This window comes from Vulpes lagopus, chromosome 17, assembly GCF_018345385.1.
Source record: "Vulpes lagopus strain Blue_001 chromosome 17, ASM1834538v1, whole genome shotgun sequence".
In the NCBI taxonomy this organism is placed as follows: domain Eukaryota; kingdom Metazoa; phylum Chordata; class Mammalia; order Carnivora; family Canidae; genus Vulpes; species Vulpes lagopus.
Genome location: NC_054840.1, coordinates 9,493,685 through 9,627,503, shown reverse-complemented (window position 1 = coordinate 9,627,503; position 133,819 = coordinate 9,493,685). Strand labels below are relative to the sequence as shown.

The following is a 133,819-nucleotide window of genomic DNA, read 5'->3' as shown; positions in this document are numbered from 1 at the left end:
TCAGATGCCAAGGCATTTCTGAGGCTCAAAAAGGCCACTAAATGAGCCATTAACATTCTCCTCCTAGCTGCCTTGCAAGCAATTTGGGTTTCCTATTCAACATCTCTTTCTTGACTATCTTGCTAATAGAACTCCCATTACATACAGAATATCGTGCCCAACACCAGGGAAGACAAGCTGACCTCCCAGATTCCCTTGCAGGCAGAAATGACAATGACACAATTCTAGACAAGGAAACCATAAGTGGAATACTGTTGGGGCCCTGGAGAAACTTTTGTTTCATATAAAACAGGAAATGTCCTCCTTCTTTTCTTTATCTTGTCCCAAAGGTCAACATGATGACTAGGATTGTTAAGAAAAAAAACTAGAAAAATCTCAGAAGATCAATACTTGAGCCACTTAACCAACATCAGCAACTGTTTTATTCAAGATTTCTTGTTATAGTAAAACAAAAACAAAATCAAAACAAAAAACAAAAAGCAACCTATTAAATATCACTTAGCGTTTTGTTACCTGTGACTTACTACATTCACAACAGATTTAAACTAGGAAGACAACATTTGTCTTGTTAGAAAATACTAGAAAATATGCAAGGGTAGAAGCAGTAATAAGTGAGGTTTTTTATTTGTCTGGACCTAGGTTTTTGAGAACTAGCTAAGTGACATGTCCATGTAGGCTGGAGTATGTTCTCTTAGGAGTTTTTTATTTGGGGAGGATGGGAAGAGGGAGATCAAGATGGGCGATCGACGTAGATCAGCACCCTACCCCTAGTCAAGAAAATAGGAAAGCCACACCTGAAATAATTTTTCCTTTATTTCTCTGCCTTTAGTATTTTGAACACAAAGGCAGCAAAGGAATAGGTAAAGATTGTTGTTCCTTTGTGCTTTTCCTGTTACCTGAGGACAGAGAAGTCCTGTTGTGTTTTTTTTTTCTTCTATCAGATAGGAAAAAAAAAAGGGGGGGGGGGGAACAAACAAACAAAAGGCCTAGTTGTCTTTTATTAGTTATAGGTAGAATTGTAGGGATCGTTCTTTTCAAAATTATAAGAAAATTCGGATTAGCCAGGGGAATTGTGTAGCTGAGGATCATGCGCACCCACAGAATGAAAAAGAATGCCTTATGACACTGTCCACCTCCTTTCTCTCTCTCCCTTTCTTCATTTTAGAGGTAAATTATCAGCAAAGATGAGGGGTGGAGGGCACATATTGGGGGAAACGGAGAAATTAAGAGAATACATATAGTGCTTTGACATTAGGAAAATAAATGAGTACTTAATGATCAGTACTCCATAAATAGAGCTACCCAAACACTACTATGAGGTAATGTAGGTCAGGCTATTTTGGTTTTATAGAAAAACAAGCTCACTTAGGTAGCAAAGTGATGGGAGTTTATTATATAGTGGAGTGGACTGGATGCTTAGAAGTAAGGAATTACAGCACAGCCACGTTTGATAGGAGGTCATTCTGGATCCAAACAGCAGCTGGGAATTGGATTATTTTATCTCGATAGCAATCAATTGAATTCCCACCTAAATAAATGTAACTTGAGCAACTCACCAGCGGTTCTTGTATTCCTACATTCTACTTTTTCACTATAAACTGACAACCTACTCTCTGATCAATTTTCTCCACCTCATCTTTACCCATGGCTTCTGCTTCCTCCTAATGTTGGCTCACGTGTGCTCCTTCTGCTTTATAGCCATCCTATATACGTTCAGCGTCCTTTCCCACTGTCAACCAATTATTAGAATTACTCAGTTTAGAATTTGGAGCAAAAATCTGAAGCGATGTAGCTCATCACGATTGAGCAGAGCCATACTATGGATTGACTATCTCAAAGGCCATCACCAGAAATTTAGTCCTTGAAGATTGCTGCCCCTGCTACAATCAGCGTATTTGGGAAGGATGACAGAAACAGCCAAGATCCTTTTCCTACAGCAATGACCATGGTGGGGCAGTTTCCTTCAGAAGACAGTCTGGAGGACACCAAGATAATTCATCCAACATTTGGGAGTGCCATCAAAAAGGGAAAGATAAGAAATATGTGAGTAGAGCAGTATGCAGAGATTAACTTCCTATTCATACTCCCAAAACCAGACACTGTAAGATAATTATAGAATACAATGAGGAAAAAAAAAAAGAATACAATGAGGTATTAAGTAAGCTTGTGAACAGCTTATTTGATTTAGAAAGATGACTGCTATTTCCCTGCAGTGGTATCAAATGACTTGGTTTATTTTCTCAAAGACCTTAGTATACATGCTTGGAAAAGCTTAGCACTTTCACTTGGAATATAAATGTCAAACTGTCAAAATCATAAAAAAAAAAACTCTCCGAAACAATTTTTTTGGAAAAAGCTTAATAGAAGAGAAATGCACAAACATTATAAAAAGGTCAGAAACAAATGCCAATCAGGAAAGTAGGAGAAATAGACCAGTTTTCAGCCATTTTCACCACCATAGAAATTGTAATTCCAGTTAGGATTTGATAAATTCTTTTTCAAATTTCCTTTGGAATCATGTCCTACTGATAATTTGTAGCTACCCAATGTGCCCAGGTGAAGGGACATTTTTCTGAAGCACTGGTTGCTTTCTTATTTAGCATCTTTACAAAACAATAACAAATTATTTCGTACCGAGTGAAAGATTTTGGTACATTTATAAGGTAACGTTTGGGTTCCTCCTCTAGGATATTTTCATCTAATTTCTCTTTTAATGAAGTCTTATAGCTGACATTCATGGCATGTAAATTCATTTTTACATTTTTGTGGTTTTACTTTTTTTATTCCCTCATGGATTTGTATCCTGTATCCTTGCAGACTGTGATGGTTATATTTGTGTGTGAGCTTGAGGGGACCAGGGATTGCCCAGCTAATTGGTCAAACATTATTTTGGGTGCTTTTGCGTATTTTTGGATGAGATTAACCCTTCTTTTTTGAGATTAACATTTAAATCATAAATCTAGGCCTAAAGCAGATTGTCTCTGTAGTGTGGGTATATCTGATCCAATCAGTTGAAGGCCTGACCAGAACAAAAAAAATCTGACCCTACCTAAGCAAGAATTCTCTCCTACCTGATGGCCTTCCCGTTAGCATTTGTCCCCTTTATGGCAGACCAGAACTGAACCAAAGTTCTGATTCTCAAGCCTTCGAACTCAAACTGGAACTAAACCATTGACTGTCCTGTCCTGGCTCTTTAGCCTGCCCAATTCATCCTGCAGAGCTTGGGATTTGCCAGCCTCCATCATCAAATGAGGCAATTCCTTATAATAAATCATACACGTGCACCATATCATTATTGCTATATTTGATATATATATCAATATTGATATATATTGATTATATTATCATTATATATATATATATAAATAACTCCTATCAGTTCCATTTCTCTGGAAAACCCTAATACAAAGTCCTACTGCCCATCTTCCATCCCAAGAATCAATAAGGATATATATCATTATTGATATATTTGATATACATATATCAATATTGATATATATTGATTATATGATAGATAGATAGATAGATAGATAGATAGATAGATAGATAGATAACTCCTTTTAGTTCCATTTCTCTGGAGAACCCTAATACAAAGTCCTACTGCCCATCTTCCATCCCATCATCTTCTGGGGGGAGAAAAAGGAGAGGGAGCCAAAGCTTAAAAGAGAGCAAAAGAAATGGAGAGGAAGCTAATATTTGGGGGGAATCTCTTATGTGTCCCCAAATTTCACACATAAGGAAACTGAAATTCAGGAAGTTAAAATTTATATAAAGTCACACAGGGAGAACGAAGGAGAGTTATCCTACCCATAAATTTTATGAAAACAAAATTTCCATTTGCAAATAGTCTTCTAATAAGTATAATACCCTGGAAATAAAGATTTTCTATATCCTTATGTCTAAGTCAGGTTTTTTTTGTGTGTTTTTTTTTCCCTCTTGTGGGACCTTTTCTGGAATTAGTATACCAGCAGTAGACTTCCGTCTTTCACGGTTTACTTTTTGCAGTGTTACTTTGATTTATAGCACTTCATTAACAAGCACTCACCATTTCTTTTGCCTGGTATCTCCTGTGCACTCTGGCTTAATTCTTTGTGGGACTGGTCTCCATTTTATCACATGATAATATGAATACAGCTTAGTGTCGTTGTTTTCAAGAATACTATTTTACTCAACCATAGGTACCAGACTTTTACTTGCCCTATAAATCTTGAATTCCATACTCCAAGCAGGCAGGTAGGCAATATCTTGAATGGAGCTATGGACTGAATTGTGTCATCCACAATTCCTATGTTGCAGCCCTAATATTTGGACCTTTAGGATAATTAGGTTTAGATGAGGTCATGAGGGTAGGCGCCTCATGATGAGATTAGTGCCCTTAAAAAAGACACCAGAAAGCACTTGCTCTCCCTCTCTCCCCAACCCCCTTCCCCCTCTGCCAGGTGAGAACACAGTGAGAAGGCAGCCAGGAAGAAACAAGCCAGGATAAACATTCTCACCAGAACCTGACCACACTGGTACCCTGATCTTGGACTTCCAGCCTCCAGACCTCTGAGAAACATTTTTGTTGTTTAAACCATGCAGTTTATGGTATTGTGTTATGGCAGGCAGTGTGTTTAGACATCATTAATAAGACTAAGTTTTACTCAAAATGCATACTTTTACATCGTTTATCACAATTAGTATGCACAGTTCATTGGATGACTGGAAAATCACTGAATTAAGTCACATTATTTAATAATTTAAAGCCCTGAAATATTTGATTTTAGCAACAGGAGTATGCCATTTAGAACTTTCTTGGAACACAAATTTGTATCCCAAGTTAACCTTCAAGTTACTAGCAAGAATACTGAGACTAGGGGAAAGATGAAAGCAGAGCTTCTTTCCTCCTAGTGCAGCTTCTGGACAAAGGGGACAGGAAAAACTGAGAAAAGCCAATAGCTTTCTGCTGAGTCTGACCCAGTGGAGAACACAGAGTCAATGATTGACCTCTAAGACCCAGTCTTTTTAATCCATAGGTGCTGGATTTTCGGATTTCACAAACTAGCAAAATTATTTTAAAAACTGGAAAAGGAAACTCCAGGTTTGGAGAACAATGGTGGCTAACTGATTCTGAATATCCCCACAGCCTCTTAAATGAAATGATAAATCCGACAAGGAGAGTAAGTTAGACCTGAAGTGATGTCAACCTTCAGCATTACTAGGAGACAGAGAACACTGCAACCTTCAAATGACCTGTAGGTAGAGAACAATTCCAACAGGTCCCCACTTTTCTCCTGCTGATGGCAAGCCTGTGAGTGAAGAGAGCAAGTTAAGGGGAAGTTTAAGAGATTCTGTTGAAAGGTATAGAAAGAAACAGAGGAGTAAGGAACAGCAAAGGCAAAATCATCCCTAGAAAGAGAAAGTATAACATTAAATGACAAAATTCTGAATACAGGTGGGTACTTGAGAGATGGCTCACATTACTGGCACAGAAGAGGCAGGATTAAAAGTGGCAGCTTTGGTAAGGCACTGCAGGAGAAGGAAACAAAATATTTTAGAGAAAATGAAGTATCTGGCGGTAATAAGAAACAAGGTACGCTAGCTTTCTCTTTCCCCAACATCAACACAATTCATTTCTGCTACTGAAAATCCCACTCCCTCCAAAGAGGAAACCAAGAAGCTACAAAAAACTGTACCAGTACACCCCAACTAAATATCACCTGGTATGATATATGAAAAAAACTAGATTGAATTAGAAGTACAAGTACTATGAAGAGAAATGCACAAAAACAGGGAGAAAAAAAGGAGTTGACTGAACGTAGAAATAGAAAAAGGCAAAATTATACCAGATTAAATTACAAGGTGCCTAAGGGAGAGAGACATGGATAAAAATTTAATAAAGTATCCTGTAGGAAACCAGAGAAAAAATTCAAATAAAAATTAAATTAAAAAGTTGTTTTTTTTTTTTTTTTTAAAAAAGAAGTAAATCACAAAGAAAGTAGTTGAGATGGAAGTCAGGCAAAGAGGGTCCACCACATGTTTATCTGATGTCCCAGAAGAACAAAAACAATGCAATAGGATTAATGTTTAAAACTAATTCAAGAAAAATTTCCAGAAATAAAAAAAGACCTCAATCTACACATAGAAGGCACATCAGGTACCAGGAAAATTGACCTGGAATGGTCAACTCTGATATATCTCTTAATAAACTATTAGATTATAAAAATAAAAAAATTCTCAGTTTCCAGGAAAAAAAAAAAGTGAAATAAAGACAACAGAATCAGACCTATCAGATGTCCCAAAACAAATTAAAAAAACCTGAAAAGACAAAAATCCCAAACAGCAACATACAAAGCAAGACAACAGTGAAGCTACATTTTCAAGAAACTTAAAATGTTAACCAAGATTATGTACAACCAAGATATCCTTTAAGTACCAAGACTAAAGGGAAAATAACATTGAACATACAAAAAAATCAGAGAATACTAGATAAATGTATAAAGAATACTAATATACTGCTATAGTAGTATTATAGTGTGATACTATATAATTGTGTAATAGAAAAGCACTGGAGGATGAATTTCATCCAACCAATAGATGGTTGAGAAAACCTAGGCAAAAGGACTTGTCAGAAGCATATCATAAATTTAAATTGTAGAATTTAGACCATTTTCTATGTTTTGACAAAGTAGAAAAATGCAATTAAAAATGAGAAGGGACAGGGTGCCTGAGTGGCTCATTTGGTGAAGTATCCAACTCTTGATCTCAGCTCAGGCCTTCTCAGGGTCCTGAGCTTCAAACCCCATGCTGGGCTCCACACTGGGCATGGAGACTAGTTAGGGAGAAAAATAAAGGAAATGTAGAAAAAGAATGACTCTCATTTAGTAATACATGAGAGCTACAGAATGGACAGAGAGTAAAAGTTTAAGAAAAAAGGAGGATTAAAAATCCTACAAAATATTAATACAAAGCCATAACTAGAATAAGAATACAAACTTTCCTAAATACCAAAATGAACTTTTTTGCAAAAGCAAAGAGGGCACAACACGTAGAAAAGATATACAGTAATTATACCATAATACATGCAAAAACTACAACAAACGACAGAATTAAGTCCAAACATAATACTCATACCAATAAATGTGAATGAGTTTAACTCAAAGTCAAAGGACAATTTCAAAAAGCATTACACTAAATAAAAAGAACACTTTATAATGTTAAAATCCACATTTAACATTTAGGATGTAACAGGCATGAATATATATACAACACCTAACACAACAATCATGTATATGAAAGAAACACTCAGGGGATGCAAGGAGAAACAGAAACACACTAATAGACAGGTCAAGTGAACAAAAAAAGTAGATATACAAGAACTAAACAACATAAGGTGAATTTCTGGATATATATTGAATACTTCTTAATAATAGGAACAATCTTCTCAAGCATACATGAAACATTCATATGGATATGCAAAAATTTGATCATGTATTAGGTAACAAAGAAAATATCAACAGATAGTATAAAGTTATTACAAACAATGCTTGCTGATCACAATGCAATAAAAATAGGAATTAAAAAGGCAACCAAAAAAGACTCTTCCTTTTTATTGCAATAAAGATATTGCAATAAACAACTCTTGGGCAAAATAGGGAATAGAAGCAAACATGACAGAATTTCTGAAAACTAATAATAGATACATCTGTGGGATTACATTCTAAGCAGTGATCAGAGAATATTTCATAGAACTAAATACCTATATCAATAAAAAATAGTTACATTCCCAACTAAAAGAGCTAGGGAAATAAAAACAAAGTAAAACAAAGCCTAAGGAAAAAATAAATACAAGAGTAGAATTTTTTTTAAAAAAATTAAAAATCAACATTTAAGAGGTAAAGAACAGAAAAAGCTGGTCAAATTAATGCATAGAGTCCTGGAAAAATGAAAACAACATAGACAAAATATTTGCTAGTTTAATAAAGAAAACAAAGGGGAGAAAGTGCAAATATACAGAATAAGAAGTAACAACAAATAGCTATTGATACAGAGAAAAAAAATCTAAACATAAAAGATGTGACTTCAAATGAAATACATCAGAAAACCTAGAGAATACTTTCTTAGAAAAATATGGTTTAACAATTGATTCCAGTAAAGATGGAAAGCTTACAAAAACAATATGCATACGAGAAATAAAAGTCACCAAAGAATTACTCCACAAAAAAGCACCAAGCTCGGGTGGCTTCATGGAGGAATTGTTAAATTTATCTACATAAAAATAAAAAGTGTTTGCATGATTAAAACAAAAAAGCATGAGAAAAAAAAAGATTAAAAAATGGTCCTTAAACATGATATTTAACTTCACTCATTCTGAGAGGAATGCAAATTAAAGCTACAGTGAGATATCATTTCTCATCCATCAGACTGGCAAAAACTCAAAAGCTTGACAATACATTGTTAATGAAGTTTTGGGGAAACAGAGTCTCATATGGTCCTGGTGGAATGTGAGTTACCACAAACTTTATGGAAAAGAATTTGGCAATATGTAATAGAAGTACATGTGTATGTCTTTTGACTTAGTAATCCGACTTCTAGGAATCTGCTCTGAAGGTATACTTCAAACAAAACAGATGTGTAAGATCATTTGTTTTAACATTATCTGTAATTTTGCAAATCACTGACAACTACTTGAATGCCCAAGCACAGCAGATTGGACAAACTATGTATGTCCACACAGTGGAATGCCAGGCTACAACAAACAGGGAGGGGCGGGGGGGGGGAGTGGACGAGGAGGAGAGAGAGAGAAATCTCTATGAACTTCAATACAGTGACTTTGGAAAATGCTAAGTGAAAAAAGAAAGAAAAGGAAAAGAAGAAAAGAAAGAAAAGAAAAAAAGAAAAGAAAGAAAAAAGAAAAGAAAAGAAAAAAAAAAAAGAAAAGAAAAGAACACTTTGTATCTATGATAGCATTTATAATAAAAAATAATCATTAACAAATGTTAGAAAGGATGTGGAGAAACAGGAACTCTCATATATTGCTGGTGGGAATGCAAAATGGTACAGTCACTTAGAAAACAGTATGACAGTTTCCTAAAAAGTATAAATTAATCGCATAATTCAACAATTCCACCCTTAAGTATTCAGCCAAAAGAAATGAAAACCCATGTCAGCAAAAAGACTTGCACATGAATGATCTTAGCAACATTATGCACCAGGGCCGAAAAGGAAGCAACTCAAATGTCCATTAACTATTAAATGAATAAAGAAAACAGGAGTTCATATAATGGACTACTATTTAGCAATAAGAATACTGATAGAATTGCTGACATATGCAATGACATGGATGAACATAAAAACATTATACTAAGAAGCCAGACTCAAAAGATAATATTGCATGATTCTATTGATGTGAAATGCCCAGAAAAGGAAAATGTAGAGAGAAATGAGCTAGTGGTTGCTTGAAGCAGGGGAGGAGGCAGGGTGTGGCAGGAACATACATGAACTGGGACCAGGCACGAGAAAGTTAACTGGAATGATGAAAATGTTCTAAAACTGGATTTTGGTCAGATTGCACAACTCTTCTCTTTAAAATGAGTGACTTTTGTGGAATTATACCTCAATACAGTTATTTAAAGGATATATATGTGAAATTTATAAATAGGTACAATATGCATCAACAGTGCTGTTTTCATTTTATTTTTTTTAAAGGAGGTATATGGAGTGGCCAGGCCTACCAGGTTGCCTTGACTCTCCCAGTTTTAGCACTGCAAGTCCCGCATCCCAGTGAACTTCAGTCCTGTCTCTGTGTGGATGCTACCCTTATTGCAAGAGAAAAGGGGGAAGGCATAAGAAATACCTTTGGTACTTTTCTTCACAAAAAGAAATGGGGGGAAACAGTAAAGTCAGATACCTACGAAGGGGCTGGGGAATGGGGCAGAAGGGATAGGAGTAGCACTTCTCAATAAACTTTAGGTAGAGTTCTTTTAGAAACATATTAGTGTTCCATAGATTTTAAAAATTAAATCAACAAGGATGTGAAATATGTGTGTAGGGGAAGACCTGAAACTTGGAAAAAACTGAAACAAATGAATCCAATTTATTTCAAATAAATAACAATCACAGTGAGAGAAAAAAGAATTAACCCAAGTAGTTTTTATGAACACAGAGCGTAATTATATATCCTTATTACTGGGCAGAGTACAGGTAGGGAAAGAACTGCAAACAAGCTTTTAAGTGTTTTTTACAGTGACATGGGCAAAAGCAATTCTAAGTACTATTTCAGATGTATTACAGGATTGACCAAGTGAATAAACTGATTTTTTGTAAGGCCAGAATTCTGAAGAAACAGAGACATCGAAATATGGAATGGGAAAGGCAAGAAAGAACCCTGAGGATGGACTGAAATTGGAGGTATTAGTGTGAACTCATGATTTCTGAAATCAAACACAATGTGTATATAAGCACATATAAAATGTACATGGCACATGCATATTTATGTGTTTATGTATGTACATGCACGTTTCCTATTTCTGTCTGAATAGGCCTAGAAGCAGATGAACCCCAGCAACCAGATCTATGTGTCTAGTATCATTCCCCAGGGTTTCTTGGAGAAATTGCTGATTCCAGATCCTGGAACATCTTTTATTTAAGAGGACGCGCTAAAAAAATAAATAAATAAATAAAACTAAAACGGATGCCACAAGGACAAAGGAGCCAGACTGAAGGAGCTCCTACTGGGCAAATTTAAGACAGTTTAAGCACCGAAGTAAGTAATGAATGATAAGCCACTGAAAAAATAGATAATCAAGAGTCAAAAACAATAGTAAATATAAACCTGTACAAGCATAAGTAGAGATGAATGAATGGATGGTTGAGGGAGAAAGGGTTCCTGCTGACAGTAGAATGCTGAATGCCAAACAGTACACGAGCATGGAATGCTGGAGTTAGAAAAATCAGCATTTTGCAGCTAGCAAAGACTGATAAGCAAAAATCACCAAAGGCTGCTAAATCCTGGTAGAAAATGTTGATGTTAGAGCATCATGGGTGCTCTTTTTATTGAGGGTGCTCAATAAAAAGTCTTATTCAGACTGTTTATTAGACACACAAGGTAAAAAATAATAACAATATATGGGAGAAACTGAAAAACACTTTGACCAGGTGACCAAAATTAATATCACCAATGAGGAGCAAATAGACACTCTATCCCTCCAGATGTGATGCTCTGATGACGCAGTATCACCAATGGAGTACTCTGAGAATGTATAACCCAAATCTAATGAGGAACATTCTATTAACTGTTGGGCGGAGAAGGGGACAAAAGACTGCATTCTCCAAAAATATGTCATATCAATGCCAAAAAGACTAAATAAAGAGTACATGGAAATGATCCGGAGTAAAGGGGACTTGAGGGCAAACGAACAACCAAATGATAAAAACAAAAATGGTAAGCTCTAAACAGTAAGGGAAATCTGGGTAAAAAATGTATTGATGTTCTTTGTATTATTCCTAATTCTTGCCAATTTTTGGTAGTTTGTTATTTCTATATAGAAAAGTTAAAAAAAAAGAAACAGGAAGGACGGATATGGGTTGCGAACCTCATGTTTTGCTAAAAAGGTTATTAAAACTGCAAACATTAAAAAAAAAAACGCAAAAACCTGCCATCTATTATGTCATTTTGTTTAAGAAAAAGTATGAGATGGGACATTTTAAATATCCAAAACAAAGTTACAATACCCACAAAAAAAAAAGAATGGTCCTTTAAAATCCATAAATTTATGTTTAAGAAAAAAAAAACTTATCACATTGTCCTAATTTTTCTCACTTCCCTGTGGACAAGGGGAACTTTTTGTCAATTTGGAGTTAGGGAATCAGTATTCTAAACAAGGTGTGTTTTCAGCAATGGATGAAGTACATATTAGTGGAAAGAGCATGGCGGCAAACACTAAACTCAAATCCTGGTGCCAGAGGTTACCAGCTCGTAACCTAAGTTCCCCTAGCCAGTTTCCTCACTTGGAAGGCAGATAGCTACATCATGGGACTGTTGAGAGAATTTAATTAAATAAATGCATCTAGAATAGCACTTGACACAGAGAAGGGTGCTCAACAAATGTCTCCTTCTCTTCCTTTTCTTTCTGTTCTCTGGTAATGAATCTGACTGGGGCCATTATTCGCCCTTCCTTGATTGGCTCAAACGTGCCCCATTAGGATTATGTAAGGAACTGCATTATCTTGAGAAAAAAGCCTGCCTTCTGAGTAAACTTTCTGATAAACTTCATGAAAACGGAAGCCAGAGATACTGGACAGTGAAATGGAAAGATAGATGGCTTATAAAAAGATGACTTGGGGAATGGCTGGTTACTGGTTAACTGGTGAGTTCTGTTAAAGGGATCAAGACAATTGGAGGGAAGATAGTATTAGTCTATATTAGAAAAGTCTGCTGCTCAGAAAAAGATAAAACAGTATATTTTTTCTTTATATATTCACAAGTCTATTTTGCAAACAACCATCTGTCTACTTCCACGAATGAATAATTTATATAAAAAATAAATAGTATTAAAATCACCAATTCCATTTATCAGCTATGTATTTTTGAAAAAAAATCAACTCAGTAAAATATCCATAAATTATGAGATTTCAACCAATTGTCTACTGGGTTCTTTTGCTTTCTTTTTCTGTTCATATCTAATAGGACAGTTTCCTTTTATGTTGCCAATGACAGTAATTCTTTAAAAATCTACTTTTAAAAATAAAAAGCTTAAAAATAACTAAATTGCATCATAGCAAAGAAATTTATATTGCCAAACAGAAATTTTGTTTAACATTTAAAATCTTTATAAAAGATAAACAAAACCTGATTTTCCCTTTATTTTATCATAATTGAAAAATGAAATCACTTAACACGATCACTTGATACATAATTTCCTTAAAACTTCTCTATGGTGAAACAAAGCTCTATATATTTAAAGAGTGTGTATAACATTTATAACACTCATGACAATTTCAAACCAACTAGCATTGATAAAACTTCAAATTACTATTAGTTGTGGCTATTTTTGGAAAAAAGGTACAAAGCTTATTAGGGCCCAGCATATCAGAAAAACTTAACTTTACATTGTCATAGAGTTCAAGAAGTGACATTATAGTGTGAAGACACTATAATTTGCCATTTCCTTCTCATAAGTCTCTCAAAACAGGTTGCAAAAATATTCAGTACCTCATATATAATAACTAACAAAAATATTTCCATTGACTACCTTTTGCCCAGAGTGATTAAGGACCAAAAAATAGAATTCTTGTTGCTTTATTATCTGATAAACTGCTAGTAAGCTCCCATTAGAAGTTCTTTAGACATTACACCAAGTCATCTTGGTCTTCTGATCATATATATATATTCATATATATATATATGTATTTTCAAGTAAAGAAATGTTTAACAGATGTAAACTATTTATTGAATATTTGCCACCAAATATTGTTAAATACATTATCTTGCAGCATATCGCTTTCAAGTTAAAATGTCAAACAAACACCAATATTTACAATTCTTTTAAGGAATGTTATATAATGACACATTAAGGCGTAAATTCTTTTGGCTTATAATTCTTAAAAGAATGATAATAGCAAAAGTGATGCAAAATCTTCAGTGTGAGATTATGATTAAGCTACATTTTACAAAAATATGGTGTAAGATGGCAATAATCCCATTCAACATCCTGGATTAGATCCCTTCAGGAGGGACTGATAATTTATACAGTCAAACTTTAAAATTTACAGATAAAGGCAGTTCAATACTGCCACTGAGAAGTACATCTCTTAACATATACAACTTTCAGGCCACAGTTTTGAAGGTCTGAAGTATCAAGTTGGTTTGATGAATTAGTCGATTGGCACTTATGAACACATTTATTGCCCTGTTTAAAAAAAAAAAAAAAAAACATTAATTTTGCCCAAAAAATTCATCCTTTTTTAAATATTTATACTTGATGTCATCTACTAATAGTAGCAATGAAATCAATTTAGGAAAAAAAAAAGTCAACTTAGTACTGAGGATCATGTTTTATACTAGCTTGGAACTGAATGGTCCTGCATCGTTTGAAACTATCTAGGAATTACTGCCCCCTAGTGGTTCTGTTGGCAATAAGGTGTTGGTGGGCTGCTAATGATAGGTGGCGCCTCAACAACCAGATCCCATGCCTAGGTTGAACAAATAATGGGCCAAAGAGGATTCAAATGTAGTCTCCAGCTTTGGTTTCATACAAGTTACCAAAATAATATCTGCTCCAGTATTATACTCAGCCTCAAAATCTCTACATCAAGGGACATAATAAATACTTAACAAAAAGCTAATTACTTCAAATTTGACTTACCCAAATCTCTCTTACTTTCTTTCAAAAACAAAAAACAAAATAAAAAACTATGAGAATTCTAAACTACTTTTAGAATAAATCTACTTTTAAAACAAAATAATCATGTGGTCTCAGTATTTAAAAGCTGACAATATATTTAAAAATATTCTTAAAAATTACTTTGTGCTGGGGCACCTGGGTGGCTCAGGAGTTGAGCATCTGCCTTTGACACAGGGCATGATCCCGGGGTCCTGGGATCGAGTCCCACATCAGGTTCCCCATGGGCAGCCTGCTTCTCTCTCTGCCTATGTCTCTGAATCCTGTGTCTATCATGAATAAATAAAATATTTTAAAAAAATTACTTTGTGCTGCACACATTTCTCCTATCAGTCCACCTTCATGTGACTGGAACAAAGAACTGTGCTGTGCCCTAGTCCTACTGTGTGCTCTTATCAGTTTCTCAATATCATAGCTAAAACTTGTATCTTCATCCTAGACATTTCTCAAAAAAGAGGGGCCAGAGAGAATTAATTAAATCAATGCAAATTAATCCCCCTATTGGAAGATGGCTCATAGATCAGGCTCTATTAACATCTTTCAGTTTTGAGAAAACAGGTACAAAACTTGTGGCACATTATTCATATACAAGTAATTATTAAGATGCTACTGAATGGAGAAACTGTAGTAGCAGAGAGCCTGAATAAACCATACACAGAGTACATACCTCCAGATTAATGAAAATTAGGCTTTAAAGGAATTTCTACCTTTTGATGTGCTTATTTCATGATAATTCTTAATTAGAATCAGAAATAATGATCCCATCATGTAAATTATTCTTTTAATGTGTTTTGGTTATTTTGGCTTAGCAATGGAGACCGAGGAAAAACAGATGTTAAGTTTATTTTCAGAACACACCTGCAAGCTTATTAAAACAAAGTCATCAAGGAGCTTTTCCCCTAGACTATCTGAACAATAACAAAACCATTAATAAAATGTAGCTCAGTATCTTTTATTCATAATATAAATGTAAGGATTTCAACCTACTGGAACTGTTAAAAATGACTGAAAATTAACAGACCATTCTAACATATTTTTATTATTTTTAAATATTACTATAATAATATTGTAATGTTCGACATGGATATAGGGATCTTTAAACTTCAATGGTAAAATAAAATGTTAGAGATCCCTTCCAATTATACATGAAATAATCACTATTTAGATTGCTTTTCTGACTTTAAGCACTGAGAGAAAATGATCTTGTCTACAAAATTCCTAGTATTCTACTTGAGGTACAAAGAACTCTCTATATAAGGTACAATGTGACAGAAGACAGGGCCTCTTCATCAGCTTATACATTATATGTACATGTGTAAAATGTGTATGTAAAAACATTATTTTTGGGGGGTTTCCCAGACTGTTCTATAGATAATTGTATGTAAATTTAAAAGCAATGTCCAATTTACCTTTTTAGTATACTACTTATCTTATGGAATGACAGTAAAAGCCTCCCTCCTTCCAAACAGTGCGTCACAACCTTTGCAGCACTTTTAAATCACCTGGAACACTTAACACTTTTTATAAAAGACCTAAACCCTGGTCCCCACTCCAAGCTATCTGAATTAGAACCTCTGAAGTTGGGACTAAGGCACTAGAATTTTAAAAAACTAATAAACCAAAGTGATGATCCTAATGTGCAAATGGGATTGAGAACCATTGCTTTGTTCTTAAGGGACCTGTCAGTATCAGTATTATCTGGAAACTTTTTAGAAATGCAAATTCTTGGTCCCTGGGTAGCTCAGTCTGTTGAACATAAACTTTTGATTTTGGCTCAGGTCATTATCTCAGGGTTGTGAGATGGAGCCCCACATTGGGCTTCCACAGGTAGTCTGCATGAGATTCTTTTCCCTCTGCCCCTCCCCTCACCTGCAAGCTCTCGCTCAAAAAAAAAAAAAAAAAAAAAAAGGAGAAAGAGAAATGCAAATTTTGGGGTCCACCCAAGACCTATAGAATGGAGAGGGACTCCAAAAGCAATCTGTTTTTTAATAAGCCCCACAGGTAATTCTGATGCTACTGAAGTTTGAGAACCACAGATTCAGGGGCTGGTGAAGTAGACCACTAAGCCGAATCTCACTCCTTGTGTTTTATATAGCCTGCAAGCTAAGAGTACTTTTATATTTTTAAAATGGGGGAGATAAAAAAAGGAATATTATGTAACAGGCAAAAATAATACAAAATTCAAATTTCAGAGTCTATAAAAGTTTTATTAGAACATGGCCATAATGTCACTTGTTTTCACACTATAACTGCTTTTGCACCACCACAGCAGAGTTGAAGTAGGTAGTTCCCACAAGCCCACCAAGTCAAAATAGTTGCCATGTGGTTTGTTTCAGAAAAAGTCTGCCAACTTCTGCTCTAGTCTAGTTATGGCTGGATTATCAACCACTCACTATCTATTTTTAATAGTCTATCTTAGTGACTAGGTAACTTGAGTATTAACAATATAGTAAAAGGGCTTAATTTATATGGTTTTCATATTATATAAAACCACATAATTTAATTTTAAAAGAAAAAGATGATGAGACTACTTACTTGCCATCTTTAAAATAGGTTTTCAGAGTATCACTGAAACTTTTGGAATACTTTACAAATTCTTTCTTTTGGTGTTCAAGTGCCTATGGACATCAAATAGAGTAAGAAATATTAAATAAGAGAAATAACACAAAAGCCAAAATCAAAGATAAGAGATTACACAGAATATAGAATGGTCTTTATACTACAGATTAAAATTTTTACAAGTATTTTCTTAAATATGTTTGAACTCAAGGACAAAACCAGTGGTTAATGATACAAAACTATTTTCAATAATCAAGCCATCTCAGTATTTAATTCAATAAAACAACTAAATGTAAATCAAAATGTAAAGTGGCAGCTTGTAAGGCGTCTACTAAACTTACCCTGCGGTTCTGGTATTGATACTTCTTGAAGACATTATTCACTGTATCAAGAAGTTCCTTTATTGCACTAGCTATATCCCTGTTGGATAAGGAAAAAGGAATTTTCTTAAAATCAGTTATATCTGGAAGAGAGGTGTTATTTTATATATATACACACATTTTAATTTTTTTAAGGATTACTAATCACACTGTTAATTACCTTACTAGCACTGCATCAAGCGCAAACATATGACTGACTAGTTGGCTGGAGTTTTGTTTAAGCCTGTACCCTTCTGTGATGCTGTCTCTTCTCTTGAACAGCTGACCAAACATTCTACAACCAACTTCAATCTTCCCAAATCAGTAACATTTCATTCAGCATTACTTACTCAAATTTCTAAGAATTAGCTCTGCTTCTCATCTCTTCCAGTTACAATTTTTCCTTTCTCTGATGTAGCTGAATTCAATCTACTATATTCCCCACTTTTGCTATGTCATGAACAATTATGTAAAATTTATATGTAACTCACTTCTGTTTTTATCAGCATTTCAAGTTATGTACCTAATAGTTTTGATGTTTATTTTTTTTTAAAGATTGATTTATTTATTCATAAGAGACACAGAGAAAGTGGTAGACATAGGGAGAGGGAGAAGGGAGGGAGCCTGATGTGGGACTCAATCCCAGGACCCCGAGATCACAATCTGAGTCAAAGGCAGATGCTCAACCACTAAGCCACCAGGTGCCCTAAAATTCTGCTTTAAAAAGGGATTATAAAACTGCTTTCAGGGCTAATCAACAACCTGAATATATGTTCCATATGTAATAGCTAGATTCCTTAGGTCAAAAGAGCAGTGAGTTCTCACTCACCTGTAAAGAAAAACAAAAAAAAGCAAGAGTTTTCTGAATGGTACCCCCAGACTTACCATGAATACTGGGAATATACCTGTACTTTAAAACTTAAAAAATAAGCCTCCCCACCCCCACCCCCGGTGATTTTACTGAGGAACCAAATTTCCCAATGTCTGGGAATCTAGAGCCTAGAACCAAGACTCTGGCCAACCTATCAGTGGCCAAAGAGCTTTATAAAGAACTCTATCAAAAGACCCAGACTGTTTATCCCTAGGCCTGATCTTCTCTAAAAACAATCTGTGGCAATTCATATAAAATATTACATCATCTACACGTACACAGATCAGTATTTTCATTTAAGGCACTAAGGTCTGCACCAGGGAAGCTAAATTATATTACTAAGGGTTTATTTCCTACAAGAGAAAACAATCGGTACTAAAAAATACTTCAGACAATTAAACAGATTAGAACTGGAGAAAACTTGAGGGTAAAATAACTACAGTGTAATTATAAACAATTCTGGAGCTAAGTGATTCTGTGAAAAGGGACATATAGTATGGGTACAGTAGGATGAAATTTTAGCAATTTGCAGCTTTTAGTGCGATAACTTTGGGGAAATATATACTCAAAAGAGGACAAGAGACATCAGATGAATGTAAACATATATCTTATCAAAAAATTGCATGGAATAGGAGGCTTTCTAATCCTGTAACCCAAATTTATATATTTATGTGAACATTCGAAAGGAAGGAAATTCCTATGCTGTCTATTTATAGTTAGGTCTAGACTGGACACCTCTGGAAAAGCTACTCTGAAAACCATCAGGAAAACCAAACTCTGGTGAATTTTAGCATGTGGATATGTAAATGCAGATTATAAAGAGTAAATAGATAAACGCATGGCTTTCTGGTTTATTAAGTCACAAGTCTCTACTAGTCATCCATTACGATGTATCAGACCTAAAAAAAAAGAACCCCTATGAATTAAATTTATTAAATATTTGCATAAGCTTAAATGTAGTCAAACAGAAACATTCATTAATCAAAAGCACTTTTAACATATTTGTTTGCTGGATCATTTTTCCTAATCAACTCCACAGAGAAAAGGGTAAAAAAAAAAAAAAACCTCTTATTTCACAATGTTAGTATGTGCTGTGAATGCATATATTGGGTTCTGCATGAGGCACTTTATGTATAGCTTTTCCCTCGATTCTTAAAACTGTTACCCTCATCTTCACAGCTAAATCTTAGAATAGAAATTCAAACCTAGCTCTGCTAATATATACAAAAATACCTGGATATTTATTAGCTGACAGGAATCGTTTTTCTACTTTAATATAACCTATGAAATCACATATAGTACTTGGTATAAAAGTACCTGACACATACTTATTGAAACTAAAATAAAAGAAGAAGATACCTTAAGTATGAAAAAGTAAAATATTTTAAAGAAAACTGTGACTACACAGTAATGTGCCTAAAGGATAAGCCATTTTTTATTTTGGTGCAATTTTATCCACTAATTTGTTCAACAACCATGTATGTATCAAAATGTGTCAGTATATATCAGAGATACGAATAATTACAGCTTACCAATCTATGTTAATTTATATACGGTTGAACTGTAGTCTCACATATATTATCAACAAACTTTCCATGGCCAGTTATACCTCCTAAAATGCTTAAGAAATTAATTTTAACTGCCGATACTCTTAAATGTAGTTGTGCTGAGTATGCTCCAGAAAACAAAAGTGAAATATTACTACTGCCCCTAAAATGAGAGACAAACCTCTCAATTCAGCCTCTGTCAATGACTGTGGACAAGACTCTTCGGCTCCTGACCTCAACTTCCTTATGATTAAAATGTGGCTGTTAATACAGTGCTTTTCAGACCTATTTCTCTAAAGCCACAACGGGTTTAGCAGAGATCACTGGGGACTCCCCAGAAGGGTAAGATGGTGTCAAAATAGCAGGATGAAGGCTCTGGGCCTAGCATATCTACCCCAGGTTCAACCACAACACTCTTCTCTCCCTTACCTACTGGCATTCTATATTGAAATATCCTTTATCACACCTCTTCTAGATGGCAGAAACTGTTTTCAGTCACTGGGTTAGGCCTGCATGACGAATCTCAGACTGAGAAGCAGCAGAAGACCATGGAGTGTGTCTGCCTGGGTTTGAACCCAGATCTACCAACTTACCAGCTCTCTGATCTTGGAAAAGTTACGTAATTTCTTCACCTGTTATAGCAGTGTTACAATACATTAATATATGTAAAGTGCTTAAAAAAGCACTGAGAACATAATCCAAGTGACTACTATCATTAAGATGATATTGATTCCATAAACCTCTCCTTCAATGACATGAGGCAAAATTTGCAAAAAATAAAAATATTATTTTTAAAATGTCAGATCTTCATAGAAATGTAGTATAGATTGTAAATATATGATCATCAAAACAAATTAATATCTTACTAAATTATTTGAAAACTCTAAAAATAAGTTAAAAATAAGTTGTCTAAGCAACTGTGCTTCAGATCACTGGCAATTTATCCTTTTTTTTTTTTTTTTTTTTTGCAATTTATCCTTTTATGAGCAAAATATGTTTACTTTATGTTAGACTAAAAATAAAAATCCAAAACAGTCAATTCTCTTGAATTGAGTTCCTTTTTCACATATTAAAAATAGTTAAAGGAAAAACAAATAGTTAAAGGAACCTGAGGCTTCCTATTAAGGTAAAATATTTACCTCAGGATTTGTTCTCTGTGACATGAATTTTAGCTAGGCAATGAAAAGTCTTTTTCATACTTTCAGGTTCTCAATTAGAAGACCTAAAAGAAGAGGATCGCTCTTTGATAGCTGGGCTGAGTACCCATCACAAAGCATTACTTTCTAAAATGGGATATTTTTCCCCTATAGCACTCACAACAGGTGCCCAAACTAGCTAAAATAGCATCTTGCAATGTGAATTACAAAAAGTACTATTTCCAAGAGATGTTAATATTTACAAGTGAGCCTTTTTGCATTCTTTAAAGATACAAAGTATGACAACACAGCCTCTTCCAGACAGACAGACAGACAGACAGATAAGAAATAAAAACAAAAAACCTGTACTAATGAATCTTTCCTGTTCAGCAATTTCTACCTGTGGTTTAACCAAAAGGTTGCACCGATATTGCCACTCTAATTCCCCAATCTTCTTTGTTTTATCTGCAGTGAGGCTGAAGAAAATGATGAGACTCTACTCCTCTAGAAATTATCTATTTTCCCCTCGTTCTCCCACCCTCTCAATCCTGGAGGACAGTGCCCCTGGTTTGAGAACCACTACTCAAGGATTCAAGGATGACCCTTCTTGCTGCTGCTCACCAGTCAGCCTCCTGACCCCATGCATATTTTCAGTCTTATGTAACCTGCATCCCCAAAAGTAAGGATTTGGAGGTTTACAGTTTGCCGAAATTAAAAACAGTATTCAAGACTAAGAATACATTACTTATCCTAATGACTTCTACCGTTTCTGAAACAAAAAACAATATTGGTGTCCTTTGTTACCAATACTATAATCTATCTAACTTTATTCACTTTGATCTGATGTTTACATTTTTGCATTATTTTTTGTGGTTCAAACTACATTCCAATTTATGTACATTTCATTTACTGTTTTTATATTAATATTCTAAAAAATGTTATCATACTCTAAAGCCAAATACCACAGCTTAGAAGTTAACACTCAAAATGCAGCATTTAAAAATTTCAAGTTTGATTTCAAATTAATATTTCAATTTAAAATTAATGTCATACCAAAATAAAACACCTAGGATGAGTGGTTCCTTTGAAGCACTTTGAAATAAAGAAGAACCAAAGCCAAAAGTTGCTTACTTGATTGTCTGCAGGAATCTCACTCTGTCATTGATCTCATCCGGGATCTTACTGAGAATTTGTTTAAGTGCTCGTGCCTTTTCATTTAGGTCCTGGAATTCTGGTTCTGGTCGTTCAATCATATACTCTGATAAAATAAATTTTTAAATATATAAATATATAAATAAGTAGATAGACAGATAGCATCATGCAACTCCCTGACAAATTCGAGTCTACAAATTCCCAGTGTTGGTTAAAGATGTAGAAGGGGGAAAGAAAGGTCAGATGACTAGGAAAGACAAACAGAATTCGTTAAAGTTCAACTTAGTTCAGAAATAATTTTGGCTCTCTCCAAGTAAAGTATAAGAACATGAAAACTATAAACATTTTCAATTTGGAATAAATGCAAATTCCATGAAATCTTAAAAAAAACAAAAAACAAATAAGACAGGCTCAATCAAATTTATCAGGCCTCTGAAGCTGTATTTCACAGGCAACCTTAAAGTAGTGACACTCATAACAAATATAATGGCAACATATATCTGTCAGTGGAGAAAATGAACTTAATAAAAACCTTTATGTTGAATATGTAATGGATTCCTGATATCAAAACCCAAATAATCTATGAATATCTTCAGCACATTTCTGAAATCTCAAAAACACAAAGTAATTGATAAAGATTTTTTCCTGCTATCACTACAGTAATAAGAACAACAGTAAGGATGGAGAGGAAAGCGGGAGGGGCGGAAGGCCCATTCGTCAAATAAAGACTTGGAGGAAGTGCTTTTCAACCACTGTAAGAAAATTAAACAAGATTCTGACTACCTTCTACATCATCAGCTGCCATTCGAAGAAGGGACTCTGTGAAGTTAACTTCTACACTTTTTTTCTCTAAGATTTTCATAATGATGTCTTGTGTGAGTCCTGGATTTTCTTTTTCAGCCTATAAAGAAGAGAAAGCTAGTTTTAAAACACAGAAGCTCAATCAGCACTTTAAAGCCAAAACTTAATTGTTTAGAACCTGCTGGGAACTTCTGAGAGTGATCAACTTACAAAAGCAGAAATCTTTGTAAAGTAGGTGTGATGATGGCATTCACTTATGTTTTGTCAGAGCTTATGCATGGGTGACTTCTTATTATAGTCATGGTCCCATTTGCCATTTGAACATAAAGTACTTAACATTTCCTATTTCTCTTCTACACTCACTTGCAATCAAACTGGTAACAAAAATAGAAATAACAGATTATATATATTTTAGTAATCCATCAATTACTCTGTTCAGGAGTTTAAATACACTAAGGATTTTAAGCTTTTTTTCATTAGCTAATATTCCAATTTAAGGATCAAGCAATAACTTATCTTACCAATCCTTTGCAGATTCTTTGTATTTAAATGAACAGAATGTCAGGAAAAACAAAGGCAAAACAAACAAAAAAATGGATTTCTTTTGTAGGTTTTATTTAAGCTATCTAATCCTTTAACTACTTTTCCACATAAAGATTTTCATTTCCTATTTTATTTCTGTGGCAAGAGTATTTCCTTTCGTAGCAAGAATATCTGTAGCAAGAATAATTTACCGAACATCATTTAATACTTTTGCTACCTCCTGAGCTTGTTTCATTGATGAGTTTGCATTAGTTCTTTGTTACTTACACTCACTAGGGCACTAAAATCTTCTAGCCAGCTCAAGACTGAACATAGAAAGCTCTGAGTTTACCAGAGTTAATTTTCAGATTTTGGTTTTCTCCCAGTAATTCTTTCCCATTTTATTATTTTTAAAAATTTTGTAACGACACTCTAAGTTTGTTTCTTTTAGGATGCCTGCTAATTTTAATCATTATGCTGATGATTTCCTATCATCTTTGTCCAATATTAAACAGCAAATAGAAACACAATTTATGATCCTAAGCAGACAGCCATCTATTTGCTTCCACATATGTCAAGCACATTTAACCTCTGCCTTTTCAATTCCATTCTGGTATCACTGCAGATCCAGCTGTCTTTCATTCCTATTGCCCTTTCCATGATAACATCTTGTTTCTCATTAGGCTTCAAGTATCAAAAACTGAAAGGTTTTGGAATGGAATGGGGAAAGAAAATATTCACATTTATCTCAATCTTGGGATCATTTAACTGCTGTCACATGCTATTCAAGGAAATCACTTTGATAAAGATTAATAACGATAAAGCGTATCCTACTGAATTCCATTTCCTTTATGCATGTTTTGATTTTTCCTTCCATGAATATATTCAAGAAAGAATTCATTTTTACAAAACAAGAGTTACCTTTAAGGGAAAAGTTGTACAAACATGGGTTAAGAAAGTTATCAACATTATTAATTTGGTGAGCTGCCACAAAATTACATACAGTATAAGCCAGTATTTGATAACTGTGCTTTATCTTCTTTCTCTAAATAGCATTAAATTACCTATATAATGAATTATCTTACAAAGTAGGAGAGCACTCTCCACGTGCTTACAGAATATGCCAGCAGAAAAACATCTCTCTCTGATTAAGTTATAATAAACTGCCAAAATCATTACATGCTAAAAGACTGAGAATAAAGCTTTCAATACCAAACTGGAGTGGAGCCTCAAAATGCCCAAACTGAGCATTACAGAAATCTTACGGAGGTCTCTAACCTTCTCAGCTTACACGTTCTTATTGCTAAGAAAAATACCTTAATAATGGTTATGTATTAAGTAGTTAAGTTCAAATAACTTAGTAAGTACTTGTGTCCTAACAACTTAGCGGTCTTTAAAAAATACATAAATTAAAAGAAAAACATTTTATTTCATTCTTAAAAAACCATGATTCTTACTAATGAGATGCATTCACCTGTTGGGCACTGCACAATTTCTAAACCTTGCACCCTGATTTCCTTTTGAACACTGATATTCTTGTGGTACTTACTTTTTATCACAGCAATGGCCAAAATTTCAACTCCACAAAGATATGACATAATGGAAGAAGCCCAATCGAATACACTGACGAAATTGTAAACTACCAAACTGGCATAGTTCACATAGTGTCAAAGAAATGTTTAGTATCACTGTGTTCCTTTAAATTTTGAAAATAACTCATGGAGCCCATCTGAGTTTGCTGTGAGGTGCCAGGATGCCTCGGCACCTAGCTTGGGAACAATCGTCTTAGTATCTTCTGGCTGAAATCCTAGTACTTACTTTTCATTTTAAAGGTCTTAAATTTACCCAATTCCTCTGACTGACAAAATAAATAGATCTGTGCTTAAATTGGAGATTTTAAACTATCTATACTTTAACGTTTTCTCTCAGAATAGAACTCTGAGTTCTGTGGAAGTTCGATTTTTATGAAGAATCCAACTGTAAGAAAAAACTATCCCCAAAGGCAATAACGTCCACTCTTGTGATTCAGTGATTCTCAACAGCATAACCTATCAGAACTTTCCAGAGGGGGAAAGAACAAAAGAGAATAGATATCTTAAAAGATAATTTTCATTAGTATTTTTTTCTTGAGGAATAATTTTTATCCTTTTTTTCATGATAAGAAAAATAAATACTAAACCATGATAAATGACACTTGTGGTCAAAGAACTGGAAATATGTATATATATTTTCAGTATATTATCCCTATTCATATAGGAATATATGGCAAGGTGAGCCTTTTATTTATTTATTTTATTTTTGAGAAAGAGGAAGTGTTAGTGTGGGGAGGAGCAGAGGGAACAGAAGAAGCAGACTCCTTGCTGAGCAGGGGGCCCGATACAGAGCTCGATCCTAGGACCCCAGGATCATGACCTGAGCAAAGGCAGATGCTTAACTGCCTCAGCCACCCAGGCACCCCTGGGTGAGGCTTTTAAAATCTTTTTCAAATAAGTTGTAGTTTTAAAAATACGAAAATCTTCATCTTTTTAATGCACACCCTTTTAATTCCACTTGAAATTTAACAAATTAAATCTGATAATAAAAATAAATCAATGCAAAACTAATTTGTTTTCCTCTCAAAATAACTTCCACTTTCCCCAGTTAACAATCAGTGCCATGGATAATAAAATTTATCCATATGTTAAACAAGGCCTTTTAAAGCCATGTACTTTAAACACAGTTTGCTTTTAAATTGTACATTAAGTTAAAACATCAGATTATATATAAGGATATTTATGAGAAAAAGCTTAATGAAATTCATTATTTTACCTCTTTGAGAAATGATACTGAAAATACATCTATTACTTCAGAGTCCTCTGATCCACAGGAGAAATTTCTCTCTGTTCTCACTATCAAGAAAGCTAAAAAACTGACTTTTGCCTTATCAATACTATATTGTGCAATAGGTCGCCTTTCCTTCCTTTCTTCAGCCACAAACAAAATAGTCAGCAAGTTAGCTTAAAATAGCTTCCATCATGCCTCCTTAATAACCAAATATGCCATTCCAGAGCCACAATGAAGCTCAAGGAAAAAAAAAGAAAAAACAAATTGGTATTGCTTCATTCATTCTCTTCATTAACCCAAAGATGTGTCAGAACATATTTTAGTGAAGCTACTATGTATGTATACACTGGCACTGCATTTTAGAGTATTAATCACATCAAAACAGGTTTAATATAATACATACAATGTAAATTCTTATGGTGAGGTAAGAGAGATGTCTAGTGATCTGTGCTAGCAATTAACAATGGTTTCAATAAACTATCTTTGCAATAAAAAAGAAATCAAACGTGATGGATTTAGAGTTTTAATCCAATAAAACTTGATGATAAATTTATTCTAGATTTAAACATTAAAATACTTTTAACCTGAGATATGTTATTTTAGCTATTGATGGAAACAAACATACACAATATAAATAAAAATTGATGTTTGGAGCACCCTGATATACAGTGGGAAAGGAAGGGGGATCGATGAAGTTTTATACGAAAGAATGCACCCAGTATATAGAAGAGAACTGTCCAACAGATATATAACGCAAGCAACAAATATCATTCGTTGTAATTGTAAATTTTCCAGTGGCCACGTTACAAAAGCAAAAACAAGCACATGAAATCATTTTAAGAATACATCCAAAGTACTATCATTTCAATATGTAATTAATATAAATTTTATGGAGTTATTCTTCATTCTTTTTCTTATACTAAGTATTCAAAATCTGGTGCGTATTTAATACTTGAGGTACAACTCAATTTGAACTAGCCATACTTCAAGTCCTCAACAGCAATGTGTATCAAACAGTTCAAGTCTACAATGAAAAAGTTCACTCTGAGTGACTTGGCTGTGTATTTGCAAGGTATCCTTAATCTGTTCCACACACAGAACTTGTTTTGCCATCAAAAACACTGTTTAATGGTTATGTTCTATAATTAAGCAATATGGAAAACATCTTTTTGAATTATACTTTTACAACAGTTTTTTATCAAGTCAAATAATAGAAAAAGAAATTCAAAAATATACTCTAAACCTAAAGAGAAAATTCCAAAGTAGTCCGTTTTCAAAGCACAAAGTAACAAAAAGATGAATGCTAAGGAAACAGCATTTGTTTTAATTCACTTTTGGGAAGTGTTTTAAGCTTTACAGAGTACACTAAAGCAGATGTGAGACAGGTGAAGAGGTTTTCACTAAAAGGAAATAAAGTGGCAATTATCACATGGTATTCAGATTTATATGTAACATACATTTTAATCATCATAATAAATTATTTGTACCTCACCTTAATGAAAGCTGCTCTCAGTGTCTGAGCTGCAGACAGGTTTACTCGTTCTAGCTGCAATATAAATTTTAAATCACTATTAGAATCAATTTTCTTAGAAAAAGCACATTTCTGATATTCCATTATATAATAATAACAGTGATAAATCCATCATTCAATCAACAAAAATACTTGCAAATTCTAAATCATCTTAATTATTCAAATACACAGGTTATCTAAAATTTTCATTAGAAACCATGGGAAATTAAAGATGTATGAGTTCTTCATTAAAAAAAGAAAAAAAAAGACACACTACCTTGAAAGTAGATTTACGATAAATCCAGAATGCAAAATAGAATTAAGTCCCCATAGAAAGAATAAACATATTTACTTCAATTATTGAAAATACGGTTCAAGATCAACTCCCAATGTTCTGTTGCAAATATAGGGCAAACTGGGTATGCATTGAATAGACAATGTCCAACAACAAGAAAACATTTATTAAGATTTTTTTATATTTATTACCTCACCCCTTTTAAATTATTTTACAATCCCTTAGCCAAGGATTAAGCTGAGTTTAGTCTATTTTATTAAATAGCAAATGGTACTGACAAAAGAGTTGATCCTAAATAAAGACTGCGGATCACCTGTCCTCTATTTTATCCAGATTAAAAAAAGGTTACCTAAAATACTAAATCAAAAGTTCAATATCAAAGCTTTTTAGTATCAAATATGTGAGGTTTACAATTTTGAAAGACACATATCTTTATTGTACACTTTACAGAATTCACTTTTCAGCAAGCCAAAGAGACATACAATTCCATAAAAATAATGCCATTTGTTGAAGAGTTAACTGCTAGGCTTAAAGTAACCACCTTCAGTTAAATTCATATTCTTTTAATCCCTAAAGACTGGGCCAATTAACTCAATAAAACTCAATGTATATATTTTTTTATTGGGGACAATATTAAATGTTCAAAAACAATGTAACTTTTACAGGATTTTTATGCCAGTGGAATATTTATACCAAAGCCTATGAACATATCCTATCTTGCAATAAATATTCCTTTCAATCCTTGAGGCAATAAATGTAAGTTTTCCTTTACAGACAACAAATATACACATATACATATCTAAGGAATCGCCTATACTTTATTAAACCAATTTTTTTTCTAAACATGACAGAAATGCCGAGAACGTTATCTCCTTACAAACTATACACCTTAAAGCATAAAAGCAACAAAATGTGCCAACATAAATACTTTATCTCCAAAAATAAATAATAGACCATTTAATTCAGTTTTAAACTTGGCTTCTACAAATCCAGTAAAATCTAACCTTGCCTTACTAGGTAAAAGAGAAGACACAAGTGGACCAGGTAGACAAATACAGCAAAAAAGCAATATATAAGCTTATAAAATTAAAGTATGCTGCCACAAATGAAAAATTTTCTTCTTCCACAGAATTCATTTAGTTGTAACGAATACTATTTAAGATTAAAATTATAATACAGCTCTTCTGATCTCAAGATCTTGCGTAAGGGAGGGAGAGGCAGACAGACAGGATGAATGTTTCCACTCTGATAGGAACCATTTCCTTATTTGGGTTTACACCACTCTGACCTCTTTCAACAAGTCAAAGGTCTGAGTCAGATGTGTACCTTCAAGTATCAGCATTATTAACTTATTCTGTACTGTCCTGGCTGGTATGTGAAAGGGTCAAGGCAAGTAAAAGAGGCCCAGAAAAGTCAGCAAAGAACTAATAAAATTAGCCAAGACAGACATCAGATTTCTAGATTAAGTTTACATATGTGTATCTTGGAAAAGAAAGGGAAAGGTCAGGCATATACTAAATCAAATCTGTGAGCTGTGAAGCACCTCAACCAGAACTCTGCTGGGAGTCATTTTGGGATACATTATATACCCACACGTCTGCCAATAAACCCACTAGGCTTTATTACTCATGTGATATCCCCATTGCCCAGGGAGTACCAGGCATACAGCACATATCTATTGTTTTTATTTGAACTTAATCTCTCATCCATAATTTATCTAAATTGTTCTTGAATCTATTTATAATTTGTAGCCTGTAATACTTAAGACAGCAAGATATGTTATCTTCCCTAATAAAAAGTGCTTCCCTTTTAGATCTTTCACTTGTGATGGATGATTTGATTAAAGATCATGTTCATCTTACCTTTCTTGACAGTACCAGCTTCTGGTAGTATCCTAATAACAGTTATCATTTAGTTAGCACGTATAATGAATTTTGCTATATATTTTTATATAGAGTATCTCAACCTCACAATCTCTAGCTATCATCATCTCTATTCTACTGAGGCAGAAATTCAGTTTGCATAAATTTACCCAATGTTCAATAGCTAGTACACACAGAGGCAGGATTTATGCATAACAAATCTATCTGGCTCCAAAACCTGTGCACAGTCACCTGAATTACTAGGATAATTAGTGGATGTTTTGGAAACAAAAGAAAATGGTAATTCTTTTCTGTTCTAAACAAATCCCTGTGTTTCTAATCATGTGTAAAAAAAAAAGTCAATGTGAGAGATACAAAAAAATAGATTATAGTCCTGGAACCCCAGAAGATCAATTTAAGTAAGCAGCTACATGGAAACTGATGGGACCACTATCAGCTGAAGTAGAAAAAGAAGTCTTTATGGAAATGAGGTCTGAACTGGTCCCTGAAGAATGCACCCTCTTAAAATCACCTTCCTTGGCCATTTGCCCACTTACGGGTTTCTTCAGAGTTGGTAACATACATGGGCATGTTTTTGTGTTAAGTTTAGAACAGAAAAGAATTACCATTTTGTTTCCAAAACTTCCACTAATTATCCTAGTAATTTTTTTAGCATTTGGGATTACAGTTGTTGGCTAGGGTATCTTTAAAGAGCCAATGCAATCATTTCTTAGTGGTAATTGATTCTGAATTCAAAGGAGGAGTAGGGAACATATGATTACACCTTGCATTAAGGGATATCTGGACAAGGAGAGGCTTTCCTTGGGCTTCAGACATCTAGGAATTCCATGTCACCAGTAAAAGGTAAAGGAAAAGTAAAAGGGAAAGGAAAAAAAGGGAATGAACACAAGAGAAAAGAGGACCTAATCTCATCTTATCAAAAAGGCAAAGTGCCTCCTGAAGTCAGCTAGAGGGAAATGAACCTAACAGTGGGGCTCTCACTCCAACCTCACATTCTCCCCACTCTTAGTTTTGTGAGCTCCTCCTGTAGTTTATTCTTGATAAACTTGAGAGCACTATTAACTGCAAACTTGTCAAATTTAACTCTATGTTTATAAAAATATTTCAAATGCTTACACATAAATTGATTCCATAGGGACCGCATTTATTGCATTGGTCCCTCCAAAGATATCAGTTCATTCCTACACTTGACTCTCTAGTTACCAAGCCCATGTCTTACACCTGTAATTTAAAAACAAAATCCATTTAATTCTTTGGTTGCTCAAGTTTTGCAGGTCTTGCATTAAATCCTAAGTATTCCTCTTTTTTTTTTTTTTAAGGTCAAAAAAATTAGGTTAGTGGGGCACCTGAGTGGCTCAGGGGGTTAAGCATTTGCCTTTGGCTCAGATCACAATCCCAGGGTCCTGGGATCATGCCCTGCATCAGGCTCTCTGCTCAATGGGGAGCCTGCTTCTCCTTCTCTGCCCCTCCCCCTGCTTGTGCTCTCTCTCTCTCTCAAGTAAATAAATAAAATATTTTTTTAAAAAAAATTAGGTTGGGGCAGCCCGGGTGGCTCAGCGGTTTAGCGCCGCCTTCAGCCCAGGGCCTGATCCAGGAGACCTGGGATCGAGTCCCACGTCGGGCTCCCTGCATGGAGCCTGCTTCTCCCTCTGCCTGTGTCTCTGCCTCTCTCTCATGAATAAATAAATAAAATCTTTAAAAAAAATATATATATATATAAAAAAAATTAGGTTGGTTCTAAATTATCTACAAATCTTGCTTCCTCAAAATCAAGCATGATTTTTCCATGCTGACATCTTTCTCCAGCCACACAAAAACTATCGATCCCATTCTTTTAAAGGATTCAAACAAGGCTTAGACACAAGAAAAAGGAGCACCTGGGTGGCTCAGTCAGTTAATAATCATCCAACTCTTGATTTCAGCTCAGGTTATGATCTAAGGGTCCTGGGATCAAGCCCAGTGGTGGACTCCCCACTCAGCAGGAAGTCCGCTTCTTCCTCTTCCGAAGCCTCTCCCCCTGCTCATGCTCTCTCTCTTAAATAAACAGATAACTCTTTAAAAAAAAAAGGCACAAGAATAAAAGGTTCATCTCTAAGACTCAAATGAAAATGAGGTGAGTCAGGTCAAAAAAAAAAAGCTAGAACAAAAGTACATAGACTCAAGAGGCTACCTATAACTTTTGTGCTACCACACAAAAGACCAATGCAATCATGTGTTTTATACATATTAAATGTAATAAATGTTTCTAAAATAATCCATTTCTGGGGTTGCCATGTTGTCCAGCAAAAAAAAAAAAGTAAGCAGAGCCACCTATTATAAAAATGTTTCATTAAAATTGCCTGGGAGGGAGCACCCTGGGTGGCTCAGTGGCTAAGTGTCTGCCTTTGGCTCAGATTGTGATCCTGGGGTTCTGGGATCTAGTCCCACTTCAGGCTCCCCCACGGAGCCTGCTTCTCCCTCTGCCTCTGTCTCCCATGAATAAATAAAATATTTTTAAAATAAATAATAAAATCTTTGCCTACAAGAATGCAAAACTCTAGGGAATGATCACAGTTCTACCAGAAAATTGCATGAAAGACTTGAATAACTACATTCCTAGTACTATTCTCAGCATTACAATATATTAAGTCATTTATTTCACAGAGTTATGAGAAATAAGTATATTATGGTTTAGCATCATCTTATAAATAAGGAAAGATAAGATTACATAGCCTACAGTAAGGGACAGAGTGGCAATTTTTACGCAAGATATTAACTGTGATCACCTCTAAACGGTGGTACTTCAGGTAAAACCCAGGCATTTACTGTGGAGAAGTGTGTTTTTACTATGCTCCAATTTGAGGGTTTGATTTTTTTAAATTAAAAAAAAAGGGGGGATAGCTAGGTATGTGAAGTTGGAGAAGTATTCCCAGATTTCATTTGCTTATTGGATAAAATTAAGAGTTGCATATTCTGCTGAGTTGGCAGAAAGAACTAGGCTGGATGCTTCTGAATAGAGAATTAATTACTTATTTAGAAATACCATTTTTGTGTGATTTATAAACAAGCATATAAACCCTTGGTGATCTAAAATTCATATTTGGTTGCAAAACTGTTTATTTCTATCTCAAAATACAATAGCTATTTCTTCAGAAATTATACATCACCTTAAAACAATTCCTCTAAAAAGTCATAGGAAATGATGATACATGGTATATCTTTTCCTGGAATGAAGAATTGAACCCTATCTCTCTCCTCCTCCATGCACAAAGAATCAGTAGAAAGTAATACAGCACATGAGTACCTAATCTAAGATCTGTCATGAGGCTTCTATAAACTCACTATTCCATAAGGTAACCGGGAGACCTATTTCACAGTACATTTACAACACACGCAATATACTTGGACTCTGAACTCTGTAGCAGCTGATTAAGAAGACTACTCCTTTCTCAGCTATCTTGGCATAGCTTCATTAAGTTTAGCAAGCATCAGACTCCCAGAATGCCACATATAACTTTGCTTGTGAACTGGAGTAACAGTACTAAAATTTCCCAGGTGTAAGGATGCCCTACTATCTAAAAATCTGTTCTTTTAGAACAGATGACTTTCAGACTACCGTGGATACTATGGATGTAATATTAAGGTGAGAATGCAGAAGCTTTTTTAACTCTTACAATACACTGTGGACAAAATTAAGTACATAATTTAGCTCCAGAGTTAAACATTCATCTCTACTCTGGTACTACTTTCTATAAAATTAATTTGACCACCATTTTATCTTTAAATCCACATAACGGGATCCCTGGGTGGCGCAGCAGTTTGGCGCCTGCCTTTGGCCCAGGGCGCGATCCTGGAGACCCGGGATCGAATCCCACATCAGGCTCCCGGTGCATGGAGCCTGCTTCTCCCTCCGCCTGTGTCTCTGCCTCTCTCTCTCTCTCTCTGTGACTATCATAAATAAATAAAAAATTTAAAAATAAATAAATAAATAAATAAATAAATCCACATAACACAGAAAAACAGAGTCAAACTAAATTCTAATTTTCCCATTAGTAGATCTGTAGAAAAATCTATGTTTGAACTATAGTTTAACTGATCAGAGAGGTCTCATTTTAGATGTTAAATTAATACACTGGAATGTCAGAGAACAATGCCAGTTTTTTATTCTTTTCAACTGAGCACTTCACATTTGAAAGTACATTTTATTCCATTCCAAAATCAAGCCGCAGATTTCATATCCTTATTAAAGAGACCTACTACCACTATTCCTAAAAGCCTGTTATTTCTGAACACACTTGTTTTTAAATAACATGGCAGAAATAACTTTTTATAAAATGCTTGTTGCCATGATGTTAGATCATAAATTCAAGAATTAGACCCTGACAACATGACATAGTAGCTCAGTCTGCTATATCTAGCCATTTGATTTTCAAATCAGTTTTAACAATTAATTCTTGAACCAACTATGAAACATTTGGCAACACATTCTAATTCTGGTCCCATTAACCCACATATTTTTTAGGTATCATCTGTCAAGAATCATTGCCTTTATTTCTGGCAGAGATTTACCAGCCCATTCATAGCCTTTCTTTTGCTTTCAAATTAATTTGTCTTATACATTAATAAATTAGAAAATATATCAGTATTAATCCTAATAGTTCATTTTATCAGAATCTCTATCCTATATAACTATTTTCCAAAGGCAAGATTCATATAAAATCCATTTTCCATATGTAAGAAAAGACCACTCTAGTTGTTAGGAAAAAAGCTTCTCTTACTCCTTTTCACTAACTAGAGGATCAAACAGAAGCTCTGCAATGTAAATTGTCCTTTCTTTAAGTAAAGACTCGTAAAGACTAGATAAATATAGAAATGCCCCAAATAACTTGGCCCAAATGCCCATAGTGATAGCTAGCTATACAGACCCAAGAAGGAGCATCTCTGGGTAGAACTGCCATAATGGTCTTGAAGCACCTGAGATGTTAAAATACTAATCATCAACGTACATTATTTAATAGCTTGAGTGACTGTCTTCCTGCCTCAAGGTAAGGTATAAGGATAATTAAATAATGTATTTGCTTCAACATCTGTGTTCTCTACAGTTCTTGAGAAGAGGTATAATGCCTTTTTCTTTTCCACATTTCCAGACCCTAGCAGACTACTCAGCAAATAAATGGCTGACATTTAGTAAATATTTACTAAACAGAACTGAAGCACTTGCTTCTAACAATAACTGTAGTCTTATAATGAGTGGGTACATATTAAAACGAAATGGTGGAATTAATTACTGGGAGGCTGGCTATACCTGCCAGCGATGGGTATTACCAGCCCTAAGAGAGTGCCTCCAATGCTACTATAGTATCAGTATAACAGGGACACGTTTTTCAAAAGATGCCTCCTATTGCTTCCTCTTTAGTAACAAAACTAAATTTCCCAACCTCCTTTCCAGCTAGGTGTGATCATAAGACTAAATTCTTGCCAATGAGATGTAAATGGAAGTCCTGTATAGGACTTCCTTCCTTGAAGGAAGCTGAACTAGCTGGAAGTAACATGCCACCTCCTGTTCCACTTTCTTGTGTCTTCGAAACAACTGAGGACATGATGAGTAGAGATTCAGCAGCCACCTCACATGCTAAAGTGACCTTGATAATGGAAAGTAGGCACTAGGACACTGAGTCATAATAAGAGTAACACTGGACCACTTACCTCCACAATTTTTTATGCAAGAGAAATAACTTCTATCCAAGCTACTGTTTTTGAGTATTCTTTTATGGTCACTGAACCTAATAACATTATTTGATAGATAGCATTTGAAATTTCAAAATGTATGTCTGAAATGGCAACTAGGTCTGTGATTTCCAAGTTAGAAGATGAATCACTTTCTATTGTCCCCAAGACTTAAGACCACAAATGCATCAAATTCATTATTATTAAATATAATAATGTGGGAGAAATGGCTTTGAAATACAGAATCTTACTCCTATACAACTAACTTTACAAAAAGGAATCGTCACTGGAAATGGTGAGGGTTTCCAGGTTACAGCAGTAACAATAAGAACAATGGTGTTGATAGCTTTATAATTAATAGCAAAATAAAACAAAACAAAAACAAAAAAAACCCTAATTAAACAGAAAGGCTAAGGCTGAAGCCACTGAATTTAGAATCCTAGATTTTAGCCCTACGTAATTTCAGGAACATCATTTCACATATTAGGAACTTGGTTCACCATTTAAAAGGAGGAGCGTGATTAAATTATTTCTAAGGAATTTCCAGCTCTAATTCTCTAACACCTTGGTATATTAATATTAAAAAAAGAAAAACTGAAAATGTATTAAGTCCTAGAAAATTCCTCAAATAAAAAAGCAACTACATCTTCTCTAGATACTAAAGCAAGGTATCTTCCATTTATTAGTAAAATGTTTTGTCTCTACTGACTAGAATTCATCAGGGTATTTTTGTACCCATTCTTCTGGCTACCTATAACGTACACATTCCAAACCCAACTGTTTAACCCTTATTTATCTCTTTTCAATCTTAGCATATATGTCTCATCTTCAGTGAGACTGGTCCTGACCCCTAACATAGAACATAGATCCCACCTATTTTAGGTGACACACTTTCTTCTGTGACTTCACAGCACTTACCACAACTTCCCATTTATATAATTACTTGTATTCTTTTGTTCAATGTCTGTCTCTCCTTTTATAGTGAAACCTCCAGATGGGAAGCAACATATCTAGGTCTCCCCCAAACCCCCTCAACTGTTTTATGTCCAGTCCTGGCACAATGCCTAACACGTAGATGAAATTCCTTTATGTATTTGTTATATGAAGGAATAAACAAACGAATAAATGAGGCAGGCATCAAGAATTGCAGATGATCGATCACATGAGGAAATGTTCACGCACTTACCTCATTAAACACAGGATACATGACTGCATAGAGGGGCATAGAAACCATGGAAGTGGTCTCAGCTTCATTCTTCATCTCTTCCATTGTCATCCTCATTCAAAAGCCAACTACAGTAGAAAAAGCAGTGCTAAAATGCAGAGGAATCTTCATTCACTGCAGTATTTCTTCTCTTTTTTGTGATAAAAGAATACGGCACAAAATATATACTGATCTGATTAAAAGGGAAGAAAGAACAGAGATTTACTATATTAAGGGAAAACTACAAACACCAATAGCTTTATTTTCCTGTGTTCTTATCTTATGAAGAGCTGATTTGCAAATGTATCTTACTTGTGAAGGTACTCCTGATCAGTGAGCCATCTCTTTTCCTCCTCAGACTCAAGAATCTGCCTTTTCTTATACTAATTTTCCCTTGTTAGGTACTAATTCACAAAGATGTGATTCATGAACCCACTCATCTTCAACTGAGAGTGCTCCCTGAAGCACCATAGAATAATGACGCATCTAGTTCCCTCTAACACAATCAAAGAAGTTAATACAACAAAGTATCAACAAAATGTCTAATTATAGCATTTATATAGCATTTATACGTAACATAAAACTAGAACTATGAAATATATAAAGCATTAATATTTACAGAGAACTGCATTAAGAATTAAGAAAAAAAGAATTTAGGTGGTTAGATTAAAATCTTTTTGCTAATAGCTCACTGATTTTGCCACCTAAAAATAACAACAGAAACATAGCCAAGCACCAAAGATTTAAAGAAAATTTTAAAACTGGGAAAATTCTATCAAATGTAGTCTATTTAGGGGAAAATGTTATTTAATTTTGCCAGTGGTATTTCTGAATCTTTGTCCAAATGTGGCACAAAAACTAAGTAGAGAGATCCATTGACACTGTTAGTTTAGAATTAAAATACTGAGAGTTCAAAAATATAAGAAATTTTGCCTTAAAGAGCTGAGGAAATATTCTGGGTTTTAAGAGAAAGTCACTATCTTTATTTGCTTTGGTAGGCTAAAAGATGAGCCTAATTCTAAAGTGAAAGAGTAGTATTAGTGACGTACCATATTTTAAACAATGTATATTGGTATATGTATTTAAAAACCATCAATTTTGAATAATTTCTACCATTTATAAAGCATTTTCAGATCATAAAACACTTTTAGTCCTCACAGTAACTTACATTAACTGCCATTCTAATCTTATGGAAAAGCAAATTCTGAGATGATGACTTGACTAAGAACACACATGCAGAGGATCAAGACTTCATCCTAATATTCTCAATCCAGAAATAATAATTCCACATAAAAAAAACTAAGTTTGAAGTAGAAACAAAGAACCTCAGCATACCTATACCCAAGAAAATACCCATTCACTGAATAAATGTGTGTTAAGCACCCACTCTGTGCAAGATGCAGTGGGGGGTGATTAAGATTTGGTCCTGATCATTAAAACTTATCTGGGCCAGATGTGGAAGACCTAAGCAGTTTAAAAGATATAATCAAAGGCCCAGAGTATGTAGACCTTCAAAAAGCTCTAATAACCTATCCCATTTGAGAACTGCTTACTATCCTTCCATAATATCTACCAGTGAAGGGGAATTCGACACGTATGCAAACAGTTTAGTCCCATTTCTGGTAGTTCTAAATATGGATAGTTTTTCGTCTGGGGGCTGAAAGCTGCTCTCTGACCTCACAGAACCAAATAAAGAAATAAAAATAAATAGGCCAATTCCTAAGTTTTATTCCATAGGGTAACAGAAAACTATTACCTGATCAGATCACTTATTTAAGCCGATTACTTTGGTTAGACTGCTAAGGATAGAATGGAGGAACATAAACTGATGGCGATGGCAGGGGAAACTAAGAGACCTAGTACAGTTACATAAAAGACTAAGTGGGCCCAAGCAAGTAGCAAGAGGAAGAAGGTAATTATCAACTGCTATCCTGCTGTTTCCATTTAACTACTTAATTGGCCATTTGGTAATCTACTTTTTCCCCTTAGAAATAAATTGTGAATACCTTTTCATATTAAACTTGGGGAAAAAAAGAGGGGCTAAAATTCAGGGATAGTAGTCAAAATGATGGATATGGATGCTCAGCGTAGACAGTAATTGAAGGCATCAGTATCAGTGGGAAAAAAAAAAAAGTGAGAAATAGCAGAACCAACACCAGAACTTGAAGAACTATCTCATCGGTTAACAGGGGGAAAAAAAAATCATTTGTTCATGTAACAAATATTCTTCTTTACCTATACAGAACTAGGCCTAGGACTAGCTACAGAGCAGTGAACAAGAAAGTCTCTGACCTCATGGAGTTTATACTATGAAAGGAAAGCCAGAAAATGAACAACTGTCAGTCTCACAAGGCAGAAGTTAGGATGCTATACTACTATAGGAGAACTGGGGGAGACAACAAGCATCACAGAAACCAGGTGTTTCAAAGAGAAGGTGGTCAAAAGTTTTACTGCTCCCGAGCATGGACAATATTTTTTTAAAAAATTATTGGATTTCTTGATGAGGTCACAAATAATGCTTAAAGAGTAACATCACTGTATACTGGGGGGGGGGGGGGGGGGGGGGGGCGGGGAGAACTACCTGTAGGACCTGCAACACTGGGTGAGAGGTGATCTCAGTAAAAAGGAGGTCAAATACTAAAGTGGGCGCAACTGGACCATGTTTGTCTTATTCTGTCCAGCACATATGTATCCCTGCATATATAAAGGCAAACAGAAGTGAAGGGATCAGTAAAAGTGGCTAGAGCCCCTTTCAGAACTCCTGCTGGCACTAGCAATCTATCCCACTAAACCTGTTCAAATACTTAATTTTTCCCTTTTGTAAATAGTGACATTGATTCTTTTTTTTTTAATGGTGTTGAATCAATATTATCATCTCACATCAGCAAAGTTTCACTTAAGATATTTATGATTCAAATTTAAGGAAAACTAGACACATACATATGTACTTCTTCTCTCTAAAACTAACTTACAGTACTATCAGCTACTATTATTAGTCATCAAGAAGTATTATAGTAATATCCTGAGCTAAATAGGTGGCTGTCCTACACCACACTTATCTACCTTTTAATATTGTCCCTATGGAAGATGTTCCAAAGAACCAATTTACAACTGAACTTCTCAGAACACACATTCACAAATTGCAGCCACTCAGTTTCATTAGTGTTTACATGAGATTAAAAACCAACAATTTCAACAAGGCTTTTTTAAAATATTAAATTGTTCTGCCAATTTTAGTTCAAGTTAAAATAGGCTGTTATTCCTTCTATATGCTTCTTTGAAATGGTTCAATGGACAACCTGCAATTACTCCAAGCAACAAAGAGCCTGTTAACCTAAAGAGCAAGGGTCAACTGAGCTAAGCAAGGGCTAAGGCCCTGTCCCTCTGAGAAGGTTTCTTCCTTTCCCCATGGGTGTGGTCAGGCCCTGGGCAGCACATTACCCAAGTCATGCTGGTTTCTGAGATGAGTGTTGAGCATGCATTGCAGAGCCAACTGAAGATTAGTAACTCCCAAATCCCAAATCTAGAAAGGCCTTAAAAAGTCCCTTCATCTACCATGTAGTACAGTAGAAACCACAGTCCAAAAAATGACTTGCCATGGTTATAACTGCTAAGTAATAATAAATAATAATAAATTTAATGTGGGTATGGTGGCAACACGGCAAGAACTACTTAGTTGCCCATTTCAAACATGTTGCACTGGGGGAAAGTTTTCGTTTCAAAGTAAGCTTTGTTTCCCAAGGAATTAGCATCACAAAATTTTTTTTAAAAACCACAACTACAGATGTCAATAACTTATGACAAAAGGTTATACTTTTAAGCAAATTTTTCTTCAAAACACCCTCTGTGAAATGGGGATACCATACAGAGAGAATACAGGCAACCTATTCATTTATACTTTCCCCTTTATTTCCTTGAATGTTCAAAATAGCACTGCTAATTTCTGACACAAGATGAGTAAGTTTTACATATCTTCCTGCACTTAAGACCTAAATTATCATTTATTTAGTGAGGGGAAAACAAAAAGAAGTTCGTGACCATCCCACAGCCAAACTCAGTCTTAGGAGTTTCTTTCTGTCCTGCCCTGCCCAAGAACCAACAGGAGTCTGTTCCTTTAGAGAAATTTACTCAGCTATATCTCAGGGCTCAGAATTTCCTTAGAGCACCTCATTTTAATCCATCGGGGCAGGATATAATTCTAGAGCTCAATTTATTTACTCACAAATATAAGGAGTGGACAAACAAGTCTGGTACTGAAATATGAAGTTCATGGGGAGAAAAGAAGGCTCCTAAGTAAATTATCTTAAAACGTTTGTAGGCAAGTGTATTTATCTTGTTATTCTTCATAGTCAAATAAAGAATTAAGCCCTCTCACCTGATCTTAAATTCTTGTAATTCCTTTAATTTCCCTCCTTAAAGAGGGAAAGTTTTATTTATTAATTGATTTTGGTTGGATCTCCAATCTGTTCATGAACATTTAGCTAAAAGAGGTTTATTCATTCTAACAGTAAGCAGAATTCACATTTATGCCACCATTTACAAATATATTTCCCCCCCCCATAGAGACATTAGTCAGTGTAGAAGGCCCGCAGCATTTAAATAATAATTGTTGAATGAACAAATTAACAAGATAAGAGATGGGCAATTTATAAGTTGAATCAGTCTTGCTAATACTTTTCAAATATCAAGCCTAGCAAAGCAAAACAAACATAGGTCACATTTACCAGATTTTACTACCTCTTGCTATCCCAAGCTCTTCCTAGTATAGTAAGCTAAAAGAATATTAGCATCAGATGATTAACTAAAATCAGAATTCCAACAGAAATTTACATGAAAACCAAACAAAACTAAAGAAAAATAAAACAATCAGATTATACAATATAATGTCTTTTATTAGGACTGCGAGGATATCTTTTAGATCAGGGGACAAAACTGGAATATAATTTAAAGGTTCACAAAATTTTCGAAGCGCAAGAATTTCCAACATTCTTCAGCAAGGTTAGCCTTGCTTTACACATAAGCAAGATCCAAAAAGTTATCTAGCTTTTAGCACAAAGCAAAACTTTCTCTATGGGAAATGGTGCAGGAGTGATGTAGCTTCCAAATGTTGAACAACCTAAGCCATCACAATCACTTCAGTGCCTATTAAAAACATTCCCAAGATGAATCAATTAGAATCTCCAAGATAGGGTCCAGGAAGCTATATTTTTAGCAGACAACCCTGGTGATTCTAATGAATAGGACAAGCTGGAAACCACTGGTGTGGAGAGAACCTAGAGAGTCCGAAAAACTAGTTGCGAAGGCCAGGCTCAGGGATATGGATAAAACTAATACCGGAGACATGAGTTCTTTTTGGTTCTTTGCGGAAGTTTCACTTAATGACTGGCCTTGTTTTCCCAACAGAAACAAAGAGGGAATAAAATTGTATCATTTTAAAGGCTCTGGTATTCCAAATTTCAGTTAATAATAAAATTTTATTACTATGATCTACCACAGGTTCAAAAGTAATCTCATGGGAAATCAAAAAAAATTTTTTATCAGATCACAAAAACTATTTATGCATTCTAGTAATGAGGTCCTCCCCAATAGTTAGTTGATTCAAGGCTTCAAGTACCTGACAATTCTTTGTGTTCTCTAAAGCACCTGGGATTATCAATCATACCCATCAGACTCCTAGGAAAACTAAATTTATTCTAAGGCTATGTAGCTCAGTCTAGCCATTTAGCTCAGATGAAAAGATGAGTCTGATAATCACAAACTACCTTTTAAGGGCCTTCTCACCTCAAAATGTAGCCACTTGCAAACAAGAGACAAAATGTTTAGAGAAGCAAGCTCAGAAAAAGGGAGGCAGAGGCATAGGGTTCAGTAGGAGATCCTACTTAGACCAAAATAAGCTTAAAGTCTTCAAGATATACCTACATCCCTCTCTTTCCTCTGCAAGTTATATTTTCTATAACTCGAGGTCTTCCATACAGTTTTCTTTTTTAATAAGGTTATGCAGAACTCTATCTCCTTGAACATGCACCATGGCAGTTCATTTTTTTTATTGAATTGTCCATATAGGAACATCTAGAAACAGTCCCTTGATAACGATTAAGTATAACATATGACACTGCCACCATATTTGTTTATGTATGTCAAATTTTTTTTCTAGATGTTTTCAAAATATCAGTGGAGAATTTGTGCACAGCTATGGAAAAAAAGCCTAAGTATTAAGGTCTGAAAACTAGGGCTTAAATTTTGGTACTGTCACTATAAACCATCTTATCTCTGGGCAAGGCACTTCACCTCTGCATGCTTTAGTTTCTTTTTTAAAATGGACAAAAAGTAAGCTGCATACATGAAAGATACGTGGTTAGAATAAAAGATGAGGTGATTTCTAAATCAAACCATAAAACCTCTATATTAAATACCTATAATCTACAATGCACTGTTTTTGCACTTTTAAATAACTATTTAAAGAAAGTATACATTCCACTACGAATTATCACATCATTGGAGGTCTAACCTCTCGATCAAATTTTTAAAGGCACCTCACGATTATAATACAATTTCCAGGTATCTGATACCACTAACTTGTTGAAGGACTCCAGCTATGGTTTGTTAAAAAACAAGATCAAAAAGGAGTCTTCAATCTCTCTGTTAACAGGATTGATCAAACAAGCATTTGCTAAGCTATTAATTAAGAAGTAACAGAGGTTCTAACTAAAACATTATCAGAAAGGTAAGATGTCTTGGAAGACAGTTAACACTGGCAGATTAAAACACAATGATCATGAAGACAAAATGCAAAAGTGCTCTAAATTTAACTCCATTCTCTTTATCATTCTTTGTTAATTCCCACATCTATCACAGATAGATACTCCTTTACTAATAAGCAGACTTGGTTCTAAACACACTTAGAAAAGTCACTTAAAACTTGTAATTTAGTTTTCTATGGAAGATTAAGATTCTAAAAAGCACTTCCAAATTCACAATGTTGCCTACAGAATAAGAGGAATAGGACTGCTTCCATTACACTTAGCTTACGTTAATAGTACTGTCATTAGAGAGAAAGTAATAAACATAGTGATTCTAGAACTACACTTCCCTAGATTCAATCCTGGATCCTCTATTTACTTGATCTGGGGCAAGTTATCTAGCTTCTCTGTGCTAGTCTTCTCACCTATGAAATGTCAATAATAGTCTCTTAAATTGATTTGATGATTCAACAAGTTATTATAGATAAAGTGTTTAAAACAGTGTCTGGCACATAATAATTACTCAATATTAGCTATTAAAACTACATTTTAATCTAAGATGAAGTATCAGATCTCTTTCTGGAAATCAGGTCTCCTGCAAAATCATCCAGCCAGGTGAATTAAGGATGCCTGAAAGATAAGTGATTTTAAGCCTCTTTAAAACAGCAGAACTTGGGATCCCTGGGTGGGGCTCAGTGGTTTAGCACCTGCCTTTGGCCCAGGGTGTGATCGTGGAGTCCCCGGATTGACTCCCAAGTCGGGCTCCCTGCATGGAGCCTGCTTCTCCCTCTGCCTGTGTCTCTGCCCACTGCCCCCCACTCTCTCTCTCTCTCTGTCTCTCATGAATAAATAAATAAAATCTAAAAAAAAAAAAAAAAAGAAAAAGAAATGTTTTTCAAATACAATATTTTATCAAGAGAGATAAAACAGGGATCCCTGGGTGGCGCAGCGGTTTGGCGCCTGCCTTTGGCCCAGGGCGCGATCTTGGAGACCCGGGATCGAATCCCACATCAGGCTCCCGGTGCATGGAGCCTGCTTCTCCCTCTGCCTATGTCTCTGCCTCTCTCTCTCTCTCTCTCTGTGTGACTATCATAAATAAATAAAAATTAAAAAAAAAAAAAAAACAAGAGAGATAAAACACACTAAACTGTTCATTTGACCAATAAATGGATAAAGTAACTGGTTTACCAACCCCTCAACCCCTCCCTTTTATAGGGGTCCTTTAACAATGCTCTAGGACAATCAGGACACAAGCATTATAAACAAAGCATTACTAAGAACAAAGGGGAATGAGTGGTCCCAAAAGTAAGGGTAAGCGCTGGCAAGCCTTTCTGGACCCAGATTTTTCCATAACTCAGTTCTACATCTCATCTCTCACCAGTAAATTTACCCTTACTCTTGTCACATGCTTATGCATTTAAGAAATTTAAATGTAAGACTCTAAAATTTTAAAATGAAAATAGCCATTATATAGTATTTCATCCAGTCTCCAAATTTTACAACTTAGAAAAAAATGTCCACAGAAATTCACATTAAGAAACAAAACAGAACGGTGATAGACATTTTAAACAAATATGCTACTAAGCTACTATAGCCTACTGTACAGGACATGTAGGTCTGCCAAAGAAACTACTTCTAGACTAACCTGCCCTGTTCTATGTCATCCATGGGTCAACCTGCTTACAGCCAAGACCTCCAGATTCCACACAGTGTTTGAAAACTGAAGCAAGCAGCAATGGGCCTCTGACTCAAGGTCACTCCAAGTGGTACTAAGTAGCACAAATTTATGGATCCTTAGTTTGGTGCTGCTGAGACCTCCAACTCATTCACCTTAAAAGTTAACTGCATCATGTCAGTGTGTGCACCTGCATATTTTGGAGAGCATCGTTTCTTGGGGGGTGGGAGGAGTATTGTTTCTTAATACAGAAATCTATAAAATGGACAAGAGTTAAACTTTTCTACACACAGATGGACAGTATAGAGCACTAAATTTGAAATAAGGACCTGAGTTTCAATTTTTGCTCAGCTTGGTGTTATCATGTAAGTTATTGAGAAATGAATGAAAATAATAAAGTACTCAGCTTACATGGTTATTAAGAGTACTAAATGCATAGGAAGTACTTAATACAGTGGCTGACACACAATAAGCATTTAATTCATAGTTATTGACATTTTAGACAAAATTCTATGCACCTGACATGGCAATAGGATTGAAGTTAGGGTGAGGCAAACCAGACCACCTAGAGCACACAACTTAGCTCTGACTTGTGTGAGAGAGTGCCTCCTGAAATTTTGCACCCTAGGCACCTTGTTTACCTCACATCAGTTCACACCTGCATAGCACACACAATGACAACCTCTTATTGGTATCACAGTGTCACAAAGGCCACTTTACATAGCATATTTAAAAAAAAATTTTCTTCCCCATTTGCCCAATGGAGGAATAAATAAATTACTTGGACCACCAGAAAAAAAAAGTTATAGAACATCCAAAGCAAGTTACATGGTTTTAAAATACTTAAAAAGAATTTGGTCAACAAGTAAATTTTAAAATTATCTGTCAAGCCTATGTTAAAATTACTTTTTATTCTCTCCATGTAAATAGATCAACTTTAATAGAGAAAACTGTAGTCCAGAAGCAGACTGCCTACCAGACTGAAATTAAGATGCAATCAAAGATTTTAAGATAATTCATAAAAGGGCAAAAACCTAGTATAATAAATAGCTGTCAACAAAACCAAAGGACTTTTTACCCATGAATTACCTGATAGGAAATGGAAACAATAATAAAAGTGGCAACTGGCTTCTAAGATATTTCTGTACAACTAATTCATTGTTAGTTAGGAAACTAGTACATCTCTTTAGTTGTTTGACAATCCTTAATTTTTCTTCCTATTCCAATGCCTAAATTTTTGTTAAATCCTAGCCTGAACAAAATTTAAATGAAAACATTTGTTGTAAGGTAGGAAACAAATTCATCCCCTTGAATATGTTCATCTTTTGTTATACAGTTCTTAATCTAGGAACTCATGAATCAAATAACGCTCAACCGAGTAGCCATTAAGTGTGAGGTACAGCTTTCTATTTTCCTCTTTATTGGTAGTTGTGATCTCTTTTGTTTTAATTTCTCCAATATAGGGAACCCTGGGTGGCGCAGCGGTTTAGCACCTGCCTTTGGCCCAGGGCGCGATCCTGGAGACCCGAGATCGAATCCCACGTCAGGCTCCCGGTGCATGGAGCCTGCTTCTCCCTCTGCCTATGTCTCTGCCTCTCTCTCTCTCTCTCTGTGTGTGACTATCATAAATAAATAAAATTAAAAAAAAAAAGATTGGATTTAAAAAAAAAAATCTCCAATATAATGCTAACGCTTTCTTTTAAAATCCCTTAGAAATTTAGCTAAACTTAAACCTTCATACTATCCCTGTTGTTCTTTATGCTTGAAGGTACGATTTAAGGAGACTGTACCACATGGGTTAGGTGAGACCTACTCTGTATCACTTAAAATCTTAGATATCTACCATTTATCTTAATAACTCTCAATTGCCTAACGTCCTCTATGAAATGCAATGTGTAATTTTCTTCACCTTACCTTCCAAAATTTCTTTGCACCAAAACACTGACACAAGGTTCTCAAATGCTGATAAAATTGTTAGTTACAGGTAACAAATTCACTGGGTCATTTGTTTAAAACTAGGTGCTAATAAGGACAAGGTTTTGCCTTGATGATAGCCATTAACTTCACTTTTAGCTCCTAAATGATCTCAAATACAAATGCTATTAGCACAGAAACCAAAGGTTATCTGCTTGTATATACTGTTCCTCTTGTAGCTTTCCTTTCTAAATTGCAATTAATTTTTTAAGGGGGCACACCAAACTTAAGATAGCACCTCAGAAATCTGGAGTTTTGACAACATTGCCAGAATGCCGATTTTATTATGGATAAAGACATCCAAAAAAGGATAGGTATTTCTGAATAAGTGACCACAGCAAAATTCAAAGTTCTCTGGAATTAAATTATTCAAACCTTGCAACACTGTGAACTGGTATAAGGAGCATTTGCAGCCTAGAGGCCAGGTCTGACTCATCTACCATTCCCAAATGGCTTTTGTCATAGTAACCTTATATAAGTCCAAGACGACAATATGGGTGTAAGTAACATCGTAGGGTTTTGTCATTCAGTAACTCCAACCCCACTGGAGTTCAGTTCATCCTGAAGACAGGATGGTTGAATAAGGCAGGAGGTGTGTTTCAGTACCAGGGACCAAACAGTAAGTTAGACAAACTATACATTTTTTTTTCCTTCTATCAGCTCTGACCCAAAATTATCAAATGAACTGATGCAAGCAGAAGTACTTAATATGTAAGAAAAGGGGTAAAAGAGGTCAAAAGATAAAAAGAAAGAAAACTTAGAAAAAAAAAAAACATTAGAAAGGCTAGGTAACCCATGTAAGTCTTCCCATCCCCTTCTCTTTTGTCCCACTAAATGAAACCACATTAAAGAGAAGTTTTTATTCCTTTCTCCATTTCCTAATAGCTACTGCAGTTCTCTGCAGTCAAAGTCAGCAAGTCTTAGGTGGAGATGTGGTGATGAAAAGTCAGAAAGAGTCTGTGCCCTTCAGGGTGGTGCAGTCTTTCAGGGAAGAGGAACAATAAGGAAATAAATGTCAAGCTGCCACTTTGCATAACTCCATGAGCATACCTGCCTCATGTTATACATATACTTACTGTATACAAGCTCAACACACATGCTTACATTTTTTGAAGAAAAACAAAAAAGAAAGAACTACTGAAATCCTTAAATGATCATAATTCCAATTCATGAACATAAGCCCCAGAATGAAAGACAGGGCAGACCAGGGATCTGCTATTCCCCCTGCCACTTAAGAGCCACAGTACCTCTATGAGCAGATCATTTCTGTGTTGTACGTATTTCTTTTCCCACATGGCTCTGGATAACAAGTCATATATATCACCTACTACTCAAAGGAAAAGTAATTCTATTAAAAGGAAAACTGGCTGGGTGAAAGTCAGGTTAGTCTCCAATGTAGTAACTCCCTAAAAGATTTTTTCAAGTAAATTTGAATAGAAGTAATTTTTGCCTACCATACCAATCTTACCATTTAATATAAAAGTTCTTTTTAACTGCAACTCTAAATTTAACTGCCCTCCAATAGAGCTCAATCATTACATCATTTTCATGGCAAAGATTTAAAATAGTCTCTTGAGTGAGGCAGCCTGGATTCAAATCCTAATTCCATGCAATTACTCCTTGTATAACCTCAGGCAAGTTGCTTAAACGCTCTGTACTTCACTTTCTCTAATTTAAATTAGGGATATTAGTGCCTCTACCTCATTGGACTGCTCCAAGGATTATATGACGTAATGTGGCATGCTTAGTGTGATGCCTGGCACTGAGTTACTGCTCAATAAGTGCTATCAGATTATATCCCAGTTCATTCCAAATTTTTAAGGTAACTTCACACATAATATATACTCAGTAACTATTTGGCAAAGAAATGAACCAAAGTATCATTATGTAATCTATACTTACTTCTGGTAAACTTATTTCCAAGGGAATGGCCTGAGTAAACAGTAGTGCCTATCATTTAATATACTGCACTGCTGTTACCCAAGTAATTCATAAGCTTGCTGCTAAAATCCTTTTTTTTTTCCTTTCTTTTAAATAGCAACAATTGATTCTAAGCAACTATAGAAGAGTAAGATTGAGACTGTATAGACTCAACTCACTTTTTGAGCAGTTAAAAAAAAGTTATTCAAACCAAAAATATAAGGGCGATCTTGAAAAATAAGATTTGGGGCAGCCCAGGTGTCTCAGTGGTTTAGCGCCTCCTTCAGCCCAGGGCACAATCATGGAGACGCGGGAAAGAGTTCCACGTCAGACTCCCTGCATGGAGCCTGCTTCTCCCTCTGCCTGTGTCTCTGCCTCTCTCTCTCTGTCTCTCTCATGAATAAATAAATAAAATCTTAAAAAAAAAAAAAAAAAAAAAAAGAAAGAAAGAAAAATAAGATTGTATATTGCACTTACATTGGAGATGCAATTAATATTGTAGCTAAAATTTAAAAACTGAATTTTTTAAAAAAAATAAAAATAAAAACAAAAACTGCATTTTTCCTCTTCCTACAGACAAAAATAGACCAAACTACATTGTTTACCTTTCTGCAAATAAATTATTTCTAACTGCTGCAATTAAGGTGTTTTCATTGGTTACACTGTGCATGTGTCCTAAAAAAATCAGTATCTAAGGCTCTAACTTTCTGTAACATTTCAAATGCAGAAACATACATATATGCATACAAATAAAATCATTTAACTTCAAAATCCCTTTTACGGTTTACTTACCATGAAATTAGCTTAAAATTTTTAGTAATATTACCTATCATAATGACCCTAATAATCCAAAAACATGTAAGCAGCAGTACTTCAGATTTATCCTCCATATATTTGTTATACCAGGTAAATATGAATTTCTTGGATAAAAAAAATCAGTAAGGAAATAACATAAAAACTGACTTTTATAAAAAATTCAGATTAGGACTTATCAAAGACTTACGCTTATTAATGAAAACTGGGAGCATTATCAAATTTTAAAGCCAAATACCAGCAATCATTTGTGGACAATCTCTCGTGGGAGAGGGAATTGGTAAATCCATGAAAGCATATAAGGTTACAGCAATTCAGAGCTGTTCAATTTATTCTATGCGATTATTATAGTACTGCAAAGGATTAGAGAATGTGTTTTCACGACCAAAACCTAACACAAAATCTATCCCTGAAATTTAGTTTGCATGTTTTTAAAATAATGATCATTTTACTCTCCTAAGTATCTGGTTTAAAGCAAATAAAGTATTATCTTAAGACCCAGTGAAATATGAAAATTTTCTAGAAACCCAAAATATAAGCCCCTTTGAAATAAGCACTATTCAATTTTACAAAGTTACCTTGTTTAAAGCAGATGATACTACAAGTAAAATTCAAAGGAGATATCATGGTTAAAAAACAAAATGAAACAACAAAGAAAAAAGAAAAAGCATGGATTCTGTTCAGGACAAAATGAGATCACACCAGTAAAGCACAGAACCCATTAAAAGTTAGTTTCCTCCACATTTGTATTTTGTTATAATGAATGCTGTTTGCAAAAAGCAGGACAGGGATAAGATCTCCAAAATGCCGTTACACAGAAAGTTTGCTGTAACAGAAAATGACTCCTTTGTCATTTCCCTATAGAAAGCAATCTATCCTGATTTTAGAGGCCTCCAAAAAGACCAAACATCTTTCTACAAATTATATTATAAAATTTCTATCCTAAGTCCTTTCATCTAAGGGTGTAAAGCAAGTCTGTTTTACTTGTTTCTGTATTCCTGTCCCTAACAGAGTGCTAGAGGCCTGTGCATGAATGTACTCATTCATTCAATCATTTACTCACTTATTCAGCAAGTATTTACTGAAAACTAACTCCAGGCCAGATGCTGCATTAGTGAGGTAAGGCACATGACAAACCAGAGGGCCTTACCTAGGGAGCTTATAGTCTAGTGAGGGAGAGACATTTATCAAATAAGTGAAAAAACAATTAAGTTCCTGTTGTGATGATGCTACAAAGAAGTTACAAAGCATGGTGAAGATATACTGGGAACTTACTATAGTAAGTTCTAGTTTCAGGAAGGAGGAATCAAAGAAGGTCAGGAAAAGTTCCCCTGAGGAATGACATTTAAATGAGATCTGCAAATGAACTAGGAGTTGGTCAGATTTGGGAAGGGGAGAGGGTGCAGTCCGCAGGGAGATGGAACACAAAGAAAGGTTCCCAAATCAGGAAGGAACTTGCTATGTAGTAACTGAAAGGTGCAGTAAATAAGAAAGGCTGGGGATAAGGATGGAAAGCTGAAAATGAGGCAAAGGATAAACTGCGAGCATTAAAAAGAGTAAGAAGGTAAGAGAATTTGAATATTTAAGTCATTTTAAGTCCTTTTCTCGTGTGAAATAAGTAATTTTAGGAACTTGGTCTTTATTCTATAATAGTAAGATCTACAGTCACAAGACCTGGATTATGCCTTAATCCCACCAGTCACTAGTTACATGACCTTACGTTTAACCAATCTGAACTTCATACACTGTAAACAGGTACTCAATTATTTTAGCTACTGGGAATGCAGTAATACAGAGTCCTGTTCTCATGAACTTCTACCCTTAAAGACAGATGCACATGGGAAACATCCTAAGGCCTGTAAGAGATCCAAAAGCTGACACAAGGCTCCTGCAAAACCAAAACTGAGAACAAATGTGGATACTGGTGAACTACAAACTACTATAAAAATACAATTATACACATAACTCTGGGAACCCTAAATTCTTCAATGTGCTGAGATCTAAAGTGACCACAGGGTACCAGCATGTGACTGAAAGATGATAAATACAATAAAAACCTTACTCCATCATTAAATATAGATGAATTATCCAAACTAGGATGGACCTCAGAGATGAAGAGTAATGACAGAACTGAACCCAGAACAAAAAAACTAGCATTAAATTAATTTTACTGGAGGATCCCTGGATGGCTCAGCGGTTTAGCACCTGCCTATGGCTCAGGGTGTGATCCTGGAGACCCGGGATTGAGTCCCACGTCGGTCTCCCTGCATGGAGCCTGCTTCTCCCTCTGCCTGTGTCTCTGCCTCTCTCTCTCTGTGTGTGTCTCTCATGAATAAATAAATAAAATCTTCTTTAAAAAAATAAATTAATTTTACTTATTTCCAAATTTTCCTTTTAGTTCAAAAGCTCATTCCACAACCTCATAGCTGCATGCCAAAAGTTAGAGAGCTCATTTCACACTTCCCTCAACAAAAAGGAAACACCCCCTGTGCTGTCTAGAAAACATGTTAACATTTTTGCTTTACCATCACTCACTCACGTTCAGTTTGAAGTCCATGTAAACTACCATTTCCGTCTATAACATAGCATGGAACCAGTTATCCCCACTGGTTCATTTGGTTAGTTGGTCTTCCTTTCTTGTGTACTGCATTACTCATGGTGCTACGTTACTCTTATTCTTCCTACTTCTTTCTATAGGATCATATTCTACTTTTAAGGTCATACTAATTTCCAGACCATCTTAACTTCAGTCAAAGGGGAACAATATGCAACATCACGATCCTAGAAAGTGTTTTTGCATTCAAAAGTCATACACTGTAGAACCTACGTTTGCAGAGTACATTAAAAAAGCAGCACATTTCAGTGGTCAACTTACATGACAGTAAACCACGATTAACTACTAGCTATCAGTAGATACTGAATTACTGTATGTAAACAACACAAAGGAAATCCTCATGTCAACAAACACACACCTAAGATTCTATGAAAGATAATATTCAAAAAAAAAAGAAAGATAATATTCATAAGCTATGAATGGTCACACTAACAATTATAAAGGAAAAGACTAAGTTACAAGTATACTGCTCTCTGCTCAATAGAAAATATAAATGTGAGGCAGCCCAGGTGGCTCAGCGGTTTAGCGCCTGCTTTCAGCCCAGGGCGCGATGCTGGGGACCGAGGATCGAGTCCCACGTCCCACGTCCCACTCCCTGCATGGAGCCTGCTTCTCCCTCTGCCTGTGTCTCTGCCCCTCTCTCTCCTCTGTCTCTCATGAATAAATAAATAAAATCTTAAAAATAAAAAAAGTCTAAAAATAAAATGCAAATGTCCAATTTTTCCCATTCTTTAAATAGGATGAATTAAAAGTCATGGACTAAGCTAAGAAAAACTCACCAACACACTGGAGTCCAGAAAATGAGGGGGACAAGGAAACAGGAGTCAACAACAACAACAAAAAATGTGATGCTACTTCCAAGAAATGCAACGTACCCTCTTTTCTAGTAAAGGAGCACAGTCACCTCTCCTGATGCTTTGTGACTTGAACACAGCATAATAAATAAATAATAAATAAATAAATAAGTCTTGTGAAAGAATTCCCACACTACCGCTGCCGGCTCTACTCAAGTGAGAGTGGCAACAGTCAGCCCTAAGGTAGGGAGGGAAAGCGGTGTATCTCTTAAATATAAGGATGGGATGTATTTTGACATTCTCCTAGGTCATTCTCTACCGTTTGAAATGTAGTTCATCGCTTAATACATCCGTAAGTCAGCTGAAACTCAGCCTTATTTTTCAAAAAAAAAAAAAGTGTGTGTCCTTCCTTCATGGAGGAATTTCTCCAACTCAAAAAAAAAAAAAAACACACACACACACACACACAAAAACTCTTCATCTCACAAAGGGCTCCTAAGAAAAGCATAAAATGCGTTACTCTGCAATCTCTCCCTACTCACTTAAAAAAAAAAAAAAAAAGGGATCCCTGGGTGGCGCAGCGGTTTAGCGCCTGTCTTTGGCCCAGGGCGCGATCCTGGAGACCCAGGATCGAATCCCACATCGGGCTCCCAGTGCATGGAGCCTGCTTCTCCCTCTGCCTATGTCTCTGCCTCTCTCTCTCTCTGTGACTATCATAAATAAATAAAAATTAAAAAAAAAAAAAAACACCCAACCTCCCTGCTCTTTCGGGTGAGTGGGCACCTCTGAGTCAGAAACTGGATTATATAGGGCAGCCCGGGTGGCTCAGCGGTTTGGCGCGGCCTTGAGCCCGGGGTGGGATCCTGGAGACCCGGGTTCGAGTCCCGCGTCGGGCTCCCTGCGTGGAGCCTGCTTCTCCCTCTGCCTGTGTCTCTGCCTCTCTCTTTCTCTGTGTGTGTCTCTCATGCATAAATAAATAAAAATCTTAAAAAAAAAAAAAAAAGAAAAAAGAAAGAAACTGGATTATGAGCGACTTGGACTCAGACCTGTCCCCAGGTGTGTGACCTTGGGCATGTCGCCTGTCCCCTCGGCTTCTGGTCGGCGCCTGAGAACAGTCTCTGAAAGCACAAGGGGTGCAAAGGTACCTTGGGAACTGGCCCCCCCCCCAGGTCAGGGGCAAGACCTGCCTCCTGAGAGGGGCCACGTCAGGGACCTGGACCTGAACCCGCAGAGCCCCGTCAGCCCACGGCGCACTCTTCCTCCCCAGAGGGCACAGCCGGGGTCACCCCGAGAGCCGACTCCCCAGCGCCCCTCCCTTCCCTCCTCCCCAGCCGACCCGCCAGCGCAGGGCCGGGAGCAGCAGCCACCTCGGCGCGCCCCAGGCCACACCTTCGGAGGACCCCACCCCAGGCACATCCGCCCGCTCCCTCCTCCCGGGGCACCCGAGGCCAGGCTCGCCCTTCCCCTCCCGCCCCCACCTGGAGGAGACTTCCTGGAGGCGTCCGGGCCCGAACCGGGCAGGCGGCGTCTCCGAGCCCGCTTTCCGCCGCTCGCGCCGGGGAACCTCGCTGACGCCCAGAGGGCCCCGCTCCCAGCCGCGTCCGCGCCGCCCGCCACAGCCCAGCCGACGGCCCCCGCGCGACCCCCGCGCGACCCCCGCCCTCTTCCGCGCCGCTCGGGGCTTCGCACCCCGGGACGGGGCGGCCACACCTTACCGGCAACTGAGGCACGGACTTCACTTCCCACCTTCGGAGCCCTCTTCAACTCCCGGATCAATTCACTCCGGCGACGCCGGAAGGACCCGAGAGGAACCAGGCGTTGTCCGGAATCCTGCCCGGCCGGAGTCGCGCAGGGGCCTTTCGGGACTTGTAGTCCCGCCAGCCGCCGCCGGCGGCCATTCCGACACGGGCCGGACTACGATTCCCGGCAGGCCGTGCGGTAGAGCCCAAGGCGATGGGTGGGGACAGCTCTAGCCAATAGCAGGAGAGTTCCCTGCCTTTGCGGGAGGAGGTGAGACGGAGAGAGAGGGTGTCGGAGAGGAGGAGGAAGGGCGGGGTCGGCGCTCACCTGCACCAATCGGGGTGCTGGCTCGGCCCTGCGGGCGACTCACCCATTGTGGGGGCGGGCTGGCAGGGCCCAGGAAGGACGGGGGTGCGGGGGGGAGGTCCTGAGGCGGGTAACGTGGGGCGGCTGAGCCGCGGATGCTGCACCGAGCGGGGAGTCGCCGGGGTGGAGGGAGGGAGGGGGGGAGGGGGGATGCGTCCAGGCCGGAGCAGCGGCCTCCCCGATAGCGGACGAGCCCCGGGCACGCCAGGCGGCGTCGGGAAGGGATCGGGTGAGCCTGGGCTTCTCGAGGAGGCGCCCGCGGCGGGGCGGGGCGGGGCAGGAAGCAGCTGCAGGTGTGAGCCCGGGGAGGGGGGGTCCCCGGGGAAGGGAAGCGGCCGAACAGCTGCAGAAGTGCAGGGAGCGGGAAGGTTCGGGCGCAGCCGCTTCCCGCCGCCGCCAGCCGGGGCGGCCGCGGGAGCAGCAGGGGGAGGAGCGACAGCCGCCGAGTTCGCCAACCGGAGGAGGGGGAGGCGGAGCTTGGTCCCCGTGGCCGCCCGAGGCGCAGGCTGGACTCTAGTTTCCCGGGAGAGCCGAGAGCAGGAGCTCGAGCGGAGCGGAGCGCGGTCCCCCGAGCATCGGCTCCAGCATCCCGCCAGGGGTTGCAGGTGTGTGGGAGGTAAGCGTGGGCGCCCGGGAGAGAGCGACTTCCAGGGGAATCCCCAGGGCGCAGCTGGGGTCTCCGACTCGGGGTAGGGACCCGGTGCGGACCCTCTTAGACGAAATCGGATGTGCATTTTGGACTTTGGGGGGGGGGGGGGACGGGAAGCAAAAGGTGGCTTGATTCTGGGTATAAAGGGCGTGGTTAGTGGTCTTTGGTGTGAGTTATAGCATTAAAGCTGTTCTGGGAGATGTTAAGATTGAGCGAAACCCTGCTAATTGAGGGTAAGGTGGAAGATATCTGGGTAGGTGCGCAGCTGGCAAAAAAAAAAAGAAAAAAAAAGATTTTGTCATTGATACGGAATTACTTAAAAACTCTTGCACTAGGAAAATAACTTTGCATTTCTTCTTCAGTGTTTGCCCTGTGCGTTGCTTTATCAGGTTGTCCTGCGACCGACCTGTTTTCCAGGGTGGTTTACCGCAGGTTCCCAAAATCGAAAGGGATTTGTGTTAAGGGAGCAAATGCAGGCAGGAATGATCGAGATGACCAAACCTATCAGAAGTATAACTTTGCCCGCAATACCGTAAAACCGCTTTCATGGATGGATACTTGGCTTTCCTAACAGCGGCTCTAGGATGTTGGAACAAAGACCAGGACTCAGCCTACAGTGGGAACATATGGTGTACTTCATTGCCGCTCCTTATCCTCTCTTTTGGGGCTGGTAATTGTACATTTGGGGAAAAAAAAAAAAAACTAAAGTACAGGAAAAAACTGTGTGAAGACCTTTCCTGTTTAGGGAGTGTGTGCTAAATGATCACCCCCAGTGTGTGTTGTGACGGGTTTAGGCGTAAAACACATGTAATAGTATCATAAAATAGTAGTTTATTCTTAGTGTTAAACCATGTGCAATTTCTTCGAATGTTATTAAATACCTGTGGATGAAAATACGGTTTTAATACTAGGTATAGGTGAAAGTCACACCTCCCTTTGTGTAACTATCACAAAACTGCAGCCTTTTTTTTTTTTTTTTTTTTAGAAAAGTGTGTAAATAGCTATTTTTCTTTTTGTTACAGAGGTCTTTCAGATTACATGGCTTTTAATCATAGTAGCATATTGCAGCACATTTTGCTCTGAAATGCTTTCATTGTGACAGTTGTGTACTCCTGGGTCTGGGTGAATAATCTGGGTGGGTTTTTTTTTTTTTTTTTTCCTACCTAGGATCAATACAATGGAGAAATTACCTTTTATTTTCGTGTTTGCATGCTTTCCTCATTTACTTAGGATTTTCGGATTTTGTTTTTGTGACACACACAAAATTCCTTTTTGAAAAGAAATGGCCAGAAGGAATTCTCTTCACAGGTTAAAGTTCTATCCTACTGAGTGCTGCTTACTGATAAGCCTAAATGACTTATCAGTGTATTTACTCCTCCCCTCCAGCACCCCCTGCCACATTCTTACACGCCAGAGAAATATATAGATGGACAGATCTTAGAGAAACAGCTGCTTTTAGATTGTCCCCGAGCAGATCAGGTATTAGAAGCAGCAGAGAGCTTAGAAGAAAGAAAAAGCAATAGCAGCCACTAAACTTAGCCCTGATAAGGATCTGAGATTATCTTTGCTGTATCACTGGAGAGCCTATTAATCCACATAGCTGATGAGATCCTATGTAAATGATTTTAGGAGAAAAAAAAATGGATACTAGAGTATTGTGAGGCTTGGAAAAGATTGTTTTTACCCTTGCTATTTATGATAAAGTAGATTGTTCTGAGTCAGGGTCTTAGCATCTTCCTTAGTCTCTGGCACTGATTGATTTTGTAAAATTGAACACTTGCTGTCACTAATTTATTTACCCTGTATAATAATAATTAATAATAATACTGGGAATATTGAGAATCAGTTAATAAGGAGCTGGGATAGAAAAAATATCAAAACAGTTGAAATTCAGATGTACTTTGAATTAGAACTATCTCTGGGTCCTCTGCTGTGAGGTGTCATAGAGTCTCATTAGGAGTGCAATGAGTTTGTAGTATTAAAGTACTGGATTTTTTTGCCTGCTTCCAAGATTTGAATCCCCTTTAATTTGTCCCCGAAAAGAGATTGGGTTCCTGTATTATTTGGGAGTAAGACCATGTTTTTTTTATAAGGGAGAAAATCCTTAGCAATGTATAGTACTTGGGTATTTGTTACCTTGAGCTTGTGTCAAGAGATTTTAAATTGATATTCACATTAAATCTCAGATAATCTAAAGACTTCTTGACTGTATGATGTTATTGGTGTCAAGATGATTCTTTATGTGACAGTTTATAATTTTATGTAAAGCACTACCTAGGTTAAAACATATTATTTATTCTGCTCTTGATTTTTACTACTTGCGTATAGCTATTAGCATATGATATGATGAGAAAGAAAAACCAACAGAGTGCAGAATGTCTCTCTGGAATGAACAGTGCTCTGGGGATCACTGTTCTTTAGCCAAAAGACTTGGTTAATTTCAAATTACAGTATATTTTGAACTTTTTTAAAATCCAAAATTCTGACTGTAAACTTACTAAGTGAAAATAATTGAGTAGCATGGATTTCTCTTTCTAACAGGAGGATTCACTGATGCATGCAGCACAAAAAGAACAAGACTTAAAGGTTCAAGATCAAATGGTTTTGGTGTGTTGGGAAGGTGATTAATAGAAGGGGATAGATACGAAAAGTATCATTTGATAAACAGTTTGAGAAACTGTCCTTAGCAAGAGAGAAAAGAGATTCCATCTGTTTTGTTAAATGCCTATAAGTGGTTCCCTGGGTTTTTTTCCCCCAATCATTTCCAGAAGCTTAATACCCATAGTGAGAAACAGTACTTTCCTATATTGTCCTTTTAAACAGGAGTCAGACTGACATTATTTCATTAGATTTTGAGTAATCATGGGTTATTAAAACAAAGCAAAAAAAGATCTTCTGCTCATACATTCACTTCTAAGTGAATGAATTATTTGGACATAATATTAAAAAACAAGTAAAAACCTAAAAGGTGTTTCCCCACCCTAGTAACAGAGATTCTTGAATCAGACCCTACAGAGGAGCAAGAACACCCCCCCCCCTTTTTTACAGCAAACTTCCAAGGGTTAAGTACTGCTTTGGGGGATCAAGATTAATTATTATACAAAGGTAGGGATTTGTTTTTGTTTTGTTTTCAGTCTTCTGATGTTTTCAAAATTTAGTGCTTGAAGTTCAGTAAGTGTGTTTTAAATAACTAGATTATTAGCTCCTGGAGACAACATACTTCTTTCCTATCTCCTGCTTGTTCTGAGCATCCTCTGCTCAACATGAAGAAGTGGCCCTATAACCGCTTACTGAATTAAAACTACTGACTAAGATGTTTTTAATGTACACATCGAGACATTTTGCATTTTGATAGACAAGAGTTAAGTTGACCTCACAGAATAATTACTATACATTAGGCTTTCTGAGAATGTCTTTGTGCTGGTTGGCCTTTGCAAAAATGTCCTTTGGGCCCAATTTCATTCAGATTGTGTGGGCTACAAAGAATGATGTACAATTTTGTGTGCCAACATTTCTAAATTCATCCCAGAGATAGGGAATACGGATGAGGGGAAAGGGCTCTCTGATTGGTGGCAAACAAGGTCTGCATTTTCTAGCCAGGGAACTCTATGACTCAATACCCTTTTACCTGAGTAAGGTACCTTTGTTGAAGCTTATTCATGAAACACATATTTCATTCTGTAAAAAGCGAATTTGTTCTTCCATTTTTCTTATCATTTCTAAAAAAAAAAAAACAAAAACAAAAAACAAGAAAGGAAGGCAGACTATATTTAAACACATGTGGAGCTGGGCACTTATTGTCTTTTGCATTCAGCCTTCCAGAAACAAATTAACCTGATTAGTGTTAGAATGAAGAATTCAAATGCGATTGTCCTTTCATTATTATAAGACCTGGAGAATTTGAGTTAATTACAAATGGTTTTTTAGTAGTAAATTTAATAATAGCAGATATTTAACTGCCTTTTCTTTACTTTTTAAACATCTTTCCAGCATGCAAACAGATACAGATTGGCTTAGAATCGATGATTAGCTTCATTCTTCATGTTGCTTCGGCATTACTCTTCATGCTTAGCATTGTGCCTTGTATAGAGTTAGCTGAGTTCATAACTGTCTTCTTCACAAGATGCTTAGTAACTTCAGAACTGAGCTTCATTTGCCTTTCTATTTAAGAGCCTTATAGAAAGTCTGTACTTGGTAACAATTGGTTTAATATTTGACAACCTATAATGAAACACTGTTTTACATTTTTCACAAACAGCTACAACTAGAAAAGTGATTTTTTTCTTAGACAACTGTTTTAGCACCAAATGCAGCACTTTGCCCACAACAGTTGCTTAAATAGAGCTAAATATAAATATTGGTGTCTACTATTGACTTTGTGAATGAATAGAGCAAACATTGCTATTAATTGCAACCTTATGTATGAGTATACTTTAGATATAAAGTTATTAATTGGATCCCTTTTGGAGTTTGGTCTCTCTTTGCCTCTAAAATTTTGCTGACTTAAAGATATACCTTTAAGTAACATTCCCCACACACTCATACATACTTTCTATGACTTTTCTTTCTTGACACAGAAATAGAGACTTAGAGGAAAACAGATAAATGTAATATGAGGCTTTATCGTAACTAATATTTTTAACTGGTCTTAGGTGTTCAGTTTTTAGTGAAATGGTTGCATCCGGAGGCCTGCTTCAGGCTTATTAAACCTAAATTATACAGGCATTTGTCATCTTTGAGCAAGCATGGGGGAGGGATGAATTCTGAGATTTGGCGTTAACAGTGCTCAGTGCTAGCCTTCTGTACTTCATAGCTGCTGAAGTGTGCATGGTACCTCCAGCTCCAGCCATTGCTTCAAGACCTCCTCCTGGTTCTGCCTAGGAAAGGAGCCTTCTGAGCTCCTCACCACTCCTAATTTAGTGTGGGAAGGAAGGCAGATGGAATTTATTTTGATTTAATAATCTCATTTTCCTAAGTGTACTGTTTTTCCCAGATCTATCTCATATCAGAGTTGTCAATAACAGTAACTCGAGTGTCACAAAGTGATATCTATTGCACAATCTAGCAATTTAATGAGTACCTAACAACTTGAAGCCCATTTCCCTCCTAGCAGCTTGGCTTCTTTTAAATGGGCCCGGAACAGCTCACTGCAGTGCTTTTGATATGTTGCCCATTTTGGATTGCTTCTGTTATTTTCTTGATGACCTAAATTTTGCTTTGAAAAACTAACTAGTTTTATTTAAGGTCTTTAACCCTATGTAGGAAGAATTAATAAACTTTATTGTTTTCCCACCTTTTAGTAATGTGCTATAAACACTGTATTATGATGTATAATTTTGCCATTCATTTAATTCTTGAGTACTTCACAAAGCAATCTAAAATCATTGAAGCAATTAATGTTTTTTAGATATAATCAGCCGTCCAGTTAAGAAACTGTAAGAAATATCCTAAATTCCTTACATATATTAAATCACTTGTTTTACGTTCAAAGCAGATTAAATTGTATTTTATTTTTTTTAATTTTTTAAATATTTATTTATTTATTATAGACACAGAGAGAGGAAGAGAGCGAGGCAGAGACACAGGCAGAGGGAGAAGCAGGCTCCACGCCAGGAGCCTGACGTGGGACTTGATCCCGGGACTCCAGGATCGCGCCCTGGGCCAAAGGCAGGTGCCAAACCGCTGAGCCACCCAGGGATCCCCTAAATTGTATTTTATATCATAAGTCATTTGACATATAATACTGGATATAATTTTGATAACACCAGTATCCTTACAGCCACATAACGATGGTATATAAATCAGGGAACTTTTTAAAAATTATACTAAAATGACAATAACCTAAAATTATAAAGGCCTAATAATAACTATTCATGTTTTTTTATCATGAGAGCAGATTCAGCTAATAATTACTAATATAAAGTTAAACATTTTGCAGAAGAAATCTTACTACCAAGATTATCTAAAACAGCAAATTCTTACTTATATTATACGGCCCCAAAATAATTGACAATTAAAAAATAGTTTTATAGTATGTGTCAATTAAAAATGCTTTCAGCTTCCAGTTTTACATACAATAACATAAAACAATAGGGATTTATTATTCCAAAACAAGAAGTCTAAAAGAAGTTGTTTACTTTTGGTTTAGAGGCTCAATGTTGTAAGGGTTTTATCCTCATGTCCTTTCTCGTGCTTGCTACAAGATGGATATTCCTGGTGATCCAAATATCATATTCTAGTTCAGGGCAGGAAGGATAAGGAATGAGTGTACCACTCGAGTCTTTCTCTTTTAAGCAAGAAATAATAGCTTTCCCAACAACCTCCTCTTACAAATGTCTCCTATGGATCTACTGGTCCCTAGCTTCTGGGTGGCCCTAGCTTTAAGGGAAGCTAGAGTATCAATGACTTTGGGCTTTTGTGGTGGATAAAGTAGGTAAAAAGTGACTTGAGAATGGGGGTAACCAGTCAATAGTTTCAACTATTGTCTGATAATTAAAATTATATTAATTTTCAATTGTACTTCCTCTCATCCTGACTTCTGCCTCATGCTTATTTGTTGTTTTCCACCCAGGTTAAAAAATGCTAACCATCTTAAACCTAAGTTTTCACTTCTATGACTACCAAATTTCAAGTCTCTGAGCGAAGGCATTCGTCAGAGACTGATGATATCTCTGGTTAAAGGTCATCTGGCCCATACCACGTTTAATACTTGACCTATACTTTTTATTACAGACATAATAATACCTGAAAGGATGATTCTGTTATAAATCTGCTTTAAAACTCAAGGTATCAAAGAATCTCCAAGTAAACTGCATTTGAGAATATAGATACAATACAAACGAAAGAACAATTGGATATTTGATTCCTTTTAGAGATTTGTTTAGCTGCCTATAAAAGGAAAACATGCCATTGTTTCATAGAGAGGAGCTCACTCTAAAAAATCTAATCCTGGAAAATGGTGTTATTACTCGTTCCTAAAATGTGAAAAATATTACTGACATCCATTCAGTAATTATTACCTAAATTTTGACTAGTTCTTACAAGGACACATCTTTGACTTACAGTTTTGATAACCAGTGATTCCTTGAGGTTAGGAAAGTCTGAGGGAAAAGTTGAAAATAAGAAAATGGAAACAAATACATATTCTTTCAACATTAAAAACCCCTCCTAATCAGAGATATTAAACTACTTTTACAATTTGTAGTATGGGTTTGGGTACCTTAGAGAGAGAGAACAAACTGTATTAAGACATTTACTCCTTGGCATAATCTTTTAATACAGTAAATAAAAGAAGACATTGGGAGACACATTTATATAAAAACACATTTACATAAAAATATGTGACTTAAAACTGGTATTACAACAGCTGCTATAGTAGAAGCCCAGAAGCAGAAGAAATTGATCTAATGTGGCAATCGGGATGGCTCTGAGAAAGAAGTAGGGCAGTGTGGGGTGTTGGTTAGGAGCACAAGGTGGCATACTGTGCCTACAGGCACACTACTTTTTTTATAAATCAAATTCTATTGAAACACAGCTATGCCCAGCATTTACATATCATGAAGATTGCTTTCTTGATACAACAGCAGAGTTGAATCATTGTGACAAAGACCACAGGGCCCAGAGCCTAAACTATTTCCTATCTGGCCCTTTTAAAAATGTTTGTCAACCATTAGTTAAAGAATGTGGGCTCTGCAGTCCAACAAAACTGGATTCAAATTTGGTTTTGTAAACTGTAACTTGACTCAAAGGCTATTTATGTTGGTATAATGAGATTTCATACAAAGTACATTGCAGAATATCTGGCATCTTCATAAATGTTATTTTATTAAATGATAGATTTTATTTTGTTATGATTTATTATTTTAAGTGAACTATAACTTAATTCAAATGAAAACTAAAAACTCTAAATTTAAGTACATCCTACTGCTAAAATGTTCAGGAAACTGGAAATGGTATCATCTAATTGTAAAAAATTTTCAAGTGTTGCACAAAATATTGTATAGGTATAATGAGAATAACATAAAAGTGAAACAATCTCAATATATGGAAAAGTAAAGTGCAAACTTTAAAATACAATTAAGAGAGGTGCCTGGGTGGCTCAGTCGGTTGAGTGTCTGAGGCTCAAGTCATGAACCCAGAGTCCCCAGATCAAGACCTGCATCGGGCTCCCTGCTCAGCAGAGAGCCTGCTTCTCCCTCTCCCTCTGCCCTTTCCCCCACTCATGCTCTCTCTCACTCACTCAGTCTCTGTCTCTCAAATAAATAAACCTTTAAAAAAAAAATACATTTAAGAATGAACAGCATAGAGACGCCTCGGTGGCTCTGTGGTTGAGCATCTGCCTTTGGCTCAGGGCATGATCCCAGAGTCTGGGATCGAGTCCCACATCAGACTCCTTGCAGGGAGCCTGCTTCTCCCTCTGCCTATGTCTCTGTCCTCTCTCTTTTTTTTAAAAAGAAGGATATGAACAACATAGTAAATATTGTAGGAAGCCATGTCAGTCAATTAAGAAAGAAGCTAAGAGACTATTCGAATTTAGAAGAAAGTGTATTTAAAAGTGAATATTCTAAAGAAGAGACATCACTACCAATCTTGTAGAAATAAAAGATTATTCGGGGAATACTATGATAAATTACATGGTATTAGTTATATAACCGAGATGAAATGGGCAAATTATTACCAAAACAGGAAAAAAAAGAAAGAAAATATGAATATATACTCAGAAATCCTCAACAAAATACTGGCAAATCAAATCTGGCAACAAATAAAAATTATGTACTGTAATCAAGTAGGATTCATTCCAAGAATGCAAGGTTGGTTTAATTTGAAAATCAATCAGTGTTATATACCACATCAATAGAATAAAAGTTACAGCATTTAACACATTTTCATGATGAAAATACTTAACAAACTAGGAATAGAAAATCTCCTCCCCTAATAAAGGATATATGCAAAACCCAACAGCTAATACCATTTTTAATGGTGAAAGAATGAATATTTTACTTTATGATCAAGAATAAGAAGGATGTTTGCTCTCACTGTCTAGTCAACATTGTGCTAGAGATTCTGGCCAGGGTAATGAGCCAAGAAAAAGAAATAAAAACATCCAGATTGGAAAGGGAGAAGTAAATCTATCTTTATTCACAGACAAAATGGTCTTACATATAGACAACTCTAGAAAGGCCATACACACACACACAAAACTATTAGAACTAATAAGTTCAGCAAAGTTGCAGGATATAAAGACATCAATTGTATTTTTATATACCAGCAAAGAACTTCCAAAAACAAAGTTAAGAAAAATAAAATAGCATCAAAATATATTAAATACTTAGAAAGTAAAGACTTATACCAAAAATATAAAACAATGTACAAAATATCACTAAAAGAGTTTTAAAAAGACCTAAATAAATTGAAAGATATCTTCTGTTTATGGATTGAAACACTCGATATTGTGTTAAGATGGTGCTATTTCCCAAATCTGTAGGTCCAATTAATAAAAATAGATCTTTTTTGAAAAAATTGACAAGGTGATTTTAAAATTTATGTGAAAATGCAGTGTACCCAAACATATATTTATTAGTGGAGCAGTATTGAGAGTCCAGAAACAAACTCTTACATTTATGGTCAATTGATGTTTGACAAGAGATAGTCTTCAGCAAATAATACTGAAACAACTGGGGATGCATGGGTGGCTCAGCAGTTAAGTGTCTACCTTCAGCTCAGGGTGAGATCCTGGGATCTGGAATCACATCAGGCTCGCCACAGGGGAGCCTCTGCCTGTGTCTCTGCCTCTCCTCTATTCTCATAAATAAATAAATAAATCTTAAAAAAAAAAAATGGACATCCACCTGCAAAGCATGAAATTGGGCCCACCTCACGCCATGTACAAAAACTGTGACTCAAAATAGATCACAGGCCTAAACATAAGAGCTAAAATTATAAAATACTTCAAAGAAAACAGGAGCAAGTTGTCATCACCTTGCATTAGTCAATTGTTTCTTAGATATGACACCAAAAGCACAGTGACAAAATACGGATTGAACTTCATCAAATTTAAAATTTTTGTGATTAAAAAGACAAAATGAGAAGACAAAGCACAGAAAGTGCTTAAATATTTGTAAATCAAATATTTGGGAAGAGACAGCCAAGGACATAGAGAACTTTTTTTATATATATAATTCAAAAATAAAAAACTAAGCAAAAGATTTGAATAGATATTTCTTTCTGAAGATATGCAGATGCCCAATAAGCAAATGAAAAGATACATAATATTGGTCACTAGAAGAGGGAAATCAAAAACTACAATGAGATACTACTTCATATCCATTAGATATAAACTAGAAAAGAGTAACAAGTACTAGGATGTGGAGAAAATTAAACCTTCATAAATTCCTGGTGGAAATACAAAGTGGTGCAGCCACATTGAGAAACAATTTAGCCAGTACTCAAAATGTCAACCATATAGTTAGTATATGACCTATTAATTACGTTCTAGGCATATGCCTATAGAATTGAAAAAAAAATAGGTCCAATGAAAACTTGTACACAAATGTTACATAGAAGCATTATTAATAGTCAAAAAGCAGTGTAAAGGGTGCCTGGGTAGCTCAGTCAGTTAAGTGTTGATTCTTGATTTCGGCTCAGATCATGATATCAGGTGTTGTGAGATGGAGTCCCGTGTTGGGCTTTGTGCTGGGAGTGGAACCTGCTTAAGATTCTCTGTCTCCTTGGGATGCCTGGATGGCTCAGGAGTTGAGCATCTATCTGCCTTTGGCTCAAGGCATGATCCCGGGGTCCTGGGATCTAGTCCCGCATCGGGCTCCCCGCAAGGAGCCTGCTTCTCCCTCTGCCTATGTCTCTGCTTCTCTCTCTTTCTCTCTCTCTCATGAATAAATAAATAAAATCTTTAAAAAAAAAAAAAAAAGATTCTCTTCCCCTCCCCCTTCTAAAAACTAAAAGGCGCTCAATGAATGAATAAAATGTGTAGCCAAACAATGGGATATTATTTGACCATAAAAAGGAATGAAGAACTGAAAGATGCTACAATGTGAATGTCTCTTGAAAACAGTAGGCTAAAAAAAAAAAAAAAAAGACACAACAGGCTATGTTTTCTATAAAATATTCAGAATAGGCAAATCCATAAAGACAAAATAGGTTAATACCAAGGGACATGGGAAATGTAGGATCAGTTCTAATGGTTATAAGGTTTCTTTCTGGGATGATGAAATGTTCCAAAAATAAATAGTGGGATGGTACAGCTTAATGAATATATTAAAACCCATTGAACTATATACTTTAAAAATGTGCATGTAAAAATGTGAGTATAGTTAACCCTTGAACAACACAAGTTTGAACTGCACAGGTTCACTTACAGGTCTTTTTGATAAATATAGTACTACAAATGTATTTTCCTTCTGATTTTCTTAATATATTCTTTTTCTAGGTTTATTGAAAGAATACAGTATATAAATATATACAAAGTTTGTATTAATCGACTGTTTAAGTTATCCGTAAGGCTTTTGAACAACAGTAGACTATTTGTAGTTAAGTTTTGGAGGAGTCAGAAGTTATACACAGATTTTCAACCATACAGAGGTCAGAACCCCTAACTTTCACATTGTTCATAGGCTAACTGTATATTATAAAATTGAAAAAAATATATATAAGGAAGAGTTATAGAAGACTGAATTATAAGGAACCCAGTCTTGCAGACAAAATAGAAGGAAATAGTCTCATCTTATATAATTTTGTCACAGAACACCAGGTAAAATTAGCAAATAGAGACCAAGGTCTAGCCATACTTTGTTAAAGTTGTTTTTTCATTTGTTAATTTTTATTTTAAAATGAAGAGGAAGGAGAACCTAAAGAACTGCAAGTAAAAATAAAGGGAGTGGAAATCATCTTGTCATTAGATTTGTCTTCTGCAGCATTTAGTAATGAAGGCAGTAGACCACTGTGTACAGAATTGCAATGGAATACATTTATGATTCAAAACTGCTTATCCAGCTGGGTTGTGATTCAATGTGCATGAGAACAAAAAAAAAAAAAAAAAACCAATCTTTTAGGCATACAAAGACACATATACCACCATCACCACCAACAACAAAAAATGCATACATACTTGCCAAATAATGATAATCAAGAATTCAAGATTGGGACTATGAAATAATGAAACAAATGACATTTATATAGTTGCTACTGTTGTTTTAAAACAAGATGTTAAAATTAATTCTTATGAAATAAGATTCCTATAGTAGGAAAAAGTTAATAATTGTATTCTGGATCAAGTACTTCAGATCACTTCAAAAACTCAGGAGGCTATATGAGAAAGTGTATAAAATGCCTTATTGTATACATCATGGATTCAGTAGATGTTTTTTTCTTCACATTCATAGAAAATATATATTTCAGAACATAGGAAAGGAACACGATCAATGCAAAGAGTAAAAGATAAGCATGACAAAGTGCTAAACACTTATACTAAAATTACCAATAGATTTAGTCTTTTATGGAAAGGTAGAAATTACCATGCTGGGTGAAAAACAAAATCAAACTATTGGTTTTTAAAAGAGACAAGGCTAGGCAAAATGCTACCAGTTTAAAGTCAAAAGATGGCAAAACACTAATAGACAAAGATTAATTTAAAAATACAGCGTGGCCATATTTTTAAAACAAGACAATTCAAGGCAAGGGTTTTAATTTGGTGGAAAGGGGTATTTTATATTGGTAAAGATGTGATTCCTACTGAACATTTAATAGCCGTGACATGAGCCTATTTGTACTGATTGTGTAGAATTAAAATACATAAAACAATCTAGAGATGAAAGTATGGGCTTGATATCAGATCTGGATTCAAGGGAAATGAGTGAATAAACGTATAAAAAATAAAAAGAGGACAGAAATGGACTTGGGAAGAAGCAGAAGCAAGTTGCTGACCCAGAAATGGCAGTAATGATGATGGAGATTCAGGGAAAATTTGGAGAACACGGCAGTGTTTGTCCTGTGTGTTATAGCTATGGTACAGAGATTACAAAACAAGTCGGAAGTCAGCCCACAGGTAAGTTGTGTGTGTGTGTGTGTGTGTGTGTGTGTCTGTTTACTTATTTAAATACCAGTTTTCCATAATCACCACCATTTCTCTTCTTATATGGAGCAGCTTAGGGTCATTTACCTTGTGCCCCCCACCTCTTGTAGGCATTTCAATTTGTGACCCCTGGAATGAGGTAAGGGGAGTGGCTAAGGAAGAATGACTAAGAAAGTCATGAGTCTGAATAATTGTTCAAAAAGTAACAATTGCTTGCCCTTAAAAATGGTTAAGATGGGAGGATTTTAATATGCTCTTTACCACGTTAAACTATAAATTCAGAAACCTAAAAAGATAGTAACGATTACGAATCTACTGAAGTATTTAAATCTGTTTGTCTTTATTCAAATTTATTTATTTATTTAATTTTTTTATTTATTTAAATCTGTATTTATTCATCCTCATTCAGTTTAGTTCATATTTATAAAAAGTAATGGCTTATGGAGACATCGATACTATGTAAAAATTTCCTTTTGCCTTTAGAGCAAAGAAGTCTAATTAAAATACTATCTCATTTCCTCTCTTTTCAGTCCTAAAATTATTGTGGTTGCTCTAGTTTATGCTCATATCACCTCCCTTTTATGTCACCTTAATTGGAAAATTTTAGTTTTTGGTTTGATACCTGCTTCTTAAGTGCTACAAAACATGTATTTATGTACTTTAAGCTTATAGAAATATAACGTTCAGCTAGCTAACTAGCATGAATGATCAATCCATCACTGAGAATCAGTAACAATATATAATAAACCAGAGTAATTACTGTCTTCATACGAGTAAAGGCAAGCATTTGATTGTAAGGCTGACAACTTAAAACCACAAGTTTCTCTTTATGTATTTGTTTAATAGTACAGCAGCTGATATTTTAAGAAATGTTTTCTTCTTTCTCCCCATCAGAATAAGTTGTAAATGAAAACCTTTAACAGGAAGATCTCATTTATCAAATGGACCCAGAATTCCTACCAAAACACCAAACCTCAGAACCTATGAAGTAAGCTTCATGACCCAGCCAAATGTGTTGCTGTGAAAGTCACTTTATTTATTTGTTAGGCCCTTAAGCCCTATTCAGAGCCTGTTTACTTCCAATAAACTGTTTAAATGACTGTTTACTATTTAATTTTTATGTATAGACAGATTAACAATGAATCAATGGTGTAAACCCTCTCAGTGATATAAATGAGAGGGAAAAAAAAAAACCCTGTAAAACTAAGAAAGTGCAGTTGTCAGAAGGGCACATGCCTTGACAACTCAGTGAAGAGATTTTTTCTTAAGCCAGACGGAAAATTGGAGACGTGTGAAATCGCAAGTGCTTACCCTGCTGAATGCACTTACCAGGGAATACCATTACTGGGGTTATCAAGAATATGGGGATAGGTTGTCAGTGGCATTTTCAGGCTGTCAGCTTGATTGTCAGGGTAGAACTAATTGGTAAGTGGTAAGTAGCATTAGCGTGTATGATTTGTTTTCATGTCTTTTGCCATTTCTAAGGTAATAGAGGAGCCTCTGATGTAAGATTACGTCTCACATATGAAAGGGCAACATTTTAGAACTGCATCCTATCCCATGATTTAAATGGATTTTGTTGCAAATTGTGTTTGTATTAGGTTGAACTTCATGAAGTTGCCAAGTGTTGACTGTTTTTGACCTACCAAAGAGGAAAAAAAAAAAAAAAAAACTATTCACACGGTTCAACCTAATACATCAGCTATTCCAGCCTACCTAGTACTGTTCCAAACTGGAATGTGTTGGTCAAGAGAGACTAAAATACAATTTTGTTTCTAGGTGAGTAATAAACATGCCTTGTGTCCTTTTTGCCAGGCCCTCTTCTCACATGGATGATAATTTTCTCTCTTTCACCTCCCAAGTCTTGTACATAATGGAATTTCCTAGAGCTTGGCCATAGGCCATCTCCCTCACACTCCCCAGGAAATCTCATCCATCCTGATAGTCTTATAATGCTGACAATTCCCAAATACATCTCTGTCCCAGACCTGTACTCTAAACTCTAACCTTGTTTATCTGACAGCTTCCCTAACTCCCAAAGTGGATGTCCTGTAGGCATCTCAGAATTATCTAACCAAAGCAAATTCCTTATGACTTCTTACCCCTCTCTGGTTTTGGTCCAACCTTCTCCATCTGGAGAAGGGTACTCTCACCCACCCAAGTGGTCTAGGAGAACCCCAGAACCATCTTTCCTTTCTGTTACCTATGTCTCCTGTCTAGTCTCTCTCTTAATAAGAATGTCCAGAATTGGTCTGCTCCTTTTTCTACCTACATCAATACAGCTACTATCTCCTTTCACCTAGATTGTTGTAATAACCACTCAGTTTGTCTCAGTTTGTCTAGGCTTCTACTCTGGACTCCCTATAGTCCATCCTATAAACATCAGCTTCTTAAATTGTTATAGATTTCGGAGAAAACACAACATCCTTTCTACCTACAAGCCCATATTATGATCTAGCCTCTTGCTACTGAAGCTGGCCTCCTCTTTTCCCTTTTGTTCACTGTTTTCTTTCCATTCAGCAGTCACAAAGCTCTTTCCTGCCCTCGGGCCTTCATGTTATTCCCTCTGTCTGGAATACTGCTTCCCTCTTTAACTCTGATTTACCTTCAGCTCTCAGCCTCATCGCTCAGAGAGGCCTACCCTGATCCCCTCTCCAATATGATGTAAGCCCCCGGTGAGGCTTTCATATAGCACAGTATGTTTTATTCATTGCACTTAACACAGTTTGCAATTCGGTATTTCCATGTATATTTCTTTGCTTGGTGTTAACTCGAAGAGGCAGGGCCTTGTCTGCTATGTTCACCACTGTGAGGGCCCAGAACATAGTACATGCTACCTGCTTAAGGTGAAAAACAATCTGTCTTGGATGTTTGTCCTTGGAGAAGACCAGATTGTTCAGAAGAGGTTGTGCTATGCCAGCCTTCTGGAAGTACGGTATATGGACTTGGAACACGGGCTGCTCCCAGATCTCGTCTTCATTTCCTGTGAGTTAGCAAAACTTCTCTGAGGCCCTGAATTGTAAGCTTTTGAAAGCAGATACTTTCTCTTGTTCACTACTGTATCCCCAACAGCTAGAAAAGTGGTAAATAGTAGACGCTTAATAAATATTTGTTGAATGAATGAACTGTTCCTTCGTTTGCAGTTCTTGCCTCATGACACTGAGGGGTTTAATTTAAAAGAAAAAAAAAAGAAAAAGAAAAACATAGTAAGTGCCTAGTATATAGCAGGTACTCAATAAATGCCAGAAAACCTAATGTCTTCTTCAAAATGTAATTCTGATAAATATATATAGATAGATCAGAAATATATATATATATATATATATATTTTTTTTTTTTTTACACCACTTATTCTCTAAAGCCCTGGGCTCCCACAGAGATGAGAATGAAGGTCATTGAGGTGGGTGTATTAGAATAACTGTTGAGGTTTTTTTTTTCAAACTACCTAAACTTCACTCACCTCACCTCCACTGCCTACTACAGAGTGGCTGTTCTTGAGTATGTCCTGTTCCTCAGGTGTGCTAAAGCAAAAGTTAAGAAACACCTGCCTAGAACCAATAGCACTGGAATATCTGATAAATAAGGGCTGTATATCAGAAGACTGTTAATGTTGTTAGTCAAGTGTGTGTGTGTTTGTCCACATCTCTATGTATGTTCCATATATATATATGTATATATATATGTATATATGTATATATATATATGTATGTGTATATATATATATGTATGTATATATGTGTATATATATATATATGTATATATATATGGAACTGCAATGATTATGTAGCAATGCTACTGTCTTTCTGTTGATGAGAAATACCAGAGTATGTGCCTGATAAAATGGTCCTCTGGATCTATTAGCTTGGATTTAATTCTAAAGACAGGTGCTAGCCCATAATTTAATTTAATTTTTTCTTTTTTTTAGACAAGGGGAAGGGGGCAAGAGAGTAGATTTTTTTCCTCTCTGATATCACGTATGAACCTTACTTGACGCTCCTTTTTCAAGGGAACTATTTATACTTCCAGTGACCGAGCAGAAGAGACTCAGTTATGCCACATTTACCTTTGTTTTATCTCAGTTTAAGCATTTGTGAGCTCTGCAGTCATTTTTATATCAGTTAATTAGGCATGAAATCCAGGCAAGAGAGAAGGATGAGGGATAGAATTGCCACAGAATGTCCACAAATTCCAGAAATTGGGGCAGTGGGAATTCATCAACCAATAGAGCCACACATCCCAGCCAGACCCCCAACTACAAGACACAACTTCAGCAATTAGAATAGATGAAAGTGCCCCTGAAAGCCCTCTACTGGTCTATGATTGTAAAATGTTTACAAGCATTTGGATTATTTATGCAATTGAAATATTTAAGCAATTCGAAGTGCCCTACTTCTGTGGAGCATATATTTTCATAAATTGCAGTTTCTAGCATAAAGCTGTTCTTTCTATAGTATACGGAGGCTGTTCAAATTTGAATATTTTAAATGTCAACATAGAATAACATTAAGGTTTATGACCCGGCTTTAAGAAAATCCACAGTGCAAAATCTGAATTTACACATCTCGGGGACACCCTGGGAGTGTCCACTAATCAGATGAATCCATTAGCAGTAAAACTACTTCTGGGAGACCTATATTCAAGAGGAGAAATTAATCGAACGTACCAGTATGATTCCCTGGAGTTGTAGCAAGTTGTAGCATTTGTCATTTTCCTGCTGCCACTCTATGGTGCTCCCAGATTTGAACAGCTAAATCCTTTCATTTCCTTCCACTTTAGGATTTCTCAGTCTTTCATTCCTGGTCTGCATGCCCACCCACCCCTGGATTTCAAGGTAAAACTGACCCTGTCCTGTCCCTGGCCTCCACCCCCAGGTCCCAGTAGTTGTGTGCTTCCTGGATTCCCCCTCACATTTTTTTTTTCTTTCCCTGTCACTGACCACCTAACCTCGTTGGCCTTCCTGAGTTACTTCTTTTCCTTCTTTCCTGCTGTTCACAAACATCTTTGATAACTTTCCTGCAGCCTGAGGCAGCACAGTGTGCCATTCTGTTATCTGAACTGATATTTTTGAAATATATTCATTCAGCAAATCTATTCCTTTCCAGCCTAGCAGGATGCTGGGTCATACCCCTCCTTTAAGCATTACACATAGAACCCCCATCTACATATAAGTATATCTGTAAAGGGAAGAAGGATACATTTTTTTAAAGATTTTATTTATTTATTCACGAGAGACAGAGAGAGAGAGGCAGAAGGAGAAGCAGGCTCCATGCAGGGAGCCCGACATGAGACTCGATCCCGGGATCCCAGGATCCCACCCTGGGCCGAAGGCAGACGCTAAACTGCTGAACCACCTGGGGATCCCCCAGAAGGATACATTTTAATATTTTAATCCATGATGTGTTTCAGGACAGTAGTCTGGAAGCACTTCCTCATTAAGAAACTGAAAGAAAGCACAGAAAGCACATGGTATTGCGGTAATCCCTCTAACTTGACCTCCTTTTAGAGTAAGTTAAGATTTTATCTGCAACACCCCAGTCACCTCTGATGTGGAATAGATAAGTAACCAATGATGCTGATAGATTTAATATTCTTAATTTACATGTGAAAATACATTCTCGTTTTAAAAAACTTAAATGACAGTATTAGACTCCTTCAAAAGAGCTCATTGTGGTATTGTTATACTTTATAAAAAGACCTGTTTTTTAGATTAAAATGTTGGGAGAGAGGGAACTAGAAGAAGCCTGTGGTTAGGACTGGCACCTTGTACAATGCAGACCAGTACCATTGTTCATATTTGAAGTTGTAGTAAATATAAAATGTGAATTTGATGTGACATAGTCTTCTTTAAAATATCTTTAAAATATCATCTGTTTTTTACTTCTCTGTAACCTCTGAGATGATAGTACTAGCTATTATTAGTTATTAAAACAAGTAGCTGGGATCCCTGGGTGGCGCAGCGGTTTGGCGCCTGCCTTTGGCCCAGGGCGTGATCCTGGAGACCCAGGATCGAATCCCACGTCGGGCTCCTGGTGCATGGAGCCTGCTTATCCCTCTGCCTGTGTCTCTGCCTCTCTTTCCCTCTCTCTCTGTGTGACTATCATAAATAAATTAAAAAATTAAAAAAAACAAAAAAAAATAAAAATAAAAATAAAACAAGTAGCTGTTAGTTTTTCTGATTTTTTAAAAAATTAAACTTCCAAGTAAGTGTATCTGGCCATCAGTCATAAGACATCTTTCTGATTTTGGAAGAGGTAGAGAGGCAAATGCCCCTTGTAATTAATATGGCAGCCATAGCCATAAAAGCAATTTCTAGTCTACCACTATAATGATTTAGATTAGCTATTTGATTTCCGTTAATCAAAAGAAAACTAAGTAACTGCAATATGCAACCAACTGTCCGTCTCTGGCTTTAAAAATAATGTATTCTGAGTCTCCACTGACTCTTCGTATGTCACAAGTCTAAGCCTCAGCATGAAAGATAGAGTCCGGGGCTGTATGTAAATGAGGTTTTCCACCCATAGGGGATCAGCTCTGTGAGATTCAGTGAGTATTTAAATAGCTAGAAAGGATTTATTAAAGAGAAAAGTGCATCTATTACTGATTAGAATATTTTGAGAGAAAGGCACATGGAACAGCAATTTTTAAATAATCAAGTTAGGGAATCACAGTATCAAATGACTTTACTGCTGCAAAGAATCTTAAAGGTAGAGACTAACCCTCCTATTTTACTGATAAAGCCAAAAGCTTTTCCTACCACCAACCTGGAACATTTCAGCTTTTCTAAAGGACCTCAGCTCTACTGAACCTCAAGGTCACTAAAGACAATATGTAATTGTTGCTTATATCCGTGGTGTTTGCACAGTGCTAGGGACATATTAAACATTCAAAGTAGAAGTCTGTGTGATGAATTAGTAAGTGACTTTATGAACACACGATCACCTGTCTGTTGCACAGGGATTTACATTACACAAATCATTCTCAAGGCTGGCTTTATCTGTTTTCAAAAAGTTTATAAAGTAGGCTAAACTGATGATAATCTCTCTCACTCGCTCTCTCTTGCTCTTGCTCTCTGTCTCACACACACACACACATCTGGATGTCTGGATCCCTGTGTCCTTGATACCCCAGACATTTTTTTTTTTTTTTTTAGTTAGACATTTTAACTTTTTTCTCATATGCCACATCTCCAAACTGGCATTTCTTGGGGTAGATTGATTTTTGCAAGGTATTGATCTGTGAAAGTTGAGCCATCTAAAAAGGCCATAGCAAATGTACGACAATCTGAAAGGCAAAATAATGATAGCAAGGGACTATATAGCCCATGGAATAAAATAAGTGCCTGTGCATCCATACTGATACAAATAAATAATTGGAATATATAAGTAAACGAGAGAAAAGGGATAGCTCTTTCTTACAGTAGAATTCCAATTAATGTACAAAAAATAATGGAAGTAGAAAAAAACACCATTTGGCGAACACCGTGTTAATCGTTGTAGATAAGAATAATCAATGGAGGGACGCCTGGTTGCGCATCTGCCTTCAGCTCAGGTTGTGATCCTGGGGTCTTGGGATCGAGTCCCACATCTGGTTCCCCACAGGAAGCCTGCTTCTCCTTCTGCCTGTGTCTCTGCCTCTCTCTCTCTGTGTTTCTCATGAACAAATAAATATTTTTTTAAAAAAGAGAATAATCAATGGATGTGAAAATTAGTGGCCAAAAATATGTTGAGAAATAGGTTATTTGCAGTCTTAATATATCTACCCATAAGATACTTTTTTAAAAAAATTGGAGGAGACTGGGGCCACTGGGTGGCTCAGTTGGTTAACCATCTGACTCTTGATTTTGGCTCAGGTCATAATCTCAGGGTTGTGAGACTGAGCATTACATTAGGCTCTGCACTCTGCACTGGGAGTGGATCCTGCTTGGGATTCTCTCTCTCTCTCTCCCCCTGCCCTGCCCACCACCCATTCATGTGCACACTCACGCATACACACACAGACAGGAGGAAGAGACTAACGATATGACAGCGACATGCAGTGTGAGACCCCAGATAGAATCCAAGACCAGAAAAAGGACATTAGTGGAATAATTAGAAAAATCTGAATAAGGTGTATACATCAGTTAATAGCAACATATCAAAATTAATCTCCTGGTTTTGATGATTGTGCATCAGTTATATATAAGATGTTAGCATTCGGGGAAACTAGGTAACCTGGGTAGAGGGTAGATATATGGGAACTCTACCTTCTTTTTAACGTCTTTGTATATCTAAAATTGGTTTATGTATACAATGGACTATTACTTAGCCATTAGAAACGACAGATACCCACCATTTGCTTCGACATGGATGGAACTGGAGGGTATTATGATGAGTGAAATAAGTCAGTTGGAGAAGGACAAACATTATATGGTCTCATTCATTTGGGGAATATAAAAAATAGTGAAAGGGAATAAAGGGGAAAGAAGAAAAAATGAGTGGGAAATATCAGAGAGAACATGAAAGACTCCCAACTCTGGGAAACGAACTAGGGGTGGTGGAAGGGGAGGTTGGCGGGGGTTGGGGGAGACTGGGTGATGGGCACTGAGGTGGGCACTTGACGGGATGAGCACTGGGTGTTATTCTATATGTTGGCAAATTGAACACCAATGAAAAATAAATTTATATAAAAAAATAAGAAAAAAATTTGAAAATATTTTTTAAATAAACAGGAAGACCATAACACTCTGATATTTTGAATGGCCCTTTATCAACCAAGCCTGAGATAAGGAAATTTTTTGATCTACACTTGACATAGGAAATACATGCCAGCTGTTCCAGCGATTTGCCCAAGGCTACTTATTAGAGATCCAGATGTTCTGTTAGATTCCTTGTTCTCGCCACAGCCCCTTTGTTCTCATAACCACTTTACCACGAAGATGGAGAAGGCACTATGATTCCCGCTTAATAGACATGGAAACACCAAGAGGGAAAGATGTGCTGCTTAGTGAGTGGTAGAGTTAGAGCTCAAGTTCAAGTCTCCCCACTCTTAATCCAGTGTCTTGTCATTCATAGTCCACAAACATAGCTATTTCTCTATTACTCTGTCATTCAACAAACATTTGTTTAGAATCTTCCAGCCAAAACCCTGCACTGAACACTATGCATACAAAAGTGGAAATGACTTTTGGGGGTGGGGGGGGGCGACTCCAACGAGGTGATTTTTGAAGGAACAATAGAAGGTAGCCAGGTGAAAAGGGCTGCAAATATATCATTCTAAGTAGGAACAGTAGTAACTCAGCATCAAAAGACGGCAGCGGGCACAACAGCATTGGCCTTGAAGCCTAGCAGCCTCACGGTCCAGTTTATTACTTCTCTGTGAACATTTAGTGCCCATGCACCAGTGAAAGGCCACTTACAGACGGTTGAAAAGTCAACTTTAGTTTCTTCATAGTAACTTGGCTCTGGGGATTGTTTTAGAACCCACTTACGTCCTGCTTCACTGGCAAGCTTAAATTAATCTTGCTACCCGAGTATCTGTAGTCCAGCTGGCTAGGCTCATCAATTCCCCTGTGGGGTGCCATCAATCAGATCTTACTAAAGTCATAATGGTTCTGGTTGGAGAAGAGCCACCCACCGGCTAGATAACCAAAGTCTAGAGAGGACCCACCTACCTGGCTTTGGAGCTCATCATAAGCTGTCCTGACACCAGGGCAGTAGAAGGCAACTGACCAGAGAGTAGGTCAAGCCTCCAATCCTCCCGCGCTGTGCCCCTGGGCTGAAAATTCATAAGCTGGGAGCAGGAGAGTCTTCAGTTCTGGTAGCCTTGCTCTAAAGTGTGCATGGGGTGTGTGTGTGTATACGTACACGCGCATGTGCGCACATGTGCAGTCTTGACTGCTTTAAAATCCTTAAGCTACTTAAACTGTATGGATTACTTAAGTGGAACATCTCTCCTGAATTTATCTAGTGTGGCCAAAGATTACACAGTTCTAAGGATCCGAATTTGCCTTTCCTCATGGGTTTCACACCTGTGTTCTCATTCGCCTGTGCAGGGCATGAGTTCAACATCATGATGATTTAAGGTGTTAACATTTCAGTTTTTATTCCCCCACAGTTCTGCAAAGAACAGTGGCCAAGTTCAGGGAGAATAAGATCAGATGATTAATCTCTGAATGGTGGGCAGTCTTGAATCTTTAGCTCTGGAGTGCTATTGTTCTGATAGCCTACGAAATATATGCATCTGTATTTCAGCAAGATTTAATACTTTTTTTTATGTACAACATTTACTCCCGGACCACAGTTAATGCAGATGAACTCTTCGCTTGCACAAGAGCCCTCTTCAGCCTAAGCTGGAGGGGGAGAAAACAATGCTGCTTCTCTGGTTTACTCAGGTATCATTTTTGTTGTTGTTCTGCACCTGCCTTTGATTATTTGCATAATAGGCTTTGGGGAATCACAGTTTTGTTATAAGTTTATTCATTGCAAGATTAGCCACTGAGTCGCAGCACCTTCAAGTCTTGAAGAGTCCAAATAACAAGCTAAAGTTCAGGGGTAGCGATGTCAGTGTGTTAAAGCTATTCATTGGCCCCGGATTAAAAACTTTTGTGGGCCTCTACTTAATGGCTAAAGAACTTGCCCAGATTCTCTTTAATAAAATTAAAATCCCAATTGTATCAGGTTCCAAATGTACCATTAACTGTGTTAGTATAAAAATCTTGAAGCCGTGTTAGCCTTACAAATTTGATGAATGTGTTAGGGTGGAGGAGTGGTAAGTAACACCTGCATTATCTGACTTACGTTTGTCTTTAAATAGTGTGTTATCTTTCAACCAAAATTACTTGATCTACATTAACCCTCTAACACTTACATATTCCACTGGTGTCCTAATTTCATAAGACATTAGAGTGATTTCTGTTGCATAAATGATAGCTTTCATTGCTTATAAAATGTGCTTAGACACTCTCAATAATGTCTTCTTCAAACTTATATCGCATTGATTACATCTGGCAGTCCCATATGGCCAAACTTAGTTACAACCCTTCCAATTAAATTATGGTTGGAAACCCACTTCTGGGGTGCAGCTCAGCGATCTACTAAATTCCTCAATGATATTCAGAACATGAAATAATTTTGAGGGAATAAATTTACAGTACAAGTGGGAGCAGAGAAGAAGGTTTTCAATCTGTATTAATTTATTTTTCAAAATTCATTACTTGCACAGTTTACTTTCCAAGCTAATTCTAACCAAAGATGAGTAACGCGGCCTTGGCAAGAGCATGTGCGTAAGATATTTCCATATGTTTCAGCAGAAATACCAAGCACAGTGCTTATATATGAGTAAATTCAGTGGAAAATGTTCTGAAGGCAGGTTCTCCAGCACCTGCTTCCCAGCTTGTTCTCAGCCAATGACCTTACACCCTATTTCGTGGAGAAAAGGGAACCTGTTAAAAATCTTCCAGGCTCCTGCTACCACAGGTCCCCACCCAAAGGCATCTGTACCCACACACTTTGCCTTTTCTCCCGTGTCTATAGATGAATTATCTGTGCTTCTGTGCAAGGTCACCCCCTACCTGGACGCAGGTGCTCATCCTCTCTCCTCACAGCACCACTCCTGGCACAGCCCCCTCCTGAACTCCTGAATCGTCAATCCCCCCTCTCTGGGGAGGCAGGGGGTTGGTACTAGGAGATAAGCATCCTGTTTTCTCTTGTACCTCAAACAAACAAGCAAACAAAGTAGACCCTCTAGTGACTACATCTCCATCTAATACTGCCGGATTTTGTTCTTCAAAGGGGCTGTGTTTGTTCAGTTCCTTGACCCTCTCACCCCATTCCTCCATAGCTCACTCTCATCAGGCTTGTTTTCACTTCACTTCCACTGACGGGCATATCCTCGTTGGCATCCCACCAACTTGGTTTTCATACTTGAGGACATCAAACAATCCCCTGAAATATCTCTTAAAAATCCTGGGGCCCGTATCTAGAATTTCTGATTCATGAGGCTGCTGATGTGGCCCCTACCCTGCGTTCTCCTCCTCTCCTGGGAAATTCTGATGCCCAAGTCGCCAGACCACACGCTGGGAAGTGCTGATTTAGAGAAATAGTTTTATTAGCTCCCTTTTTAATATTAGGTTATAAAAACATTTTAGAGTCATGTCGTTCTGAATAAATTATACTTCCCCAGAAGCCATTTAGTCTGGGACTTTTGCCTCACATTAATGATATTAATGATCCTTAGAGGCCACACACACACTATCTAAGCATACGAGACTCTCAGTTTCAAAGTAACTCGTCCCTCTGAGGACACCTATTGTCGCCTACAAGAGTGGCTTAATTGCAAAAAAATAAAAAATAAAAAAAAATCCGTGAAGACTTTTAAAATGCCAACCATGTGCATTGCTAAAAAGTGAGGGTACATCAAAAGAACCACAACCAAGAAGAGCCTTCCTGCCACAGATGCTGCAGAGAGCCATCGGCAGATGATGCTGACTGCTGCCATTATGAAGCCATGCAGATTCAAATATGAACATAATTTCATTTCATTAACGTAATTACATTAAGGCAAGTAATTTTGAAATACGACATGTTCTGCGATAAGGTTATAAACCCACAGAACTATTCCTTAGTAAGTAATCACAAGGTAAGTTAGGTTTCATTCAATTCAGAATTATTGAAGCCTGGAAAATCTGACCTGTGGGGTAAAAAAAACATAAGCACACCAATGACAATTTATTATTTGTCTTTTAAACTACGGTAATACCGCGGTTAGTTGTGTCCCAGGAGAAATTTGTTTTTCTGTACAATTGAGTTTTCCAGACAAATGAAATGGATCTTGGTAAATATCCCAATATTTTGTTTATGATGGCTTATGGTAGCTTACCAGACATCTATCAGACATCCCATATGGAGGGATGTACTAAACAGAGTAAGAATTATTTTGGAGATGGCTGAAGGGCATCCTCATGAATATCTTGCACTGGGTGCTGCAGTAATACCATGATTCTCTTAGGAAATGTGCCTGTAGTAAATTAGGTCCTAGGCTTTAAGTCTTTATGTCAGATCTGCATAGTTTCTCATCTGCTATAGACCAACATTTTTGTGGCTTCTTCCTAAAGTAAATATGCTTGTCTCCAGCAGCCTTTTTCTCTGGTTTTTGTTTTTGTTTTTGTTTTTGTTTTTTGCTAAAGCTAGGGAACCAAAACAAAACAAACATTTTTGTTAGGATTGTATATAAAATAAAAGTAAATATTCTGGTGTAGGGACCAAGGTATGCCCTTCTGAGTTAAGTATACGAGCTTCAATACTAAGTGTGTATCTTTATGGATTTTTATTTTTTACTGTTTTTAAAAACTTACAAGATTGTTCCAGTTTTTCTTTTTTTCTTTTTTAAGATTTTATTTATTTATTCATGAGAGACACAGAGAGAGAGGCAGAGACACAGGCAGAGGGAGAAGCAAGGTCCATGCAGGGAGCCCAGTGTGGGACTTGATCCCAGGACCCCGGGATCATGCCCTGAGCCAAAAGCAGATGCTCAACCACCGAGCCACCCAGGCATCTCTAAAAACTTTTTAAATATATTTTTGGCCAGAGATCTATTCATGTCCTTTGCCTAATTTTCTATAGGGTTTTATATTGTTGTTGTTGTTGTTTTATTGATTTATAGAGGTCTTGTATAAAGTAGGAAAATTATCATTTTATCTGTAATCTGAGATTTTTTTAGTTTGCCACTTGCCTGTGACTTTACTCATGTGGTTTTTGCTGTACAGATTTTTTATTCTCGCCTATAGTCATATTAATCTTTTCTTTAATGGCTCCTGGTCTTTGACACACTTAGGCCTTTTCTAATTCAACACCATGTGTGTGTAATATATCTTTAAATCTTTAAATAGTACATATGCCCCCCCCTATATATATATATATATATATATATACACACACACACACACACACAACACACATAGATGTAACATATACACATATATATATTATATATACATGCTCATATGTATGGAAAATATATATGTATGTATGTATACTGATATATGAATATATTTGTAAGTTCCCAGGATTTCTCCTTGGAATTTCAAAGCTTTCATTTTAACTTTTTTTTTTTTTTCATTTTAGCTTTTAAAGTTTGACCCATCTGGTACATATTTCAATTTAAAGTACAAAGTACTTATCTTTATTTTTTAATATATAGATATTCTATTCTTCCAACACTAGTTAGCACTTACTGAATGATCTCTTATTCCACCGATTAGACATGCCAAGTTTTATCATATACTTAATTATATTTCTTACCATTCTCTTTTTTTTTTTTTAAGATTTTATTTATTTATTCATGAGAGGCAGAGACACAGGCAGAGGGAGAAGCAGGCTGTCTGCCGGGAGTTTGATGTGGGACTTGATCCCAGGACTGCAGAATCACAACCTGAGCCAAAGGCAGACTTTCAACTACTGAACACCCAGGCGCCCCTCACCACTCTGTTCTAATTATTATAGTTTTTAAATGCATTTTAGTATTTCATCACTGTTATCTTTTCCCCAGGTTTTTTTTTTTTTTTGTATTCTTGCTTAATTTTTTCTATGTGAATTTTAGAATGGCTTGTATAATTTTAAAGGTTACTATTTTATTGAAATTGCACTAAATGTATAGAGTAATATCTTTATGATCTTGAATAGTTCTATCTATGATGTCCATTTCCATTTATCCCAGTCATTTCCCCCATTGTCTCATTACACCATACATGATTTTTTAATCATGTATGTTTGTTTGTTTCAACCAGTATCCAAATAAAAGCCAGGCATTGCAATCTGTTGATATGTCTCTGAAGTTTCTTTGAAGCTACTGGCTTCCTGCCTCCCCAGCTCCCTGCCCTCTATTCCTGTATTTTACTTGTTGAAACTGACTCATTTGTCCTGCGCAGTTTCTCACTGCCTGGATCTTGCTGACTCTCCCCCTATGGTGTTGTTTAACATGTTCATCTGTCCTTATTTTAGGCAGTGAGTTACACAGGAGATGAAACATTTTCATTTTTTTGTGTCTATTTTTCAGCAGCATTTCAATTTTTCTTTTGTATAGGTCTTCCTTATTTCTTTCTAAGTATATTCCCAGGGTTTTTAAGGATACAACTTCAATGGAGGGCAGTTAGGCAATATTTATCAAAGTGGTTAGTACTTGTGTCTTTTAACCTAGCAATTTAACTTCGAGAAACTTGCACGACAGAGATAATTGCACACCTGTGAAATGATATATTTCTGAAATTAGTCATTACCTCAATATTTATAAGAGCAAAAGATTGCAATAATCTAAATTCCTATTGGTAGAAGACTAATCAAGTAAATTATGCCATATCCATTCAGTAAAATGCTCCGAAGCTGCTAAAAATTAAGTAAATGAAATAAAATGAGGAAGCTCTTTATGTAATGATATCAATAGTTTTCAAGATATATTGCTAAATGAAAAAATGAAATTGCAAACCAGTATAAATAGGATGTATATTATTATTTCTGTAAGAAAGAAAAGGGACTATATATATATATATACACACACACCAAGAGAAACTGACTGACTAGGGGATAGGAGATAGAAGGTCTTCACTATAAGCCTTTTCATGTCTTTTGAAATTTGTTGCCTGTGAATGTGTTACTGACTTAGCTTCTTTATAGTTTAAAAAGTTGAAGTATTGTAATATACTATATCACAGTTAAGATCCTAATTTATTTTATGCTTAAAGCCTGTTGTAGCATTATGTAGCAAACATAAGATCAATATGTTAAAAGGAATGAGATTGCATCTAAACATTTCAAGATACCTTACCAGCACGGAAGCCAATCAAAAACTGGCATGTCTCACATACACACAAACACAAACTTGACATATATACAAAGAATTTAAGTAGAGTCAGTCTGCGGAGATTCCTGCATTCAGTACGAGAAGTAGACCAAGAGACATCTAAGTCCCATCCAACTGGGGCAGCAAGGCCTAGTGAAAATAGCACGGGGTGGGGGGCCCTGGGTGACTCAGTTGGTTAAGCGGCCAACTCTTGATTTCAGCTCAGGTCACAATCTCACATTCCCAAGATTGAGCCCCATGTTGGGCTCCCACTCGGAGACTCTGCTTGTCTTTCTCCCCTACCCTTGCCCTTCCTCCCGCGCTCTCTCTCTCTCTCTCTCTCTCTCTCAAATAAATAAATAAAATCTTTTTTAAAATAACATGACTTTGAAGCCTTCAGATAAAGCTCAGATCCCCTTTTCACTCCTTCGTAAGCCTTGTGAACATGGTGAAAATATCTTACTCAGTTTCAGTTTCTTAATCTGCAAAATGGGGTTGCTTTCCTGCTTGTTAGGTGGATTAGCAATAATTTGTTATTATGTATAGGCGACTGATCCATTATATGATTTCAGCTGTAGGATTCCCGGAATTAATTGGTCTCTGGGGAGAAAACTGAGGTCAGAGGATCTATTTTATAGAAAGAAATTTCTCTTTTCATTTTGAAATTTAGATATTCCTAGCATATTCTTGAATTTTATTAACAATTCCCTAGTCTTCTAGCTCACAGGCCCTCACAAGTAGACTCTCAAGCAATACTAGAAATGAGAAAATATGACGTCCTATTTGAGTAGCCTCTTGAGCTTAACTTAAGTTGAGCTTTGACTCTCGTTGTTTTTCTTAATGGGACTAAACTGTGTATTTAAAAGATTGACCTATAGATCTGTTTCAGTGTCAAATCTATGGGGCTCATACCAACCTGATGCCCATCATTCAGTCATTCTCTGCAGGGCCAATTATCTGTATGTATTTCTTAAAAAGTCAACTTGAGAGAACTGTTTCATTTTATTCTAATTTACTTATAGACAAGTCATTTGCAAGGTAGATCCTGACACATATCTTGGAGTCCTAAAAATATTTTCTGAAATTTCTGACACACCTAGCTTTAACTTTCAATGATGTTTAAGACAAGGAGGAAGTGGACCCTAAGTGAACAAAGTGAAAAGCTGACATCCTTGCCTGCGTTGCATCAGGATGCTTCTGGGATCCTTCAGTGGTTAACTAAGGAGAGTGACACACCCCCACGGGGGTGCCAGGGCAGTGATCGCTGGTGCTCAACATAAGATCCATAAACCATCCCTCCCATTTTACCTGCCTAACGATGGGAGAAGCCTTGAGCTGCTGTGTGTGAGGAGCTTGGTAAGAGACCATTTCCTGTCAGTGAGGACCATTAAACTTAGAAGAGATTCAGTAGAAAATAATTAAATCCAGGTCTCCAGATTTCTGAAAGTGAGAGGGATTGATTGCTAGTTGGATTGCTTGAAACTGCTTTGTGCAGGAGAAGTACACTATCTCCCCAAACTTTTTCTTCTCTCTCTTTCTTTTTCTTTCACATCTGATATTAATATTGGCTGATTTCCTTAATTCATCTTTCTACACACTTCCTAAAGCTGTTATTATATTGTAAATGTGGTTCTTAAAATTATAGGGAAATGTAACCAGAATACTTTCATGGAGTGTTTTTATATCTTCTTAATGTTTTACTTGTTTGCCCACATTCTGCAGTACAAATTACAAGTTGCCTTTTCAGACACTGACAGTGATGAACAGGAAGAGGAAACCAGACTTTTTTTTAGAAATCCCCCTATTAACAATATGTATGGCAGGTTTATAAATAGAGTTAACAGGTGGATATTTTCAGGTAACCTTAACACAAAAGTAGTCAATTCTAGGTAATTTTGTATTTTTCGTTTATGGGAATATTAAAAAACAAAGCAGCAAAATTATTTTTTGACACATTCTTTCTCACTTTCATTTTCCCCATAGTAGTCCTGCAAAAGACTGTCTAGAAAATAATGTAGGTAACTTAATTTCCCCAGGGTACAGTAAGTAAGCCACATGTATTTTTTGTTTGTTTGTTTTTTTGTTTTAAAGAAAGAGCCACCTAATTTAGGTTGCTGTTTTGTGTCAGTTAAAGAGCTCTTTCTGTCCGTTTCTAGCATTTCTAGCACAAAGTAGAAAGAATTCTAAGAGAAAATCATAAGAAATTTTCCTCAAGATTTCTAAACTAGTATGTATTTCTAAAATCTGAGATAGGATGACTTTTCAAAACACTGAAATAACCGTATGAAATAAAGTGTAGCAAAACAGCATATGGAAGTTATAATCTTCAGGCTGATACAGTAAATTCTCACTAAATAGGCTGAAGCATATGAACGTGCCAATATTTGACCACACTGACATAAAAATGGCAAATTCACAAAATTCGACCTAATGTTAATACCCTTTTTTGATCATCTTGGTGTTAGAAACCCATGAGTCTAGGGGTGCCTGGGTGGTTAAGCAAGTTAAGCATCTGCCTTCGGCTCTGGTCATGATCTCGGGGGTGCTGGATGGAGCCCCAGGCCAGCTTTGTGTTCAACGGGGAGTTTGCTTCTCCTCCCTCTTCCCAGAGCTCCCCCGAAGCCCCCCACCCTGACTTTTGCTGGGGGACTCTCTCTCAAATAAATAAATGAAATCACATTATAATACTGTATTTGCAGTTCTGACTGTGCATTATCAAGACAGCTTTAAAACTGGCTCTGAATGCTCTGAAAATCTTTGTGTGAGAATGTTTTCTTTAAATAATTTCTCTGGGTATATTACCTCCTTTCCCAGCCCTTCAGGATATACTCAAGCATTAGCGAATGACTGGAGGGTAAGTTAGGCTAGTACTCCCTCTATTAACAAAATAATTGAGAAGCAACCTTATATCTGAGTATTTTCAGCTTTTCAGGGATATGTCCAGCTTCTAAAAACTTTACTACACAAGCAATATATTAATATTGAGAAGTTAGGAAATCCAATATTTTTAAAGCTCTGAATAACAAGCTAGAGATCCCTTTATTAAAGAATGTATACCTCATACCTGAAGGAAAATATCATGAAAGCATATCTCTTGTATCGTTCTGTTATCATCTGTATCCCTAGCACCTAAAAGAGGACTTGGTGTGTAGTTGTCAAGAATAAGTAGTTATTGAATGAATTAATTAAATTGAATGAGTGAATTGAATTCTTAGAATTACATGCACATTTAAAAATTATATGTTTCTTAGGGGCACCTGGGTGGCTCAGTGGTTGAGCTTCTGCTTTTGGCTCAGGTCGTGATCTGGGATTCCATCCTACATCAGGCTCCCTGCAGGGAACCTACTTCTCCCTCTGCCTATGTCTCTGCCTCTCTGTGTGTGTCTCTCATGAATAAATAAAATCTTTTTTAAAAATAAAATTTTAATGCTTTTTAGCATCTGCAGTAGCTCATTAAACATCCTTTGTGTACAAGAAGTTGTTTGGTACAAACGACTCCTTTCCTCACCACCAAAATGAGGGTCTCATCAAGGTGTTTCCAGCAAGAACATTCTGCAGTCTTTTAAACAGCTAAGCCCATAGGCTGGGTAAGAGCAAACAGCAAGGATTTCTTAAAGCATTAATGGGTAAGCTAAAACCATTAATGCCTGGCTTAGTTCCAAAATGGCCTTGAGCCACACATGACCTTGATTGATGATGACTTTTTCACCCATCTCGCTGAAACTACTCCCTGAATCTTGCCTTAGGGCTTGTGTGTCACTTGTTTAGCTCTCCTGACAGTATTCCAAAGGAAGTCATTCATTGGCAAGGACAAAGTCTCCCTGCTTGTGCCAAACAGAATTATTCATTACCATTTTATGGAAAGCCCAAGTCACATTTCCAGAAGAGCCAGATCGCCAGCTCACTGATGTTTGTTTGCATTGACTTTATTTTCCCCAGTAGTCACCTGCTTTAATCAAAAGGCTTTGGAATTCCAAATGGAGCCTCTTTATCAATTGAAATCTCTTGGAAAAAAAAAAAAAAGAGTATGATTATAAATAAAACATCTTATGAAAAGAGACCTGTTTTGTCAAGCTCATGCTACTAATTTTTCTGTTTTTGTTTTAAACATTTGTATTAGGTCTATTTGGTCAAGAAGCAACGTTATGAAGAGTAGATCCGTGTGGCCTCTCTCTAGATCTGTTTTGTCAAATATGGGAACCACAAGCTACATATATGGCTACTGAAGTTAAATAAAATTAAATAAAATAAAATACTTGTTTCTCAGTTGTATTGGCTACACTACAAGCACCCAAAAGCCACAAGTGGCAAATGGCTACTTTATTAGACATGTATACATATGTAATATTTATGTCATTGCAGAAAGTGCTAACGGACTGCATTTTTCTAACTTTTTGAAGGACACAAAATAATTGAGTATTTTGGTTTTGATTTTAGAGATTTGTTATGGCCTAACATGGGAAAATGTTTGACTAGAGACTTACTTGTTCATCATATGTTTATTAAGTCAAACAATTTCTCAAGAGGTTATCTTTGTTATGAAATGTTCTTGAAAGTTTATAACCCTTATCTCCTACTAGTTAGAGGAAGTTTGGTGCCAAAAAAACTCCAAAGATCTCCTTGGAAGCTTGTGAGGAGATCTTGTGAGTCAACAATACATCTTCATTCCAATTAGCCTCTCTCTTTTTGCTGAGGAATTCAGACTTAATACATTTATATTTTACCAAAGCATGTTAGAAATTCTGGAGAGTTTTAGCACATCTTCCCTTCATTGTTTCTCAACTTATTCTAGGACTGGTTAGTCCCTAAATGAGCAGCCACCATTGACTCTCCTAGGCCTTACCTGACTCTTGGATGCATGCAAAATGCCCAAGATTTTTAGACCTGTAGCACTGCCAGCTCGGTGCTAGCTGCTATGTGATCAGTAATTCCAAGCCACAGAGTTCTCCTAGATTATTTTGGGGTACCACCGATACAGTATGAATTTGACCAATAATTAAGGAAAATTCAGTGATTAAGAAGACTAATACAGTTTCTTCCTACTCTGATCACCGGAGTATCCCATTAAAATAAACATTTTTTGAAAGAAAAATTTCTAAGAGTTGAGGATTTTTTAAATTAAAGGATAATTACTTTTAAAAGGCTATAATCTTGACTCTCAAATATAAAATGAACAGATATCAAAGATTTTATTTAGGTCATTAACTAATGAGAGAATCAGTAAGCTGTTAGAACCAATTCATTAGAGAAACGAAAAAGCAGATGAGTATATAAACTCAAGAGGAATACTGAAACATATTTGCTTAAAAGATGCAAAACTGGTCAATATCCACAGGGCAATAATCAATTACATTCAATCGTACATGTATGCTGTGCATTTTTATAGACAAGAATCATTTGCATCACTCTCAATTATATTCATCTTAGAGAGCTGAGAAGTTGTTCAAAGACGATGAAGAGCCCAAAACTCATAGTCAGATATCCTGGAAGGGTATGTCCTAGATAATTCACAGTTTCTCATTGAAGACATCCAGTAATCATCTTGGTCCATTTTCAAGTCTTTTATGTTTTTTTTTTTTCTAGTAAGTTACATATCTGCAGCTTACTTTCTCCAGAGTTCTGTCCTTTTGATTTACCTGGCCATTTACTCCTTGGTTGAGAGATACCTGATAGCTTTCCTTTTTGCTCGATTCAACAGAACAGGAAAAAGAACATAAAGATGTGGGTTTCTGCAAAATGTAAGAGACTATGGAAAGAATCACAGTGGGCTAGATAGCTTGGAGAGAGAAGCAAAAAAAAAAAAAAAGAGAGAGAGAGAGAGAGAAATGTGGAAGGAATCATAATTTCATAGATTCTGTGATTACAGAATTAAACGTTCAGCACTCCTTTATCTCCTTAGTTCTGGTTCCTTGGTTTTAAAATACACCTCAATTTAGCAGCATCTTTTTTGAGGTAGGGGACAAAGAACATTTTAAGGAGAAAAATGTACAATTCCTTTTAAAAACTAGCATAATGGAGTATCTTTATTTATAACTGGCATATTATGCCCTTAATAAATAAGATTTTAAGTCTGAGCCTACTTTTCATCCTTCTGAATCATTTCTGGCCATTATTTATCAGGCACATGGCATGATACTTTTCAAAATGCATTTTCTGAGCGAAACTTTTAGTACTTTTGTGATTGAAAATATAATTGTAAGGCATTTCAAAGACTACTGGTGTATTCTCTCTACTTCCATTTGATTATTTGACTATTTCACCTCCATACCCCTCCACACATTTATACAGCTAATTTGAAAGTTATCAGGAAGCCTAGCACCTGAGCAATAGTCCTTCACAAAGCATACATGGATCATTCACCCTTCCTGGCTTTGAAAACACTGTGATTTATATTGAGAGATTTGGCAAATTTTTCTGCCTCTAATTGCGCTGCTTGGCATCCAACAGACAGTTCTTTTTTGTATATATACCAAGGACAAGAGATATATCTACTTGCACAAATTCGTTGATGTACTTGGGTCTTATATTTGTGGATCCCTTGTAAAATACTTGGTTGTTTTACAAGAGAGCCAGTTCATTTCTTGAGTGATAAATGCTTGCATCACTTACAGTAAATTTACATTGTCCCCTCTGTCCACTGTGTCCATGGCCCTTTTATTTTTAGTGCTGCCATAGAGTATAGTGCTATTGAGGACAATTCAGGAACCAAGTTTTAGCAAAAATTCAACTGTGGGAGGCAGCATCAATGAAAATAAGTCAACTGAAGAAACAAGGGTGAACAAATAGCCAAAAGTTTACACTTATCCAGGCTATGACACTTACACAGGAAATGACCATAGTGGCACAGTTTGCATCTCTGAGGCTTGACTAGTTTCTTTGGACATTGATCATAGGATTTACTCTAATTTCAGAAGACTTAAAAATTGGGGGCGGGGGGGGGTGGGGGAAGGAGCACTACACATGTTGCAGTTGAGGAAATTTGCTAAATTATAGGTTGCTAAAGTACAGATTGTTTCACAAGGTCATGACTCCTTTTTGGTACATGACAAATTCTTTGACAAATTTTCCAGCTTCACTGCTGCTGATCTAGGTCAACCCTTTCTCTTAGTAAATCAGAGAACAAAAGTCAGGAGATTAACCTGTCCAAATTTCACCAAGTGAACTAGTACTAACCAAACTTAGAGCAGTGTTTTCCAAACACTCAATGCCAACCTATGGCGGGGTGGGAGAGAGGAGAAAGAAAAGTAGTGAAACCATGAATTCAAACATATCCACTTTGAAGAACTGTCTTCTTTTCATGACGAAATGTTCATTCTTTTATTTGGTTATAAGATGCATTATTTTTGTTAAACTGTTTTGCCCCCATCTCAATGTATTTACTTAATAAACTAAAAATCTAACAGCCTTATACTGATTCCCTCAATTAAAAAAAAAAACTACATGCAAAAATCCGAGATTTAATAGGCCAGAGTGCTTCAAGATAGTGCACTTTACGTACTTTTTTCCTTAATTATTTTCAATGGCTGTTTTGTTGTTGTTGTTGTTGTTGGAGAAAGGATCTTCTTCAGCAAAGAATACTTTCCTTTTTTTCTCAGTTCACAAATATGAAACCATTTTTTTTTACATTTCAAATAATTGGAGCATCCAAAAGAAGCAACAAGTTGCATTTATGAATAATCAATCTTTCTATAAATAAGATTAACTACTAAGAAAGTTTTTTTTTGAAGACTTCCTTATTTTGCTAGCTTTCCACTCTGTGATCACTCACACCTCAACTATAAGATTTAATTCCCTGACCTGTTTGAATGAAGTGTTTTTTTCAAAGCAGAATACACAAATACAGGTAGGTACCCACAACCTATCCTACCGCAGGCAAGATGAAGGAAAGGATGCAAGAGTTAATGGCAGTTTATTCGTAGCTCAATTGCTTCTGCCTTTTTTAGCCCAACAGCACAATCTACTACTATTCTGGCTCTGCAGCCCCTTGTTTTTATGTAAAGGCATTTTATTCAGTAGCTTGAAAATAATGAATCTACAAAGTAATGCTCCATATGAGAGTAATTCATTTTAGAATGTGTTGATTATTATGATTAATGGTGGGGCCATAGCATTTTGTAGACTAATGTTAATCCAGTAACATTTGGGTAGCACCTTTTGTGATTTTTCAAGGTGGTGCACTTGTTTATTAATGCATCCCATGTCCAGCCATCACATTATGCCAGCGTTGGTGACAGTGCCACTTTGTCAGACTGGAAAGATGGTCTCAGACTCAATAAGGAAACACTTTATCAAAGGGAATAAAAAATGGAAATGAGCTACTACCTGTGGACTAAGATTAAATTAGCTTTGAGAATTGAGAAGCAGCCACTACTCTTGCTGTTCCTTCTAATGCAACATTTGTGAGCCTTTACATCTCGAGCTATATTAATTCAATAAATATTTGGCACCTATGATGTGTAATGCATTAAATGCTTATTCTGATTATTTTAAGATATACAAAGAGGAATGCACTTCCATCTGTGTCTTCAAAAAGCCTAGGAAAAGAGCTGCCTCGTGCACAGAATTATCCATCCGTAATAGAAGGAAGCAATGTGCTGTTGGAGAGGTAGTGATAAAATGTGCCAACATTTTAGAGGAGGGGGAAATTGCTGTTGTAACTGAAGAACTAGGAGGGTATTCATAAAGGAAATGGAAGTGGAGCAGAACCTTGAGGAGTAGTTAGGATCTGAACATATGGAACCCGGTTGAAGTAGTTCCAGAAAGAGCACTACACAAGCCAGCAACAGGAGACAGAAATTCTGGAATATGTATTGCAAAAAGGGAGTCTGGCTTGAAATGCAGGATCCCTGAAGGGGAGTAGTGGGTAGAAACATGTTGGATCATAGTACAGTAAGACTAAAGATTTGAGGCTTTACTCTACAGGAGGAAGATTGTGAGGTTTTGTAAATAGAGGAACACCTGTTCATAATAGTACATCAAAATAATTCATCCAGGAACTATATGTACATTGGATTAAAGACAGCAGTGACCTGGGCTTCAGAGAATGGATGAAAGCCATTGATGGAGTCCTTGAGAATGTAAGAGGAAGAACTGCCACTTTGGCCATGGGAATGGTCATGGGATAATGGGTAGGAGAAGTGTCAGGAACACAATTTGGAATAAGCATTGACAGCTCATTGAACATAAGGGAAAGGGACATGGAGAAGAGTCAGACTTTGATGTTCTAAGAAAGAAAGGGAAAAAAAAGAATGGATTTGATTGATAAGACAGAGTTGTGTTTGAGCTGTCTTGAATTTGAAGTGCTGGCAAGAGTTAAAGGCTAAAACAAACAATTTATTGGGGAATAATATGAGCAAGGATGGTAGTTGAAATATCTTTGTTATGAGAGAAGTTCACCAGCCGGCATGAGAGGAACATTACATAGAAGAGAAGAGGGCTGGGAATAGATCCATAGAAAATGCTCCCTACTTAGAAGGTAGAAGAAGAGAAGGAAGTTTTCCCTCCTCCCCAGGAAAAAATCCTCGGAAGGAGTAGTCAGAGGCAGCAGAGGTGAAGAGCTAGGTGGGGTAGGTAAGATCAGAAAGGCTGGACCATTCTAGCAGAAGTCATTTTTCTGGCACACTAGAAATTTTGCCTTTAAAAGAAGGGAAGATCACTTAACTATAGACAAAATGTGTGTTTCCAGAACACAGTTCTTTAAATCTTTACTAAAGACTTTCCTGATATAACTCGCTCCCACCATTCATAATGAGCTTGTAAATCAGTGGCCTGGTGCTCACTGCCCTGGGAAGAGCCCTCTCTCACAAACACGTGGGGGTGATCTTTCCAGAAGTCTGCCAGAAGCCTACAGATAGATTAGTGGTTTTGACATCTCTTTCCCCCACTAAGGAAACACATCAGAGCTGTAGGTCCACCAAACACTGCTTCTTTCTGCATCTGGACCATCTGCTATAGACTATAGGTTCCTAAATGGAGGCCAATAAATATCCTGGCCAGTGAAAGTCATGTTCTCTTATCCACATGCATGCATTTTCTCAAGAGATTATTTCCCCATCTCCTGATTCTTAAAACAATCTCTTTTCTTAAAAAGATAAGAACCACTGTAATAGATTAAATGTTCTTATACAATGATGTGAGTTCCTTGTGCTTATACATTTTGGTACCTTCATGGTACCTCTTTCACTTTTGGCTGCATGGATGGCTAACAGTGCCACAGTAGATGAGCCAACGGGAATGATAAAATACTCATTTTGGCTCTGTAGCCTCTTCTTGACTCAGCAAATATACAAATCTAGGAAATACATTCTCTAATGGTAATGGTTTCTTGTTAATATAACTTCTAGCTTAAAATGAGTGCTTCGAATATATACTCTATCATGTATTTCTTCATTGAGTGTGTGGAGTAGGGATTGGCATCTTTATTTTATGAACGAGGAGACTAAGACTGAGAGAACACATGTGATTTGCCAGGGGTCATACATCATATGTTCGCCAATTTATCTCATGGTACATTCATTTGTAAATAAAAATGCGGACAAATATAATAAACTTGGCCTTGTTTTACTGGACTGCTTGTTGGTTGGCAACAGGCTGGCTTTTGTTTTTTTGGGGTTTAAGATTTTATTTATTTTTTCATGAGAGACACACAGAGAGGCAGAGACACATGCAGAGGGAGAACCAGGCTCCACGCAGGGAGCCTGATGTGGGACTCGATCCCAGGACCCCAGGATCACGACCTGAGTCAAACGCAGATGCTCAACCACTGAGCCACTCAGGCATCCTGTGGTTTTTGTTTTATATCAATGAAATCTTTTTATTAACCTCAAACTCGATACTCATGTTAAATGCAAGGGTTTCAATAGCTATGTTACTGAATGACAGACACCACGACCGTACAGTGACTTCAATTTCTTGGTCTTACACAAGGCAACATTAAATGAAAGTAATGAGGCCCAGCTTTGAGGCTTGCAGGATATGTCAGACAGCAGTACAGTGTCATGATTAAGAGCATAGGCCTCTGAGTCTGACTTGGATTTCCGAGTTCTACTAACCAGTATTACATCCTTAGTATTGAATATTGGATATATTTTAAGGTGTCTTTCAACTTAGAAGGGTACCTGCTAAATTCCCAACCAAATCTAGAGATTGAGAAAGTTCCCCTAATGTACCCCCATCCTCTGGTGGAGTCCCCTGGAGTATAGAAGCTGGAGAGAATGCCATGACAGGCTCCCACTGATGACCCAAGTCCCTAGGCTAGCTAGCAGGGCAGCTGGGTTCTCTGCCCCAGGGCTCCAGTCCCAGCACTGCATGCACCACAGCTGCTGCTCTGCAGCAGTGCCCTTGACCTCCCACAGGCAGCCAGCCTTGTCTCCCACAGCGTGGGGAGTGAGAGTTTGTATTTACATACAGGCAGAGCCTCACCTTCCTAGACAAAGGAGAATGATCTAAAACCTTAATGCAAAAGCAGAGAGATGGCAGCAATGCTTGGAGTTCCTCTGACAAAACAAAAACAAAAACAAAAACAAAACAACTGAGTCCTTAAACTGAACCCTAAAATGCGAAGGACCTACAAACTAACAAGGCAGTTCTCGGAAGCTGGAGTTAAAAACACTACAGGAGGGAGGAGAATATTTGGACTCAAACGCCTGCCAGAAACATCTTACTCTTAAAGTAAACTGTGTATGCGCTCTGTTAACCGAGTAAAGTTAATTGAAACACAATTTTCCATATGTGTTTGCTCAGTATCACTTTGCATGTTGTTTGTATGTTACATACATACGTACATACACATATACATACGTATACATATATATGTATATATAAATGATATATATTTTATATATTATATAAAATACATATATATATATTTTTTTTTTTTTTTAAGATCATGAACAAGTAAGCTACTTGATTGTTTGCAGAGGCAGTTCAGCTTTCAGATGCCTGCAGTGACAAAGTGGCAGAATCCAAGGAAAGAGGCCGCTCTGTCCCAGTTGCCTGCTGGTCAGTGCTTGCCCTTTGTGGGGAGACAGAGCTTTGGGAACACTGGTGTGCCAAGAGGAAGAGAAATGTTATCCAGGGATGTCTGGGCACTCTCACTTTCCCTTCCAAAGAGAAAATGGCTCAAGAACCAGATAAATCTGATATTTAGAAGTACTTGTTTATTTTTTATTTTTAAATTTTTTTTAGAAATATTCATTTATTTTTTAAAAAAAACCTTTATTTATTAAGATTTTATTCATTTATTCATTTTTTTTAATTTTTATTTATTTATGATAGTCACACACAGAGAGAGAAAGAGGGGCAGAGACACAGGCAGAGGGAGAAGCAGGCTCCATGCACCGGGAGCCCGACATGGGATTCGATCCCGGGTCTCCAGGATCGCGGCCTGGGCCAAAGGCAGGCGCTAAACTGCTGCGCCACCCAGGGCTCCCATTATTCATTTATTTATGAGAGACACAGAGAGAGGCAGAGACATAGGCAGAGGAAGAGGCAGGCTGTATGCAGGGAGCCTGATGTGGGACTCAATCATGGGACTACAGGATCACGCCCTGGGCCAAAGGCAGACGCTCAACTGCTGAGCCACCCAGGCATCTCTAGAAATACTCATTTAAATAGAAGCATCAATAAATAAATAAATAAATAAATACATAGATAGATAAATAATAAATGCATCAATTAGTTGGTGTGAACTGAAATGGTGATATCAGCCTGAGTCTAAAAGGACAGTACTGTAGAAGGCTCCCCCCGCCTTCTCTATCTTACACTAACCTAGATAGGTCCCTGGTATCTAGGATCCAGGATCCCTGGTGGGAGCAGCTGCCTCACAGGGAGCCACCCTGGAAGGGAAAATCGCATGAGGATGAGCTGAAGCTTTTTCTCTGGGTTACCATATCCTGTGGGTTCTGCAGCCGGGGCTGAATAAACTGGGCCGTGCAGCAGGTGTGAGTGATCTTTTCATGCCTGTTGGCGACCCAGTCGCACTGTGCATTAGTTTTATAAATTATAGTAAATGGGTAAAGTGACCATTTTCAAAAGCCTGACTTCATGAGTTCATCTTAAACCCAAAATACCTTTTGGTGTCTGTTGTAGCTTTCCTGGACCTATCTAGGTTAGTGTAAGATAGAGTAAACTGTTTCAAAATCTTGACCAGAACATATATGGTGAAGATATGAAAAATGGATAAATTAGCCTCACCAAACATGGTCTGTAATTATCCATTATATACGTATCTATTGGAACGTTTAACCCCATGAAGGTAAGGACCAGGGCTACTTTGTTCCTGGAAATATCCTCAGAATTTAGCAATGTTATTTGTTCATTTGACTGTTAATTGCCTTTTAAAAAATAGTATCTTCCAACAACATATCCTTAAACGAGGCTTCTGTTAGGAGATTTTAACACTGTATATTGCTTAAAAACCTGGTTTACTTTACAACTTTGTCAAGAAATAATTCTTTTTCTTTCTTCTTTTTTTTTTTTTTTTTTGCCTTTCACTCCATTCTCAGAGGTAATTAATAATTAATATGGAAATTATTCTTTTCCAGGCTTAAGCACTCCCATCATGGCTTTCCTCGGACTCTTCTCTTTGCTGGTTTTGCAAAGTCTGGCTTTAGCGGCCACTTTCCCTGATGAAACCATTGCTGAGTTGTCGGTGAATATGTATCACCATCTTCGAGCCACTGGGGAAGATGAAAATATTCTTTTCTCTCCATTGAGTGTTACCTTCGCTATGGGAATGATGGAACTTGGGGCCCAAGGGTCTACCTTGAAGGAAATTCGTCATTCAATGGGATATGACAGCCTGAAAAATGGTGAGAGGGCTTAGGTTTAATTTGTCAGGGTGGTTTGACTTTCAACTCAGTTCTGTTGTCTTCTGCCATAGGTAGCATTATTCACACAGTGTGAGAAAGTGAGCTCATTGAGACGGTATAGTTAGGAGAACCATTAGGAAACCCAGGAAAGGTATTTATTCCTAGCTCCATCCTTAGCTGAGTTAATCTAAGGAAATTGAAGATTTTATTATTATAATTATTTAAATAAACCTCACTGTGATGAATAAAAGCAAACATGGTTCTTACTGAGTTTCCAGTCTAGAGGGAGAGGCATGTATTAATCAATTATCACATAAATAAATGAAAACTTACAACTGTGATAACTGCTATGAAGAGAAGCAACAAGATTCTCTAAGAATAATCAAAAGTTTTTGCTTAAAACCAACTGTATCTTTATTTTTTAAATAGCATCCAAGAATTTTTCCTTTTTTTTTGTACTTATTTTATTTAAATTCAATTAGTTAACATATGGCGTAACATTAGTTTCCGATTAGGATGCAATAATTTTTTGAAATATTTTATTATTATGAAAATTTATGTATTGGGGAAAGTTTTTAGCCAGAAGGTGTTTTGTAATCATTTTGATATGATGTATGATTTCTATTCTAATGTTTTTAATATACATGAGAATCAATTCATTAAAAAGTTAAGAATTCAATGATTACTAATGGATTTCTATAGTTTTAAAGCAAAAAAGTCCAGTGAAAGTAAAATTTCAAGGAATATTTTGATTTTTAAATTAGGTAATTAAGCTTAATTCTTATTCCTATTAATTATAAAATTAAGACCAGTTTAATGACAATAATCTAAGTACTTGGGAGACAACTAAAAAATCACTATAGATTCTACCAAGAAATCAATTAAAAAGAAAAATAATGCCAGTTTATAATACTAAAAGTTAATTTGAAAATCTAGAAAAAGCACAAATGTTGGAACCTTTCAATCGTGTCGATGTGGGGCATAAACTAGTGCTTTTCCCTTGGGCTCCTGTCTATCAATCTCACTTCTCCACTCCCCATGATCGTTCACTGTATTTGTAACACTAATAAACTTGTTTGTCATTTTGCAGGTGACGAATTTTCCTTCTTGAAGGATTTTTCTAACATGGTAACTGCTAAAGAGAGCCAGTATGTGATGAAAATTGCCAATTCTCTCTTTGTGCAAAATGGATTTCATGTCAATGAGGAATTTTTGCAAATGCTAAAAAAGTACTTTAAAGCAGAAGTGAATCATGTGGACTTCAGTCAAAATATAGCCGTGGCCAACCTTATCAATAAGTGGGTGGAGAATAACACAAATAGTATGTCATTTGGTTCCTCTCTCTCTTTGGTAGCTTAGTTTTAACTCTCTTCTACTTCTGAAATTATTTGTCCCTTCACTTCATTTGAATTTTTGAATGTTAGATAGCATTTAGTTGAGTATCTAATAATTACTTTGTATAGACTACAGTCCTTTTAGAGGCATTGCATATGAATAAACATTCATAAAAGAGCTTAAATCTTTTGGCATGTGAAGAATTTTGGCACTGTGATAAACCAGTCTGAAATCTGTCACTCCAATCATGGTTTTCCTCTGCATGGTAATCTTAACTACTGTATGGAATTTTGCTTGAGTTGACTTATTTAATAAGCTAAACACCAGTTAGAATGGCAGTTGGTGGGGCTCTTAAAAATATACTTAAAATAGAATATAAGAAAGAGTTAAAAATCAGAGTTGGGCTTTTAAATGACAGAACTTGATTGGCAATCAAAAAATTTCTACAGGATTTCTTTAAAAGAGAGCACCCCATTTTAAGCCCCAGTAGGTGGAGATTTAGAAAGAGATACATTTATTTTAAAATTTATTTCTGGGATCCCTGGGTGGCGCAATGGTTTAGCGCCTGCCTTTGGCTCAGGGCGCGATCCTGGAGACCCGGGATCGAATCCCACATCAGGCTCCCAGTGCATGGAGCCTGCTTCTCCCTCTGCCTGTGTCTCTGCCTCTCTCTCTCCCTCTCTCTGTGACTATCATAAGTAAATAAAAATAAAAAAATGAAAAAAAATAAAATTTATTTCTAATCTTGGGGCAACTGGCTACCTTGGCTGGTGGAGACAACTTGTGATACTTGATCTTGAGGTTGTGAGTTTGAGCCCTACATTGAGCATAAAATTTTTTTAATAAAATCTTTAAAAAATAATAAATGTTTCTAATCTATACCTTAATAATGTATTTAAGCTTTCCAAGTGCTTCATATCTTACCATTTTTTAAAAGATTTTATTTATTTATTCATGAGAGACAGAGAGAGAGGCAGAGATACTGGCAGAGGGAGAAGCAGGCTCCATGCAGGATGCCCGATGCAGGATTCCATCGGGGAGCCCCAGGACTATGCCCTAATCTGAAGGCAGATGCTCAACCAATTAGCCACCAGGCATCCCCATACCTTACCATTTTATTTTCTAACTTTACCATCAAAATACTGAAATAAGATTTTTTTTAAATGAGTCCAAATTGAAAGCAGATTAAAAAAAATGTTTGTTAAAATTAATTCATATTGTCAAAACTCCCCAAATAATGTCAATCTAATGTATGTTATTTTGGAACAACAACCAAAAGCCCTGACACATGCCCTATGTCCTATATTCCCCCAAATTCTGGGGCAAATTTGTAAGCACCTAAAAAAATGCTATGATTAATTGATTAATAAAATGAGAAAATATAAATTTTGGTCCTACCTTTTCAACTATGACATTAAAATGTAGGCTAAAGAAACTTATGTTTGTATTTTAACATTCAAAGATTAGGTCAAGAATAATAATCCACTTGGAATAGATTGAATTATTAAAAGCTGTCTTTTTCCAAACTATTTAAACATTTTTAGCTGTCAACAAAGACCCAGTACCTTTATACATAGATTTGTAAAGGAATATTTCAAATGAAATAAGATATCCAATTTATGGGAAATTTTTGAATTTGATGACGTTTTAATCATGTATGGTGTGTGTGTGTGTGTGTGTAACATTTTTCCTTTGAAAGCAAGATACTTTTAATTTTTATTGTAAATTTGGTCATGGTATACAGTTTTTCTGGATTACTCTATTACATGGTAGTTTGATAATCTTTTGGTCCCCTTTCACCTTCAAATTTAATATGAATTTTTATCTATTCATTTTTTCCCTGAATAGATCTGTTGAAAGATTTGGTATCCCCAAGAGATTTTGATGCTGGCACTCACCTGGCCCTCATCAATGCTGTCTATTTCAAAGGGAACTGGAAGTCACAGTTTAGACCTGAAAATACTAGAACCTTTTCCTTCACTAAAGATGATGAAAGTGAAGTCCAGATTCCAATGATGTATCAACAAGGGGAATTTTATTATGGTAAGGCCTCCCTTCTTGTAGTATATTAACACATTTTTAAGAAAGAACATGAAATATTTATTACTCAAGTATCTTGTCAATCTTGTTTGGGCTACAGTTCAATTTCCTTGGCTCCATTTTCAAAGTCCTCTAATTAGATCCTGAATGAATATTATATGCATTGACAGTTTTCCAATATAATTATTTAATTTATAAAGTTGATTACACCTGCAGAATGGCTTTATTCACATGTGAACACCTGACCTTGTATAAGAACATTTTGAGCTATTCCAAAAAACCATTGACTTTGGGGTGGTTGTCAGTGACCCCTATGTCCCCCCTTGCTCTTGCTTTGGATTCCTTACCACTCTTTGAATTACAAGCATTTCCTTAAAAATTTGCTTTCAGGCTGTGTGTGTCTGAAACATCTTTGAAAATATCTTTTCAAAGATATTTCATTGGACTTTCCAGAAGCCGAGGGTATTAATCCTTCTTCCACACTACATTGAACTGTATTCTTACACACTATATTTGAGAACCAAAATGTTTAATGCTCTAAAGGACCTAGATCAGTTATAGGAAAATACTCATAACAAAAGCATTACTTTTTTTTTTTTTTGAAAATGGGGGAAATCTAAGGTAGCAACAGGACCATTTGTTTTAAGGACTTCCTTATTTTTTTATGGAATCCTGGTGAATTTAGCTAAGTCATTAGAATACAAAGCTCATTACCCAACTAACCTCATTACCTAATTTGGAGAACTTAAACACCACAAATACACTAGAAAACTCTTGTAGAATATAATAGATTTTGTTTTGACTATGCTACCTCTGCCTCAAAACTTTTAGCTATGGTAATAATAAAGTCCCAGGTATTATGTGGTCACTTTTTCCCTTCTTAGAGATCAGGTGGGTATTAGCAAATGTGAACTACATCTAACTTGGATGCAGGGCTTTATTTTTCTAACCAGGACTTATCATTGTTTCTAAAGATATTCTTTAAATATATATTCATTTGAAGTATCTTCATTTAAAAATAAAAACTAAGTCTAGGGAACATATTATGACAAATGTGATATGATTCTGGGGATTCTAAAAGAAATTCTAAAAGAAAAATACATTTTTTAGGACCAACGATTTCAGGGCCTATTTAAAACAACACAACAACAACAACAACAACAACCCCCCTTTTCCCAGATGCCTGAATTTCTTATACACTATACACTCTTTTGGAAGAAAGTTGTAACAACCTAAACCTTTTTATTTGAGCTCTGATATGGGCCTTTTATCAACTTTCTTTGTATTTTAGGAGAATTTAGTGATGGCTCCAATGAAGCTGGTGGTATCTACCAAGTTCTAGAAATACCCTATGAGGGAGATGAAATAAGTATGATGCTGGTGTTGTCCAGACAGGAAGTGCCACTGGCGACTCTGGAGCCGTTGGTCAAAACACAGCTGATTGAAGAATGGGCAAACTCTGTGAAGAAACAAAAAGTGGAAGTGTACCTGCCCAGGTAAGAGGTTCCTGTGTGACTCCCTCCGACAGCATGGAGGGAGAGATTTCAATGTAGGTTCTGACTCAGAAAAACTCTTGCCACTGCCTTTGAATTTTAAGTCTTAGCTACTCTCTTCCTCCCACTCCTCTCCCTCTTTCCTCCCCTTCCTCTCCTCTCCTTCTCTTCCTTCTCCTTTTTAAAAAGTATCCGTTTGTACTCACGAGGATCTGCCCAGAGACACAAGTTCACTTATTGATTCACTCGGTACTATTTACCAAGACCTAGTTTCAGATCCTAGTCAATATTCTTAGCTTCATTTTAGAAGATTTCTCCATAGATCATCTCTGAATATCATTTACATTGGCAGTCTTATGTATTTCATTAATATTTAAAGTTGATTATAGCTGGAGAGAAAATAATCCCTGACATTGTTGGAAGAAGTGCAAGCAAGTTACTGTGCTGGGTGCCAAGATGCAACCATAAATAAGCAGGAAAAAGCTTAAAATTCTCCCTGTGGCTTAAATAATAAAATCTATGTGGGGCCTCCATGTTCATCTCAAGCCCACCTCTGGCTACTCATCACAACAAACACTTTCTAGCATGTACTATCCATGTGCTTACTCTTATGCTACAGATAGCATGCTTTTTGCCTGCCTCTGGGTCTCTGTGTATATTTTTGCATTGGCCTAAAATGCTCTTCTCATGTTTCTTTGGCTGATATTGATATTGTGTGCTTTTCTGTATATTTTTAAAGGAGTTCTTTCTGGTAATATGAGGAATTCGGTGCAGTGTTAATGCTTCCCTTATTAAATTCCATGAATTAAGTGCAGCATGTCCAAATGCTTCAACTCTGTGAGGATGCAAAGTTATTTAGGAGTATTTTAACAGAATTCTAAGTGAATGCTTAATAAGTATCATATATTCTAACTCAACCATATTCACTAGAAAATGTGGCCTCCAGGTCCTGTCCACAGAGAAATTGAACGTGGCAGCAGAAGAAAATTAAATTTTCATTTTCTAAGAGATACTCTTCAATTATGAAATAGTTTAGCTTGCTTGCTGGCTCATATTAATGCCTCATACTAAACTAGGCACAGTTAATTACGATGTATCCATTTCTCCAGAAGTTCTATGAACTCTCTTCTGCATGGTTAATGCATAGAAAGAAAGACTAAATAGATAACATGAATCTGGTTTCCCTTTTTAAGAAATTGACTGTTTTCAAACACTTATGTATGGGTAATAATCAATAGGAAACGATCCACCCCTCCCATTTTACAGCATTAGGATCCATTAAATGTTCATTGAGGGTAGTGATTCTTGTGACCTCATTTTAGCAAAGGTAAACATTTTTTAATAGCCATATCCTAGGTTTACTGAAGTATCTGTCTTAAGATGTTTGTATAGTTTTATTCACATAGAGACATTACTCTGATAAGGCAACTTTGCATTTCTAGAATTTGACCACATTCTTGTCCTACTTGACAGGTATTTTTGTTTATATTAGATTTTATGCATGTAGGTTTTAAATGCCTTTTCTTTCTTTTTAAAGATTTTATTTATTTATTTATTTATTTATTCATTCATTCATTCATTCATTCATTAGAGACACAGAGAGAGAGACAGAAACATAGAGGGAGAAGCAGGCTCCATGTGGGGAGCCCAATGTGGGACTCAATCCCAAGACCCCGGGATCACAATCTGAGCCAAAGGCAGATGCTCAACCACTGAGCCACCCAGGTGCTCCATAAATGCCTTTCTTAAAAGGTATAGGGCATCTTGAGAGGGGCAAAGGGATACCTTTGTATTTTTATGATTTACCTCCCTGAATAATAAGTCCCACAGGAATCAGATGCTGAATTGAAATTGTATTTTTATCCAGAATACAGAATTCTATTTAGGAAAGGGTAAAATTGCTATTCCTATGTGATATCATCAAATCCAGTGAAATATCAAAAGGTTTATGCACAGTCATACATTTCTAAGATTTAAATGAGATTACCAGATATTCTCCGAATTTATTCATGGTAGCAAAAATAGTTCGGCTAATATAGATAAAAATATATGTAAAATATCTAAAAAGCACTTTAGAAAAATGCCTAGCACAGAGTAATCATCATATAATTATTATCTATTATCGCTATTCTTATTTATTTTCAGTGTACATTTTAAGTCCCAGTACTCACCTTGTGGTAATCTAGGGGTAGCTTTATATATACTTCTCTTCCAGTAAGATTGTTTAAAAACCTTGTTCTGAAGAACATTACCTTCTTCATTGTATAAGGTGCAAGAAGGTTGTTCTAGAATGAAAGTCAAATATCTTAATCCTTGGAATGCAGAGGTACCTGGCTATTGTATCTTTCCACTCTGACTTTTGTAGTCTCAGATTTGTCGTTTGTGACCAGAGTGCTAGAAATCAATGGATATAGAGTGGTTTTCTGTTTTGTAACCAGAGACCATCCTGTTATTTTGAAATGACTGTCTTAGAAACCAGGTACTTTAGTTTCTTGTTTATAAAAGAAAGCTAATACAAGCAGCCATCTGATTTTGTTCTTTAACACGAGTGCTTTTGATTAGGTTTGTCTACACAGTTTCTTGATTAGTTTCTTAATTGCTTCTAAGTTTTACAAATCTCCTTACATGTAATAGGTATGTATTCTTTTCCAACATTTGCTCTACAAATCTCAGTCTCCAGTGTTTCTCTTTCCAAAGTTGCAAATGCATGATGACATTATTAGAATAGCCATGTCATTGGGTTTAAAAAAGTAGTGTTGTAGCTTTTTATTTTTAAATTCAGTGGGGACACCTGGGTGGCTCAGTGGTCGAGCAACTACTTTTGGCTCAGGGCGTGATCCCCAGGGTCTCGGGATGGAGTCCTGCATTGGGCTTCCTGCTTCTCCCTCTGCCTATGTCTGTCTCTGTCTCTGTCTCTGTCTCTCTCTCTCTCTCCCATAAGTAAATAAAATCTTTAAATATAAATAAATAAATTCAGTGGATGAAATGTAAAATCTACCTGTAGTTTTTGATAGTTTTAAATAGCCATTGTTAGAATTATAGTTATTAGTGGAAGAGGATTTTGCAGTCAGACAGACCTTATTAGCTCATATCCTCATTCTATTACCTACTAGCTGTGTGATTAGGCCAAGTTGCTTAGCTTGTCTGAACGTCAGTTTGTTCTTCTGTAGAATAGAGATAACAATACATAACCTCATAGGGTTCTGTGAGATTTATCATCCCTGAGAGGGATGATTAAATGAGATACCATTTGTAAAAGGATTGTGCAGTGTCTGGGACATAGTGAGCCCTCAGTGTATGGGAGAGGATAATGCTACTTTATGTGAATATGAGTCTATATTAAGAAAGAGGTAGTAAATAGATTATAGCTATTTTTCAACAGTTTGACAAGAAATGGATAAGTGGAAATTGTTCACATCTTGTCTTCAACTTTAAACAAACACTCTCATGGTCACCTCGGTTTTTTTCACTTCTACCTATGTGTATTGTCCTATGTCGGATACTACAGATATTAAAATAAAAAAGACACTAGATTAGACTAATTTACAGCTAAAGCAGCAGGAATTAAATAGATATTTAATCAAATCATTCCACCATTACTAAAATGCAAAGATGTAATACCTTAACATCTATAGTAATGTGAATGTTATACAGAACTGCAATATCATGAGTGCAGTTAACACAATCTGCCCTTTATTACATGCATCCTATATACTGGCACCATCCTAAGACTGCTAAAAACCTTTGGGACACCTGGCTGGCTCAGTCAGTAGAGCATGCAACTCTTGATCTCAGGGCTTTAAGTTTGAGCCCCACACTGGGTACGGAGATACTTAAAAACAAAATCTTTTTTTTTTTAAGACTTTTATAAACCATATTCAATTCCTGGAACAACACTATGAGGCAGGTATTATTAATGTCATTTCCTACACACCAGAACCAAAGCTCATAAATTAAGGAACTTGCCCAAATTCAATCTGGCTAAATTACAATGCTCACCTGACACAGCAAGCCTCAGAAATGAGAAACAAACCAGGTTGCTCTTTTTTTTTTAGAAGCACAAAGAAAAAAAAAAAAAAAAAGAAGCACAAAGAATCCTCTCCTGATCTCTTCCTTCATTTTCCTATTTTAGGTGGATCAGGACATACAGAACACAACCTTGATCCCTGCCCCTGCTCTGCCATTTATTAGCCGTATGACCTTGGTCAAATTGTCTCATCTTTCTTCTCCTTAGTTTCTTCTATTAACTAAGGATAATAATAATAACAATAACACCTACCTCCAAGAGTTTTAGCAATATTTAAATTAATCTGTTAAAGTCCTTGAATAGTTTTTGGTATATAGTAATCTCCATATAAGTGATCAATCATCAATCAATCAATAGCAAACGTAAAGCGCGCACACACAAAACACCTTAATCAAGCCATTGAATGTATTCTTTAAAGTATTCCATACTCATCCCCCTTTTCTACTTTCACAAACAACATCTGCTTTTTGCAGGAAACAAAAGAAACAATGCTAAATTCAAGGTAAAGTGTAGGATACAGATAAAATTCAGTACTTGGTTTAATATGTTTGCTATATATTTATTTCTCTATTTGTCCTATTTTCCCCATAAACATGAACCTGGTAAAACTACTTTCCCCTGGTGATTCCTCTTGATGTCTGAGTCTTATTTATAGCAACCATTCCCTTGTCATTCTTATTAAAACTAGGCATCAGAAATGATGCTGACATAATGTTTAGTGACTCTTACAGGTATAACTTTTCTAAGGATACAGCCCATTGTCTAAAAACTTACATTTATGATCTTTATTGATCAAAGAGCAAAATCTTAGAAAAAAAGAAACATTTACTTCTACTGGTTTTTACTTTTTATAAAAAAATGTAATAACCTTTGCATTTAAAAAAAACCACACTTGTGTGTCAATGCAGCAGTGTTTACTTCATATTTTTCACTAGACACATGGGTACGATCCATTGGTTTGGGAGAGACTCTATATTAGGACCAATCAGGGTTTCTGTGGAAACTATTTTTTAAAATTAATATTTGGGATCCCTGGGTGGCGCAGTGGTTTGGCGCCTGCCTTTGGCTCAGGGCGCGATCCTGGAGACCCGGGATCGAATCCCACGTCGGGCTCCCGGTGCATGGAGCCTGCTTCTCCCTCTGCCTGTGTCTCTGCCTCTCTCTCTATCTCTCTGTGACTATCATAAATAAATAAAAATTAAAAAAAAAATAAAATTAATATTCTGTTCATGACCACTTACTTTCATTTCAGTTTTAAGTAATGTTTTATTTCTTGTAAATGTGATGCACATTTATGTATAATTCATAAAGCCCATTAGAACAAAAAATAAAAAATTTGTTATTCTTTTGCTTATAAAGGAATCTCTAATATAATTGTAAAAGTGTACAGGTTTTAAGATGTAATATTTAATTCACTTTTGTTGATTAACATGGTTTCTGTGATGCTACCAGGAAAACAGGCTTAGGTCCTGGAGGTTAACATATTCACGAAGATATATATTTTTAACATGACAGATTTTATGTTTTCTTTCTCTGAGTCTATGGAGTTGAAATGGAAGATGTATCCATTATACAACAATAGCTCTCTCCCTTTCCACAGGGAATTGAGCAGGACACTCAGAAAAGAATGACATGCCTTAGTTATGTAAATATTTGATTAGCCATTGCCAGCTTTAAAAAAAAATAGTCAAATATGTTACTGGGTCACACAATTTTGAAAGAACGTAAGTTTTACGCTCGAGCTCAAAAACACTATTCCACCATATATATTACACTTTCGTGTCCACATCAAATAGTTTTCCTACTTAATCATTTAATATTATTCTGATACGTTATTCTTTTTGCTCTCTCCTCTTTTTATAAGCACAATCAAATTCTACTTGAAGTCAAAAGCCAGTTTTAGCATAATTTACCATTAAACATATCCAACGTTTTTATTCTTGTCCCAGGTAACAGGATGCTGTAACTAAATACTTTAAAAATCCTGTAACTAAATGCTTTTCCCCCTATGTGTTTTCTAGGTTCACAGTGGAGCAGGAAATTGATTTAAAAGAAGTTTTGAAGGCTCTTGGAATATCTGAAGTTTTCATCAAAAATGCAAATTTGACGGCTTTGTCTGGTAGGAAATAAACACTAATTTTTTTTAAAATTATTATTTCATAAAAGATTTGGAAAATGATGATGTTCTCCATCACCTTAAAGATTTAAGGTGAAAATTGTTCGTAGCAGGCGGGGTCGGGGTGGGGACGTAGAGACCACTTGTAGGCAACAGTCTTGAGCAATAGAAACTTGATCAAGGCAAAAGGGTCCCCAGGTGACCCTCTGGCTGAATACAGACAGGCCCACCAGGTTGCCCACCTCAAAGTATCCATGGGCCCTGACCAATGGGCTACTTACAACCAGGCACAATTACCAGAAAAGAGAGAGTTCCATACGTCACTGTATGTCTTCACCTTTTCCCTTTAAAAACAGCCTCCACCCACCGGCCTCCTGGCAGACAGCCTCTCCTCTGCTGTCCTGCCCACTGCTCCCTTATAATGTGTTCAATAAACTTCTCTCTCCTTTTAAAAAAATAAATCAATATTTTTTTTAAGTGATGATGCCCAACCCTCTATTTACTACAGAGTTCTGAGGTAAAATAAGGTTATCATTTGCCAGATAACTATAACAAATATATTTACTTTCTATACACAAAACTGTAAATAAAGGTCCTAACATTAAGTTTATATTATTTTGGTCCATGTCTTATCTTCAGCAATAGATCCTCTCCAGAAGATCTGTCTTATATGTCTTTAAATTCCCCATTCTATCTGACACAATGCCTTGTAGATAATCAATAAATGTGTTGATTTAATACCTCAGTGTGTTCAGTTACAGTAAATTATATAGGAAAGAAAGAAGGAAGAGAGGATAAATGTGTGCCTGCTGTGAGAAGTCGACACTTTTTAAAAGAATATCTAGTGAGATGTAAAGATTATCTCAAGTCTTCAATAAGAAAAGAGTGGTTTCGAAGAAGTAGCTTCAAAATATACCTGGCATATTGGGTGTTGAGTAATTTATTTTAAATATCCCAAGGTGGGGGATCCCTGGGTGGCGCAGCGGTTTAGCGCCTGTCTTTGGCCCAGGGCGCGATCCTGGAGACCCAGGATCGAATCCCACATCGGGCTCCCGGTGCATGGAGCCTGCTTCTCCCTCTGCCTGTGTCTCTGCCTCTCTCTCTCTCTGTGACTATCATAAATAAATAAAATTTAAAAAAAATAAATAAATAAATAAATAAATAAATAAATATCCCAAGGTGAGAGAAAATCCCAGTTGAATTATTTGATTCAGATGCCCTAATTTGTTCAGAGTAAAAATCATTTACATATTAGCAACATTAAGTACTTAGAATATGTAAAATTCTTTTGGAAATATTTTAAGCAGTTAACCCCAAGACATTTATCACTGAAATAAGGCACCTGTAAGTTTAAGACTTAGCTTTTATAATGATGTTCTATCATTTCTATAGAATATGGAACATAAAACAATCTATTTTTTGATGAGATAAAGGCAGATATATAGATATACATGATAGAGACATATAGATCTATACATATATATGGTGGAGACATAGATTGAGATAAAGAGGAACTTAATGCGTAAGTCTTCTTTATATGTGATATACTGGACCCAACTCTCCAACCAGAGAGAACAAAGGCATAGAAGTTTCCCTAGCAGTTCATGCGTTACAGGAGAGAATTTAGTTTTCGTCTCCTGAAGTAATAGACTATAGAAAATCAAGCCAACCAAATAATATCTTCTAAACCTGGAGTATGAGGGTCCATGGATTGAATTCAGTGAAGTAGATGCTCTACCCCTGAAATTGCATATAGGTGTGTGCTCGCATGCATGTCGCACACATACACAAGAAAGAAAAAAGAGTGGAGATAGGTTCATAGCTTTCAGGAAATTCTCATGGAGTTTATAATCAAAAAAGGCCTTGCTCTCCCAGATTGAGAATTGGACAGATTGTTTTCTAAGCAGCACTCAGCAACGAGGTGATGTTGGTGTATTTGATACCACAACTTCTACCCCTCAATTAGAGAGCTTACCTCCAAAACCCTAGTAGAGTTTTTCTAAATGTCTACTGTATAAATGTTCCTGTCCAGCAGAGAAATGCAAATTTTGCCCAAGTAAAGGTTTTCATGGCTCACATCCAAGCTCCTAGAGCTCTGAACTTTTCAGAGGGGTTGTCAAGGAGGTAGGACTGGTGGAGATTCAAAAGCTAATGGGTACTTTTGTGCTTGAGTCAGAAATATATTTGTAGATGAAGCATAGGATAATTTAAAGTTCTTATGCTCCCTTCCTCAGGAATTGAGAGAATCTGTCTACCAAACTGGCCAAACTCCAACTGGATAATTACATTCCGCTTTCTTACAGTGGCTCGATTTTCTGTTTTATTAGAGATTCCTCACTGTCTCACCCAAACATCTAGGCAGTTATTTCACATGCATAGAGTATCTGCGGCTTTTCAGTCCTGAGGGAGTAGCACTGCAGTGGTAAATCAATTATTGTGGTCAGTGTAGCTTAAAATTTCTGACATATCTGGGAGGTTTATGACGTAATATTTAATTGCCTTTAGTATGTCCAGAGACAATAGAGAATAAATATGTATTATGAATGCAGATGGTTTGGAAATTTGAAATAACACTTGGATCTTTCAGAGTTCATATAGTCTATGTGTGAAGTCTCTGTTCATTTGACCAAACCTCTCTCAGAACGGAATCCTTCTCAGGGTACTCAGAGCTGCATTACTGGTACCTGGCATACGGCTGACACATAGCTGGCACACAGTAGATGTCCCCTGAAGGAGAAAACAGGAGAGGGAAGGAGAGAGCATGGCCACCTTCTGTATTACATTTTTTTTGGAACATCGAACTCCTTAAAACATACTGAGACATCCAGGATCGGCCATCCTCAAACACGACCCAATTCAAGTCTTCAGGATAACTTGAGTAAGGTCTAGAGTCAATTTCTCAAGCTTTCAGTGGGTCCTAGTTTTGTTAGGACCTTGGTAGCCTCAGCATGTCAGCCCATCCCAAACAATACTTCCTTTTTCTTCCTTTCCCTCCCTTCCCCCCGCCCAACACACACACACACACACACACACACACACACACACACACACTGCACATACACATTAATTCATGAACCATTTATTCGAAAACTAGGAACACAACTATAAAACTTGCCTCTCTGCTTTTGCTAAATTTGATGGTATTTATTATTCCCTGCATCGTCCAATGGGGCACCATATGCTCTGCCCTTACGTGGTTGGTGTTCTTTTCACATGTCTAGTTCTTTGCTTCTCCAAATGTTATGGAAACCCTGTTGATTAAAGTGTCCGTGATGCTTGGTAACCCCTACAAGTACCCAGGAAAATTATTAGCATGTGTTTGATTATTACTTTCTACCTTAATGAATTTCATGGTGAGAATTTCATGGTGTTTAAGATAGTCATTAATTACATTCAATGTCATGTCTATTCCTTTCATTTAATAACTCTTCATGAGTCGGTGTGAGCACCGTACGTCATAAAAATGAAGAACTAACTAAGATGTCATACCTGCTCTAAAAAAGGATACAGACTTGTGGGGAGAAAGACATAAACAGTTGGACTTAATAAAAGGAGGAGTGATAGAAATGCTTTATTGGAGCAGCGGTTCTCAACCAGGACAATTTTGTCCTCCAGGAAACATTTGGCAATAGCTGGAAACCTTTTGGGTTGTCACAACTGGAGAGTGTTCATAGCATCTCTCCGGTAAAGGCCAGGGAAGCTTCTATATCCTGGTGACCTACCCTGCACGGGACAGACCCTATAACAAAGAATAATCCAGCTCCAAATGTCAATAGTGATGAATCAGGGAACCCCATACTGGAGAAAGCTTTGTGAGAAAGAAAGTCAACTGGTGGAATGGGGGCCCAGTGGTTCAAAAGATGGGTGCCGGGGGAATATAGGTATGCATTTAAGCTTTCCGATGCATTGAACATTTTTGTATAATGTCTTAGAAAATGATAGCAATGGTTGCCTCTAGAATACAGAAGAGAGGCTCCCAGATGAGAGAGGAGATTTTGTTTCATCTGTCACTGTGGCCTGCTTGGGATTTTGCCTTGCGTAATGTATTATTTCTTCAATGAAAACTCTCACTTGAAACATGGGAAAACCTTTTAAAGAATCACCTTCTTCGTAGAATTCCTAATTTCAAAAGCGCCCAGAAAGTGGCTCAGTACTATTGTGACACGACTCATTCTTAAATTAGGCAATGAAATGCTATCTTTCTCTAAAAATAGCAAATATGATTGAACAGTGGGAAAAACAACCCTGCTCCACGTCCTCATGCTTCAGGAAAAATTGAGTGACTTGAGACTTCCTTGCTGGGACCTCTTGAAGACCCACGCTCTTGTTGTCTACTGCGTGGCCTCCACCTTTATTTCAGGCTCTCCTCACTGCCGCCCCCAGCCCATTTCAATAGTCTCCTAAACGGTTTCCAATCTCTTTTCCATCTAATCTGTCTTCTCGACCACTGCCAAGATTAATCACCTTAAAACCCGCTCTCAGATCATCCCTGTTCCTGTTCAAAGCCTCCCTTCAGTTGGCGGTGCACTGCCCGTTGCTTGGCAGGGCATTCAGGCCTCAGCTCCCTCTAGCCTTGATTCTGGTTGATTCCTTCCACGCAGCTTTTGCAACCTGACCCTTCCACTGCACCTCACATCCTCCCGGGGGCCCCAACTTCGTCCAGTCTCTCCCACCCCCAAGATCCCCTCGGGTGGATCTTGAGCACAGATATCCCTAACTTCAGCAAGCCACATGACTACACCCACCAGAAGTACTTACTCCCTCGTAAATTCTATGGTGTTCTATACTCTTTCTCTCAAGCTGCATATCACATCTGATCTCATGTTATCATTATTTATGCAGCCCACACCTTGTGCCAGAATTTAAACCTCTCCAAGACTGGCCCCAGTGAGTGTTTCAGAAGCACACGGCTCTGTGCTTTCTGCCTACTACCTGCTGAATGAAGAAAGGGATGAGATGAGAGGCCCTGTGTTTATTGTGCTTATTTTTTTTAATAATAAATTTATTTTTTATTGGTGTTCAATTTGCCAACATATAGAATAACACCCAGTGCTCATCCCTTCAAGTGCCCCCCTATGTGCCTGCCACCCAGTCACCCACCCCCCGCCCTCCTCCCCTTCCACCACCCCTAGTTCGTTTCCCAGAGTTAGGAGTCTTCATGTTCTGTCTCCCTCCCTGATATTTCCTACCCATTTATTCTCCCTTCCCCTCTATTCCCTTTCACTATTATTTATATTCCCCAAATGAATGAGAACATACACTGTTTGTCCTTCTCCGATTGACTTACTTCACTCAGCGTAATACCCTCCAGTTCCATCCACCTCGAAGCAAATGATGGGTATTTGTCGTTTCTAATGGCTGAGGAATATTCCATTGTATACATAAACCACATCTTCTTTATCCATCATCTTTCGATGGACACTGAGGCTCCTTCCACAGTTTGGCTATTGTGGCCATTGCTGCTAGAAACATCGGGGTGCAGGTGTCCTGGCGTTTCACTGCATCTGTATCTTTGGGGTAAATCCCCAACAGTGCAATTGCTGGGCCATAGGGCAGGTCTATTTTTAACTCTTTGAGGAACCTCCACACAGTTTTCCAGAGTGGCTGCACCAGTTCCCATTCCCACCAACAGTGTAAGAGGGTTCCCCTTTTTCCGCATCCTCTCCAACATTTGTGGTTTCCTGCCTTGTTCGTTTTCCCCATTCTCACTGGTGTGCTTATTTTTTCATCTCAATTTGATGTCCGCTACATTCTCTTAATGTAAAGCATGGTAAAGGCTCATCCAATAAACGTGGAATCCAGAGAGTGCTAAGAGCCCTTTGCTTCTCAGGCTCGATTTAAAATGCTCATCCAGTTGCAGCGAGGAAGGATCCCGTTATAGAGTAGGGCTATTTTTGTAATGGAAATGAATGACTGTCAGCATTTGGATTAATAGATAATCCTCTCGGAAGGTGGAAGGGGAAGGAGAAGGAGAGTCCTAAATCCTTCAGCACAAAGTACGAGCTTTCCGAAAAGAGCCAATGAGATAAAGGAATTAAGAAGACACAGCGAAAGCCACGTTCAGGTCAGACTCAAGGGCTTGGATTTAGGCCGGACTGGCTCTCCCATCCCACCCAGGCCGGCTCTGCTGCGTCTCCTTGCACCTGGAGGCCGGAGGACTGGGTTTCTCCCCCAGGGCCCTACCTCCACTCCCCCACCACTTTCTTGCCTGGCCCGTTCTGACAGCCAGCAAACTTGATCCTCTGGCCCCTGGCCGCTTGCTCCTCTGATTCACGCTTTACAGCTCCTGGCACAAGCATCTTCTAAAATCAAAGCACAGGTGCCCCGTTACTTCTGGATGAAGCCCATGCTCCCAGCCTCGTGGTGTGCAAGCTCTTAACATTGGGTGCCACTCCCCACCTCTTTATTACATAACCAGGCCCCGATCGGACCAGGACCTGCAAGTCCTTGCTGCTGCTTGTCTCACTTTGCAAGTATGATGCTCAGCTTGGAATGCCCTGACCCGATTCTTGGACTTCCCCTTTTCTACTTGTCCTTCAAGAACCAGCCCGGATGGCACCGCCTCCAAGAAGCCTGCCCTGGTCACTCTCCCTTCCAAACAGTTTACCTTCCCCCGTCTGGGCTGTCAGAGTACAAAATGCTACCACAGATGCTACCTTTTCCTTAAGATTGCTTGTTCACATACCTGTCTCTGATCTCAGAGCTCCTCAGAAGACAGGGCTTGTGTACAGAGGACTTAGTGTCCTCAGGGCCCAAGGAGGTGGGCCAGGTGCTGGTGGGGGCGTGTGGTGGGAAGTGGTGCTGGGCCTGCCTCCCTCCAAGTGCGAGGGCTTCTCTCAAACCCCTGGACCCTCCTCACCCCCCTCCCTCCAGCCACACAGGCCTTCTTCTGGGTCCTTGAGCACACCTGGCTCGGATCTGCCTCCACAGGAGCTTTTCCCTCTGCTGGAAAACTACCTTCAGGTGTTCTCGTGTCAGGCTCCTACGTATTCCTCAGGTCTCAGCCGGACTTCCCCAACACCTCAAGTACAGTAGCTCCTCTCCCCCGCCCTCATCACCGGCCAACACATCAACTCCTCTTGCTGCTTAGTAACACTCACTAGACCCTAAAGTTGTGGCCGTGTCTTGATTTGCTGTTTTATTGCCATTGGCCTTTAATGCTTGCTTTCCTCCTCCTGGGAAGGAAGTGTTGAGCTCACCATAGTAAATCCAGCGTATCAACAACGTCTGGCACATACGAGGTGCCTAGGACCTAAATGAATGAATGAAAGAAGGAAGGAAGGAAGGAATGATTCGCTAGTCCATAACCACACTCCTCCAGAGACACAGACAAACACACCAACAAACACTATTCCTACCTTGAAGGAGCTCAATTTCTACAAACCTTTCTAAAGTTCATGGGTGGGGCTGAAGCTAAAAATATTCCAGCAAGTCAAGTACAGAGACGCTTTTGGTATTCTCGGGTTCTGTTATGGAGCTCTCTTCATTTTGTTATTTTAAGCATGTCCTTGGTGACGCAGGAATCTATTTAAATTGGCTGTGTTTAGGAACAGTGCCACAAAGGAAGTGGTGGCATCCACTTGCATGATGGCCATCCTGCCAGCGTTATGTTAATCACGGATACTTGGAGCCTTTGGTCCCCTGCACAATAATATCTCATTCGAACAGAGTACTTGATAAATATTTGCTCAGTGACTGAATGAATGCCTTAGTATTTTGCCCTGCTTCCTTCAGAAGAGCTTGAATTATTGCCCAGCTCTTCTCTGGGAAACCTAGGGCTTGCTGGCCCTGTTCCCATCTTATCCTTTGTGAAAGGCCTGGCTCCGCACTGCCCAGGGGAAAGTAGGACCAGTTACTTGGCAGCGGTGTGTGCTGTGGCCAGAAGGGGAAGGGTGCTTGGGACCAGTGTGTGGAATTTTTCTGTGTGTGTGTGTGTGTGTGTGTGTGTGGCTTTGTTTGTCTTTGATTTATTTTCTTTTTTTAGAGAACGATGAACTTTTCTCTAATCAATAAGTCGGGCTCGTCAGTGTAAATCTCCTTAACTCCCCTTCCATTCCGATTCATCAAATATCTGAGTGCCTACTTGGTGCCTGGCGGTGTCCAAAGAATTGCAAGGAGGAGATAAATTGGACAGGCAGCGTTCAGGCCCTTAAGGAGTAGGTGAATGGCCTAGCAAGAGAGACGGCCTTGATTGACACATAATTACATCAGGATGAGCAATATTGGAGGACAAGCATAGGGAGCTGTGGACTTGCCTATATGCCTGTATGACCTGATGGGGTGAGAGCAGACCCCTCCTGGTTTAAACCACTTTCAGCTAATAGTTTAATGTGACTGCTTGAAGTTTGTCCCAAGAGAATATGCTTCATTTTCTTTTTTTTCCCCCCTCAGCATTGGTGATGTGATTTACTGGTTACATTTTCTCCTACTGGTGTATCTAAAGGGGTGATGGCTTTCTAAAAGTTAAGAGTCCTGAGGTCTTGCTTACATCTGCAGACATTTGCTGCCCATCGTGTAGCACTTAATCACCCCCTAGGAGTTGGAACATTGGATTCAATCTTTATTTTGCTGTCTTTGAAATACATATGATGCCACCGGTCTGTTGGATCCCATTCCCTAAGTTCTTCCCCTCGATTGGATTTTTGTTTCTTAGCCTGTGTGTGGCCTTTGTGTTCTTTCCCTCTCTAGTGCTGCTGTCTCTCAATTTTCCTAGAGCTTCTACTTTAGATTAGTGTCACATGTTTGATTTATTACAAGAATAAACTTCACAGCCATACTTCTGAATAGAATTGCGGTCATGGTGCCCATACAGTGACAACATCCAAAGTCTGACAGTAGGAAATAGCTAGTCCCTTTCATTCAACAATTACTAAATTCCTTTTTTTTTTAAAGATGTTATTTATTTATTCATAAGAGACAGAGGGGGGGGCGCAGAGACAGAGGGAGAAGCAGGCTTCCCACGGAGCAGGAAGCCGGATGTGGGACTCGATTCCAGGACTCTGGGATCACAGCCTGAGCCGATGCACATGCTTAACCAACTGAGCCACCCAGGTGTCCCCAATTCCTAGATTTCTGTTTATGCTAGGTTAAATTCTGGAAACTTACACATTACCAGGAGACTCTCTTCTTAGGTTAGTTCAGCCATTAGGCCGCCCAAATGCCAGAAGCCAGGGACACAAAGGGCAGTGAGTGACACAGTCCAGGAAGAGGAGATGTAAATGCAAATATGATATATCAAAGGCTTTAACAGAATCTGAGCCTGGGTTCCGTAGGAGAGAGTGGTTAGTTCTATGTTAGTGGAGAACAGCAATCAGAAGAGAGCAGAAGGCGGGCCTTAGAAGTAGATTGGGTGTCTGACTGTACAGGGTGCAGGAAGATTGTGAGGAAGCACGACACAGAAGTGACCCAGCACGGTACGTTTAGGGGATTGCAGTTCAAATGATCTGGAGCACAGTGGGTGGAGTGAAACAGGCTGAATGAGAGACGCAGAGGTATCCTCACGTTGCACCCTGAGGTCTGCAGGCACGAGGTGTACCCAAGGCGAGGAGGGAGGCAGAGCCAGCACGAGAACGGAGACTGGGCTTTAAGTTGGGTTGTGTGGCATAAACTGGCCTGTGTGTGATGAGATCATCCCAGAGGAAGGCTTAATGTGAAAGGGAGCCAAGTCAGAGCAGTTCTCGACTGCTGTGTCATCACACACTGTGACGTCCCTTGAAAACTCATTTTAGAAAAGTATTTGCATATGTCGCCGGATTTAACTTCCTGATTTAAAAAAAAAAAACAACTTTCATCTCTATGCTAATAGGTGAGCTTGGCCTATGATTCTCTTTTCTTAGACTGCTCTGGCTCAATCTTAATATAAGGGAAAGACTATCCATAGATGACTTAAATTGCTTTCATTCTCTTTCTAGAGTTTAAAATGGACTTATAACAGAAAATCCTGTTTCTTGAAGGATTGGTTAGATCACCTAGGAAACCGGCTAGGCTTGGATTTTCTGTCTTTTCTCTTTTCTTTCTTTTCTTTTCTTTTCTTTTCTTTTCTTTTCTTTTTTTTTTTAGACAGGGGGACGGGGGAGAGCCAGAGAGAGAGAGAGAGAGAGAGAGAGCACCAGAGAATTCCAAGCATGCTCCAGGCCCAGTGCAGAGGCCAACTCACAACCCTGAGATCATGACCTGAGCCGAAATCCAGAGTCAGATGCTTAACCTACTGAGCCACCAAGGCACCCCAAGCTCAGATTCTTTCATTTTGAGGAGGGAGGAAGTTTTTGTTTACTCATTCAACTACTTTAATGGTTACGATTATCCAAATATTCTATTCTTTTCTTCATTCAATTTTATAATATATACATTTCTATAAAATTGTCCAGTTGATGGAAAATCTCTGTATTTTCAAAATTATCTACATAAAGAAGCACAAGAATCTTTTGGGGAGATGGAAATATTCTAATATTTTATTTGTGGAGGTGATTCACAGATACGTCTAAACTTACCAGGGGCGCCGGGTGGCTCAGTCCGTTAAGTGTCTGCCTTTGGCTCAGGTCATGATCCAGGGTCCTGGGATGGAGCCCCACATTAGGTTCCCTGCTCAGTGGGGTGACTGCTTCTCCCTCCCCCTCTGCCTGCCGCTCCTCCTGCTTATATTCTCTCTCTGTCAAATAAATATGTAAAATCTTAAAAAACAAAAAAACAAAAGACAAAACTTACCCAATTGTGGTGGTGTTTTGTAAAATATATTTTTCTTTCTCTGTAATTATTGTATTGTAAATACATGCAGCTCATAGTAAATAAGTTATAACTCATAAAGCAGATTCACATTTATCTGCAGGAAATTATATAAAGTATATATGTTGTAATTTTAAAAAATTCTATCTTTAGACATGTTTTCTTTTGTTTTAATATCGTTTATTTGGGTATTTACTCTGTTAAAGGTTTGTCCATTTCACGAACTTCTAAAAAAACTAGTTGTGTGGGAAGAACCCTCAGCATCCTTGATTTCTTGATCTACCTGCCGTGGTGCCTTGAAGTATCCCTCCTCCACATCCTCCCATCATTTTGTGGGGGTAAATGAGGGCACTTAGGAGATTAAGTGACTGGAGGAGGATATATTTGTGGCAGAAGCTGGAGTTGAAGGGATGAGATTCCTTCTCTCAAGGTGTCTAGTGCAGTCAACAGATCAGCCCTAGGAGCTAGGAGGCAGGTCCTCTATGCAAATTAACATGGCTAAAGCATCATTTGGAGTCTTTGAGAACTCCCCTCAGAATATTTAAAGAGGGCTTAGCTGGCAATGTGGACATTCATTGCCCTTTAGGAGCTACGTCCTGTCACTTTTGCATTCGGGGCCCTAATACTGGCTCTTGGTGCATGACCCTACCTTCACTGGCAGACTGAAGAAAATGGACAGCAGAATCTGAAAATGTTAGAGCATCAGTTAACTACTACATAGTTAATATATTTTGCTCTCTTGGAATTCATGTATTTGTTTTGCCAGCTAAATATATCCGACTAGTTACTTCATGCAATTTATACTGTTCTTTTTATTTGTTGGGAAAAAACAACAACAAAAAACTAGTCTTCTGGATTTGAGGGAGCTAATTATACTTAATTGTTTAATGTAAAAGCTCTATTGCTTTTTATTTTTCTTCTAGTCATCAAGTGCATTCTAGAAGAAAATATCATAATATGTGAGACAGACTCTTTCATAAAGCAATGCTTATTTCTTAATACTAAATATGAGCCGAGGAAGTAATATCCCTATTAAAAGTATATTCAGAGTTGCCACTCAGCTATCTTGGGGCTTATTCAAAATAAGCAGGTGCAATGCAAGAGATGTACCAAAAACATTGTTGAACATTATTCCCCATCAGTATGAGCTAATTATGTGTTTTTGAAACCTTGAAAGGAAAATGTATGTTGTGGGTAGGACTGGGTTCCTGACAAAGTCCTACTAAGTAGCCTAATATGAAATGCGCTATGCTTTTACTGCATGGTGTCTCAGCAACAAAGTTATCTTAAATTTGAATTAGACCTCCTGGAATGGAAAAAGGGGGCTTCAAGGGGAGGGGGTGGTGGCAGAAACTTGAGTAATCTTTCATCTTGCTTCCTTGCGCTATTTTACTTTTTATGTATTTGAGCTATCTTTTTGTTCATCTCATTTTGATCTTGGGGACAAAAGTCGGACACCCAAGACTAAAAGCTATTGCATAGGTTGCTGGGGCTGCCGTAACAGAGTCCCACAGACTGGGTGGCTTGAACAACACGTGTTTGTTGTCTCACCATTGTGGAGGCTGGACTTCTGAGATCAAGGTGGCTTCAGGCTTGGTATCTACTCTGGTCTCTCTCCACGGCTTGTAGCTGGCTCTTGGCTCATATTGTGTTCACGTTCTCCAGATAAACAGGACCAACAGGATGTACATTTATATAGAGAGATATATCTACATCTATACAGAGAAAGAGACAGAGAGACTGAGAGACGGACTTTAAGGAACTGGCTTACACACTTGTAAATTTGGAAATTTAAAATCTGCAGCGGGTGGGGGGCTGGCAATTGAGGGAAGAGTCCAAGCTGGCGGAAATCCTTTTTGCTTAGAGATCAGGCTTTGTTCTAAAGCCTTCAGCTGATTGGATGAGGACACCCTCATCCCAAGGGTAACTGCTTTACTCAAAAGTCCATCAATTCAAATGTTAATCTCATTTAAAAAAAAACACACACTTGCAAAAACATCCAGAATAATAGTTTGACCAAATATCTGGGCACAGATAACCTGGTTGACAAATAAAATTAGCCATCAGGCATGGTTTTCCCTCTCTATCTATCTGTGTCTGAATTTCCTCTTCATATAAGGACATCAGTCCTACTGGATCAGGGCCCACCCTAATGACCTCATTTTAACCTAGGACTCTATCTCTAAATACAGTCATATTCTGAAGTCTTAAGAGCTAGAACTTAAGAGCTACAACACACGAATTTTGAGAGAACACAATTCAGCCATTAATTTGAAAGTAAGCATAGAGAGAAAGAAAACTCTGAGGGAAAAACAGCCTTCCTAACACTGAAAATGTGTTATTTCCTCTGACTTTAGGCTAAAGCATGTTTGTGAATCCTCAGATAAGCCAATTAATTGGAACGGGAAGTAAATTTTTTATATTCACATTTCTACAACCTAGAAGTCAATTTTGTTTTTCTTTGCCAAGGATATTTCTATTATCACAGTTAATTAGAGATTAGATTCTTAAAAATTTCTTACTCCGGTTATATCTGGCTTTCTACCTGTTTTCATTTCGTGCTTTAAAATTTTCCGATTAGAGTGCACTGTGTGAGATGTTTTTATCTTGAGTTATGAACTAATTTGAAGTTGCTATTAAAAACAGAGCCACAATTCTGCTTTCCCTGGCAATATAAGAAATAAACAATGGGAAAATTACCAATAAAAATGAAGGGAAACATTAACAAGAGAATATGAAATAAGGACAAATCGGAAAACACATCTTCAAGGCTTCTCTGAAATCATATAATCTCACAACATTATCTCTTCTATTTTACATCAGTACCTGAAGTCACTTATATTTTCCAAAGCTGTTTAAATAAAGTGTAAAATGCTTCTCTATTCTGATACTGAAGAAATGCTTCTTTTTGCTCCCTCTCTCCCCCCCCCCCTTTTTTTTTTGGCAGATAACAAGGAGATTTTCCTTTCCAAAGCAATTCACAAGTCCTTCATCGAGGTTAATGAAGAAGGCTCAGAAGCTGCTGCAACCTCAGGTGCCAAGTTATAATTTTCTAAAATCTTCTCACCTTTTTTTGATTTGTATTTCTAAAACAATCTGGGGTGGGTGTGGGGGTCATTTTTAGAACCAAGCTAAAAAAAAAAAAAAAAAAAAGGCTCTGCTCTAACTTAGAAGTCAAGCTAATGCTGAACCAGCTAGAATTTTCTAAATAGAATATGAAGCATGCACTTACTCCAGTGCCCTGATGCAGAATAACTCCCACCTCTAAGGACAGCGGTTCTGTAGAACAGATTTCCCTGCTGTGCTACCTGTTTAAATATTTTAAGTATTTTCTTGTTGCCCATTTAAACGTTCCTCTTCCTACCTAATTACTTGTGGAAACTAGTTTTGTTTTTTTTTAAGATTTTATTTATTTAAGATAGAAGACAAGTGGAGGAAAGGGGCAGACGGAGAGAAAAGCAGACTCCCCACTGAGCAGGGAACCCAAGGTGGGGCTCCATCCCAGGACCCGGGATCATGACCTGAGCCTAAGGCAGGCGTTTAATTGACTGAGCCACCCAGGTGCCCCTGGATACTAGTTCTTAATTTTGTCAACAGTTTTGATTTTTTAAAAGCACACAGATAAATAAGACATAGTAATTTTAAATAATTTTAACTGAATAATGTTGATAAAATAATTCTAAATAAATAATTCTAAAATTTTGACCTAAATCCTATGTTCAAAACAAAATGTTAAATGTCCTTATTATTCTGAATGTTCCAATTTCCCCAGTTAAATAAGAATGATTTTTCTGTTGACATTTTTCTCGTTTATTTTTTTGGGATTTGTTTCAATCTCATGTTCAATAGCTGTGTTTAATTTTTAGTAGGATTTTTACTTCCTCTGGTAAAATATAACCTGTCATTTAAAAAAAAAAAAAAAAAACTTCTGCATAAATGTGCCCACTAAAAGGATATCACCAGTTAAAACAGTGTTTTCAGGAGGAAATAGAAATACAGTAGTCTTGGGCATCAAGAAAGCTTAAAATCGTAGGTAATTTAATTTTGACCTTTTCCTGACAATGAATCACCCTGCAGCAAGTATAAAATGATTATCCCATAATAAGGATCTCAGGGGAATTCAGTTTCCCAGCTGTAGGAAACATCATGCTTCTCTTACTGCCGTACTTCTCCTTTAATCACTGCCATTCTGGCCACTTACTAGAAGCCTGGGACTTGCTATGTAAAAATCCCCATTTTAGACAAAAGAAAATAATGATTTGGGAATATAAAGAAACTTGGTTTTTCGGTTTTGGGTGTTTGCTAATTCTCCCCGTTTTCGTAACTCAAAGGTCATTTTAGTAAAGCCATATGTATTTATCTGAAACTGAGAATAAAAATTTTGAGACAAGCAGAATAAATTTTTCTAGTATTTTTGGTGGAGTGGAGGTAGGAAACTGTGTGTGTTTAAAGAGCAAGTAGAAATGTTGCCACCTTGACAGTTTTTTCTCTCCGTTAAGTCTTTAAAATTGTGTTTCCTGTAAATTGTTGCCTTTGCATTAAACATAGATGGTTTGGACAAATTACTCATTAGTCTCTGCACACCCACAGACATGTAATTACTTTCTCTCTGTGCTGTAGGAATGATTGCAATTAGTAGGATGGCTGTGCTGTATCCTCAAGTTATTGTGGACCATCCATTTTTCTTTCTTATCAGGAACAGGAGAACAGGTAAGTCCCTTGTGAGAATGGAACTTTCCTTATAGGCCCAAGAGAGAGAATTTTTTTAAAATCAAGAGCTTTCTTCCCACATTACTTGTCCGATGATTTCTAATGTTCCAATGATTTGTTTAAAAAGAGAACTATTTATACTTTTATTTTTAGGACACTGCTAATTGTAAGCAAGAAGGAAAGTAAATTTTTCTGTTCACACCCTGTTCTGTTCACTTCCAACCCAATGCAGGTACAGTCCTATTCATGGGACGAGTCATGCATCCTGAAACAATGAACACAAGTGGACATGATTTCGAGGAACTTTAAATCATTTCGTATGCAAAAGAGTAACCACACACTATGTTTGCAACTGGTATATTTAAGATTTGTGTTTTACACTGTATCTTATGATAATATTTAAAAATAGTTCCAGATAAAACAATGTATGTAAATTATAAGCCAACCTGTCAAGGAATGTTATCAGTATCTTTGAGGTAATAGTCCTGTGGTGTCGTTGTGTTTGTTGTGCTGGTATTTAAAATAAAAGTACATATTGATCATGTGAACAATTCTGTTTTCATTTTCCAAGTTGTAGTGTAAGGCTACTTCTAGGTAAAATTTGGAAACAGTGATGTTTTTGGACATCTTAAATCTTTCATAATCACGCAAAACCAAAGCAGTGTAGGAAATTAGCATTATTACACTATGATACCATAACGATCGATAGCAAGTCAGATGAAGACAAGCACTCAACTCCACAAAAACTCTAATTGTCATTTCTCTGAGGATGGTATATGGTGTAGGATAAAAGAATATAAATGAACATCTTCTGTAAGCTCTATGATAAAAGTTGATAAAAAAAAAAAAATAGGACCATGCAAACCCCTAGATTATGGCTATAGCTTATTTACTATGTCTTTAAACCCTCCCTGGGTTTCAGCACCTGATGTAGATTAGAGACCTGCTATATCACCGTGTTTTGCTGCTGCAGTAAAATCCAAATTACAACAAAGTTCCCAAAAGTCCCCAAATAAGTCGTATGAGTAAATTAATACAAGATATGCCCTTTGATAGGTCACAAGAAAATTAATAAGAAAAACCATGCTAATAGATACTGGAAACCGGCAGGTCGAGGGCTGAATGCTGCCCTCAGAGATGTTGTTTGTTCCATGTGGAAGTTTTTTATGTTTTGAACTTGAATGTCCGTACTTGGGGTATCACAATCCCGGTTTCTCCCATTGGTCACCCGATGGCTCTTGGATGCATTTGTATTTGGGACCTCTGGAGGGTTCTAGTAAGTACTTTGCAGAATATATTCATCTAATTTCCTAGCCCAAGAAGTAGTTAGTTCCAGTGCGGCCCTGACCACTTCTTAAGATCTCCAGTAAACTACTTAGTTATCCTCTGGCTAAGATAATGATATTCCTTGGGGCTAGGGGTGGGTGGGGGAAGGAGCTGAGGGAGAATGATTTCATCATGTTCCGTGAATGGAACCAGGCCCATTTGACACCATGTTTTTCACTCTATGATTAATGATCATAGAAAAAGCTTGAAGCATTTTCAGAACCTAACAGAAACAATTTGCATGTGACTTTCTTGTGTGTAAGATGTTTTCCTATGATTTGGAGCTGTCAACAAGAAGTGATATTATCACTAACTTCGATTCTGTTCAGGGTAATCATTGTTTTGGGAGACCAGGCTTCACCCTAGACCTACTGAATTCTAAACTCTGGGGAAAAATTTGAAAATCTAAGTCTGTGACAAGTTCCCTTGGTGACTTTGTGATACACCAAATCTTAAATATTGCAAAAAATAAAGGATACACATGGAATGCTTATGTATATTGAAAGCACTAGATTGTAAGCTTACTTATATTGTAAGTAGTTGTTTAGATATGGTTAATTTATAGAAAATTAGACCAATCAGTAAAGTATCCTAAAGTATCAGTACTTCTCCCACTTTATGTGTAAGGAAGTAACTGGGGATCTTATTAAAAATGCAGATTGTTATTTAGTAGGTCTGGGGTGGGACGTGAAGTCTTGCATTTCCAACAAGCTCCCGGGTGATATGATTGCTATTGGTACGTGGACTCGGGTTGGTATCAAAACTCCATGTAACCTAAGGTTTGCATGTCTGATACTCTTATATGTAGAAACAGAAAAACTGTATAATATTCCTACAACTTGGAGAAATATAGGGGGTGGGGGAGTAGTGTACATTAAAAATGCAAAGCACTTACACAAAAAGAGAAAAATGGCTTTACTCTAAAGTTCCTTTTTTCATGTACGTACTATGTAAAAATTCAGACTTCCTCTGCATTTTAGAACACTTGAAATGTACGCTTTAAAAATATAGAGACATTTATAGGCAATGGCCACAAAAAAAAAATTTATGAATACCCAAGGACACAATACTTAACACTGAATCTTTTACAGCTTATGTATTCAGAAGACTTATAGTTTATTCATAAAGCTGAGGTTATTGTAGAACAGTGCTCTTGTTTTCATTTATAATGTACACAGACTGGGCTAACTGATGTTGATTCACTATTGGTATTCAGAGTTTGTGATATTCTTCGTTACCATGTCGCTGCTTATTAAGCGTTACATATATTGCTGTATCTGTATGTCCATCAGTCAACCAAATGGGTTACCTATAAGGAAGAGTAAACATCATTAGGCAACCGTATGAATTTTATAAAACCCTAAATGCAATTTTTATTAGCTTATATAAGATTAAACGCTACTATTCAGAATGTTTACCTTAAAATATTTCAACACGATTTAGCTGTCCCTTAAATGAAAATGGGTTCTGCTTGTATTAGCATGTCCGTGGTGTGCTTAAAAATAGAATACTTAATAGCACCAGGTTTTTCCTAGTGTTTCGACTTGTTTATGATTTCAATATCTTCTGTTCTATTGAAAAGGTCACATCTCATAGTTCAGTTCCATTTCCTTTAAAAATGTGTAAGTTAACACACACACACATGCACACTGTGCACATCTTATGGAAATTCCTTTCTCTTTGTATATGTATTTTGGGAAGAAATCAGCAATAATATATCTTTTTATTTTCAATCTCTCCAGCTCTGCTGAGGTATAATTTATAAATAAATTTATGTGTATTTCAAGTGTACGATGAGCTTTCATATACGTACACAGTGTGAAATGATTACCACAAATTGAGAAACACATCCATTATCTCACATATCTGACCTTTGTGCGTGCGTGGTAGGATTTGCGGTCTTTGCAAATCGCAAGCATACGATATAGTATTCTAACTACAGTCACCATGCTGTACCTTAGAATCCTAGAACTGGTTCATTTTACAACTTGTTCATCATTGGCCAATGTCTCTCCATTTCCTCCAGCCCCTGGCAACAACCAGTCTACTCTATTTTTATGAGTTCTACTATTTTTTTTTTTTTAAGATTCCACATTATGACTGAGATCATACAATCTTTGTCTTTCTTTCTTTGCTGATTTCACTCAGCCATAGGGTCCTGCAGATTCATCCATGTTGTTGAAACAGCAAGATTTCCTTCTTTTTTTATGGTTGAATAATGTTCTTTTGTATATTTGTGTGTGTGTGTATATATATATATATATTGCAAAGGAAGATATATAGATATGTAGGTATGTATATTACATTTTCTTTATTCATATATCAGTGGACACTTAGGTTGTTTTCACATCTTGGCTATTATGAATAATACTGCAATAAACATGAGAATACAGTTATCTCTTCAAGATACCGACTCTGTTTCCCTTGGATGTATATTTTAGATATTAACCCTTTATCAACGTGTGATTTGCATATACTTTCCCCCATCCTGTAGGTTGCCCTTTTCATTTTGTTGATGATTTCATTTTCTGTGCTAAAGCCTTTTTATTTGATCGAGTCCCACATGTCATTTTTGCTTTGGCTGCATGTGTTTTTGCCAAAAATCTATCGCCAAGACCAATGTCAAGGAGCTCTTTCCCTGTGCTTTTTTTCTAAGCGGGCAAACATGGAGAATATGATACTGAGCACAGCCGCTTTGTTTCATGTCTGCCAACAAAGTTATTCTTGAGGGACTGTTGAAGCCTCTACATGCACATAAAAATAGCTTATGGAAAAAGAAATCTGTCTCCTGAAGAGGAGAGAGATTTCCACAGAAGAATCAGTTTGTTTGTTTTTCATTAATTACTTTGGTTCAAAGTGTGGGAGATAGTTTAACATTAATAAGCTAGGAGCTAATGGTGCATCCTGTTCATATTGGTTTCTGATTTGAGTGAGACAAAGATCCATATATTTTGTGAAAAGGATATTTAATTAATGAAAATATAACCAGTGCAAATAAAACACTTACTGTCCTTTGTCCAAATACACTCTTTATTATACATTAAGTATAGATGAACTTTTCCTCTATTTAAAATTGCAGAGTTTTTTGTTTAACTGGGGAGAAATGAAGTCGTTATGTGTGACATATGGCATGTTCCAGAAAATGTTTCTTCAGCAGTCATCACAGCTTCTAGCTGATATAGCAGTTCTTTTTCTCTTTCTCAAATAGGAGACAATGTTTCATCTCTCTCCTTTTCTGGAAGTTTTGTGATAATTCATGGATACATAAATCTGACATTTGTTCACACAATTGCTCTTTGCTCTGTTATTCAAAGAAAATTGCTGATGGAGAGATTATCTTTTTTCTGTACGATTGAGTGACCCCTCTTCGGGCGTTTTCTGCTTAAATATTTATAACCAGATAGCTATGGAAAAAAAAAAACACCAGCTGTGTGTGATATGGGAGAGAACCAAGTTTGAACACCAGATCTGCCGCTTACTAGTTAGTTATGTGTCCTTGGAACAAATTGTATGATCTATATTTTCAAATACTAACATCTATCTACTTCATAAGATTGAATGATATAATATGCATAAGGAATAGAATAGGTATTTGACACATATTAGTCACTCATGGAAGGTTAGCTATTAGCATGAACATTATCATACTGCAGATCTTCTAAGGCACATAAGTTCTCACATTTTAACACTTATGAAAATAGAGTGATCAATAGTGTCTCGCAATTGCCGAAAAGGTGGCAGCCGTAACATAGATGGCATTGCTTGTGCATGTAGGACTCTTGTTGCATGACGATTGTCTAACTGTAATCCCTTGGCTTTTCCACCAGCAACTATTTGAGAACAAATCATAATGACTATTTGAGGAAGCATCGTAAATCCAGGTTATTGTCTAAAAACCTTTCATTGACTTTTTTTCCTGTAAGATAAAGTGCCAGTTTCCAAATTTGTAGAATAGTTGTCAACAGTTCTAGAGATAAAACTTGCAGTCTGGGCATGAGCGTGTCACCAAGGTTCTCAGGGGCATTGAGGACAAGGGTGTGGGCAAACAAGACATCAAACACTGCACAGAAAGTGACGTGGCCTCTGTGTTTTAGAAACACTGTATTTTTGCTTACCTTGCATTGTATTTTGCATACTTTCATTTTAAAATGTACATAACTATGACATATAATAGAATTTATTCAAATAAATCTAAAAGACATCCTTAATGTTTTGAATGAGTTTAAAATAAACATTTTCTGTATCCAATGTGCCACAGTTTAACTGAGAGTGACTTTTTTCTTTCTTAGTAGTACATAAAACAGAGGGGTGTCTTACAACTTGTGTCCTGGCATTGGATAAAATAGCACGTTATTTACATCAAGACTTAATGAAGGAATCACGGTTATGAAAAGACATGGCAAGTGGAAATGTTGTCACCTAGAATTTCCAAAAGAATGCCTTCATTGGCTATTAGAAGGGTTATTTAGAAGTTCAAATTCAAAAAGAGGGGAGGGAGGGAGTAGGAGAGGGAGGAAAGCAAGAAAGAAGTAGAAAAGCAAATATTTACAAGCTACCTGCAAATGGTAACCACTTTCAGCAAAATGACTCTGCAGTACCTGGAGCGGACTAAACTTGGTCATCAAAAAAATATCTGAAAGGGGATTGTTTCTGGCCTCATCACGTAGAAGTGAACATTAATAACCGAAATAAGTCCATGTGACCAGGGCAGGGGAAGAGTTGGGATATTGAATCCAGATTGTCTTTTAAAAAAATTACATCTTTTAATGCAGCTTAATAACATTGTCACTTTACATACTGTACATGCTAATTAGAGGCAGTCCATGAGGAGGCTGGTAATGATCAGATTTAAATTGTGGAGTTTTCGTTTTGCCCTGCAAAATTTTTTGTATTCCAATAAAAATCTTTTTGCCAATAAGATTGTTTTAATTAATTGGTCTAACAATTCGCAGAAGCTATGATCACACAACGCTTCCTTAGCAGCAGACTTTTAATTTTTAATTTCATTGTCTTTACATGGATTACACTGAAGCCATTTTATAGCGCATTTCCTATGTCATAATGATGCCAGTGGAAGAAAGTTTAAAATAAATGCTAGATCTTGATCTTTAAAATATCTTTCCAATTGAAATTATTAAAAAATATTTACTTGAACCCAATGAAGTGAAGTGCATTTTGTTCGTTTGGCTTCCACTTTAAGCAGTAGTTTCTGGATTTTTTTCACCAGTATAGATTGCATTCAAAGCGCTAAAATTCTTTAGCAAGAACTGAAGTGTTAGATACCTGAGCAAGTTTTAAAATGGAAAATGATATGCCACAAGATGTCACTGTAATCCTAATAAATGGATAAGGGTAATAATCGCTTTTATTTCCATGTTTAAAGAAGTTAGGTGAAACATCTTCACAAAGGACACAACGTAGTTGCTAACATTACAGTCTATCTTTCCAGATCTACACGGAACTGTAAAAAGCGCACCCAAGAATGAACGCCTGGCATTAAATGGCAACTCTCGTAAAGTAGAATCAGAATCATCCTCCCTTTTGAAGAAAAAAAAAATCATCTTCATTTCATGACACAATTCCATCTAGCCTATTTCTGATTCAGATTTTTAGAGGAATAATACTTGGGACTCTTTGGAAATAAAAACTCCAGTTTGAAGATCCAGTAGAAGCCCTTTAGACCCATTCTACGATGTGTTTGATGTCTATAAAAGTTTCCATAGCCAGCCAGACTGGAGATAAAATGGTAGAGAAAAATATAGCTCAGACCATTAAAAAAGAAAGAAAGAAAGAAGAAAGAAAGAAAGAAGAAGAAGGAAAGAAAGAAAGAAAGAGAAAGAAAGAAAGAAAGAAAGAAAGAAAGAAAGAAAGAAAGGGAAAAGGAAGAAAAGGAAAAAGGAAAAGAAAAATCCCACTTGGTAATGTACTTGAGACACAAATGAACCACCCATTCTTGTTAATTTCCCTGTTTAAAGTTTTTTCTAATTCACGTCCAATAGCCAAAGCACACAGATGAAAGGGACATCTATAAACCTAATTCAACTATAGTGACAAAACCATGGGGAAAAGTGTTTAGCTGGTCCTTTTAAGATTGCTCTTGCCATTACTGGTAAATATATCATTTATGAAAGGAAGGTCCTCCATGTCTCTGAATGTGTAAAATAATATATTCAGAGTCCTTAGGTGATGGTTACAAGGAACTGATTGCCTGGCATACATGGATTTGGAGGCAGTTTTTTTAAGTTGTCCCTTACTTTTTCCTTTCTTTAGAAGATTTTATTTATTTATTCATGAGAGACACCCACAGAGAGAAGCAGAGACACAGGCAGAGGGAGAAGCAGGCTCCATGCGGGGAGCCTGACATGGGACTCGATCTCGGGTCTCCAGGATCAGGCCCTGGGCCGAAGGCAGACGCTCAACTGCTGAGCCACCCAGGCATCCCCTGTCCCTTACTTTTTTTAAAAAAGTGTCTCAGTGAAAACATTTCACAAAGGAAATCCTTATGACTAGGTATGTAAAAGCCTTTGCTATCTGTAACTTCGGTGATCAATTTTCCTTTTACTAAAGCTTTTCCATATGTATTCACTAAAGAATTGTTCATTTATTACGCACTAAAGACACAAAGATGAACTGGACACAGAGCCAACAGACCCTTAAAGCTCTTGAAACCTAGCTGAAGAAGACAACCTGTTAGCAGATGAGGTCAGGACGGAAGCTCCTATCAGGTGCAGCTGCGGCACAGATGAAATGACGAGTTCCTAAGGACATATGGGCTAAAGAGGTCTAGTTCTTTTTTTTTTTTTTTTAAACAACAGACTGTTTCTTTTCTTTTTTTCTTTTTTTTAAGATTTTATTTATTTATTCATGAGAGAGAGAGAGAGAGAGAGGCAGAGACACAGGCAGGGGGAGGAGCAGGTTCCATGCAGGGAGCCTGACATGGGACTCAATCCCGAGTTTCCAGGATCATGCCCTGGGCTGAAGGCAGCGCTAAACCACTGAGCCACCCGGGCTGCCCAAAGAGGTCTAGTCCTATATAAATCCCGAGGAGGAGGCAACAAAGATCTTTAGGTGGTTGTTTTTTCACTTGATATGCTGATTTATTTTTTCCGTCCTGAAAGAAAATCTTACAAAATGCATGATTTCAGTTTTCTTGTCAGCTTGATAAATTTACTTCACTAATCAAACCATTTTCTAATTTGCGTGATGTTATTAACATGAAAGAAATGTAAGAAATTGTTTACTTGAAGATAGAAAACATTTCTGAAGAGATGTTCTCTAAAGTAATGCTCCTGCGACTGCATAATCATATTG

General features: G+C 37.1%; 2 protein-coding genes across 8 annotated transcripts; one reads left to right on the top strand and one right to left on the bottom strand.

Moving 5' to 3' along the window:
* Positions 1-13,407: 13,407 nt before the first annotated feature.
* On the bottom strand, positions 13,408-55,147 carry PDCD10 (programmed cell death 10). The gene is made up of 8 exons (XM_041731706.1): positions 54,995-55,147; positions 36,732-36,942; positions 27,644-27,697; positions 22,789-22,906; positions 21,985-22,111; positions 17,282-17,360; positions 16,917-16,999; positions 13,408-13,889 (listed from the first exon to the last, which is right to left on the bottom strand). The coding sequence occupies exons 2-8, from the start codon at positions 36,825-36,827 to the stop codon at positions 13,808-13,810; spliced, it is 639 nt and encodes a 212-aa protein (XP_041587640.1). The 5' UTR covers positions 36,828-36,942; positions 54,995-55,147; the 3' UTR covers positions 13,408-13,807.
* A 402-nt stretch (positions 55,148-55,549) lies between these two features.
* On the top strand, positions 55,550-125,730 carry SERPINI1 (serpin family I member 1). 7 transcript variants are annotated; one of them, XM_041731704.1, is made up of 11 exons: positions 55,708-56,001; positions 70,720-70,897; positions 73,895-73,949; positions 98,473-98,739; positions 99,830-100,060; positions 101,923-102,117; positions 103,406-103,610; positions 109,656-109,753; positions 123,420-123,506; positions 125,093-125,182; positions 125,415-125,730. In XM_041731704.1, the coding sequence occupies exons 4-11, from the start codon at positions 98,490-98,492 to the stop codon at positions 125,489-125,491; spliced, it is 1,233 nt and encodes a 410-aa protein (XP_041587638.1). In that variant the 5' UTR covers positions 55,708-56,001; positions 70,720-70,897; positions 73,895-73,949; positions 98,473-98,489; the 3' UTR covers positions 125,492-125,730. The 7 variants fall into 7 exon arrangements, with proteins under 7 accessions (XP_041587633.1, XP_041587638.1, XP_041587637.1 ...); XM_041731703.1 differs by lacking the exon at positions 73,895-73,949 and adding an exon at positions 70,013-70,106; XM_041731702.1 differs by lacking the exon at positions 73,895-73,949.
* The last annotated feature ends 8,089 nt before the right edge of the window (positions 125,731-133,819 follow it).

Bases quoted from the DNA above. Each gene is read 5' to 3' on its own strand.
- SERPINI1 (XM_041731699.1), top strand. From the start codon at position 98,490: ATGGCTTTCCTCGGACTCTTCTCTTTGCTGGTTTTGCAAAGTCTGGCT. The intron at 98,740-99,829 runs GTGAGAGGGCTT...GTCATTTTGCAG, and splicing joins ATATGACAGCCTGAAAAATG to GTGACGAATTTTCCTTCTTG. The intron at 109,754-123,419 runs GTAGGAAATAAA...TTTTTTTGGCAG, and splicing joins AAATTTGACGGCTTTGTCTG to ATAACAAGGAGATTTTCCTT.
- PDCD10 (XM_041731706.1), bottom strand. From the start codon at position 36,827: ATGAGGATGACAATGGAAGAGATGAAGAATGAAGCTGAGACCACTTCC. The intron at 17,000-17,281 runs GTAAGTTTAGTA...TGATGTCCATAG, and splicing joins ATCAATACCAGAACCGCAGG to GCACTTGAACACCAAAAGAA. The intron at 13,890-16,916 runs GTAAGTAGTCTC...TTTTTTAAACAG, and splicing joins ACCTATTTTAAAGATGGCAA to GGCAATAAATGTGTTCATAA.